We start from the raw sequence: 144,179 nt of genomic DNA, 5'->3' as shown, positions 1-144,179 counted from the left end.
GAACTGAGGGAGTGTCACACTCTTCTATCTGATGGAGAAAGGGCAAAAGCTGACTCAGCTGGAAGTCCTTGCTAGCAACAAATATCTGGCATGTCATCTGCACAATAAATTCCTAAATATTCTAATGTTTTAAAATACAAATATGCTATGTGCAGTTATGTCTAATTCTTCATATTTGCTCATAAAAACCTGAGTTGGTGCATAATTTTTAACATGTAATTCTTTAGTTACAGATGAAACTTAAGTTGCAGCACAATTTGAACATACCCCCAATACTCTCTCTCTCTCTCTCTCTCTCTCTCTCTTTTTCTCTTTCTCTCTCTCGTGACTACATTGTCAAGGATAAATTTTGCAACACATCTTTCTCACATAATATATAGCCTAATGCAGCTGGCTGGCTGGCTATTGTTCATTCATTACGGCCCTCTGTGCTGAACTGATTTACAAGACAAAAAAGTACAGTAGATGATTTTTGTTTCCATGACATTCTTCAACCAAGCAGTGACAGGAATCCACCAACATAAAAAACAAATTACTGAATTTCCATTCATGTCATTTTAATCAAGTATTGAGCCATAACTAAAGTCTTGCCCTTAACTTTGTCATACCGGAAACATTTCAGTCACATCTACAACATTTTATAAATTTTTGTTCAGCATGAAGTTATGACCAAAATCAACCTCTAACATATAAAACATGAAACAGCAATGCAAAAGTATAGAAACTCAAAGTGTACCAAAGCCATTCATGGATGCTGCACCTATACTGGGAAGCTGTTATTCTCACAATAAGAAAAACACCCTGTTAAGGCTTTTACAGATGGATGCTAATTCTGATTTTCAGACCTCAAGAACTATATTTTCTTGTTGTTGTGATCATCAGACCAAAGACTGGCTTGATGCAACTCTCTCCACTAGTCTTTCCCAAGCAATCTTATTCATCTTTGCGTAACTAGTGCAATCTACATCATTTGGAGCTGTTTACTACATTCATGCCTAGGTCTCCCTTATATAGTCCCCCCCCCCCCCACACACACACACACATACTCTCTCTCTCTCTCTCTCTCTCTCTCTCTCTCTCTCCCTGCCCCCCTCCACTATCAAACTGATTACCAGTACCTTACTCAATCTGCCTATTTAATATTAATATTCAGATTTCTTCTATGGTACCACATTTCAAAAGCCAGTGTTCTCTTCTTGTCTGAACTTCTTCTATAAAAGTTTACACTCCAGACAAACACCTTCAGAAATGATTTCCTAACATTTAAATGTAGGCCTGTTGTCTTCTGTCTCTGGATATTCAGCCGATGTTTGATTGAAAATAAGTGAGACAGAAACCAACAGGCAGTAAGTCAACAAATGGCCATAAAAGCCTCAACAGTTTTGTACTTAAATTTATATTCTGTGTCAATAAATTTCTCTTTTTGAGAAATGCTACTCTTGTTATTGCCATTGCGCATTTTATATCCTCTCTACTTAAGTCATCTTCAGTAATTTTGCTGCACAAATAGCGAAACTCATTTACTACTTTTAGTGTCTCATTTCCTATTCTAATGCCCTCAGTATTGCCTGTTTTGATTTTATTACATTACATTACTATTATTTCACTTTTGTTGATGTTCATTTTAGATCTTTTTCAAGACATTAACGATTTTTTTAAGAGAGTAAACTGCCATTTAATTTTGTATTACTGTAATTATCTTCTGTACTGTCTACATTTCAGCTTTTTTTCATTATCAAGTACAATGCTAAAAGTTGTTAGACCATTATTAAGTCATATCTGTTGAGGCAGTCCATCCCAGCCAACTGCTCTTCCAGGTCCTTTGCCATTTCTGACAGAATTACAATATCATCAGCAAACTTCAAAGTTTTTGTTTCATCTCTGTGAACTTTAGTCCCCTTTCCAAATTTCTCGTTGGTTTCTTTTACCGCTTGCTCAATGTACAGACTGAATAACATTGGGAACAGGCTACAACTCTGTCTCACTCTTTTCTCAACTACTGCTTGCCTTCCATGCACTTCGACCCTTATAACTGCAGTCTGGTTTCTTCACAAGTTGCAAATAACATTTTGCTTCCTGTATTTTAAGCCTGCTGCTTCAAAGTGCATTATCCAATCAACATTATCAAACACTTTGTCTATATCTAAAAATGCTATGAATGTAGGATTGCCTCTCTTTAAACTTTCTTCTAAGTCATAGAGTCAGAGTTGCCTTGTGTGTGTCTACATTTCTTCAGAACCCAAATGTATCTTCCCTGAGGTCAGCATCCAAGCATCTACTAGTTTTTTTATTCTTCTGTAAATAATTCATATCAGTATTTTGCAACCATGACTTATTAAAGTACTAGTTCAGTGATATTTCCCGAAAGTTTGGCCGTACCTTTTTGTAACACCCTGCATAGCATAAAAACAAACCAGTTACTGACATAGTTTTCTTGTTCTTACATTTCATACTTTCTAACACGACTTACTTTTTGAGTGCCAATATAGACTAGAACAAATAAAATGTCTATAAAGCGCCACACTGTACAATATACTTATGGTGAGACAGTCACAATTTCTGAAATCCATCACCCATGGTCTCTGGCCTGCTGAGGTGCACCACAGTACTGGGTCCATGGATTGTTGTTGTTGTTGTGGTCTTCAGTCCTGAGACTGGTTTGATGCAGCTCTCCATACTACTCTATCTTGTGCAAGCTTCTTCATCTCCCAGTACCTACTGCAGCCAACATCCTTCTGAATCTGCTTAGTGTATTCATCTCTTGCTCTCCCTCTACGATTTTTACCCTCCACCCTGCCCTCCAGTACTAAATTGGTGATCCCTTGATGCCTCAGAACATGTCCTACCAACCGATCCCTTCTTCTAGTCAAGTTGTGCCACAAACTTCTCTCCTCCACAATTCTATTCAATACCTCTTCCTTAGTTATGTGATATACTCTTCTAATTTTCAGCATTCTTCTGTAGCACCACATTTCGAAAACTTCTATTCTCTTCTTGTCTAAACTGTTTATCATCCATGTTTCACTTCCATACATGGCTACACTCCATACAAACACTTTCAAAAACGACTTCCTGACACTTAAATCAATACTCGATGTTAACAAATTTCTCATCTTCAGAAACACCTTCCTTGCCATTGCCAGTCTACATTTTATATTCTCTCTACTTCAACCATCATCAGTTATTTTGCTCCCCAGATAGCAAAACTCCTTTACTACTTTAAGTGTCTCATTTCCTAATCTAATTCCCTTAGCATCACCCGACTTAATTCGACTACATTCCATTATCCTCATTTTGCTTTTGTTGATGTTCATCTTATACCCTCCTTTCAAGACACTGTCCATTCCATTCAACTGCTCTTCCAAGCCCTTTGCTGTCTCTTACAGAATTACAATGTCATCGGCGAACCTCAAAGTTTTTATTTCTTCTTCATGGATTTTAATACCTGCTCCGAACTTTTCTTTTGTTTCCTTTACTGCTTGCTCAATATACAGGTTGAATAGCATCGGGGAGAGGCTACAACCCTGTCTCACTCCCTTCCCAACCACTGCTTCCCTTTCATGTCCCTCGACTCTTATAACAGCCATCTGGTTTCTGTACAAACTGTAAATAGCCTTTTGCTCCCTGTATTTTACCCCTTCCACCTTCAGAATTTGAAAGAGAGTATTCCAGTCAACATTGTCAAAAGATTTCTCTAAGTCTACAATTGCTAGAAACATAGGTTTGCCTTTCCTTAATCTTTCTTCTAAGATAAGTCGTAGGGTCAGTATTGCCTCACGTGTTCCAACATTTCTACGGAATCCAAACTGATCTTCCCCGAGGTCGGCTTCTACCAGTTTCTCCATTCGTCCGTAAAGAATTCGCGTTAGTATTTTGCAGCTGTGACTTATTAAACTGATGGTTAGGCAATTTTCACATCTGTCAACACCTGCTTTCTTTGGGATTGGAATTATTATATTCTTCTTGAAGTCTGAGGGAATTTTGCCTGTCTCATACATCTTGCTCATCAGATGGTAGAGTTTTGTCAGGACTGGCTCTCCCAAGGCTATCAGTAGTTCTAATGGAATGTTGTCTACTCCTGGGGCCTTGTTTTGACTTAGGTCTTTCAGTGCTCTGTCATACTCTTCACGCAGTATTGTATCTCCCATTTCATCTTCATCTACATCCTCTTCCATTTCCATAATATTGTCCTCAAGAACATTGCCCCTGTACAGACCCTCTATATACTCCTTCCACCTTCCTGCTTTCCCTTCTTTGCTTAGAACTGGGTTTCCATCTGAGCTCTTGATATTCATGCAAGTGGTTCTCTTTTCTGCAAAGGTCTCTTTAATTTTCCTGTAGGCAGTATCTATTTTACCCCTTGTGAGATAAGCCTCTACATCCTTACATTTGTCCTCTGGCCATCCCTGCTTAGCCATTTTGCACTTCCTGTCAATCTCATTTTTGAGACGTTTGTATTCCTTTTCGCCTGCTTCATTTACTGCATTTTTGTATTTTCTCCTTTCATCAATTAAATTCAATATCTCTTCTGGATAAACCATGAAAATCCACTGCATTATGCCACACACAAACTGACCTGACCTGTAGGCAGATTGGTGAGACTAGATCCCATGGGCACGGCCTGCTCATTAGTGGGAACCAAATGGCTACAGATCGGCAGGTCTGATCCATTACAGACATCTGCAGAAACGGCTTGCGGTTTTGGTCGGTCACGGAAATCGACTCACGTGGCCAGCTACTGATGAGCCACAGACAGCATGTCAATGAAATGAGACCATGCTGATCAATCCATGCAACAGATAACTTGTTCAAACACTCTGAGAATCAATAATAATGAGGATAGGTAGCAACTCACTGTAAAGATGATTGCTGAGCCACAGACAGGCACATAAAAAAGACAATCAGCCTCTCACAATTAAATTTTCAGCCACAGCTTTTGTCAGAAAATAAGTGCACACACACATTCACACAATTGCTCAGACTCAGCTCATGCACACATGACCACTGTCTAAGGCCGCTGTGTCTACAGATTCTGAGCATCAGATCCAAACAAACCACTCCTCGTGCCTCTCATCTGCAGCTGCTAGGCTAGAGACAATAAGTGGTGGCAGCACTGATTGCAGGCTGAGGGGAATGGTAGGAAGGGAGAAGCAGTAGTAATGAGATAGCAGGGAAGCAGTGCATGTACTGAGCTGCACCCAACCAGCAACGATGCATAACACCTTACTAGACAAACCATTTCATCTACTGAGACAAAAACGAGATTTTTTCAGTGTTTTTTCAAATTTCCCTGATGTGATTGAAATTCCCTGATATTCCCTGATTTCCAGAGTCCGTGGGGGCCCTCTTAATAACCATGATAGAATGTTGTCTACTCTAGGGCCCTGTTTCAGTTGTGGTCTTCCAGTGCTCTGTCTGATTCTTCGCACAGTGTCATATCAAAATTTACAAAGTAATAGCCGCATTAGTTATAATGTACAGGAGTGATACTTGAGTTCCTACACTGAAGAACATGACTAAGATCCAAACAGCAGAAAATACATTTTTAAGGAAGGTTAACTGATGCTCAAGATTAGACAGACTACACAACAAAGATTGGGAAATGAGCGAATGATAACAGATGAAAACACAGAGAACAAATTAACAGAATGAATGAAGACAGATTGCCAAAACAGGTAAGACTCCATAAACCACAAACAAGAATCATATCTCCCAGCTCATCTTCATTTACTTCCTCTTTCCTTTCTACAATTTTGTCTTCATGTTCATTTCTGTTGTGTAGCCCTTCTCTCCATTCCTTCCACCTTTCCCTTCTTTCATTAGTAACAGCTTGCCATCTGGGGTCTTGGTATTCATCTGGCTGCTTCTCTTTTTTCTAAAGCTCTCTTTAATTTTCCTATAGATGGCATCTCTCTTTCCATTAGCCATGTACAGTTCTACAGCGTTGCATTTGTTTTCAGCCATGATGCATTTTCTGTCAGTTTCATATTTTAGATGTCTGTATTGCCTTTTGCCTCCTTCATTTGCCATATTTTTGTGTTTTTTCCCCTTTCATCAGTTAAATTCAGTATCTCCTGTGTTGTCCAAGAATTTGTACTAGGTCTTATCTGTTTACCCATCTGGTCGGTCTTCTGACTCCACTACTTCATCTCTCAAAGCTACCTATTTGTCTTCTAATGCATTTGTTTCCCCTCTTTCAGTCAAATGCTGAGTAATGCTCCCTCTGAAACTGTCAACAGCTTCTTGCTCCTTCAGTTTATCCTGCTTCTTCTAATGTCTTCAAACAACTGCTATTATATAAAGCATCACTCAATCTTTTTTTGGGCTTGTTCAAACATTTTAACTACCCAAGTACACCTCACAAACTCACACTTTTTCATCTTGGTGGCTGCTCTTCCTTTCCATTCATTTTAAAAACAGATACTTGAGTTTGATTCCCAGCCAGACTCATAGTTTTAATTTGTCATATAAGCTGCACCGATGTCTTATAAGTCTTCTGTGGTGGGGTGCTGAATATCAGGTTCTCTGTTTTCAAGCCCTGTCAATTTGAATGAAATTCTCGATCTTTTAATAGCTGTCTCTGCATCTCACAGTGGGAGTAAAACTATTGACTTTTGAGGTTGGCATTATATTCTGTTTATTTAGGGTATCTCATGAGGAATAGTCATTATTCAGGGATATGATTGAAATGATCATTTGAAGCAAAAAACTTCATGAGCCTATGCCCTATTGTGAATGGTTTCTGAGTCAGAACACATTTAATGCATATTGTTATTTATTTTATGTGTTATTCAATATATTGTCAGCTTTACATGTGTACAATGGTTAATAAACATTACAACAGAATTTTTACAAGGTATTCATCGAAAAACACATATTTTTAACACATGCAGCTCTAACTGTTATCATACACATCACACTGCAGTTGTTATACAGTCCCCAACAAATGCCAATATACCAAGCAAAGAGGCTGGAAGCAGTGAGGTATGTTGGTCCAGAATAAAATGTCAAAGAGGTTAAGTGCACATTTGTGCACACCACTAGCCCATAAACAAATGTACATAAAGTGTGTTCTATCTCACAAAGCATTTGTAACAGGGTACATGTCCATATGAAGTTTTTTACTTTGAATGAGCTTTCCTGTCATATTCCTGAATATTGATCATTCATCCTGGGAAATTCTGTGCAGGCTACACATCACCTGAAAGCATCTTGAGTAAGATTGAATTGATGCATGCCTGGAAAAGTGAGTCAGGCACTTTTTAGCAGCTCTAGTGTGCTATAACCAAATGACATAATGCACTGCAAGGCATCAAAGGTAACCTGTCAACATAAACGTCAGGCATTAATTTTTATTTTCACTCAGTTTCCAAAGTCTACATCTACATCTACATCCATACTCCGCAAGCCACCTGACGGTGTGTGGCGGAGGGTACCTTGAGTACCTCTATTGGTTCTCACTTCTGTTCCAGTCTGGTATTGTTCGTGGAAAGAAAGATTGTCAGTATTCCTCCGTGTGGGCTCTAATCTCTCTGATTTTACCCTCATGGTCTCTTTGCGAGATAAATGTAGGAGGGAGCAATATACTGCTTGACTCCTCGGTGAATGTATGTTCTCGAAACTTCAACAAAAGCCCATACCGAGCTACTGAGCATCTTTCTTGGAGAGTCTTCCACTAGAGTTTATCTATCATCTCCATAACGCTTTCGCGATTACTAAGTGATCCTGTAACGTAGTGCGCTGCTCTCCATTGGATCTTCTCTATCTCTTCTATCAACCCTATCTGGTACGGATCCCACACCAGTGAGCAGTATTCAAGCAGTGGGCGAACAAGTGTACTGTAACCTACTTCATTTGTTCCCGACTGCATTTCCTTAGGATTCTTCCAATGAATCTCAGTCTGGCACCTGCTTTACCGACGATTAATTTTATATGGTCATTCCATTTTAAATCACTCCTAATGACTACTCCCAGATAATTTATGGAATTAACTGCTTCCAGTTGCTGACCTGCTATATTGTAGCTAAATGACAAAGGTTCTTTCTTTTTATGTATTTACAGCACAGTACACTTGTCTACATTGAGATTCAATTGCCATTCCCTGCACTATGCATCTATTCGTTGCAGATCCTCCTGCATTTCAGTACAGTTTTCCATTGTTACAACCTCTCGATATACTACAGCATCATCCACAAAAAGCCTCAGTCAACTTCCGATGTTATCCACAAGGTCATTTATATATATTGTCAATAGAAATGGTCCTACAACACTCCCCTGTGGCACACCTGAAATCACTCTTATTTCGGAAGACTTCTCTCCATTGAGAATGACATGCTGCATTCTGTTATCTAGGAACTCTTCAATCCAATCACACAAGTGGTCTGATAGTCCATATGCTCTTACTTTGTTCATTAAACGACTGTGGGGAACTGTTTCAAACGCCTTGCGGAAGTCAAGAAACACGGCATCTACCTGGGAACCCGTGTCTATGGCCCTCTGAGTCTCATGGATGAATAGCGAGAGCTGGGTTTCACACGATCATCTTTTTTGAAACCCATGCTGATTCCTACAGAGTACATTTCTAGTCTCCAGAAAAGTCATACTCGAACATATCCATGCTGTCAAAAGCTCAAGAATGTTATACAAAATGACACAGCTTTAAGGCTGAAAAGATTTAATTTAAAATTCACACAGCACATGTTCCAGAAAGAATCAAAAGAATCCCATCTTACCCAAGTAAACCATGTAATTAAAACATCTAAAACACAATCTAAAAGCAAATATTTCATAGACATGTCACTGAATTAGTGTGTTAAAATAAAGTAATGGCCAAGGGTCACTGGACAACATTATTTTTCCAGTCTGTTGAGTTCTCTCACTCACTTTTGCCAGCATTGTCTTAGCAGTTGGACAGCTAGTGTAGTGCATTTGTGAGTGCTTACCTGTCCCTCTGTTCAAGGCGGGCAGGTACTGCAACTTAGAAACACCACTGCGAGCAGATTGTGTCATCATGTGGTGAGCTCCACAGTGAGTGAAACACATAGCGTATTCTACTATTTATTAAGTAAAAGGTAATTTATGTGTCAAATATATTGTTTCCTGTTTTATCATTTGAGTAGAAGTAAGGGGAGGGCAGTGAGTCCAGTTGCACTATACACTCAGAGCTTAAGTGTACGAACATAGGAACCAGAACTTGAAAGTAATCAGTTGCTTTTGTCCGAGCAGGGTACACTGAACACACAGAATAGTTGTGTACATTTGCGTGTGTTTGTTCTTGTAATGAGAACATGTGAAAAATGGAAAGATGCTAAGCTGTTGTGAGTTGCACATGTTCCTGGTTCTGTCTCTTAAGTGCTACCGTGCTTAGGAAGGTCTGTTGAGGATTTTGGAATAACAACCTTAAAATCTAATAATTTGTTACCAGCTGATGAGTGCTGCCAAATTCTCACCGTGAGGGGTACAGATACAGATGGTGCCGGCCACTATCTTCTGCTAAGTTACTTCCTGTTCCCAACTGAGCTTTGCCACTAACACTACTCCACCAGATAACGCGACTGTGTATGATTGTGATATCATGAGACAACGGAGGAGCCACCAGTGCCTGCCATAGGGGGCCAAAAATTCTGAAGATGGCTTTTACATAAGCCAAAACTGGTAAAAAAAAAAAATTGGGATTTTGACTGTTCATTTTAACTTAAATAATGCCAGCTGCTAACATCTGTGCAGTTACTGCTGTTACCGTTTGTATTGTCCTGCCGTGCCAATAGAACAGGCAAATGCAACTCTTGACTACCTGTTAACGTCCAGCCATTCCCAAGACAGATTGTTTTCAGAGGACAATGATTGTCAAACAGAGAGACAGCTATTTCATCATGGAACTACTCAACACCTAGTTTATAGAATGCTGATTACAAAATTTCTGAATGAAATAATTAGTAAAACACAAAAAATTGTGAGATAGAATATAAGTAAATGACACATTGCAAAGAGAATTTAGTGAATAGAATAGAAGGAGTGTGCCACAAGGAAATCTTTCAACTTTAATTTAAGTACTTGGTGTTTATGACTCTATTTTTTTTTCAGTTCTGCTGGAAGCCTGCTGAAAATGAAACCTGCTGAATATCTGTACAGTGCCTAAGGAAGTGTTATCCAAGTGCATATCATTTCTCCATCTAGTGTTCACTGAATGAGTATTACATTTTCTTCTTACTGAGTTGATACTGTCAGTAACAGATCCCATGATGGGATACATATAATGTGATGGTAGAGTTAGAGTTCCGAGACACCTGAAAAATGGCCTACATGAAGTTCTTGAACTGTTAGCATAGATCAGTTCAATCACTCTTTTCTGATCTAAGAAAATTCTTGATATTTGCACAGTCACCCCAAAACATAGCACCTGTTGAGATAATAGGGTGAAAGAAAGCACAGCAAACAAGCCTTCATGTTTCAGTGTAAGAGGTAGTGAAGATCATTGCTATACTGCAGATAGCAGCATTTAGTTTCTACACATGATCTTGAACATGGTGCTTCCAAGAAAGCCTCCCATTTACACTGTCATAAGAATTTAAAATGGTTGACTTCACTGAATGTTTAACTACCTTTGGACAATAAAATTTCACTTTTACAAGAGTTCTGTATCAGGAATTGTATGCATGGCATTTTGTTATAGTTAAGCATTAACCTGGTCTCTGAAAGCCACATCCTAATGTTACTGGGCTCCCTATTAGCTACCTCATGTATATTACATTCCACATCTTTACCAATAACACTAGTGTTGTCTGCAAAGAGAAAAATTTTTGTGTAACTTGTCATTTTCAGTGGCAGACCACTGATATACACTACTGGCCATTAAAATTGCTACACCAAGAAGAAATGCAGATGACAAACGGGTATTCATTGGACAAATATATTATACTAGAACTGACATGTGATTACATTTTCACGCAATTTGGGTGTATAGATCCTGAGAAATCAGTACCCATAAAACCACCTCTGGCCGTAATAATGGCCTTGATGCGCCTGGGCATTGAGTCAAACAGAGCTTGGATGGTGTGTGCAGGTACAGCTGCCCATACAGCTTCATCCTATGCCTGTCAGTCTGTCTTTTATCGTGTTTTCCCTTTTAGTTGTTGTGGTCCACTTGTGCCTCGCGGTGCATTCTTAGAGTAGTCAGGGCGCTAATGACCATTGAAGTTGTGCGCCCTAAAACCACAAAAAAAAAAAAAAAAAAAAAAAAAAAAAAAACCATACAGCTTCAACACGATACCACAGTTCATCAAGTGTAGTGACTGGCGTATTGTGACGAGCCAGTTGGTTGGCCACCATTGACCAGACGTTGTCAATTGGTGAGAGATCTGGAGAATGTGCTGGCCAGGGCAGCAGTCAAACATTTTCTGTATCCAGAAGGGCCCGTACAGGACCTGCAACATGCGGTCGTGTAGAGTTTCGCAGGGATCGAATGAAGGTTAGAGCCATGGGTCCTAACACATCTGAAATGTAGCGTCCACTGTTCAAAAAGCCATCAATGCGAACAAGAGGTGACCAAGACGTGTAACCAGTGGCACCCCATATTATCACGATGGGTGATACGCCAGTATGGCGATGATGAATACACGCTTCCAATGTGCATTCACCGCGATGTTGCCAAATACGGATGCGACCTTCATGATGCTGTAAACACAAGCTGGATTCATCCGAAAAAATGATGTTTTGCCATTCGTGCACCCAGGTTTGTCGCATGCGCTCCTGTCTGTGATGCAACATCAAGGGCAACCGCAGCCATGGTCTCCGAGCTGATAGTCCATGCAGCTGCAAACGTTGTCGAACTGTTCATGCAGATGGTTATCATCTTGCAAACGTCTCCATCTGTTGACTCAGGGATCGAGACGTGGGTGCACGATCCGTTACAGCCATGCAGATAAAATGCCTGTCATCTCGACTGCTAGTGATATTAGGCCATTGGGATCCAGCAGGGCGTTCCGTATTACCCTCCTGAACCCACCAATTCCATATTCTGCTAACAGTCATTGGATCTCGACCAACGCGAGCAGCAATGTCGCAATACAACAAACCGCAGTCGCGATAGGCTACAATTAGACCTTTATCAAAGTCGGAAACGTGATGGTATGCATTTCTCCTCCTTACACGAGGCATCACAACAATGTTTCACCAGGCAACACCGGTCAACTACTGTTTGTGTATGAGAAATCGGTTGGAAACTTTCCTCATGTCAGCACATTGTAGGTGTCGCCACCGGCGCCAACCTTGTTTGAATGCTCTGAAAAGCTAATCATTTGCATATCACAGCATCTTATTCCTATCGGTTCAATTTCGCGTCTGTAGCATGTCATCTTCGTGGTGTAGCAATTTTAATGGCTAGTAGTGTATAAGCGTCATTCAAAAAGACACATGCAGGATAACATAAAATTGCTTGAGGCATAATAATACTGTTGTCACAAGAGAAGATGTGGTTCCTTTAAGTGAACTGAGGCCCCAAACTCACTGCTAGAAAGATATATGCACACACACATGTAATCATAGATTGTGTACGTGCAAGTGTTGATTGTCCATATCACCCAATGGTGCATGAAACAGAGAAATGGAGAGTTCAAAAGATGAACATAGATGTGTACAGCATTTCCTCACAGAAGAAGGAGTGCAGAGAGTGGAAATTCATTGAAAAATGGCAAAAGTGTACGGAGAGCACTGAATGTCCATTGCAATACAGGTCCTCAATTCGACCTCTGGGGCAATGGCTGCCACCGTAACTCACTGGTCATCAGTAATGAGGGCATTCACATGCTGGACATTGGTATCGGTAATGTAATGTGGGATTCCAGATTGTGCATCACTGGTCAATGACATCCATCCTTCGTTGAATGACTTGTGGCACACCTTGACCCTTGAAACAAATATGCAGTTCTCTTCGTACACTGGTGCCATTCTTTGGTGTATTTCCATTCTCTGGGCTCCTTTCACTGTCAGGAAACACGCTATATCCTTTTGCTCTTCTTTTGAGGCCTCCATTTTTCTGCTTTCAGTACGTCTGAGTGCAGAGGATGGTTAATGCGTGTACATGATTATTCTGTCATCATGTGGGTATGGACCTATCCCCTCCAGCGGTGAGTTTTGGACACCTGCAGTCTTATAAGAACCACACCTTCTTCCATAGGCAATAGCATTACGATCACTTCAGTAGTTTTCATATTACAGCCTTTGGCTTGTTTCTTTTTAAATGATCCTAACATATCAAGAAAAGCAAAAGTGTCCAGAAGAGAACTCTATAGCATTTCCCACTCTACATGACCCCAGTCAGATTCAAACGTTTTCCCTATCTTTTTTGAATGATTTCTTGAAGTTTTTAGCTGCCATTTCCTTTATTTCTTATACGATTGTACAATTTCGGCTTTAGGCCATTTTCAAGTATTTTATGGATGATTTTTTGGTAACAGATTATGTCATATATGTCTTTGTTCCTATGACATCATGTTATGCTCATAAATTAGTTCAAGGTGTTCATGCTATTTTGGGAGCACATTCCTAAAATAGCATGAACACCTTGAACTAATTTATGAGCGTACCATGATGTCATAGGAGCAACGATGAGTATGACAATCTGTTACCAAAAAATCATACATAAAATACTTGAAAATGGCCTAAGGCCGAAAATGTGTAATCGTACAGGAAATAAAGAAAATGGCAGCTGAAGGCTTCAAGAAATCATTCAAAAAATTCATTGCAGCTGCGGACCCTATCGCTTTGAAAATTATAGAATCTTCCCTATCTGTTGACACTTTCCAGGTATGAAGTGAACCATTGTTAAGCTCGTTTGCTTACCCCATAATGTTCCAGCTTGTATGCAAGTACTGCATGGTCCAAACAATCAAATGCTTTTGTTAAATCAAAGGAAATATCTCCTGTACTTGGGTCTTGTCAACTACCTGACAGACTGAAATACTCATCAGTAAAACCATGTTATAAGAAAGGTGTGCAAGAGAGAGAATGTGAGCAATTACTGGCCAGTTTCTTTGCTACCAGTGTTTTCAAAAGTTTGAGAAATTTCTTTCCTACCAATATTTTGAAACGTTTTTGAGAAAGCAGCATACAGGAGAGCAGTGGCACATCTCAGTACAAACAATTTGCTTTCAGACTCACAGTTTGGTTTGAGGAAAGGGGTATCCACAAAAAATGCAATTTATTCTTTTGTATATGTGGCAGTATCATTGCTAAACATACTGGTATCTCTTTCATGGTTGGCTGTATAATTTTAATTCTTTTATGAGAGCTATTTTTTTCTCTTGGTATAATACACTGTTTAAGCCTGTCTGATGGCATTCTTCCACTTCGCAATATTACCTGAAGTGAAATTCTACAACCACACTCCGACTGTCCTTCCTTTTGTGACACAGCTCCTGTTTCCTGCTTCATCATATTCTAATGCCAGTAATTATCCAAACTGTTTGCTTATTAGTACTGCATATCTCACTGCAATTTTTTAATGGGAAAGAAAAATCATAGGAGATAATGGTTTGAAGAAATTTATTGTATTTATCATTCACGTTGTCCGTAGTGTAGATTTATCGACACATTTTCCCTGATTGGCTTTAAATATCTGCATTGCAATTGGACTCACTTTAGGATATGAATCTGCCTCCATTCCTTTCAGCATTACTACATGTGCATCGATATCTGAAGGGCAATTACTTTTTTTTCTCACACTGTGCCCTTCAACAAGAGAACAATCTATGAAAAGACGATTGCACTGCTGTTTCTCTGCATTCCACTTGGAAAATATACCATCTGTACTAGGTTGTAAATTTCAGTTAAACTGATTAACATTCTTTTCTCTGGAGAATGTCAAAAAGTTTACATTGAAACCTGGCACAACATCAACTTCATGTCTTTTTCTCTGGGCCCAGCACAATGTCAAGTCTGAAAATGAAAACCCTGTAGACTGAGCCTGGGGGGTTCTGTAGATGCCTGTAATGAAAAGCTCTTTTCCTCCCTTAAAAATTCAAACTCTCCTGCACAACCTTCAAGTACTCGGTCTTTACAATGTTTTGATACGTCCATTCTTTTAAAAGAAGCATTACACTTGGTATAAATGGCCACTCCTCCCTTCTGCAGGAAACTCCTCGCATAGAAATTAAATAAGATGCACCCTTCCAAAGGAAGCATTAGCATTTCTTCACTATGTAAAAGATAAAAATAATGTCAGTGTCAAGGATTATTTGCAATTCATCTGCTTTAATTCCCCTAATATACTGATGATATAAGTTTACTGTGCCTCCTGGTATGTAGTCCCCATCTATTTAACTGACTTCCAGCATTAAAGGAACCTTCCTCAAACAGGGATATCTTCTCACCTGACCTTCCTGTAAGAAATATCTATCCCTTCTACACATTATCACTGGAATTTGGCCTTGACTAACCGCAGATCCATCTACTATACCACCACTCAGAAGTTTCACCAAATGCCCCTTCCCCACCCTTTTCATGTGTAACCTATGTCCAGTACAGCCTGACCTATGGGCACTCAAGGCAGTTTCATAAGAGCTGTTCCTGCTGTGCTTGTGCCAGCTAAGCAATGATTTGGATGCAGTGCTTCCATCCAACCTGACTGATGAACAAATGTTCTTTATATGCAATTACCCTCCCTAAAGGTGTTTTATTGGCAGGAGGATCATTCCCTACCACAAGCATGTGAAATTGGCTTTTGTAAATAATTTAGAAGTAACGGAGACCATTCACCGAATTAGCAAGAGCACTGAGTCAATAACACAACAAAAAAAGAGAGAGAAAACTTGCTCGTTTTCAGAATAAATCCATTGTTGAGCCCCCCTCCCATGCACAATTGTACCTCTACATTGTGCTGGCTGGCCTCATAATGGCAGAATTGCATTTTGGCAGGTGGACTAGTGTAAGGTGGGGGGTTGTGTCAGATGTGGTTGATGAAGAGTATGGTGGGAGTCAGGAAAATGGGCTGGGTGTCAGTAGCTGATTATTTGGAGGGAGGCAGCAGGTTTGCTGGCTAGGAATGCTGGAGGGAAGGGTGGCAGCTACACAAGTCAGGCATGTAAGCAAGTTCTCCTCACTAGGTGGTCGTCATTATTTTTGGCCACAGTCTGGTGGTGGGCATCCTTCCAGTGGACTGCTGGTTGACTGTAATGCCAACATAAAAAGCTGTGCAATGATTGTAGTGGAGTTGGTATATGACATGGCTGCTTTCACAAGCGGCTCTGCCTCTAACGGGACTGGAAAAGCCTGTTACAGGACTGTAGTAGGGAGTGCTGGGTAGGCGGAATGGGCACTCTTGCAATAGCGTCTTCCACAGGGATATGATCCCTGTGACAAAGAGTTAGGAGTGGTAGTGGCATAGGGATGGATGGACCATGATGACGTGTATGTTCTATGGGTGACAAAATACAACTTTAGGATGAGTGGGAAAGAACTTGAGTAAGATGTCCCTCATTTCCAGGCATGATTACATAATGAAAGCCCTGGCAAAGGGTATGGTGTAGTTGTTCCAGTCCAGTGTGATACTGGATGATGAGAGGGGTGTTCTTTTGCAGCTGATTCATGGGGGGTGATGAAAGGTTTATGGCTGTGTGTGGATAGGACATGGGGAATCTTTTTCCGGGAGGGGGGGGGGCAAAGTGGGGGGGGGGGGGGAAGTGGTAGTGCCTCTCTGTGAAGGCCCTCATGAGACCTTCAGCATACTAGGTTGTATGGGAATGATTTTTTAGTGTGGATGGGATAATAGCTGTCAAAACACAGGTACTGTTGGTGATTAGTGGGTTTAATATGGACAGGTGTGGACAGAGCCAACAGAGAGGTGGAGGCCAAAGTCTAGTATCGTTGCACAATCTGTTGGGGAGGACCAAGTGAATCAGATTGGAGGGAGTGGAGGTTGTGAAGGAATGAGGAGAGGGCAGCTTGGGCTCGAGTCCGGATCATGAAGATATTATCGATGAACCTGAACCAGACAAGGTTTTGGGAGGCTATGAAGACTTCCTCTAATTGGCCAACAAAAAGGTCAGCATAGGAGAGTGCCATGACAGTTCCTATGGCTGTGCTTATATACCGTTTTCTCATAGGAGCAGCAGTTGTGCGTCAGAATATAATTATCAAAGTATATGAAGAATGAGACAATGGGTTTGGAGTTTGAAGGACATTGGGGCAAGTAGTGTTTGATAGCAACAAGGCCGTGGGCATGTGAGATGTTGGTATATAGGGACCTGGCATCAACAGTGACACACAGAGATCCGGGAGGTTAATGGGTGGGGTGGTGGAGAGTTAATGAAGGACATAGGTAACGTCTTTCATGTGCGAGGCTGGGTTTCGGGCAATTGGTTGGAAGCATTGGTCAACAAGAGCAGTAGGCGTGTTTTTGGTTCTTGCATTGTTTAATTCATAAATTTCGGGCGTATTATAGTATTTGAGAGTGTAGCATCGTGTTTTAGTACCTGAATAGTGTAATTTCGCTTAGTCTCCTTCCGCCGCCGAGCAGTGTCAGCAGTGCGCAAGTAGCAGCATTACTGCATTTACTAGGCAATCTTGTATTTTAATAACCGTTTAAATTTTGTCGATTTGTTTGCGCTCTCTGTAGATTAGTTCAGACGTTCTTAGCAAAACAGTTTTTAGCATGGATAGGGACTGCAACTGCTGTGTTCGGATGCAGGCTGAGTTGGCATCCCTTCGCTCCCAGCTTCAGGCAGTGTTGGCTTCGGTCACACAGCTTGAGGCTGTTGCCAATGGGCATCACTGTGGGGGTCGGGATGGGGGTTTGTCGGGGACGGCCAGCTCGTCCCACGCATCCCCTGATCGGACTACGACTGTGGTTGCCCGGGATACTGCCCGCATTGAGGCTGATCCCTCACCTGTGGTAGAGTGGGAGGTCGTTTCAAGGTGTGGCAGGGGGCGAAAGACATTCCGGAGGGCTGAACGGAAAGCCTCTCCAGTTTGTCTGACGAACCGGTTTCAGGCTCTGTCTCAGGCTGATACTGATCTTCGGCCTGACATGGCTGCTTGTCCTGTTCCAGAGGTTGCCCCTCAGTCTGCAAGATCCGGGCAGTCGCAGAGGGTGGGCTTACTGGTAGTTGGGAGCTCCAACGTCAGGCGCGTAATGGGGCCCCTTAGGGAAATGGCAGCAAGAGAGGGGAAGAAAACCAATGTGCACTCCGTGTGCATACCGGGGGGAGTCATTCCGGATGTGGAAAGGGTCCTTCCGGATGCCATGAAGGGTACAGGGTGCACCCATCTGCAGGTGATCGCTCATGTCGGCACCAATGATGTGTGTCGCTATGGATCGGAGGAAATCCTCTCTGGCTTCCGGCGGCTATCTGATTTGGTGAAGACTGCCAGTCTCGCTAGCGGGATGAAAGCAGAGCTCACCATCTGCAGCATCGTCGACAGGACTGACTGCGGACCTTTGGTACAGAGCCGAGTGGAGGGTCTGAACCAGAGGCTGAGACGGTTCTGCGACCGTGTGGGCTGCAGATTCCTCGACTTGCGCCATAGGGTGGTGGGGTTTCGGGTTCCGCTGGATAGGTCAGGAGTCCACTACACGCAACAAGCGGCTACACGGGTAGCAGGGGTTGTGTGGCGTGGGCTGGGCGGTTTTTTAGGTTAGATGGCCTTGGGCAAGTACAGAAAGGGCAACAGCCTCAACGGGTGTGGGGCAAAGTCAGGACATGCGGGGACCAAGCAGCAATCGGTATTGTAATTGTCAACTGTCGAAGCTGCGTTGGTAAAGTACCGGAACTTCAAGCGCTGATAGAAAGCACCGAAGCTGAAATCGTTATAGGTACAGAAAGCTGGCTTAAGCCAGAGATAAATTCTGCCGAAATTTTTACAAAGGTACAGACGGTGTTTAGAAAGGATAGATTGCATGCAACCGGTGGTGGAGTGTTCATCGCTGTTAGTAGTAGTTTATCCTGTAGTGAAGTAGAAGTGGATAGTTCCTGTGAATTATTATGGGTGGAGGTTACACTAAACAACCGAACTAGGTTAATAATTGGCTCCTTTTACCGACCTCCCGACTCAGCAGCATTAGTGGCAGAACAACTGAGAGAAAATTTGGAATACATTTCACATAAATTTTCTCAGCATGTTATAGTCTTAGGTGGAGATTTCAATTTACCAGATATAGACTGGGACACTCAGATGTTTAGGACGGGTGGTAGGGACAGAGCATCGAGTGACATTATACTGAGTGCACTATCCGAAAATTACCTCGAGCAATTAAACAGAGAACCGACTCGTGGAGATAACATATTGGACCTACTGATAACAAACAGACCCGAACTTTTCGAATCTGTATGTACAGAACAGGGAATCAGTGATCATAAGGCCGTTGCAGCATCCCTGAATATGGAAGTTAATAGGAATATAAAAAAAGGGAGGAAGGTTTATCTGTTTAGCAAGAGTAATAGAAGGCAGATTTCAGACTACCTAACAGATCAAAACGAAAATTTCTGTTCAGACACTGACAATGTTGAGTGTTTATGGAAAAAGTTCAAGGCAATCGTAAAATGCGTTTTAGACAGGTACGTGCCGAGTAAAACTGTGAGGGACGGGAAAAACCCACCGTGGTACAACAACAAAGTTAGGAAACTACTGCGAAAGCAAAGAGAGCTCCACTCCAAGTTTAAACGCAGCCAAAACCTCTCAGACAAACAGAAGCCAAACGATGTCAAAGTTAGCGTAAGGAGGGCTATGCGTGAAGCGTTCATTGAATTCGAAAGTAAAATTCTATGTACCGACTTGACAGAAAATCCTAGGAAGTTCTGGTCTCACGTTAAATCAGTAAGTGGCTCGAAACAGCATATCCAGACACTACGGGATGATGATGGCATTGAAACAGAGGATGACACGCGTAAAGCTGAAATACTAAACACCTTTTTCCAAAGCTGTTTCACAGAGGAAGACCACACTGCAGTTCCTTCTCTAAATCCTCGCACAAACGAAAAAATGGCTGACATCGAAATAAGTGTCCAAGGAATAGAAAAGCAACTGGAATCACTCAATAGAGGAAAGTCCACTGGACCTGACGGGATACCAATTCGATTCTACACAGAGTACGCGAAAGAACTTGCCCCCCTTCTAACAGCCGTGTACCGCAAGTCTCTAGAGGAACGGAAGGTTCCAAATGATTGGAAAAGAGCACAGATAGTCCCAGTCTTCAAGAAGGGTCGTCGAGCAGATGCGCAAAACTATAGACCTATATCTCTTACGTCGATCTCTTGTAGAATTTTAGAACATGTTTTTTGCTCGCGTATCATGTCATTTCTGGAAACCCAGAATCTACTATGTAGGAATCAACATGGATTCCGGAAACAGCGATCGTGTGAGACCCAACTCGCCTTATTTGTTCATGAGACCCAGAAAATATTAGATACAGGCTCCCAGGTAGATGCTATTTTTCTTGACTTCCGGAAGGCGTTCGATACAGTTCCGCACTGTCGCCTGATAAACAAAGTAAGATCCTACGGAATATCAGACCAGCTGTGTGGCTGGATTGAAGAGTTTTTAGCAAACAGAACACAGCATGTTGTTATCAATGGAGAGACGTCTACAGACGTTAAAGTAACCTCTGGCGTGCCACAGGGGAGTGTTATGGGACCATTGCTTTTCACAATATATATAAATGACCTAGTAGATAGTGTCGGAAGTTCCATGCGGCTTTTCGCGGATGATGCTGTAGTATACAGAGAAGTTGCTCCATTAGAAAATTGTAGCGAAATACAGGAAGATCTGCAGCGGATAGGCACTTGGTGCAGGGAGTGGCAACTGACCCTTAACATAGACAAATGTAATGTATTGCGAATACATAGAAAGAAGGATCCTTTATTGTATGATTATATGATAGCGGAACAAACACTGGTAGCAGTTACTTCTGTAAAATATCTGGGAGTATGCGTACGGAACGATTTGAAGTGGAATGATCATATAAAACTAATTGTTGGTAAGGCGGGTACCAGGTTGAGATTCATTGGGAGAGTGCTTAGAAAATGTAGTCCATCAACAAAGGAGGTGGCTTACAAAACACTCGTTCGACCTATACTTGAGTATTGCCAATCAGTGTGGGATCCGTACCAGGTCGGGTTGACGGAGGAGATAGAGAAGATCCAAAGAAGAGCGGCGCGTTTCGTCACTGGGTTGTTTGGTAACCGTGATAGCGTTACGGAGATGTTTAATAAACTCAAGTGGCAGACTCTGCAAGAGAGGCGCTCTGCATCGCGGTGTAGCTTGCTCGCCAGGTTTCGAGAGGGTGCGTTTCTGGATGAGGTATCGAATATATTGCTTCCCCCTACTTATACTTCCCGAGGAGATCACGAATGTAAAATTAGAGAGATTAGAGCGCGCACGGAGGCTTTCAGACAGTCGTTCTTCCCGCGAACCATACGCGACTGGAACAGGAAAGGGAGGTAATGACAGTGGCACGTAAAGTGCCCTCCGCCACACACCGTTGGGTGGCTTGCGGAGTATCAATGTAGATGTAGATGTAGGACACAATAACCAGTTTAGTGAGGTATACAGGGTTGTTGAGTTTGTGGATTTTAGGGAGCATATTGAAGCTGAGTGTGTGGGGTGTTGTTAGGGTACAGAGCGAGACCGACTTAGTGGAGAGGTTCTGGGATGGGCCTAAGGATTTCAGTAGGGAACTGAGGTTATGTTGGACATCTGGGATGGGATCACTATGGCAGAGTTCACAGGTGGGGAAGTCAGACAGTTGGTGGAGGCTTTCTGTCAAATAGTCACTGCAACTCGCCCTGACAGTGGTGGAGCCTTACTCTGCAGGGAGGATGATTAGATCAGGATATGTTTTTGAGACTATGTATGACTGTCCTTTCTTCTGCTAAAGGTTAGTGTCCTTCAGAAGGGATATGGAGGGAGGATGGTGAAGCTGTGTTGGAGGTAAGGAATACCTTAAAGGTGACCAGGGGATGGTTAGATCAGATAGGCACACATGGATGGTGAGATGAACTCAAAGAGGCAAGGTTCAATGTTGGGATTATATTGAGTTTGAGTGGCAGGATTTGTAGCAAAAATGTATTTTCAACATACAGATTGGAAGGAATAGAGTAGGTCTTTGGCAAGTCTAACATTGTTAAACTTGGGTGTAGGGGCTGAGGGTGATAAATTTGGATAGGACCGAAACTTCTGTAGAGCTGAGGTATTTGGTGTAAAGAACAACAACAGTGTTTTATGTTTGTTTGGTTTCTGGATTTCATGGAGTGTTGAGAGGGAGTTTTGGAGGATGTGTCAAATTGAAAAGGTCAGTTAGTCATGGTCTGGGTGCTCTGAGGGGTTCGTAAGTGTATTCTTGTGGGTAGGATAGTAGCTGATGGGCAGTGGTGCTTGTAGGTAGGAGAAGGAGCAGGATGTCAAAAAGTTGGATAACATGTGGAGGTGGGGTGTGGAATGCTCCTCCAGGTGTTGGAGGGCAGGGGTTTCAGTTTTGGAAGTGTGGTGTATGGAGTTAGGATTGCATAGTAACAAATCTTAGGGAGCTGAGGTGATTTGGTATGCTTGTGCGATGGAGATGTGCTTCTGCAGTACCAGGTTTATGAAGGATGCAATAGGTGGAATCTGGAAAGACGAAGGTCATTGTGAAAGGAGGGGTGGGATCCAGAAAAGGGAATTTTTATGGTTAAACCAATGGAGGGGATGCCATTACTTAGGCAGCATTTCAGGAACAGGATGTAGGACTGAGTTTTAACTAAGGACAGGGATCCTTCTCTGAAATGATGAAAATAGGTGGAACAGGGGTCCATTTGGGTTGGGATGGTGCTAGGAAAATGTGCAGTGACACAGGAAATGGACTAACGAAAGCATTAGGTGGTTGTAGGGGAACTGGGTAACAGGCTAACAAGGCAGGAGTTTGGGGACTGAAAGGGATAGTTCTGTGACATAAGGATATATGATCGCTTGTAAGTTATATTCATGCACAGGAAAGGAAAGATGGGAGCAATGTGTGACGAGGAGTGGGTGGATTTGGAATGAAATATAGTGCTTCATTGCTAGGAGTGTACTAACTGTGATCCTGTGGAGTGGTGGTTTGTAGAACAGGGTGCGATACAGTTAAAACAGCCATGATCGTTAGTACAAGGTGTCACAAAGTCAAGTATGAGTATGCTAATCAGGGCCGGTGAAAGCACATGCATGACAAATGCAACAGGGAAAGGGAAGGAAATGATGTAGGAGGACAAGATAGGAGAGACAAAGTAGATGTAAATTACAAGACAGTAACAAAGGATAAACAGCTTGAGGTTTAGGATGTAGGAGAGTCACTAGGCTGTACAAATACTTAGAAAAGTTCTAGCAGAATGTATATAATTTAGGAGTAAAGGAGACCACACATTGAATGGCAGAAGCAGTGAGCTGTCGACAGGCACAAGCTCAGTACACAAGGCCAGGATTGCATTTTGGCAGGTGGACTAGGGTGGGATGGCGGCTATGCAGGATGGGTAGAGGGGGAAAGAAGCTGGAGGCAGGAAGAGGGGTTGGAGGTGGGTACCTAGTGGCATGGAAGGAGGCAGTAGATTTGCTGGCTAGGAATGTGGGACAGCAGGTGCATGGTCTAAGCAAGTAATTCACAGGTACCAGAGCTGGCGGGGTGCAGTGCCTGATGAAGGTGACATGGTTTGGAATGGGGTGACAGGGCAGGTGCAGGGGAAACTGCTGGGTGGAGGGTGTGGGGACAGTGGATTAACAGATATTGAGGCCAGGAGGGTTCCGAGAGTCACAGATGTTGGTGTGACAAGCAACAAGCTGTCTACCAGAATGAAAGGCCACCACCAAAATGTGGCCAAGAACAAAGTTGACCATTCAGGGGACAACATGCAGCTGAACATAACGTTCTTGATTCCGATGGCTGCTTTACAACCTGGGTGGTCCGGATCCTTCCCTCAATGACCAGCCTTTCTGAGTTATGCAGATGGGAGGTACCCCTGCAACCCTTCTGGGCTCAAACTCCATTAACACATGTCCCTGTACTCTCCACCCAACAGTTTCACATTCCAGTCCCGTCATCCCCCTCCTCACTCCACCGGCACATGCCTACCCCATTGCACCCCACCACTGCTCTCTCCCCCAGTCCTATTCAGCAAACCTGCTGCTTCCCTACAAGCCACTAACTACCCCTACACATTAAACTGGTTTTTGTTATACTTCATAGTCTGTATATGGTGTGTACATTAGGCTGTTGCAGTCTCATTGTCTGCAGCCAAAGCGTGTGTACCTTGTGTCAAGCAAATTGGAATTGTGCAGTATTCTGCTTTTAGCTCATCTCAGTCATGAGACAACATCGATATTCATTTGTGAGGATTCCATACGAGTTTTCTGATGGGTGTAATGTACTAATCAATGGAAAACCTTTATTGCCAACAGTGTCTCAAACTGGGGAGTGAGTTGAGTTCCCAAATTGACTTTACAAATCAGAAGACTATCCTGCTGATTACCTATCACATGGTCTCAATCTGGCACATTTGATGTCACTTCATCAGTAATGTTTTGGCCCACCATAGCTGTCCAACTAGGGCCTGGACTGCAGAACCTGTCTTTCGCTACGTGTAGAAGGTGCACCACAAGGGTCTACACAAGAATGCTTGTTGTCAGTTATTAATCTTGATGATGAATTTGCTGTGTAAATACCTATCGTTAAAGTATAGTGTGTTGGCCTAGGCACTGAGGTTGTTAATAACACAAGACTGCAACAAGCAGGACAACTAGGCCACTCATCCAACAAGAATGTCAAAAGTGCAAAGGGTCTTGGCACTATTCAACGTAGTGAGCATGGAATTGACATTTCTTTGTTGAAGACCAAGTCCTGTGCACAAAATAACAGCAAATTAAAGGATTTATAACTATTTGTTGATGCAGATGGTATTTTGCGAGTGGGAGACAGGTTAATAAAATCTTAGGTGAATGGATATCAGGCGCATGGCAATCACGGATCAGCAAACTAGTCTTCGTCAAGAAGACAATTTGTGTCACTTTGTGTGTTGACTGGGTTTTATCAAACACCTGTTTCTGACAGTGAAATTGTTCCCCCCCATTTGTGAGGTGGTGCACAATGAATACCCATAGTCAAATTGCAATTTGTATTAAACAAATCTTCAACTAAGGATTTGTAATTTATTTATTTATTTTGTGGGTTGACTGACCAGTATTGGTTTCTGAACTGTCATTGTGTGGGTCTTAAATTTTATGCCTCTCACATTTCTTATGCAGTAATATTTTATTGTTTTCCATGGTTCTGAATTTACATTTTCAGTATGTTGTTGTGCTAAATTTATGCTTGGTTGGTAAAATGAGAAGAATTTTATAGCGAGTGTGCATTAAGTTCTCTGTCACTTTTAACACTCCTATAGCTCAGTTTGGATAAGATTATCTGACAGCTGCAGAGGGCTGGGCACAGCAGCTTCATGTGCCGCCCTCAATGAATAACTTACTTTGTTTCTGTAAACATATCTACAGCAATGCCTCAATGTTGCCAGAGCTGTATAGAAGGCTACTTTTCCACCTGCAGCTGTTTGCACTTTAAAGCTGAAAGCTGGCAACAGTGCTGCCAGCTGTCAGGAATCAGCTAACACTGGCTCTGACTACAGTGGCTTCCAGTTTATCATGTTGCTAGTCAAGACAACCAGACCAGTATAATCTGCTCCCCATTGTGAACTGTATTTATATGCACCTTGTTCAAGGCAGGCAGGTAATTCTGAGATGATGTAGCGAGCATAATGCATTGTGTACCTTCCCATTTATTAGAAGAGAGGTGATAAATGTACCAAAAATCTTGTTTTCTGTTTTAACCTTTTGAGTGGAAATAAAGGGAGAACAGTGAGTCCTCTCACACCATATACTCAAACTTGCATGAACACAAGATTCCGAGGCCTGCAAGAGGGCAATTCTTCAGTCCAAACGGTACAGATTAACTTGGCATTCCTAACAATGTAAATCCATTCTCAATTTCAGTTCCAAAGTTACTAGAGCTGCACTTTCATCACCTGTTAGAAATAATTCAATCAATATCTGAAACCTATGCAGTCAGTGAGAAACTAATCTGATAATCATTTGTATTGAAAGGTGTTTCCAAGCAAATTGCTCTCCACTTAATAGTCATAAGTCTCTAGTTTGGTCTTCATTTTTATATCATTTGCATTTCTCCATATTGGCTTGCTTGTGAATAGTTCCTTCTCCTCTTTCCCACAGAAAGTGATCAAAGCTTGCTCTAAGCTTTAACACTGAACCACACACTACAGTAAATATATAAGGTGGTAGGTGGATGTGTTGACCAAACTTCATCCCCCTTTAGAGAACATTTCAATAGTGGCATAGTTGGAATATGAGTTACTCTGAGTACGAGTTGAACAAGGGGTAGTCATGAAGTTTTAACTGCAATCTCAAAACATGAAGTTATGGAATTATATGGTGTTTGTTTGTACAAACATGTCTGCAGTCCTACTACTCATTGGAATTCTCGCATCGCATAGTGTAGTATGCTGTTAAAGGAGCCAAAACAAAATGATGCAACTTGCTGATAAAGTGGAGTATACATGGTAATTTGTTTTATAGAACAACAGCAATGTTGCAGCTGTGCCAAGCCAATCCAGACGACTTCTATAGCTGCCTAGACTGGCATTACACACTTGCAACATTTCCACTTTATCAAAATAAATTCACATAAATAATTCATTATCAACTGGTTGCACTGTTTCGTTGTGGCTCCTTTAAAGAGCAGCAGGACTGCAGTCAAATAACATATTAATTCCTTAACTTAATTTTTTCTTTGAGGTGATAATTACACCTTTGTGACAATCCTCCAACAACTCAACAAAAAGTATAATTGAGAGTATTATCTGGCAGTGTAGGTTACTTTTTCTAACTTTTCTATCTTTTCCTTTACACTAATAAAATTGAATTTATACCCATATGCATTTTTTGCTAACACAATATTGTTTGCTAGATTAAAAAATAGAGATGGGGACAGAACGTCAAATTTTGTGAAAATATAACAGATAATCAGGTTATGAAAATGCAGTAATATCTGCATTCCAGTAGGAAACTTGTATGTGTCTAGTCTAAGGAAAAAAAAAAAAAAGAGTAAATTAATGTTTTTTCCTCATTTACACCAGGAAGATTACTCACTCACAGGATTCATATTCTGTATACTTAGAAAATATTTTATCTGTGTTGAGGCAGCCTCTGACAAATAATAATGTTACAGAGAAATTTGTAGCAATTATGATGGAATTCAGTTCCAATGTATGCAAACTGTGTGGTTTTAGGAAAGTAATAACTGCTTGACCACTTGTGTAATTTACTCATAGAACAAAAATGGTATGAATACCTACAATTATGAATATACAATCCTTTAACAAGAATATAAAACATTTACCATACTAAAAGCAAACAAATTTTCTGCAACACTGTTGTCATCAGCAGTTTTTGGTGTGTGTGTGTGTGTGTGTGTGTGTGTGTGTGTGTGTGTGTGTGTGTTTTGCTGTAATCTTGCAGCCCTCAGAAACATACACAAACAGTAGTGACAGTACAATTAATATGCATACATCAATACTACTATCATCTTTTATTTCCAAAATAGTGTTGGTAGCATTAAATGTGCTTTGTAACAGTACAAAACATTCTAATTTCAGACTGATTACTTTCATCTCAGTTTCACAATACAAACACTAATACCTATTTGAGGCAATGCTTGAAGAACATAAACAGTTTGCTGTTAAAATAAATATCAATGCTTTTTTTGCAAACAGCAAACCATTATGGGCTATTTTAAGTAATGTTAAAATTTCACATTTGTTGCTTTGTTTACACTCAAAACAGTTTTATTTAGATTCAGAATATGTAATACTCAATATGTATTACACACAGTTCAGAAATATGAAACATGTAAAATGTGACATCTACTGCAAATTTAACTAATTTTGAAACATTTAATGCACATGTATCTTTAAATACAGTTTATTTCTGTAACAACTGAAGCACTGTTTTTAAGTTTCTTTCCTTAAAAAACAACAATACACACATGTACCATAAGGAAAAACATGGCATTCTATCAAAACACACCAATATAAACAAATTCTATTAATGCAGAGCTACATTACTGGAAAATGTCTAACATGACAGCTCCACCTAAGCAAAACTTACAAAAATTTTAAGAAAACCAATGTTCAACAACCTATTGAAAACAGACTGTAACAACACAGTTTAACATATTTATGCTTCCACATTCACTCTAACTTACAGGGCATTCATCCTAGTCCTGTGATTACATATTGTTTCAAACAATTACTCAGGTGACACACAGTTCCTGGAATCCACTGTAGGCCAGAACAATTTAAGTGAAAACAGCACCTAGCATATGACAATATTTATCATTCATTAACCATAAGCTGAAGTCCAAAACTGACAAACTGCAAAACAAGCATGTCTGGCAACATTTCTTACTAGTGGTCTTCCTCAGCATTTCTACGGTATTTTCTCATATTACCTTTCCGATGGTCAGAGCAATGTCTCTTCAATACACATACTAAAACATTTAAAAAAGAGCAACACAGGCACATTCCACAAATTTTCACACTTTTAAGTTTGTTTTGTTGCTTCTTGCATTAGTGTTCACACAAATCGTGAGGATCACAGTTAACAGATGTTTCCAATTAAGTGTGACTTTGTAGAAGTGCTTTAGATTAATTCAACAAAAATAATTACGCATATAAAACACACCTCTTTCGAGATCTTTACTTGAATACTGCAGTACCACAATAAGGTATGCACAAAAAATCATGGAAAATAATGTTAGTTTAGTTACAGTAAGCATCTCATAAATGTCAGTATATTATTACTTGATTTTACTATTTCCATTTACATCTTATAGGTAATAACAAACAACACACACATAGTGGCATATACACGTATACACTGCAAAAAAAGAAGAAAACCGTTACTGAATGAAAGTGAACAAGCCCCTATTTTATGTAAAATGCAAATTGAATGTATTTATCTATACCAAGTTTTTACTAGTGATGGTAAGATCTCTGAGAACAGGGATAATATAAAACTATAACTATATTAAGAGTAGGCATACTGATACACTACAACTACTTTTAATAGAATTGTCATTTTACAGCAGAAACAATGAAATAGTTGGCGAGTCAGTAAATTTAACATAATACAACTGTTGAACGGCTGATATATACCTATATATTAACTATTCTTAATTTGTTTGGTACTGCAGTACTGATTACAAGAAGATGCTTCCAAAAGTCTGAAGCTCATCATCACTTAAATAAATCCTGAAACTACATAAAAAAATTATTTTCCACAATGAAGAAAAAATGTTGTATTAGTTTCATCTCTCATACTCCCCATTACAAAGTAATGGCCTGAAAGAAGACAAATTCCTGATTAACAAGTAAGTAACACCTGAAAAGAATAGTCTATCCACAAGCACAATGTAATTCATCAGAATCAAAAGTCCTTTGTAAACAGTAATCATTCTTCCACTAAGTTTCTCATATAGTATAGCTAAAAACAGGCTCATTCCTCTTAAATTATCTGGCAAAAAAGTCACAAAAATATCAACACTAACAAAAATTTTACAAACGTTTGACATTTAGATATGGAAAACATTACACATAGTTCCATAAACTACACTTTCCTCATTTTGTCGTGTAAACAGTACTTATTCCTGAGCATATAACATGGTGTAAGCTGATCTTTACATTTCGATTTTTTTTCCTTGAAAATAAGTTATTTTGAGTTACCTAGCAACATTTTCTTTGCTAATGAAGTTCCAATATTCAGCAAGATATCCGAAATAGTACCACTTCTATAAAAATGGACAGTCGTACACAAACGAATTTTCTGACAAAAGCGATCACTATGAGGAGATCACAAGGAACAATCTGCCACCATGTTTTCATTTTTTTTTTCATACACTCATTTTTAACATTCACCATTTGCAGACGAATAAATGGCAGTGAGTACGGGTATTTCAAATAATGCTAATTCACTCAAATGGACACGTTTGCTCATATCACATGATTTAGCACACTTTCAACATACCTTGAAGTACCGTAGGCAAATTTAATATTCATCTGTTTCTAAGGCCGCTTTATACAGCTTTGTATATATTTGTATACCTGTATACATATACATATAGATATATCTGTAAAAACACAATAACACTGTACTGACGTAAGTCACTTTCACGTTACTAAGTTTGTCACCAAATGTTTCTCAGTAGTATTACAGATCTACTATGTCCACTCGCTGAGATCATGAGGGGAAAATTATGACACTGATAACTTTCAGTAACACGATTTTGCACGCACTGCAACAAATATTATCATCCAACTTGCATTTATCGGTGAAAGCTGCCATTTCAGTTTTAGACCTAATTCAAAAACCCAGTAACATCACAGGTAAAAGCTCTCAATGCAAGGCTGGTTGTAGGCACAAGGCGGAACTGTGAACTAACAACACAGCTTCTTTACAATTAACAACAGCTATCGTCACTTGCGTTTTCTCACTTGGTGGTGGTTGTGGTTGTAGCTGCTGGATGTGGACTGAGCATCATGATAAAGGGCTGATGGCCCAGGTTGGTCCCACCAGTGCACCACAGAAGTTGTCGACAACTGCTGCTGATGATTACTGAGAACAAAGGGCTGTGGTGGAGGGGCAGCAAACTGTGGATGCAAAATTGGTGCAGGAGGCAACACCAAAGGGGCAGTTTGCTGTGAGTGATGTAGATTCAGAGTCTGCGGTGGAGCAGTCCACATCACTGCACCACTGCTGGGGCCAGGAGGGCCCCACAGTATCTGCTAGCACCGCCGATTGCGCCAATGGTTGAGATAGTCTTGATAGCTCACAGATATCTTTTCGCTCTGGTAACGTGTGAGTTTTATATTTCTTCTAATATCTGGAGTCACAGAACCCTTGTAGCCACCTTTTCGTAGTAAAGAATCAATTGTCTGGATCTGGTCCCAACCTAAAATAATATATTTCGGTTTAAATGTAGGATTCAATGTATTACATCCAGAAAGACAAGAGCACTTTCAGTCACTAACCAACTTCCTAGTAAGACAAATTTCAGAGAAAAAAGAAAATCTTCACTTAACATATAATTATGATTGAGAGTGACATGTTGAGGCTCTTTCTACAATTATTGCAAATTACTTCCACAATACTGCCTCAAATTCTTTGAACCACTGTAGTATTAATAAATAGAGTGTACCAACAGGCTGAAAATAAAAAAAAAGTCCTTATATAATTAGGTGTGTGTGTGTGTGTGTGTGTGTGTGTGTGTGTGTGTGTCTTATTAATGGTCTTGATAACATTCAAACAAACAAACAAAACTACTTATAACATTACAAAATGAAACTAGACTAAGGTTCCAAGGTAGACAGCATAATAATGAAAAAAAGTAAAATTTACATGTAATGCTTTGAAAATCAAACTTCTTACTCTCTTTTCTCTAGCCCCATCTCCATCTGCTAATGTAACACTTGCAACATGAAATTACAGAGTAGTAATCTTTAATGTTGGATTTCTCTGCAATGTGACACTAATCATTCATATTGTAATTATAGTTCCTTCACTCTCCACACCACACTTTCTAACCAAATACAAATAAAGAAGAGCTAAAGTAGACAGATATAATTAAACAATAATTTCTCCGCACAATTTTGTAAAATCATTATTCTGGAAAGATTTTTAAAAAAATATGCTTTAAACCTCTGCATTGTTTAGAATTCACCTTGTGGAAAGTGGATGCCTGGATTTATTGCTAAGTGTCAAAACAGAGATAGAAATCTATCAGACAAGTACAACCAGAGCAGGAGGTAGGTGTAAAAATATGCAAAAAATGTCAGGGAAGTGACTCAATTGGTCAGGCATGCTGATGACACGATTAGTTTCACAGGTGGAACTCGCCGTAATGAAGCATGTTTTGCCAGTGATGAAGTGCACTGGTTGGCTTTGGAGGCAGCATATGGAGCACTTTGCACCTGTAGCGCACCTTAGGGCAATGGACGCATGGTAATAACAGGCTTCAGACATAAGAAGAATGATACATTAACTGCATACAGTAATATAAAGGACACATGAACCAAAAATACAATATATAGCTCTTGTGTCTCCAGTAGCAACTGAAAATTCTAAAGAGGATCTCTGCCATACTGTATGAAAAAACATGAGAGGTACTTCACACACCTATTAAAATGTTATAGTCTGAATCACATTTAGTATATAGTTCAAGGCTATATAATTAAAATGAGCAAACAATCTTTAAAATGTAAAATGAGTTTCAAAAAATATCCACAATTTTTTACTTCAGTGTAAGACATTCGTTTTGAAAATATTAAACATACCATTGATGTGATAATGGAAAATGTAGGGAGAAATACATATAAAAACAAGAAGAAACAGTGAAAATCTTACAATGAGGTAGAACAGCTGGCTACTACTTGCCTACAGCTAGAAAAACTCCAGTACCGCTTATATCCACGTTTACAAGAGGGAGAACTACTCCTAGCTTTCAGAGCTGTTAAGTTTTTTCCTCTCTGAGTAGGAGGGGAAAACTGACCGTTCTGAAAGCTAGGATAGCTGGAGCTCAACTGGAATGAAAAGCCTTTACCAGCTTAGCTGCGGCCCTTTCAACAGATGAATCACCAGTTAGTAGCACCTCACATAAAAAGCCATGCAACAGTTTCAGCAGAGTTGGTTTACGGCATGCCTGCTTCCATATGTAGTTCTCCTCCTGATGGGATAAGTTATGCCATTAACAGGGATGGGGTGACATGCATCAAGTGGGCGGCTGAGGTAGGTTTTGTGCCAAGGTCTTTAACACTGATATGATCCATGTAGTCAGGGGTTGGAAGCCAGTGTGATATAATGATGGAGCAGAATATATCACATGTTGAATGTGCAGCATGCTATCATATTTGAAAATGTAAAAAGTTTTTGGAGAAGATATTTTTCATTTCATGACAAAGTGAATGGATGAACACGGCTTGTGAATTGTTTCCAGAGGAACTCTGTACCATTTAGAATGCACTGCTGCAATTGTTCCATTAAGAAACTAAATAAGAGTTAATTACCAGAAAATTCTCTGCCCCATCTGTTGAGCATCTATAGTACTAAGTAATGGTCAAGTCACATGACTGTCAGTTAGAGGAGCTGTTCAAGTTTATTAGCAGTTTTTTTTCAATCTATGCTTGTAAAACTAGCAATGTGAACTGTGGTATTTTTGTCTTGTATTGTGGCATCCTCATTAAGAAATGTTTATTCCATAAGCCATCTTAATACATTCACACAATACTGGAATACACCTCCTCCTAGGACAGTAACAACAGACATAATAGGGTCTCTCAATACTGGAATTTATGGTTTTTTGGGCTTCATATACATTAAAATTTCAGTAGTCCAATTAGTTTATTCCTGTTAATGGAAATGCGTGAAAAACTATTCCAGTCTGTTGACTCATGGTGCAATGTGTGCGCAAAAGTGTGTGTGTGTGTGTGTGTGTGTGTGGCCGTCACAATTTTCCCAAAAACTCTGTTTTCCAGGTGGCAAAAAAGGAGGAGATTCCTAGGCAAAGACTACAAAAAGAATTTGCTCTCAGATGTTTACGAATTTCTGGAAGTGGGTTTCTTATTTGGTGCATATTTAACATACACATTTATTTTATCTCACACCAAAAATGAAATACTGTAATATCACTAAAGTTAAGAATTGCAATATTTTAGCATTACTTATGTTTAAAATATTTTTGTGTACGATGTCCTAACATGAAATGACTGTATGTGAATCTGAAGGTTAATTAAGGAGTCAGTCAACAGTAAAAAAAAAAAGGTAAGTAGGACCCAGTAGGCCACAGTATGAGCCAATAATTTGTATGATATATCCAAAAACAAAGACTTCTGTCTCTTGGTAAAACAGCTTCCCTATTTACAATTTTAAAAAAAGCCAAACACACAAAGTAACATAAAAACAAACTCAAACAGAAAATTTTGAAGTAATGTGGTTTTTTTAAATGCTTAGTGGCTATTCAGCAGCAATATGTTCACATTCTGTTCTGGAACAAATGCTGCAACAGATACGTAAGCCACTATTGAAAAGACTGTACATGAAGTAGGGGGTAATAATTCACAAATATTCATGGGTAATAATTCACAAATATTCACGTCAAAGAATATGTCTTCATGAGTCCCAAGAATGAAATCATTTGAGTAAAATGAACTTTCAAAAATGTTTTACAGATACTGCTACTAGTCACACAATTTGTAGACACTCAAATTATTTAACAAAGCAACATCTTTTGAGGTGTAAATCCTATCTTCAGGCTACAATGGCAGTACAAAAACATTTAACAGAAGTACATGCAGGTATTAAGAGTGTTTTGTAGGGTCTTGGCCTGTGCTACTTCATTGGGGTTCAGATTTCTGGCTACAGTGCCCTGTGAACTTCATTCAGGGTTTAGGAAAGATCCACCAAACACAAATAACTTAGATAGGTGGTACCGACAGTTCGTGGAAGCTGGAAGGTCCTGGTCGACCTTGTTTGTCTGATGCTAATGTCGAAAGAGTGTGCAAGGCATTTCATTGAAGTCTTTGCAAGTCACATAGCGAATCAACCAGATATTTTTCAATGCCAAAGACTGTAGTGAGGAGGTGTTGTGTAAGCAGGTATGTTTTTAAACTGTACAAAGGGGGATTAGTGCAGGCCCTTATGCCAGCTGACAATGTGACAAGATGTGAGTTTCGTTAAGAATTGCAGTTAAATATGGAGGACACTATTTTTATAGGAAGACTCATCTTCTGCAGATCAACTTTCCATGTAAGTGGAAAGATACAAATGGAAAGATGAACACACACACAATGTCCGTACCTGGCACAGTGAGAAACCACATACAATGATAAAGCATCAGTGTGACTCTCCAAAAAGTGAACTTTTTTTTTGGGCATTTTGCATGAGACTCTTCTTCAAACAACGAACAGTGATGAGTAACTCACTGCCACACATGTTGGTGACCTCGTTATAACCCCAGCTGAAGATCAGTGATGATGATTACATTGGCAACTGGACAGTGTTCTGCCCCATTTTCACAGGAATGTACGAGAGCATCTTTATCACGTTCTTCATCAAAGCTGGATTGGACATGCTGCAATGGCAGACAACAACCTTCTTCCTGGTTGCCCCGTTCACTGGATTTAACACCCTGCATTTTCTTTCTGTAGAGGTTTGTGAAAGACAGAGTTTATGTACAGCCAACACCTGTGTCCCTGAAGTGTGTTATCAGATGAAGGACGCACTGCAGGCCATCTAGGAAGAAATAGTTTACCATGTATATGAGTTGTGTGACCAAGGGTGTACACATTGCAAGATTGTGATTAACACATCAAAAACTTGTGCAGTTATCACTGCACATTCTGCATGGTTATCCCATATAAAGAAGTAAATCAATTTATTGCTAAATTTTAAAACCACATATTTCATTTACAAACACCCTGTATTAATGGAGCAAAGCTGCATTCTAAACTAAAGTAGATTTTCAGGAAAGTTTTTATTCATGTTTTATTTATTTTTTATTGCTTTTCCCCCATGTAGCTGTTCTCAAACAAATTGCAATCAATTGGATGTCCCTTAGGCGACTCATGCCTCTAACGCGTTACCCAACCAGTGAAAAAGGTAGGCACAATGTAACGTGGAATCCACGGCAAAGCTCCACATCATTAAGACAGAAATGCCATGTTAAAGTGCAGAGTAAAAGAAAGTGATCCTGCCAAGGTTTGATCCACAACATTTCAATTTCCAGCTACATGCTCTACTCAGGGTGTATACGCGGACAAGGAAAAAAATTCCCGGATTTCCTGGTTAAAAATACACTTTCTCCTGGATGAAAACACATTTTTTCCATGTTATTAAGTGACAGTATATTTTCCCCTCGGAACTGTAAAACTTATCAATCCTTTGAATGGTTCTGTTTTTATACACGGACGTGGAATTTCCCGGCACTTTAGAAAACGAAACTCAGGGAAGAAAACTCCTTTTGGAAAGATGTCTTTATGTGCAGCAACATGTACGCTGCACATTTTGGTATTACGAAAGTATAAATTCGAATTCCACCACACACCGCATGTTACTTTCCGATCCATTGTAATCGAGATTGCGATGCGCTTTGCGCCAGTCATAGCTCATGTCACGTGATCCCACCAGCCGATGACAGCGGATATTCAGACCACAGGACACGTGATGTAGTCAGCTATAGCAACATCACTTATGTAGTGCGGATACACAAACAGGAAAAGTTAATGTTTTAAATTAATATACATAGTGTTGCTACACGAAAAGTAAAGCTTTCACATATAATATTGGTCTCTAAGGTTAATAAGCTGCAAGAGAAACTAAGCTTTCACATATAATGTTGATTTTTTTGCGTGATATGAACGTCTGATCCAGGCTCGAAATACTTCTAAATGGCTCTTCATTGAACGCTCTGTGATTTAAGAAATTCATCGTACATTCTCGCACATGGTTCAAATTGCATAAAAGGAAATTTACTTTGAAAGTAATGCTTTTCAAACCACCATTCGCAATATTTTCCCGCGACCTGTTAGAAATAGGTTCATTTCCGTAGTCGTCAGAGAGCGCCAGATAACAGGCGCCACCACACTTTGGCAGCTGCTATGATGCAGGAAGCCCATATGTTCGTACATGTAAAACACTAAAATATCTTACAAAAGAAAAAAGACATCAGAGGATACTCCAAGAGCATCGGAATTTCGTGAACCATACTAAAATGGCACATTTAAAGTGCATACATAAAGAGCACATTCATATGTCCAGATTCCCAATGAAGTAGGCTCGACCTGACATTAAGCTTTTCAGAGTGGGTTTCGGGATGTAAATTTTCTTGGAGTACCAGTACTGTATTAACTCATTTGATTCTTTATTATGGTATAATGCCATATGTGCTAGAAGATGAAAACGTGCCCTTGAAATGCAGCAAGCAGTTGAAATTAGCCAATTTGACTGCCTCAGCATAAAAGATTAATAAAAGCCAAATTTCTTTAGTAAATCGACAAAAATAACTTCTTTGTTCTACAAGGCGATTAATGCATAGCTGTCAGAAAAGTGGAAATCGCGCCTCTCCCTTGAGCATTTGAGATACGTCAAAAATGTACAAAATCGAATTTTCAAAACTATGTTCATTTTGTAGCACACATCTTTCTGAAGATGTCTGATACATGAAACAAATATGTTCCAGGAAATGTAAGACGTTATTTATTCTTAAGTGTGCCAGAGTGCAGTGCCACCCCCTCTTCACACAGCATTCTTCTATCGCACGTCACTGTATTTCGCTCCGTGGGATTGAAACTTGTATATTTCGTACTGGATGGCATCAAACCATATTCAGGACAGAGGAAATTAAAATGTCCTGTGGTGCCTCTCCTGCTCCCAGTCGCCCGGTTTGACATCCTGCCCCTCCTTTTTTTATATATAAACCCTCGCAATTAATACTGGATGGGATTATTTGTAATCGGGAGAACAAGAACTCTTCAGAAAATTTTGCACTCTTTATTGCCTGTTAGCTAATAACTTGCTGTTTTGGGTGACATAAAATTAAATATAGGATACATAAAACCAGTAAAGACAAGAAACAAGCAATACAGTACACACTTCTTCAATCCTTAGCTGCTAGCATTGTTTTCCCTCTAATCTTGCTACAGCTTTGCACAGCGTGCTTTCCTTTCTGCGACAGAATCTCTTATCTCATCAAAGTTCGTCAAACGTTTTGCTACATGAAAAATCGAAATATCGTTGTCTAATACTGCATAAGCTGTTAATACAAACAGTACCCAAGACTGGCGTGGTTTCTCGGTCTGATTACATCTATTTTGTTACTGTCTGCTAAATAAAACAAAACAGTTCTTTCTAACACTGCAGAAATTGTAACACACACCAAATAAACGGGACTGTTTTGGCACAAATGGTCATTCTTATAACACATCAGAATAGAATTCACGAGAATCAACATAAAATGCCTATTAGGCCTACTAAAAGCAAAAAGCTTTATGTTAGAAAATAGTTTCACATTTCATTCATATGCTCCAGTTTCTCGAGCATGATAGATCGAAAAGTAGTAGTATGAGATTTTAATATAAATTTGGAATCGTCATATACTTCCCTAATTTGTGTGATGTCCCTGTTTCTTCTCCTTCCTCATTCTAACAAACAATCTTGTCATGACTAATTCTGGAACTATTCCTGCCTTTGTCAAAACTTATTCGCCAGTTAACTTCACTAACCCTGCCACAATCACAGGTTTAGTTATCCCTGAATATTCTCCGATTAGGTGTTATGTTCCTACAAACCATTTTCCGCGCTACTTCCAGAATATAACTTAAGCAGCTGCTAGACAGGGCTGTACAGCTGGCCCTTACTTGTGTAGTGATCTGGCCAAAAATTTTCTGACAAAATTTCATTTTCCTGGATACACCGAGAAGATAATGCGTAATATTTCTTACCTGTTATTCCTGTTAGTCGTTTATTTCCACTCTGGTAGTCTGTATCTATGGATTTCCCTAATAATTATAACAACGCTTATCATTCGCAAACCCAATCAACCACATAATCAGACAGTGATTGGCGTTCACTCGTTCGGCTTTACTCCGCTCAGCTTGTATAGCCCGGTCCCCTTTTGACTGCAGGAAAGTTTATTTCTAGATGGGATGAGGATTCCCCTGACAGACACATCTTATAAACTGTGCACTAATTCAAAAATCAACTTATGATTTTTTTTTTTTTTTTTACCATGGGACCAAACTGCTGATATCATTGGTCCCTAGGCTTACACACTACTTAATCTAACTTGTGCTAAGGACAACACATACACCCATGCCTGAGGGAGGATTCGAACCTCCGACGGGGGGAGCCGCGCGAACCATAACTAGTCGCCCTAGACCACACGGCTACCCCACGCAGCTTATGATTCATTCAGAAATCAACTTATAGTGTGTGTTCAAAGAGTAATCAATAGACCAACGTGCGCTGGATGCAAGACACTTTGTGAAACTATGTTTTTACTCCTGAAGAATATGAATTTGGCACCCCCTCCCTCATAGATCCGAGCCTGCTGCACATGCGTGAATCTAGCTTGCGCGGGGCAGTAAAATTTTTCCAGTTGGCACCTAGCTGCTTGCGGCAACTGCTTACTCAGCAGCAGCCACATTTCTGTAGCCAGAAAAGGGAGAAGGTTCTACTCAAATGCCACTCAACTGCGCATGCGCATGAACCCACTTGTAACTGCTAAAACAAATCTAAGGCAAACAGTTGTGACGTCACGCTCATCAGAGGCAATTTGTTGTTATGAAGCATTGCATAGTCTTCCTAAAGCCTTTGACACATTTTGCTGCTTGCAAACGCTTGCATGAGCACTGTATTTTGTTGTTGTATATGGCACATTTCCTTTGGAATTTATGTTTTATTTTCTTTTTTTCCTCATTCACGTTTTATTGTTGCAGTATTATTCTGCTGTAGCGGGATACAGTAATATCCTTTGTTAGAGTATTGATTCTTACCAGTCAAAATTACAAAAATTTAACAGAAAACTAAACAAAAAATTCCCGGAATATTAAAAAAATTACCGGGTTTTTCCCGGTTTTCTCCCGGATGAAAAAATTCCCAGGTTTTTCCCGGATCTTCCGGTTGTCCCAGGTCGTATACACCATGTCTACTACTACACCACCAAACCAGATGTGGATTCAATCATGCTTGCTGCACTCTTGGGTCTCTTCTGCTCTCTCGAGGTATGGTGGCAGTTCGCTACATGGCGATGTAATGTTCCTCACAACACAACTTTAATTCATCATGATTCAGACAATGCGTACAAAATATTTACAAATGTAACAATTATGAGAAGGAACGATGCTACTCACCATACAGCGGAGATGCTGACACCATACAGCGGAGATGCTGATTCGCAGATAGGCATAAGGACTCTCACAATTAAAGCTTCCATGTTGACTGAGGATAGTCCAAAGATGTAGAGAACCGTGCATGAGCAACACCTATTAGACAGGTGGGGGCCCAACAGCTGATCAGTTCCAGTCATTCCAAGAGGAAGGAGGTATACGGCTCTGTAGTTCAACCATGCCTAGACAGTCCGCATTGTTGCTTTGTGCCAGGAAGGGCTCTCAACAAGGGAAGTGTCCAGGCGTCTCAGAGTGAACCAAAGCGATGTTGTTTGGACATGGAGGAGATACAGAGAAACAGGAGCTGTTGATGACATGCCTCACTCAGGCTGCCCAAGGGCTACTACTTGCAGTGGCCGACTGCTACCTATGTATTATGGCTCGGAGAACCCTGACAGCAACGCCATCATGTTGAATAATGCTTTTCGTGCAGCCACAAGACTTCTTGTTACGACTCAAACTATGCGCAATAGGCTGCATAATGCGCAACTTCACTCATGACGTCCATGTCGAAGTCCATCTTTCCAACCACGACACCATCCAGTGCGGTACAGATGGGCCCAACAACATGCCGAATGGACCGCTCAGGATTGGCATCACGTTTTCTTCACCGATGAGTGTCGCGTATGCCTTCAACCAGACGATCGTCGGAGACGTGGTTCGAGGCAACCCGGTCAGGCTGAATGCCTTAGACACACTGTCCAGCGAGCGCAGCAAGATGGAGGTTCTCCGCTATTTTGGGGCGGCATTATGTGGGGCCGACATATGCCGCTGGTGGTCATGGAAGGCGCTGTGACGGCTGTACGATACATGAATGCCATCCTCCGACCGATAGTGCAACCATATCGGCAGCATATCGGCTTGGCATTCATCTTCATGGAGGGCAATTCGCACCCCCATCATGCACATCTTGTGAATGACTTCCTTCAGGATGAAAACATTGCTTGACTAGAGTAGCCACCATGTTCTCCAGACATGAACCCTATAGAACATGCCTGGGATAGATTGTAAAGGGGTCCTTATGGACGAAGTGGCCCACCTACCACTCTGAGGGATCTACGCCGAATCGCCGTTGAGGCGTGGGACAACATGGACTAACAGTGCCTTGATGAACTTGTGGATAGTATGTCACAACAAATACAGAAGTGCATCAATGCAAGAGGACGTGCTACTGGGTATTAGAGGTACTGGTGTGTACAGCAATCTGAACCACCACCTCTGAAGGTTTTGCTATATGGTGGTATAACATCGCTATATGGTGGTATAACATAATAAAAAGGGCAGAAATGGTGTTTATGTTTATCTCTATTCCAATTTTCTGTACAGGTTCTGGAACTCTTGGAACCGAGGTGATGCAAAACTTTTTTTGGTGTGTGTATGTCTACTGTTGATGAAGGCCTTAATGGCCAAAAGCGTTAATTGTGAGAGTCTTGATGTTGTGTCTATCTTCTACTCAGCATCTCCGCTATGTGGAGAGTAGCAACTTTCGTTCTCATAATTGTTACATTCCATCCTGGATTTTCCTCTGTTTGAAATCTTTACAAATTACATACGAAAACCTTCCTTGTTGGTAGTGTATCTGTTAGTGGAAACTGGATCAAAATACTCACAACAGTTTCTGATAGTAGTGTCCACATACAGAAGGATGCATATGGGTGACTTCAAAACCTGTCACATATTGACTCTTAAATTGAAACAAGCTTTGTTCTGACCACCATCTTGTTAATTGTGGTGTCTTCTTTAAGTATACGGTGACAATTTGTGAATAGTGGTTAATAAGTTCCAAGGGCCCACAGCAATGGAGGTAACTGAACACACCACGAAAAGACAGCCATTTAACATGAAGAAAGATGACCACAGCACATGCCAAGACCTTACAAAACAACTTTAATATCTACGTATACCCCTGTTAAATATTTTTGTATTGCCACTGTAGCTTGAATATAAGGTTTATACAGATTTGCTTCATTCAACAATTTGAGTGTCATCAATTTTATGACACAGGGCTCTGGAAAACCCTTTCGTACTTTTGAAAGTCATGCTTGATTACTAGTCCATATGGCTTTGCACAAAATTTAGAACTTTAGTACTCATTGCCGATAAAAATATCCACAAAATACTGATATACTGGTTCATCAAGAATGCTTTTCCTTACATTAAGTGAAGGAACAATTTACTCTGTTACTGAATGTGTACCACGCTTGGTAGTTGAATTTAACAACTACTGCTAATGAAAGCTCAACGTTGACAAATAGTTTTAACATGACGGTGGAGTGCACCTCAGAACTGTTGCCTTTTGAACATAAAAGAACCTGCAGAATATTGGACTAGCTTTGTGAATGATTAAGAACTACTTTGCAACTAGAACTCTGTATGTTCTATTTAGGGGGAAATCATCAAATCTCTAAGAAGTTTTGGATGCACCTCAATCTCCACAATTGTCCACAATACATATGTAAATAATTTGCTGGTTACTGTCAGAACTTCCATGGGGCAGGTTACAAAATGTCCATTTAACTGATACTTGGGGCATATGAAACGAACCTTCCCGAAGACTGCTATGACAAGTGGACAAAATAAAAGTAGCAATCAAGTGACAAAATAAAAATAGCAATTAAGCAAACCTTGGGCAGTGAACAAACAATGAATCAAAATTACCTGGCAGCCACTCTTTTCACACCAGAAACATCAACTGAGCCGTTCTATGGCCACAGTTAACAATCATCTCAGTTAACATGAAGAAATTTCAACATCTAAAAAAGAAGTGCTAGAAGGTCAATGAAACAAATATGTACGTAACATATTGTGCATACAGAAGACAAACAGAAGCCGTGAGATGCACAGACCAAAAATGAACAGGCTGCATCTCGCTGTCTGAATACACCACTACCAACACCAAAAAGCTATTTTTATCCATCCAAATGTCCAGGTTATATGCACAGCAGTTATGGAGAAAAATTATATTTAAATTCTTAGTATAGGAACAGTTAATTTTACCATCTCTCCCCATTGCAAACCTTCTTGCACTGTATTTACACTTAATAAATCAATTTTAATAACAAAAATATGCGGGTTGTCACAGGTTAGACTGGGGCAGCAGTGCAAGAATGGACAGAAAAGAATCATCTTACTCTAAATCATGATGCAAAACTACCTGCATCATTCAACACTAAGTGGAGCCAAAGTTACAGCCATGACCTTATATTCAATAGTAGTCAATGATGTGTAAAATCTGTATGCTGCACAATACCAAACCCACAGCAGAGACAAATGCCTTTAGACCTCAGAATGTACCTCTTTGTAGGAGGTACAATTTCAAAATGACAGAATGCTTAAAATTTGCATAATTGTTAGATGTTAAGGTACTCAGAATAGAACCTATTATAAAAAATCCTATGATAGCTTCACTGCAGCTGGAAAGATGATGATGATTTGGGTTGAGGGGGCACTAGACATCATGGTCATCAGAACTCTGACGATAAGTCAACATGAAATCTCACGGGTGGGGACAAAGGAGCCCCCACATGCGGAGCAGTTTATAATGTACTGAAGTCTGCCACCCTTCCCCACCGGTTTAGGGATGAGGCCTGAGAGTTCACAAAATTTCACCACTCTTTAAAAACTGGTATCTGTATCTGCGAGGATGGTGGGCACATCTCCAGCGAGACCGAGGGCTGCCCTAATATCAGTATATAGGACACACATAGCCACAATATGCTGAACTGAAAGCGGCACGTCACAAGCTTCACAGAATGGTGGATCCTCCCGCCGGAGGAGGAACCCATGTGAGATAGGGCTATGCCCGATGCTCAGTCTGATAAGCAAAACCTCCTTTCAGCAGTGAGGTTGACATAAAGTCCGCCAAGCCTTTGTGGTCAATTTCAGCAACCGCAGTTTGTTGTCTGACACCACAACCATTCAGTCTCCCACTGACGCATGATGCATCTGTCAGAAAATGAGATAATAACGTGCAACGGGAGGGGACATTGATAGACAGCACCATCCCAACATGCTTCCTTGGCAGCTTTGTCAGCCATGTCGTTACCCTGTATACAAATGTGACCAGATGCCCAGCTAAAGATCACGTCCTTGCCACGGCGTTGGAGCTGCTGGAAGGAGTCAGGAATGAACTGAATCAGCGTGTCTACTGGATACATTTGGTGAAGTGCTTGCAGCGCACAAAGAGTCGGAATAGACAAGAAAATTCGTATGGTGATGTCTGAACTCTCCCCAGTGCTATCAGAATACCATATAACTCCGATCATAATTTGTAAATTGTTCTGGAAAACGCACTTTGAAAACCCTACCATGGAAAACCACAGAACAATCGAGAGCATTCTCCTGCTGGGATCCATCTGTATAAGTAACGATAAAACTACAGCACTTACTTAAAATGGACAAAAACAAAGATGTAAAAACCAAATCTGGAGTATAACTTTTCGTGTACTGTGTCAAGCTTAAAATCACTTTGGGCCTCTGAAGACACCAAGGTGGCACTGCGTTCCATCCCTGGGTGTGTATTTTCACGCCCGAGAGGTCCAGATCCTTGAGACAGTCCGTAGAACGTATACCAAATGGTTGGGTCACTTGGTGCTGATTCCTGAACAGTCGTTCGAAGGTGGGTTGGATCACTGAACGAAATGCAATGGCTGAGGTGACGCTGAGACTTCCAGCGCCTGTCGAGCGAAAAGGATGTGTCGCCGAATCCAGAGTGGTGGTTCACCAGCCTCTGAACTGGGCTGGTCCGAAGGGCTCCAGTCGGTATCCGAATGCCCTCATCATGGACAGCATCTAACATCTGGAGGTAGGAAGGATGGGCCGATCCACAGACCATGCTCCTATTGTGTAAGTGTGATAGGACAAATGCCCTATAAAATTGCACGAGGCGGGACCTGTCAGCTCCCCATGTTTTTCCTGCCAAGGCATTTCAAAACGATCAACAACTGGAAGCCCTTTGTTCATAGGTCTTTCAGGTGTAGGAGCCATGTTAATTTCCAATCAAATAATAAACTCAAAGTGTTCACAGTGTCTTGAAAACGTAAAATATGGTCCCCCCATTGTAAGCTCTGGTTGGTTAAAACTCTGCCGAGCACGATTAAAGTTGACGCACACAGTCTTCTCAGGTGAGAACCGAAAACCAGTTGTCTGGGCCCAGGATTCCAGCCTTCTAATGGTCAGCTGTAGCTGCCTCATTGTTGTTAGATCAGAGGAAGAGTAGAAGATCAGCTGGAAAGAGATGCTCCTGATGTCTATGCCTCAGGAATGCCGAACATCTGCTCTCGCATAAGATAAATCTGCTCTATTTTCAGAATACCACAATTCATCTGATAAATTGCTAAGATTTCCTACTGTCCCTAGTCAGATTTAAGCCATCAATCTTTCCAATCTATTGATCCTTTGTGTCTCCTTTATAGTGCAAATGAGCTCTTGTTTCCAGTTTCCACAGTTACTTTGCTAAAAGGATATTTGATAAATATTCTTTTAGTGAAGTAACTGTGGAAACAAGCTCATTTGCGCTATAAACAAGACACAAAGGATCAATGGATTAGAAAGGTTGATGGCTTCAATCTGACAAGAGACTGTAGATCTTAGCAACGAACCAATGGAGACCAATAAACCTAAAATCACCACCAACAACCAAATAGCACATCAGCTACTGCTAAGCAGGAAGGCCAGCCACAAATCTAAAATGCCCAAGCTTTATACAGTAGACCATGAGCAGAATAACGATCTTACAATAGCATTCGACATGGCTGAATTAGGGAATACTGTCAGAGTAAAAATGGAAAATTAGTTAGCTGTGATGATATTCAAAGAGAAAGATGAAGCAGTATGGCCTAACAACAAAGAAATGTATGAACTGATACCAAATTTAAAATATAAGGAAAACAGTGTGAGTAGTTGCCCTGCTAAAACCTGGCAAAGAAGAGACAATCTGAATAATTTTAGACTAGTTGCACTACTGTGACACCTCTATAGATTGCTAGGAAGATTTATCTTAGATCATCCTCTGTTCATAATTGACCCTTTACTTATACCTTAAGAAGCTGGATTGTATCCTGGTAAAAGTTGTACTGGAGAGATCTCTTGAGTCTCACATAGTTCACAGAAGATTGTCTCAAAGTTAATAAGGCAACTGGAGTGGTATTTGTTGACCTATGAGCAGCAGCTACTGTTAACTAAGCTGTACTACTGACCAAGGACTTTAAGCTAACCAGATTCGTCATCATTCTACTGCAAAATCTCAAGTTTTACATTGTCCTTCAAGGACAGCACAGCTACTGGAGGTTACAGAAGAATTGTATTCCTCGAAGTTTACTGGACCACAACACTATGTAATATAATTACAAATGACCAACCTACAGCCATCAATACTGGAAGTTTTTTGTATGCAGATGGTCTTGCTCTTTTCACATAGAGCATACAGTTTTTGACTCAGTGGAAACACCCTCACTAATACTCCTGAAAGACTACGATACTACACAGCAAACCAGCTTAAACCAAATTCATCTAAGACACAAATTTGTGTTTTCCATTCGAGAAATTGGGAAGCACTCAGAATTTAAAGATGATCTGGTCAGGAGCTGAACTTTAACAATGCAGTGCTCCAAAATACCAAGGAATAACACTCAACAGATCTTTTACATACAATAATACCAAGTTCAAAGTTTCCACCAGGTACAGTCTCCTTAGAAAACTGGTTGATTCAATATGGGATAGTGAAGTCAAAACAATCTGAATTTCTGCAATTGTACTGTGTTATTCCACTGCAGAGAAGACCTGTCCCATCTAGTATAAATCGAGACACGCCAAACAAGTGGGTGAAGCCCTCAATGAGACATACAGACATTTAATACGCTGTTTAAAATCTACACCAGCAGAGCAGCTCTACTGCCTCCTGGTTGGAAAACAGTACCTGAAACTCTACTGCCTGATTATGAGAGGGGCGTGCTGACATGCAAGTCCTTGAATAGATTGAGATCAAGAGCAGGCAGCTCGGGGTTAATACGGCAAGATGGGCTATAACAAAGTAGACAATGTCAAGTGCCACTGTGTAGAAGATCAGAGAGTTAAATACATACTTCAGTAATGACTGTGTCCAAACTTTTGCACAGAAGATTACTTATCAAGCCTTCAAGAAGTGGCAGAGATTTGGTCAAATTTCTTATATTTTAAAGTCTGTTATGATTCAGCAAACTAAACTGGTTATTTGGCCATTGTGACAGCACTGTCATGTTCACGTGTGGAAAGCAGTCGGGGGATGCAGCAATAGCGTATACACCAATACTCTTGCAAGTGGAATACTTACATGCTATGTCTTTAAGAACCACTGAACTAAGTGCCACTCAGAACAAGAATACAAATAGTACAATTTTCCACACATTACCTGCTTATGAAGTTTCACTTGCAGTATTTGTAACTTTGTTTTCCCTGATGATGTCACTATATTAAATAGGGGTGACTGTTGATCCATCATCTGCTGTTTTACGAGGGCAGTTCAATAAGTAATGCAACACTTTTTTTTTCTCGGCCAATTTTGGTTGAAAAAACCGGAAATTTCTTGTGGAATATTTTCAAACATTCCCGCTTTGTCTCGTATAGTTTCATTGACTTCCGACAGGTGGCAGCGCTGTACGGAGCTGTTAAAATGGCTTCTGTAACGGATGTGCGTTGCAAACAATGGGCAGTGATCGAGTTTCTTTTGGCGGAAAACCAGGGCATCTCAGATATTCATAGGCACTTGCAGAATGTCTACGGTGATCTGGCAGTGGACAAAAACACGGTGAGTCGTTGGGCAAAGCGTGTGTCATCATCGCCGCAAGATCAAGCAAGACTGTCTGATCTCCCGCGTGCGGGCCTGGCGGAGCGTGCGAACACACTCGTTCGAGATGATCGACGGATCACCATCAAACAACTCAGTGCTCAACTTGACATCTCTGTTGGTAGTGCTGTCACAATTGTTCACCAGTTGGGATATTCAAAGGTTTGTTCCCGCTGGGTCCCTCGTTGTCTAACCGAACACCATAAAGAGCAAAGGAGAACGGAGAACCATCTGTGCGGAACTGCTTGCTCGTCATGTAGCTGAGGGTGACAATTTCTTGTCAAAGATTGTTACAGGCGATGAAACATGGGTTCATCACTTCGAACCTGAAACAAAACGGCAATCAATGGAGTGGCGCCACACCCACTCCCCTACCAAGAAAAAGTTTAAAGCCATACCCTCAGCCGGTAAAGTCATGGTTACAGTTTTCTGGAACGCTGAAGGGGTTATTCTGTTCGATGTCCTTCCCCATGGTCAAATGATCAACTCTGAAGTGTATTGTGCTACTCTTCAGAAATTGAAGAAGCGACTTCAGCGTGTTCGTAGGCACAAAAATCTGAACGAACTTCTCCTTCTTCATGATAACGCAAGACCTCACACAAGTCTTCGCACCCGAGAGGAGCTCACAAAACTTCAGTGGACTGTTCTTCCTCATGCACCCTACAGCCCCGATCTCGCACCGTCGGATTTCCATATGTTTGGCCCAATGAAGGACGCAATCCGTGGGAGGCACTACGCGGATGATGAAGAAGTTATTGATGCAGTACGACGTTGGCTCCGACATCGACCAGTGGAATGGTACCGTGCAGGCATACAGGCCCTCATTTCAAGGTGGCGTAAGGCCGTAGCATTGAATGGAGATTACGTTGAAAAATAGTGTTGTGTAGCTAAAAGATTGGGGAATAACCTGGTGTATTTCAATGCTGAATAAAACAACCCCTGTTTTAGAAAAAAAAGTGTTGCATTACTTATTGAACTGCCCTCGTAGTTTCCTTGATCGTCACAGTATCTCTCCTCCATTAGTCATCAACATTTTTTTGGCATGATACACAGCCTTTCAATGCTTCTAATATCACAACAGCAAAAGCTAAAATCACAGCTACAAAACTAGTTGTTCAAATGGATTAGTGGTAGCAACTCTGAGATATGGAGTTTCATCCCAGGGACCACTTTGAATTTTTATCTGGTGGGAAGGTCTGAAAGGAGGTTCACTCAACCTTATGAGGCCAACTGAATAGCTACTTGAATATGAAATCAGCAAAAGTGACACACAAGCCTCCGGTGCAGTTTTGCCAAAAGGCTTGCAACAAGCAAGTTGACACACATTGTTTACTCATTAGCAGCTAAAGCTACAGCTGTTCCATTCAAATTACAGTTAGTCTAGAAGACTAAATAAGTACTTTTTGCTAATTTTTATCTCATTTTCACTACGTTTATCTATTGACATGTGACATTTATACAAAATCCTGAAGTTCTTATTTAGACTTGATTTCACTTGCATTTATTGTTAGATTGTCATTTTGATTGTTCTGTTTACTTTGATGTAATTACGGCATTCATAATTTGAAAATAGAATTAATTGAAATCAGTACTACAGTTTGCAAAATGTAAACTCTTATGAACTAATCAGTGTATCTGAGAAAGCTAAGCTAAGCATTCCAACTTTCCAGTAACGTATTTTAACTTACCGAAAACTAATTATTTTCAAAATAATTAAGCTGAAGTTCTAAGCTGCCAACAATTTTCATTTCAGAACCTAACCACTGTTAGGTTCCAGCTTTCGACTAAATACTTTTGTTATTTTAATTTTTCTGTACAAAAGACATACAGCATTGACTGATTATTGAGTTAATCAATAATTTCACATTTATAATTTGCAATGTGGTGCTCATACATGTAAACAAGAGGATTCACATCATGTAAGAATAATAATTTTGATGTACTTTTTTCAATTTATATCCAACAAACACAATCTTCTGTATGACAAAAATCACATTAATTCTTGCACCACATAAAAACAGTAAAATACAACATACCCACTTTTTAAAGTATTACATATTTTGAAATAACAGTTTATTCCTACACCAGTTTTTGTGTGTCCAAATTGCCACAAAATTGTGGATTTGCAGTTTGAAAGCCCACAAGGAAGACCAATATTGGGTGTAATCTCGATATCGGTGCACTACAGATTCCTGCATGTTTTCTAGGCGAATATACATGCACTGACAACTGTGAAACTCATTAATATTAATGTCTGAAGACTTTCCAGTGATTACAGAACCTCAAATTAAGGAACATTTTAAATGAAACGTGTTGTGGTTGGTAGTAAGTTTGGAATTGTATTCCTCTTTCATAAACGGTTACAATTGTGTGTGAACTGTTTTTGTGCCACAACTGAATAATTAACTCCATCACTGGAGTGTTGAGAGGCAATTGTGGGTGCTGATCTTGTGTTGTATGCTAAAAAGTTTTCGTAATTGATAAACGAGTCACCATTATTAATAATCAAATTTTCAATGGATATATGTGTGTCTGAATGCAATATACATGGCAATGATGTGTACATTTTTGGGTAAGAACCACCCTGCACTCGTTTGGACTTTCAGCTCTGAGGAGATGATGATGATGATGATGATGATGATGATGATGATGATGATGATGATTGGTGCAGCCATACGGAAGCAATGGAAACTGGGTCAGTAACACAAAGTGGAATAAAATAAATTTGGTTGGTGCTCCATAATTCAAGCAGGAAGTTCAGTTTTGCTTGTCACTAAGTATTTTTAACTTTATTTTGTCCATTCCTACATGATAATCCAAAGTTTCCCTGTTACAGTCATAGAGGAAATGTTGCTTGGCACTGCTTTGCAATATTGCCCACAGAGTGTATGAAAAAAAATGACAAGTTTTTTATTCAAGCACATTTTATATTCATATTCCAAAGTTGGCGTAAGGAGAGCTATGCGTGAAGCGTTCAGTGAATCCGAAAGTAAAATTCTATGTACCGACTTGACAGTAAATCCTACGAAGTTCTGGTCTTATGTTAAATCAGTAAGTGGCTCGATACAGCATATCCAGACACTCCGGGATGATGATGGCATTGAAACAGATGGTGACACGCGTAAAGCTGAAATACTAAACACCTTTTTCCAAAGCTGTTTCACAGAGGAAGACTGCACTGCAGTTCCTTCTATAAATCCTCGCACAAACGAAAAAATGGCTGACATCGAAATAAGTGTCGAAGGAATAGAAAAGCAACTGGAATCACTCAACAGAGGAAAGTCCACTGGATCTGACGGGATACCAATTCGATTCTACACAGAGTATGCGAAAGAACTTGCCCCCCTTCTAACAGCCGTGTACCGCAAGTCTCTAGAGGAACGGAAGGTTCCAAATGATTGGAAAAGAGCACAGGTAGTACCAGTCTTCAAGAAGGGTCGTCGAGCAGATGCGCAAAAATATAGACCTATATCTCTGACGTCTATCTGTTGTAGAATTTTAGAACATGTTTTTTGCTCACGTATCATGTCGTTTTTGGAAACCCAAAATCTACTCTGTAGGAATCAACATGGATTCCGGAAACAGCGATCGTGTGAGACTCAACTCGCTTTATTTGTTCGAGACCCAGAAAATATTAGATACAGGCTCCCAGGTAGATGCTATTTTTCTTGACTTCCGGAAGGCGTTCGATACAGTTCCGCACTGTCGCCTGATAAACAAAGTAAGAGCCTACGGAATATCAGACCAGCTGTGTGGGTTAAACACTGGACTCGCAATCGGGAGGACGACGGTTCAATCCCGCGTCCGGCCATCCTGATTTAGGTTTTCCGTGATTTCCCTAAATCGCTCCAGGCAAATGCCGGGATGGTTCCTTTCAAAGGGCACGGCCGAATTCCTTCCCTAATCCGATGAGACTCATGACCTCGCTGTCTGGTCTCCTTCCTCAAAACAACCCCCAATCAGCTGTGTGGCTGGATTGAAGAGTTTTTAGCAAACAGAACACAGGATGTTGTTATCAATGGAGAGACGTCTACAGACGTTAAAGCAACCTCTGGCGTGCCACAGGGGAGTGTTATGGGACCATTGCTTTTCACAATATATATAAATGACCTAGTAGATAGTGTCGGAAGTTCCATGCGGCTTTTCGTGGATGATGCTGTAGTATACAGAGAAGTTGCAGCATTAGAAAATTGTAGCGAAATGCAGGACGATCTGCAGCAGATACGCACTTGGTGCAGGGAGTGACAACTGACCCTTAACATAGACAAATGTAATGTATTGCGAATACATAGAAAGAAGGATCCTTTATTGCATGATTATATGATAGCGGAGCAAACACTGATAGCAGTTACTTCTGTAAAATATCTGGGAGTATGCATGCGGAATGATTTGAAATGGAATGACCATATAAAATTAATTGTTGGTAAGGTGGGTACCAGGTTGAGATTCATTGGAAGAGTCCTTAGAAAATGTAGTCCATCAACAAACGAGGTGGCTTACAAAACACTCGTTCGACCTATACTTGAGTATTGCTCATCAGTGTGGGATCCGTACCAGATCGGGTTGACGGAGGAGATAGAGAAGATCCAAAGAAGAGCGGCACATTTCGTCACAGGGTTATTTAGTAAGCGTGATAGCGTTACGGAGATGTTTAATAAACTCAAGTGGCAGACTCTGCAAGAGAGGCACTCTGCATCGCGGTGTAGCTTGCTCGCCAGGTTTCGAGAGGGTGCATTTCTGGATGAGGTATCGAATATATTGCTTCCTCCTACTTATACCTCCCGAGGAGATCACGAATGTAAAATTAGAGAGATTCGAGCGCGCACGGAGGCTTTCAGACAGTCGTTCCTCCCGCGAACCATACGCGACTGGAACAGAAAAGGGAGGTAATGACAGTGGCGCGTAAAGTGCCCTCCGCCACACACTGTTGGGTGGCTTGCGGAGTATAAATGTAGATGTAGATTGAGCAGTTTTTTCTCAGTGTCTTGCTGGCCTGGGAAACCAGTTCTGTGCAATAAAATCTGTGAAGTTTTCACAGAGACTGTTTCTTTGTATTGTTCATAATATCACAGAAATTACTATCCAATAACACATTTATCTGTATCAATAAAGAAATAGTTATTTCGTGTATTTAACTTGTCCTGCTTTGGGGGCAGATACTTGAATCCTGTTCCACCTGGCATAGTGTCCCTCCTTCCACGATTTGTACACCACTGACTTAACTTTTGTTTGTCAGCATTTGCCTGAACCTTCTGCTACATTCTGTTAGCATTATCACACCTTTCTCATTTCTGTGACACTAACAGCAAGTTGTCATGACTTCTCATGAAGGGTTTTCCATGATCACTTTTCATGCTCGCAATGCAAGATGACATCACACACTACTTTGAATCTGAACAGGACGGTACCTAGTCAGTTGATCAAGTTAGTTACCTCACAGAAAGCAAATAATGACATTTAGCTGCTAGTCAGCACTGATTTACATCAATGGGGAAAGCTGAAAATTTGTGCCCGATCAGGATTCAAGCCTGGGTCTTCTGCTCACCAGGCACATGCTCTGATCACTAAGCTATCCGGACACAGCGATAATCACAACTGCACAGACTACCTTAGCATTTGTCTCCCATCAGACACAAATTCTCAGCTTATTCACACACTATGATGTAGTGCCTCTGCCCATTATTCTCATTACTAGCAGCGTTTCACCAATTCCTGTAAGAGACTGAGTGTGGTGTGCATCTGCACTGAATGGATCATCAGCCAGCCTCAACTTAATTATGTCCAAAAGAACAGACACTACACATATATTTAAAGTGATGCCGGCCACTGGTCCCTTCAGTGCAGATTAACACTTCACTTGAACTCTTACTGGAATCAGCGAGACACCATGATTAATGAGGATAATGAACAGGGGCATTTTGTCAGTAGCGTGTGAATACATTGAGAATTTGCACCTGGCTGGAGGCATAATAGAATAGTCCGTGCAGTCCAGACACCACTGTGTCTGGATGGCTCAGTGGTCAGAGCATCTGCCTCACAAGCAGGAGACCAGTCTGGCATAAATTTTCAACTTTACCCATTGGTGTAAATCACTGTCCCAATGTCCATTAGCAGCTGAACATCATTATTTCCTTTGGGTCTTGATCCATGATGGCTGCAGGATCAAAATGGTGTCTGTTCTTTCATAGATGTCTGAAAAAAACAGGCACTACATGTAAAGGGTGTCTCAAAAGAAAGTTTATGTCTGAAGAGCTCTCTGTGCATGAATTCAGTCGATGTGGAGCACTTATTGGGAACAGACCATGTGTTCTGTGAGCGAGAGTTGCACAAAACAGTGATTCGGTGAGTGTGGCATGGAGGAAATTTTGCAGTGATCATGGATTGCTTTGTGTAAATTATGCTCCAAATGATCCAGAAATGGATCAAAACATTTGAGGAAACTGATTCAACACTGGTCAGCCCTAAATCAGGGCGTCCAAGTCCATCAAGAACAGGTGAATCCATGGAGAGCGTAAATGAGTATGTTCGTGATGACCCTAACCTCTCCATTCATAACCATGGAAGTTTTTTAAATGTGCATAGAACATCACTGCACCAAATTCTGCAAAATGACCTTGAACTGCAGCTTTACAAAATCCAATCGATGCAAGAATTAAAGCCTCAGGATGTCAGGCATAGGGTGCAATGCGTTAATGATGTCACTAAGTGCCCTTCATTTAACAATATCTTGTTTTCTGACAAGGCTCATTTTCATGTGAACAATCATGTCAATAAGCAAAATCGTCACTACTGCAGAGCAACGAATTTTAAACAGAAGCATGAGAAACCCCTTCATCTGCCAAAGTTGCTGTATGGGCTATGATGTCAGCTTGAGGAATAACTGGCCTGTAATTTCTCGAGGACAAGAGCAGTTGTCCAGTTATAGTGAATTCAGATTGTTAAGTCACAGTATTAAATGACATTTTGGTGCCTGAATAGCGAAACTTTCCTGGTTATAACCAAAGAACATGGTTTCAGTAAGACAAGAGCCACAGCACCCATGTCCAATATGTCTAGACCAGGGCCAGACAAATACCGTTTCACTAGTGCGGGCACTCGCTAATGTCCAGAAGGCCTGCCCAAGCCTCACCCCCCCCCCCCCCCCTGCCAGCCAGCAGTGCCCCCACCACCCCACCATCTACTCCCCTAGCTACACACATCACTGCACTGCGCAGAGCCACTCGGTCTGTTTACTTCCCGCTGTTTCTATTGTCCATGAAGACATCGCATTCGGCGTTTGCGGTAAAAGTGGGTGGAAAATGGCTGAGGAGGAGTTAGTCCTTTGAACTCATACTCGTTAATCCACAGTGGGAAGAAGAGTTCTTTTCTGTTGGAACACAAAGGAGACCTCAGTGTTTGATTTGCAATGCAACATTGTCTTCACGGAAGAAGTACAATGTGAATCAACACCAAACTTATTGAACTGAACCAGAAGAAGATAATTACGACAATGATTCACATTATTACTGTTATTAGTAATATGTTATGTGCATTTTCTGACACTTTTACCTTCTCCTATTATGAATTTACAGGATGACTACCTCATCATCCACAACAATGCAGCGATGACAGTAAGCTATCGCGTAACTCTTAAAATAGCTAAAACATCACGGTCCTTCGGCGATGGAGAATTAATGAAAGAATGTTTTGTTGCTGCCACAACAATTTTGTGCCCAGCAAGTCTTACTGTTTTTAAAACCTCTCCTCTTTCATGGAGAACAGTTTGCAGATTTGGTTTTCTTTTCATTAGCATTGGACGAAAGCACTGATGTACGCGATGTTCCTCAACTTGCAGTCTTTTTGCGAGGAGTTGATGCTCAGTTTAATGTGATTGAGGAACTCTTCGATGTAGTGCCAATGCATTACAAAACGACGGCCGACACTATACGATGTGGAATCTAAAATTTTTGGGACTGGTACTGCCATCTGGAAAGTAGTAGTAGTAGTAGTAGTAGTAGTACTTCGACTGCTAGGTGGCAAGAGTTGCATATCTGATGAGTCAGTGTGCGGAGTGGCATTCAGCTGGAAGGACGTGTTGCGTGTCCACAGTGATTTCCGTAATACTCTGTTTGGTGTGTGGTGATTTTACGATGGATCCACAAATAGAACAGCACGTGTGTATCAAATTCTGTGTGAATCTCAGGAAAAGTGCTATGGAGACCCTTGCAATGATTCAACAAGTGTTTGGAGGACAGAGCATGAGCCGCACGCGTGTGTCCCAGCGGAGGAGACCGGGCTCTGCAAGACCCAAAAAAGCAAGCCAGGTGAAGAGCAAAGTGAAGAGCATGATCATTGTTTCCTTTGATACCAAGGGCATTGAGCACAAAGAATCTGTCACACCCAACCAAACAATGAATTCGCGTACTATCAAGACGTTTTGCGACTGCTCCGTGAAAAAGTGTGGCGACGACAGGCCGAACTTTGGCATCAAGGGAACTGGCTGCTGCATCATGACAATGCACCCTGTCACACGTCCTTGCTCACCAAGACCTTTTTGGCAAAAAACAACATGGCGGTTGTGCCCCAACCACCGTACTCACCAGATTTGGCACCTTGCAACTTTGTACTATTCCCAAAACTGAAACTGAAGTTGAAAGGCCATCGGTTCTACACTCAAGAGAAGATTCAAGAAGCATCACTGACAGTGATAAATGCCCTCCAAAAACAGGGCTTCTCGAAAACGTTTGACCAGTGGCAGAAGCGATGGGACCGGTATGTACGTGCGGATGGAAACTACTTTGAGGGTGATGGTGACCATTAGTCCAAAGGTAAGGTTTTCAACAGTCCCAAAAATTTTTTACAGCACCTCATAGTTTCGTGCGTAGAACATATAATAGAGAAGTACGATTTATGTCGGGAAAAACTTTCATCGATTGCAACACATGGGGCTCCTGCAGTGATTGGTCCTACATCTAGTGTCGTCGTTTTGATATACGAAAATAGTTGAAAGCCGTTGGTGTCCAGCAGGAACTACCAGCAATACATTGCGTTCTTCACTGCGATAATTTGCTATCAAAATGTGCCAAACTAGTCAGCGTCATGGACGTGGTTATAAAAACAGTTAACATTCTCAGATCGCATGGTTTGGAAGACAGACAATTCAAGTCGTTTCCGGCAGATCTCAAGTGTGAATACGGTCATGTTCCATATTTTTGTTAAGTACGCTGGTTGAGTCTAGGAGTCATTTTAGAACAATTTTTTAATTTAAGTACAGATATAGCTTTATTCATGGATGCGAGAAGAAAACCAGTGAAAGAATTGGACGACCCACAGTGGATTTTAGACCTTGCGATTTTAACTGACATAACCAAGCACCTGAATAGCTTGAATGTAGCTTTGCAAGGTGGAAATAAGGTAATTGACACTATTTTGGCGTTCAAGAGAAAACTGCTTTTGAGGGCAAAGCAACTGTCAGAAATGTCATGTGCACACTTCCTGAGTGTTGCACTAGTTGTTAGTGAAAACAATTTGGAACTGGAGAGGCTCAAAGAACATTTTGATGGGTTTTAACGGTGCTACAGTCTCTCGAAGGCATTTCTGATATTAGATTTGAGGACTTAAATCGACTGGAATGCAATGTCAACCTTTTTGCAACTCCTTTTGCAGTTAACGTTGAACATGTGCTTTCTGAAATTCAGTTGGAAATCACTGATTTCAATGCAATCGTGTGCTGACGGAGAAGTTTCACACAGCAAAAAACCCTGGAAAGCTTCCGCAAATATTTCCCACGCGAACAGTTTCCATTGTTATTTAAAATAGCTGCTCAAGTTTATAGTTTTTTTGGAACAGTAAACTTGTGCGAACGTGTATTCTCCATAATGAAACTGACAAAATCGAAGTTTAGTCTTACAGATGTTCATCTGATTGGAGCAGTGCACCTAATGACCAGTATTTTCAGACCAAAAGTTGAGATGCTAGTTCAAAATCATTGTAAAAAAACATCAAGGACAATGTAAATTAATGTGTATGTCCTCTGAACTACAGGTGTGTGTAAATATACCATAACATTTACAATACAAATGTGTTCGTTTTGTGTAAACTTCCGGTAAGTGCATTTCACACTTACTTCCCACACACGCATGTTGTGGCACATATGAATGGCCTCCCAATAACTGTGTACCGGTGCCGAGTTCACGGATGCCACATACGCCTGAAATGACCTCAGACATATGTGTGTTCCACCTGCACTACGTATGTCAGCTTGTCCATGTGCGCCAAGCGCTCCCACAGTGGGATGGTTATTGCTGAAGCGTGTGGGACTCCTACCACATAGGACTAACAGGGGGTACTGAATGGATACAGAGGAGGGCAACACAGTCACAGATTTGTTTGCCCGGTGGGAGGGGGCCACACAGATGCAGAAGAAACGAAACTGGTAAACTCTTCAAGACAGATATAAACTATCCCAAAAAGCCTAATCATGAAGTTTCAACAACTAGCTTTAAATTGTGACTCTTAGAAACACACCATCCCATGTATCACTTCAGTAGGGATCATGGGGGCAACATTAGATCACTTACAGCACGGACAGAAACATTTGAACATTATTCCCAAGCTCCATATCTGAACTGAACAGGAAAAAACCCTAATAACTGGCAAAATGAGACATAGCCTCCGTCAGGTGCTTTGCAGAGTATAGATGTAGATGTAGATTTGAGACTTTGTGGTGGTAGTGGTGTCCCATGAATTACATTAAAATGATACTTTTCTTTGTTGTTCCTATGAGAAGAACAACAGACCCACACAAGATGAGAAGAAAGATGTCAAAGTTATGGAGGCACTGAAAAGGAGAAGACATATTTCACTGAAACTTTCATGAACAATCACCCCAGTTACAAATCAAGGACACAAAAGTACATGGTGCAACTAAGTTTACTCATCACTTAAACTATGACCTAGTCCCTTTACATTTGCTTTGCAATTCCTACAGCATCCTTTCATTGAAGAACCATTACCTAACTTACCTGCTTCCCAGTGCTGCAAATAATCCAACTGACTTATAGAGCTCTAGCTGCTGTTAGATTTTACTGTGACCTCTCACCAACCTCTTTTAACTCGATACCAAAAAACAGTAGTGACCAATGATGCCCACATAAGAAGTCATTATACCAAATCATGTATCACAGATGGAGAAACAATGGCTGGCAAAACATACTTCTTAGAAACAAAGTACAAATGCAAACATTTACAACATAACATGAGCACAGTGTAGTATTGTTTTCTGTGAAACTAAGACAAACTGTAACACCAAAAATCATTCTACCACACACTTTACAGTAATAAAGTAACATACATAGGAGTAAATGACTATATGAGAAACAAACCTTACACAGTATACAAAACACAGGCAAAACTCAACAGTAATATTAGTTTTTCATGGTATATTGTACAATAATACATACCGCATGTCCACAAAAATATCCTTCAAAAACCATGTTCGTTCTGCATACAATTTTGTGGTGATGCTGTAACATCCCTATGAAAACTTATGTAGGTGATGCTTCCCAATGCAGCTGCATAGAGTTAGACGAGTTGTTCAAGGTCTTATAATTTCATTATAATGGCCTTTGATGAACAATAAGTGCAAGATTAAATACCATGAAAAAATAATACACTTCAGAGCATTGAGTGTAATCACACATTTTAACAAGACAGTTTCATGTATACATCTCAAAGCATTGAACAAAATAAACTATTTTTTATAGTAAGCACCACATACTGTGAAATTTACAAAATATTCATTAAACTGAAATATTTGACTACTCTGAACAAATCAAACTTTAATAATTTTGTAATCTATTTTTGCCTAGATGTAGTTCAACAACCATTATCCGAAATATAGGTTGACTCTTTAAACAGAAGGTTACAGCAACCAGCCACATTTTACAATGCTATTTATTTATTTACACAGTGCCGTTACTGGTTTCGAACCAATAGGTTCATTTTCTGACAGCTAGTTCATATTTTACATTAGATTCTGTGTTTTGTTTCCCCAGTTGACGAAACTTCCTTGGGGGTAGTGATGCCCTACAACCAAAACAAGATGTGAGACAAAATCTTTTTAATTGTAATTTTGCCTCACAACAATTTTAAGTGATGTACACAAATTATAATTAATAATAATGATAATAATAATAATAATAATAATAATTTGTTTACATCACTTAAAATTGTCATGAGGGAAAATTACAATTAAAAAGACATTGTCTCACATCTTGTTTTGATTGTAGGGCATCACCACCCCAAGGAAGTTTTGTCAAGTGGGGAAACAAAACACAGAATGTAATGTAAAATGTGAACTAGCTGTCTGAAGATGAACCTATCGGTTCAAAACCAGTAACGGCGCTGTCTAAATAAATAAATAGCATTGTAAAATGTGGCTGGTTGCTGTAATCTTCTGTGTAAGTATACCTATATTTTGTACACAGCCAAGGGCTTAAAATGTCAATTTTTGACAAAATAGCATTATCCCAAAGCAAAAAATTCTGGTGTGATTCTGTACATTACACAAAAAATTAGGTACTCGTATGAAGAAGAAAATTGGAAACTTTTAAAAGACTTTGATCTGTATCTTCTCAGTGTCTTCAGAGAAAATTAATTTTATGAGCTTAGCTTTAATTCATCAGATACCTGTGTCGAATTACAACACTGTTCAGTAAATATTTATGAAAAGTGCCTCTGTTGTTAGCAGATACAATGTGTCTGGAACAGTCAGTCTGTCATCTCAGAAGCGTGTACTATGCATGCACTTTTCCTTCTCCAGTTTCAAACATATTCATAAGGGAGCAGAGAAAGAATAATTTCTTCTTACTTCATGAAGAGTTGTCGAAGAGAGAAGACCTGTTTTATGCCTTTTTCCCAGCACCTAACAAACTGAAAATAATACATATCGATGAAGGAATATTTATATTTTCCATGTAATGGGAATTATTTTTCCTGAGAGGATCCACAAAACAACTAATACACATTTTCAAGCAAAAATGTTTGGAATACTTCGCAGCAAGAAAAAAATCATTCAACACACTTGTGTGCATGACTGCATGCAGTGTTATTTGATGAAAGAGATTCACTGTTTGTTCTCATGAATGGGAAACTGAAAGAAAAGTGTGTGAACAGTACACCTTCCCATATTTGAACTCCATCATATGACAATTAATTTAATGATGTTAACATGGAACAGTATCTTTCTGTAGAGAAAATTTTGCAGAGCTAAATCTATCCTGATTTGTTATCCCTTCTGTTTCTGAACAATCCATTGGATGGTAGTCATAAATGTATGGAAAACTAATTTTACAGTTTGAAGGAAGTATTTACTGCTGAAACTTAAGAAGAAAAGGAGGGTAAAATAAAAATCTGGCAACATACAACATTACCATTCCCACAACACCATGATCTCAATCAGATGCTCCGGAGGCAATGATTATTGTTACCACCCAAAGAGTCACATGATACTGAGTTTTAAGTGGATTCTAAATACATGTCTGTGTATATTGAAAACAACTGGGCCCTTTGTCATTTACCAAACACTACTTGGTAATGAAAGTGAACACTACATTTCTGCGACACCAGCACACATATGGACAAATTTCCTCATGAGTGACTATTTTGAGGTCCACCTCACGAGTAATCAAACAATGTGACAGTACGCTAGAGCGAAAAGAAAACAAACACCAGAAAGCAACAATCCTACACATATCAAAATTTATTTCCTTCTCAAGGACATGTTGTAGAATATATATGGTCATAAGCATGAAGTCTTACCCTCAGGGACAAAATGTCTTAGAAAATAACTTTAGTATCTTCTATAAATACCTAGAGTTACAATGCTGCCATGATACCAAGCACTGGAGGAACTGTATGTTATATTGGCGACTTCAGTTACATGTTACTTCCACATTTGTCACAAATGGTTAAATTAATGTGAACATCGTATCACCAGAAAGAATGCTCTGTAACGAACATGGTATAGTCATAATGCTAGTGAGTGGACTTAAAAGTTTTGCAGAACACTTTGCAATGCGAGAAGTGTATGTACAGGCAATATCTTGTTGGCTGAGTGAATCTTCCTCATGTCGTACAAACTGTAGAAGGATATGCTGGAAGATGATTAGACATATCCAGTGTTGCGCCTAACAAGTATCAGAGGAGTTAGGTCATGGTCTATGGCTTCCAACAGACTGTCCAGAATTGGTCCTTTACGTTCCTGCCCAACACACTCCATCATATTATTCTCTCCCAGCCGTCATCACACTCTCGTAGGATGAGCACTGACGTTAAGGCAGAATCTGCTCTCATTCTAAACATAATGTTGAACCATTCATTCCTACAATTTTGTGTTTCCCAACACCATCAGAAACAGGCTGCACAGCCATGAGATTTGGGTGCATGCATACAGTATCCTTGCTCTTAAACTAGCCTGATGTTTTGAATAGTTCTTTAGAAAAATTGTTCAGTGCCTCAATGGTACTGACAGTTAATTAATTGATGCTGTCCTTGTATATCTGGTATCTTTATTAGCCTAGTTTGATGCATTTGGCAGCAGAACACTGTTTCAGCAAGCCAAATACTGTTATCAGTTTAACAGTCTCATGATCAGTGTGTAGTACCTACATCAAACACAACAGGGAACTCTTAGCCATTGCCTTTATTACTGCCATCTACAAGTATTTTAGTCAAATACTGTATGTTTCGATAGTGAAGGTTTCTTCTACAAAGCAAGCATTTTGCAAATCCCACGTAAATAAATACTGTGAACTTCCTGGTTTCTGTCAGTTGTGTTCATTGCTTAAGTACAATTTCTCACACATTCCCTGTGTTGTCATCACAACTGAGAAATGGACAGCTTCCTGCAAACACGGGAGAATAATTCAAGGAGCTCCCCAAGTTACACACAGTTTAGAGAGTTGAATTACTGCCTAGATGTGTAAAAATCTTCATAGAAAAGCAAATTGTTGAAAACATTCCTTACAATGTGTTAAAGTAATTCTCCATGGAAAAGCCAACAATAAGATGAAAGGTTCAGGCATTGGACACCCCCCCCCCCCCCCCCCACACACACACGCACAACTTTTGGAAGTGGAAATCTGTACTTGTGAAGAGGCTAATATTGTTAAGTGCAATAATAAAACTTGTGTCAAAAACTTACCACTATGTTATTTCCCTTTCGAAGCACATTAATTAGCTATGTTTCATTAAATAGGCTCCAGAGACTTAACGGATCCAGTGATAAGTGGCTATTTGCAACAACTTGTAGATATGTGGTCTCAATCTGGTTACATCCAATACTCTTACAGTGCTAGTGTGATCACAGTTGGTCATTTGAAAAACTGTTTAAGTAAAGGAATGTCGCATGCTTAGCACAAGCTTCTGCATTTTGACGCTACTTCAGTAGCTTGCATATCAATTTTGCTCCTTTTTTTTTATCAGGTACTTTCTCATTTGGACTACAGATGTTAAGTGCACCTCCTTCCAGAACTTTCCACTGAAATCTGAAGTGCCCCTTGGGAACTGAACATGTGACCTCTGCATTTGCAGCTCGCAATGCTAATTAGTATGTCATGGTGGCTGCCTTGCAGAACTGGTTGATCACTGGACAATCTTTATCTCAAATTTTTTACATTCAAGATCTTTGAGAGCTTTAGCTCTATCACACTCCCATGGTTCTCATTTAGAGAAGAGAAGTAAATGCAGAGAGACTCATATATATGTTTAGAAAATAATGGAGGAACCACGGGGGCCTTTCACTTTGGTAGAAGTTACATTCCAGAATTACACATACAATAAATGCTTTTCAGGTTCACTGAGTGTGAAGGTACGCAGTTCTTATTCACACAATATTTACTAACTTTCTCACTATTATGTACAAAGACTGTATCTTTCAAGTGGAATGTGCCACAAGGACTTCATAAGCTGAACAAGAAAACCTTTAGCCCTCTCCTAACACAAAACTGTTGTTTTATTAGATGTTGAAGCCTGGTGTGTGAAACATGCTCCAAGAAGCTGCAATGCCCCCAGAACACATTACCTAGTATAGCTGACTACTGAAGCAGGATGAATGAGAAAAAAATTGTCCGTTGTTGCTCAAACTAGTTTTTGGAACTTCCTGTTGCGTTGTTACAATGTGTTTAACTAACAGCACCATCAAAAAGGCCCAATATCTTTCCACATTTAGATTTCTATGAAATGTCAGAGAAGGCATCTGTACACTCCATGTGAATTGGCCATACAAATTGCAGTGTCCAGGCATACTACATTTACAGCCATCATTTTCTGTAGCACTAAACTAAGTAATCAGTGTGCACATGAAAGAAGACAGTTTCATGTGATGAGTCTGAACAAACTGTTGTGTTTTATAGTCTGACAATGATTTATGGATTTATAGTTTTAGCTTGACGATGTCCACTATGGACAAACACTAGTTACTGTTATTCTGAAGAAGTTTGGGTTGTCCCGACTAAAGCCTAGGTAAATGGTGCAACAGAGGCTGTTAATTATTAAAATTAAACAGTTGTGAACCTGGAGGTCGATTTGAACACCGCAGCACTTTATTTAGCGACTGTTGTATTAGCATTCACTTGCTTTCTTCAGATTTGTGAGTTCATCTGCCCAGACAATAATAAGGAGGCCTATAGTTAATGTGGACTCCAAACAATAGTACAGCTTGGCATTTCGCATATACACAAGTTACTGTCAGATTTGAACGGAGCGAAAGGTGTCTATGAGGACCTACTTACACCAAAACACGAATTGCTGACTTTGCTTTGTAACACTTCATCATAATCTCTTATTTCTTGTCATGAAGTATATTAATATATTACCACTGCTGAGTGCCATATTCCTTCCTCAGAAACTTGACTTTCTCCAACTGCTGTTTTTTATGCTCTGACAAACATTCATAAAAGCAATGGATGATGTCAAAGTTTTGCAGTAATTGCATCCTCAGACTTTTTCACCTGATAAGAATAACCTTAGCATTTAAACTTAAGAAGTGTTCATGTAGCAGTTAAACATTTGAGCGAAAACACTGTATTTTCACAATTCTTCTGCTTGGACTTCACATTCTATCTGGCATCCTCTATAAAGGTATATGACGACGCAGTGATAGCGATACATTCCTTCATGAATCACGAAAAGGTACCTGGACACTTCTAATCTTACATAATCAAGGCCTAATTGATACTTTGGTCATTTCTGAGACGAAAATTTTCTTACATAAATGTAAGCATGACATCTTCATTAATTTATGAAATAGAACACACACTACAATACGACATGCAACCTACGCCACTCTCCTGTTGAGTAAATGTGAATATTACCTCAAACCAAACTCTGCAAAATACATCTATCAAACAGAGGCAGATGAAATGCCCTCTCAATGTTTTCCACAACATTCCACATAACAAATTAAAAGTTATAACTAAAACAAAAGAGTTTTTTTATGAATTACATGCACCGTACCTGTGTAACAGATTGGAAAATGCTTCAAAAATCAAATAAAACTTATTTGAAAAATATTAATTAAAATGAAATTGCACTGTGTGTTAATATAAGCTTAGCAAGTAGACAAATGTATCTTAAGTTTATTATGTATACCTTGTTCTGGTGCAACCTCGGGAAGGTAGGTAGCCGTACGTTTGCTTCCTTTTTCATTGTGGAATTCTATTCGTATTCCATGCACCCCCACTTCCCAATCAAGGTAGTCCATGCCATCTTCAAAATGGCGGAGGATAGAGACGGATACGTGGAGTTTGGAGAACTCATCTCTTGTGATAGGACTGAACCGAGAGTCCTTGAAAGCACTTGCATCAAATAAAACAACACTGGTTATATGAAAAATACCATTTTCATTTCATGTTATATGTACTACTGCAGAAAGTTAACTTCAGATGAACAAATATGAAACTACTCATTTATGCATGCTACTAAACCTTAGGTTAGGCTTTGAAGCTTCAGTAAATTATTTATAAAATCTAGAACAACCAATATGTACATGGTTTATATGAATGAAGAAGTGTCATAAGCTATTTGTCCAGTGAATTCCTCATGAGCCTCCTTGCATACATTGTTGGAAAACACTACATCAAATCTATTCATACGCTTTAAGTAGTGTGAAGATTAATACTGTTCTTTCAGCAACACAGGCAAAAAAATATCTTCTTTTGCCAAACTGACCAACATCAGAAAATAGTATAATTAATTTATGCAAAAGTGACATGTTAAGACCTATTGGGTACTAAGAGAAGTTAATATTTTCTACATGCAAGTTGCTAGAAATGTGAAAGATTTCAGAAGGCACTTTATAAAGTTTCATGAAACATCTGCAAAAACTGGTCCATTAATGTACTACACAATTCCTTCGCTATTGCCTACATCCCGACAAAGAGAACAATGATGAAATGCTATGAATCTTGGCGATTTTCTTTACTACTGAAAAAAAATTTGCATATTCTGCAGTATACATTCAAAAAATGATTTCATAAAACAGAGTAACAATGCAGTTGTTTATAATGAGTCATAATCTCTATGAAAATCTGTATTTACTTACATTATCAAGGTATGTATAACATTAAATTGACTAAAATACGTTATCAAAGTTTTAGAGAGCATGATTGGAATAGATACCAAAAGAAAGGAATAAATGAAAATTGAAATAGGTGGACACTTTGATAATGAATGCTATTGAGAATCAAGTATAAGATGATGGAAACGTACTCACTGCTAGTTTTTATTTATTGTCTAAATAAGAAATCTTGTGTTATTTCACATGTTAAGTACTGCCCCAGATATTCAAATTTTTGGTAAATAAATATCACCGAAGTAACAAAACATATCAAGAAGACTAAAGAGACTGCCTGAAAGCATTATCTAACACATTCAGTTTGTTGTATGAATGCTATTTCGGGACCGATAGAGAATTTAGTGATCAGTAAAACTTTAACACATTTGGCATCATCAATAAAAGTTTTTATGTTAACGTCAATTACTTTAATGGAATGACTTTTTCATTCTGCAGTGGAGTGTGAGTTGATACGGAACTGCAGATTAAAACTGCATCCAGGACTGAGACTTTAACTCTACCAATTGAGCTACCCAATCCTTACTCATGACCTGTCCTCATAGCTTTTGACATGTCCTCACAGCTTTCCTTCCACCAGTACCTCATCTCCTACCTTCCAAACCTCATTGCCACTGAAATGCGAAGGTCCTCAGCCAAATCTCAGTCTGGCACACAGTTTTAATTAATCAAGAAGTTTCATTACATTATATATGTTTTCAGTTTTTATGCCAAGCAATTGCATATTTTACCCCATTTTACTAGATCTTTACTGATACACCCCTTAGTAAAATACTGAATGGTTAATTGGGGAAATAGTTAATAGTTTTTCCTTTGATAATATTTCAATGTCCCACTGATAGTAGAGACATGTAAGAGTTGGAGAACCTCCAAGTTCTGGCAAGGCTTGAGGAAAAAAAATCATTCTTGGTTGAAGGCATTGTCTAATTTTCTATTGGTGCAAAAGAAGGAAGGAAATTAAGAGCTTAACATGGAATTGGGGTTTTTGCATAAAGCATGGAGTGGATGAATATAATGTAACTGGATAGATAAAAAAATTATTCGCCTAATGGCAGCAAGAGGACACACACACAAAGGTACAAAAACCTGCAAGCTTTCAGAGCCACAGGCTACTTATTCTGTCTGAAAGGTTGAAGGTCTCCCCATTTACTTAAACTCATCAGTCCTTTTCCTTCACTCCTCCTCCTTCCCCTTCAACCCTTCTACCCGAAGGAGGAGCCACAGGCTCTGAAGCAGTGCAAATTTTAATACGTTTATATGTGGGTTCTCCTGCCACCACTTAGTGAATAAAATTTTTATCTATCCAATTACATCATATTTTCAAAAACGGATTATTTTTATGGACTGGATGAAGATAGAGACATTATTGTCTGTGACCTTGTCTGTAGTGTCATACTAACATTCTGTCACAGTGTTTTACGAAAACCACTGAAGCTATATAAGAATATCACAGAAAGCCCTCTTTACACAATTCTTTATTGGATCCAAACTGAGAGTCCAGTGTTTCTACCAGTTTTTAAACAATAGCAAAGGACAACTGTGATACATATTTTGTGATGATGGTATTCTGATTGAGAGGTTAGGTTACAGTCTGAACAGTTTCATACATCAAGGAAAAAGAAAGTTAATATTCATACTTGGAATAATTAAAAGTCTAGTAATCTACCAAAACTACACACTAGGAACAAAATTTTTCTTATGGGAGATCACAAAGCATAGGACTTGAGGTGAGTATCAGAATGTGTGCACATGGATGTAGCAGAAAGGAACACAGTACCATTTTACTGAAATGACATACTGGACAGTTCTGGCGCACACATCTGAGGTCAATGACTGCATGACTGAAATACAACCTACATCCATATTCCCAACTTAGATATTGTGCTTACAGTTAGAACTACCCCACAGTTTGGACACACACGTTTACCTGAAACTGTCCCACAATTATCAGCTTGCAATTTCTCTTTCTGGTTTCATCTTAGTATCAGCATTTGCAATATATATTCCCCATCTGCATATTTGAAACTGAGAACTAAGATCAGTTCAAGGACATTTTGGTCATAATGCTGGCACGAACAACTTCATTCTGGAAGTGTTTTTAATGTTTTGTTGGGCTCTAAAACACTGTCTGAAAACTACATGAACAATGCATAGCAAATCCATTTATAACACAAAACATCCACACACATTTTTGAGGAGGGGGGAGGGATGAAGGATCTATTCCTATGTTGTGTGGTATTGCTGTCACAGTTAACTATATATTCAGTACTATCTTATTCCTCATCACACATCTAATAAAAGTAATTAATGAAAATCTGAACAAGGACAGGGTAATCAGCAGATTTCTGAAAAGGTCTAATTTTATACAGCACAAATTCATTCCTGTAACCATGTTGATAGTAACATTATGAACAAAACAGCATTTCTGTGCGCTTAAGGGAACACCTGGTGCAAATGATCATTTCAGCCTGTAAGATATGCTGATGACATACAGGATCTTCAACTAAAATGGGTGGATTTAAAATTCATTAGTTAATTCTGAAGAATTTACTGCAAATTCAAATCACACTGCACAATATTTAAAGAAATTTCACAGAATGTAAGAGAAATTTTAGTGCCATGTGGTGCTAAAAATCTTTTGTTTTTATTGATTGCCAAGTACTGCTCTTCATAAAACTTTGGTTGGAAGCCAAATCAACATGGAAGTAATGCATGGGATGCCACAGTTCATTTCAAACAAGCAACAAGCAGCGCAAATGACAGACAGAAATGAACGGTCTCTTCTTCTTCCGGTGTTACTATCACACGAGAAATGGAAGTGCTTATACCTGTGACATCTTTTTTTCCTACATCCATCCTTTGTACCACATCCATCCAAAAGGCATGTGTGGCCATCACCTCAGTAGCTTGGCAGCTTTGTAAGTCTCATAGCAGGAACAATTTTTGAATGAAACAATATGTACCATTGGAAAAAAAAGAGGATGATTGAATGATCTCAACAATGTTTACGTAAGGGCAGAGGTTCAACACACAATGAACGAAAGGTACAAATTAAAATACTTCTTTAATAGTGCCATTTTGTTCATTGGACAGTGCACTGCTTTTAGAAATGAGAGATTTCCCTCTCTTATGCATCGGTAATATCATACATTTGCATCAATAGTGAAGAGAGGGACAATAAGATTGATACACCTCTGCCTCAATGCATAGCTGTAGTTATGCAGAACAAATCTTGTGTGTTCTAGTGTGCAAGGGATTATTCCATAACAAAGTGCTTGAAACCAAGAAACTGTAAATGAATATAACTGATTAATGTGATAAACCAACTGTTATGAAGGAGAAGAAACAAAAGACAGCACCTTGACACACTTTCCCAATACAGTATTATGTACTGCACATCATGTCATTCACCTGCCCAGAATGGCTATTTAAACTGTCGTTTCCTGCAACTTAGAATTTTAATGATGTGTAAGGCAAATTATTCAGTAATACTAAGCTCAAAATATTGTTCTATTGATTTTTCAGAGCTCAAATCCAATTGTTATTTCATCACAATGTAGTGCAACCCATAAACAATTCGGAGCAGTAAGACCCGCTACAATTGCAGTGGGCTTAGTGTGGCAGCCTCCTGCTCGCCTACATCAACCAAATCAATATACCTCCGAGTTCTCACAGCTCTACACAAGGCCTTTGTCTCACCTGCACCCATTTGTGCTTTGCAGCTGAAAGTTGCAACAATGCTGCTAGCTGACAAGGATCTCCTTACATTATCTCAACAATAGTCAATTCATTTGTTAGAATTTAAAAAATAAAAATGACAATAACTGATGAAAAAATTAAAGAGTACATTTAAAAAATAACTTTTATAATGCAACCAAATGAAACTAAGTATTTTGTGAATCTCTTCTAGTGAGTAGATTTCTTTGTTAATCTTGACAATTTCTCTTTCTGAAATGTCTCACCTGTTATGTAGTTAAACATCGTTATCTCCCATGATTACAATGATGGATTTACAGTAGTTGGTCAGATTGCGTTCCCTTTGTTTCTGTCCTCTTCCCTAGAGCTTATTTTTCATTCCTCCCCATTCAACCCTAAATTGGCTATTATAATACATCTGCATTCTACACAACAATGGTTTGGACTCCACAGCTACTGCGAAATTTCTGTACCCAAATCATTCTCCTCCATTCAATATCAGTACTGCTTTCTACTATCATTTATTTCCCTACCATTCTAGTCTACTGAAACTATTCTCCCATTTGTTTCATATTCAAGCCTCCTCTCGCACTTCACATACTTATACTGAATACTTTATTTTAATTACTTCCTTACGTGTCACCAAACTACATCGTCCTGTTCTCTGTTGCTTTCTATGTTTCATTATTTTCTTTTTTTCTTTGGATAATCTACTGATTTCTGTAGGCTTATCTCATTGATGTAAAAAAGAAACCTTGTTCTGTCTTCTTATCTTACATCATCATCAAATCTGGTACAATATCGATCTTCATACTAGAAGTAAAAGTTGTTAAGTAGCACTTGTACGTCTGAACATATGGCTATTAACTTTAAATAGGCAACAGTGCAGCCCTTTCATGTCCACTTCAGATTATTTATTGTGTGCCTTTCAGCCTCCGAAAATATTCCTCAGTAAGTTTTTCTGTAGTCAGCAATTTTCCAGCTTTTTGAAAGTAATTGAAATCATCAAGCAACATCTAGCTAAAAATTCCCTCTCCCTCTCTTTTACTTTATTAGCATCCTTAAAAAACGTAGTCATTTTAAAGACAGTGGTTTATCAATTTTCAAACATCATAGAAGTCTATTTCAAAAAAATCAGCTGTAGTATGTCTATCATTACAATGTCAATGTTTCAGCCACTATGACAAGTAGTCCCCATCAAGGTCACCAACTATTACTTCAGGACAACTACAGGTCTACATACTCAATTTTTTCTCCCTGTCTCTTATCACATGAGAAATATGTTCTAAGAATTGCCTGAATACTAAATGATTGTAGTGGAGAAGTGAGACGAGATTAGGTTCCAACTGACTGCATTTATATTTGATTCTATGGGATAATATTGTGAATTAGGAGGAAGCTGTTGCCACGATGTGACACCCATCCTGCAAATAATCAGCCAATAAAAATCAAGTTAACTACCTATCAATAATGAACCTCAGCTCCCTCCTCTCGAATCCACTCCTCTAGTGATGAGCTATACAGTAGCAAATGATGAGATAATAGGGGCAATTTCCATCCTGACACAGGCCACTTGGCATAGTGGTCGAACCATTGGTTCATACTAGAACACAACAGGAGACAAGAACAATTTTATTGTAATATTTAATGCAGTTACGTTTCATGATTGTACTGTCTTCCTTTTCATTCTCCCCCCCCCCCCTTTTTTTTTTTTTTTTTTTTGCTGCCTGATCTCAGGATACTTCATTTGAGTTTGACTCTCAATATCAAGAGTATGTTCTATGTGGTCTGTAGACACTTGTTTATTCCATTATATGTTCTTTCAACCACATCAACATATGCTTACTTCAGCAATTAGGTACTTTTAAATTTCCAGGCACTTAAGTTTTGCATAAGCCCATTAGCAACCTAACAGTATCAAACTGCACAAAATATGCCACTTGGCTTTCAGGTATTAACATTTTGTAGGTATTCATAACTGCAATCGACAGCAAAATCTTTTGAAACAACCACATTCCCACACATAAGCTTTGTATCATGCTGTCCCAGATATACCTTCCTCAATGGAGGAGAAAAGCCAGCATTTTCTTTTATATAGACCAAAATGAAAACACAGGCCATTATGTCATCTATATCTTAGCTTTTATTTGTAATGTGACATAGGAAGCATGAAAGCATGTACATTTCTGTGGTGTGTAAACATTGAAGATGTAATGGTAGAGGCAGTAAATTCCCTTTTTCTTTGTCACTCTACGGAACCTATCTATATTTCATCCACTGATATTTTGCTGCTAACATCATGCTTCACCAGAGCCCCGTCAGCCGCCACTCTTCAGGGTTTCTGTAAGGGAATCACATTAACTGTGGCACCAATCATACATATGAGCTATTAGCCATATTTCATCCCTACAGATATCCCCTACTATGTGCCGTTGTCCGTCTCCCACGATCTTGGACGAGGGGTTGGCCTTCTGGGAGACAATGAGCAACTAATGACCTTCATACTTTAAACTAGTCAAATTATTCTGAAAAAAAAAAACAAAAAACAAAAAACCTATGTCCTTAAGGATGGAGAAAACTGCTTAACAACAGTAAGAGTTTCAAAAGCAAATGAACAACTAAAAGAAAAACTGAATTATGAACATTTATGCTGGAGATCCCATTTCCTAACATTTAGTGCACTGTGGTAACAGCAAATGTTCTACTGAACCTGCTGTATGCTTTCACTGCTTCAAAAGCTTTAGCGTAAAAAGCTCCAATTGGGATGGCTTAACATGTCTTTTCTTTTATTTCATTGATGGATCTTCAGCCTTAAATGTGATGTTAGCCACAATGTGCTTTAACATTGTTCAAATATGCAAAGATACCACTATTAGATGCAAAAGCAAGCATTTGTATCTGGAGCTTAATGCCCAAATCATCTGAGACTTGGAAGTCAATGCATTGTAGAGACTGCGAGATCGAGGTGAGCCTGAAAGCAGTAAATGCAGAGTACAATGCCAAAAAAAAAAAAAGAGTATCAAGGAAATATTATATGCCATTGAAATACAACATCTATATTATGGTAAGCAACACGAAGTAACATCGCACTTCATTTATCAGCTGAAGATGTAGATTTTACCTGCAACCAATGAAGTTTGGACACCAGTGCTGTATCTCAGCATGATCTGCACAAAATATATTATTACTGAGCAACAAAAATCTGCATTCAGATACAACATGCTTAATACTATACATATGAATCTCAATTTACTACCAGTTTGTGAAAACATATTCTTCAGAAGTAATGTTTAGTGTCTGCTACTCTCCAGTCAAAGATACAGATCTGGTGATCAAACATCTCATTCAAAATTTCAAGCCTGCATTTGTGTGCAGCAGAAATACTGAAGTCAGTGTATGTTTTCCAGTATGTACTAAGAGGGATGTAAATTTACATTTACAGTTGAAAATATATATCTAAAGTCAAAATATGATATATAGTTCATACCACAAATTGTTTTAAAAGTATTATACATAAATAACAGACAGACATATGTTACATGTTGCAATTAAACCCACTGTTACCATACGTAATGAAGTGATCCAATATGTTTCAAATGTATTGTAGATAATATCTCACGATGTTTCAGGCATGCTACAAGGCTGCATGGAACACCTTTAAGACCACTTCACCTCCAAGAATAAAAATCAGAGCTTCACCTGGTTTCCCAGAAACGTTAGCCATTGACCGTTTACTGCTTTTACAATGAAGAACATGTGGTATTAATTAGATGTTGTCGAAGTATAGGATAGTTGTAGGTGGATGCTCCACAATTCTTAAACTCCACTTTCCTCAAACTACAGGCCATGTTATAGCAATCATAACACTTTAGTAACTTCTTAAACAATTTTAGATTTCCTACTGCAGAAAAAAGCTGGACACATAAATAGTATTTCTGCTTCTGGAAGGCAACTAGCCTACATACACATAAAATAAATGTTTCAAAAAGCAACCAGAACCTCCACAAGAAAAGGAAGATAAAAACTTCAGAAGGTAATGGGATATACTACAATCTACCAAAGAGCAATCTTAGGAAGCAGAAAAGGACACATGAATGTCTCTACAAACCATTATTAATGTTCAGCACTCATGAGAAGGATAAATTGCTGCTCGCTGTAAAGAAGACACAATGAGATGCAAACAGGCACAACGAAAAAACTGTTCCACATCGACCTTTTGACCAAAGCCTTATTCATAAAAGAAAACACACAAATAATCACATAAGCAAACACAGCTGTCACACACATTACAGTAAATTTGGCATTCTTCCTGCAGTGGCCAGAAATAGCAGTCACATGTGCATGAGGTGCACCAGTTTGTATGAATGTACGTTTTTCTTTCTGAGGAAGGCTGTGGCTGAAAGCTCAATGTGGAACAGTCTTTTCATTGTGCCTCTCTGCAACTACACTTGTCATCTTAATTGTGATTAGCAATCTATCCTTTCCACAAAATTGTTGATATTCCAAGCTGAACTCTCCACTGTTTCATTAGTAATGTACAACATAATAAGCTAATATTTTCTTATATTCTGATGCTCTACAACCCAATGCAAATCCTGTTCTACAATTTTAAATTCCATCTTTCTTGTAACAAAACTTTGCATAGACATGATAGCCTGAGAGTTGTTTCATTTTATATCTGTGCCATTCATTGTCATAAGTAAATTTTTGTAAATTTGGGAATTTCTTGGCATAGTACATGCACCAAAATACCTATTACAGACCTTTAGCAAAAATATCTTAAATGTGTTTCACTTCACTTCATACAGGTGGTTCTTCCTACTCATATCTTACTGAGACAGGTAAAACTACAAAACAGAGTAATTTCTACCAGTTTCATTGCAAATGTCATACTTAATGCAGCAACTGTCAAACACACCTGAGCTAGTAGAGCCACAAACTTTTCGGCCACAAAAAGGAAAATTATTCTTGTAAAAAATTCTATCAGTTCTTTTGACAGATCAATTTTCTGTAATTCTTTGCATCTTGGAAAAACTGACCTCTTCGTTTCCATTCATATTTTGGGGAAACTTTTTTTAAGAACACAGTATATGTTCTGAAGCAACTATGAATTTACGACACTTCTAAAGCAAACCCTAAGAAGTGCTTTTTTTTCTCTGGTTTGGAAAAAACACTTAGCTCTGAAAATCACTGAATTGCAATGTCTTACTAATCAAAATAAATAATTTACAATTCACGTATATAGCTAACTGGATTCTGTATCAATTACTGGGCTCTGAAGCCAAGAAAATGTTCTTCAATGTGTTTACAAATTCAGATGTTTTAAAATAATATTTACTCAATTTGCTACTTAAAACAGAACTGCACAGAAAGAGCTACCACAATTCATTAATAAATATATTACCACTGCTAAGTACACAGAGCTCATACCATTTCCAGACAAAACCATGTTTTTAATATTCATATCTATGTTTGCATTATTGTTTACCTTGTTTTATTGGTCTGAGACAGAATTGCTGGAAAACTTCTTAAACCTGTTACTAATTAGCTGTGGTATCGTCCAGAGATCGCAGTGCCACAACAAGGTCGGCAACTAGAATTGTTAACACAGATGTTAGCAAGGTCTCGCTGCAATCTGCAATGAGGTATGGAGGCTAACCTGAAGACCACATCTCCCCTTCCACACAGCAGCACCCTAGCACTGGAGGTCAATATAGTGTCGAGCAAGCGTAAGCTCAGCCCAGTTCGAGACCTTAGCTACAGCAGTCAACATCACCTAGTAGGACCAATGAGTTGATAAAAGTTTCAGGCAAACTTTTACAATTGTAAATGTCTAACATAGTGCCTCACAATGACAGTTGGTTAAACTGTGTATCATGTGATGCTTTCATAGTCAGTATCAGTTGTAAATTATCAAGCAATCCTGTAGCAGGCAATTGTGTCAATATTAAGTAAATCTTTCATTCATTTATATACTAAAGTGAACTAATTTTTCCATGTACTCTAGTTTGATGAGCCTTCTCCCACAGCAATCAAAAAACCCACGGTTATGGCTGGATCTAAGTCGTTTCACATGGTCACAACATTAATCACTGAGAAAACAGATGGAATCGACTGTGTTCACATTAGTGGGCCGGGTCCTCTCAATAACAGTAATAGAAGGAGGAGGTTGTAAACGTTAACATCGCCAATGAAGTTCAACAGGGCTATGTATCACACTACAGTACCAATTCTGTGGGGAAGGTAAGAAGAATTAAATGAATAGGACAATTCTAAGACAGGAAATGAAAACAATGCATGGGTGCAGGCAACTAAGAAAATCGCTTTCAGCAATTCTAACTTAAAATGAACGAGACATTTACAAATAAAAAATTTCTAAGCAAATTGCAACAACAAACTACAAAGCACAGTAACAATTTCAATGTCTGTTTAAAACTTACGGCTCTGGGTGTATAATCTTTTCTTTCTGCTTAGCTCTGTGGGATTCAAGAGCTTTTTAACAACATTTACAGTAACATAAAAAATTTATAAACAAATATTTTCCTAGTGTTAGTTTTCCTGTCCGCTCTGCCTTTGTCCAACATTCTTTCTCCCATTTCTGTTTGATTGTGTAATAGCCTATGGTTGTGACTTACAAGTCACAACAATTTCATTCCTCATGTTCATTGTGGGGCATCCACCATTCTTTCCCATTTCTTTTATATATGGAGAAGTGTGTCATAAATTATTGTGATTTATTTTTTCCCTTCAAACACTATAGAAGTTCACATCCCACATACTTTATTTACTCTTTCACAAGCATCAATAACCCATCAACAAACCCGATCATTGTACTGTACAGCCTAATGATGATCTTTACACATTCAAAAAAATTAATTTGATTTCTAAGGTGACTGTTGGCAGCACAGTTTCAAGAGTTCAGCAAAATTTATGATCCTGTTTTTGCATACTCGCCAACTCTACTAGGAATGTATCATCAATCAACAATTCATACAGATTGTCTATTGAATAAGAATTCTATAACTACATTCTGCTTTTAGTACATTGGAGCAACCCATCACAAATTATATATATTTTTTTCCTTTTCTTTTTCATAATGTCTTACTCAAAAGGGTATCTTAGGGTGATTCAACAGCTGCAGAATTTGTTAGCAGCACTCTGGTGAAAAATGTTATTGCTTTTCTACAACTTTCAGAGTTTTTTCGTGACTGACTTAGTAACAATAATGACAACAGTCTGCCCATATCTCCTAGAATGTTTGCCTAAGGGTAGCAAATGTAACAACCAATGGTCACAAAATTCTTGAGCTGTAGTTTTAAATAGATCACACTCTGCTCTAAATACCATTCAGTCAATCTACTGCAGCTTAATGAAGTATTTATAAGCAACATCACATGTGAAGTAAGTAGTGATGGTATCTAGCACTACTTTCAGGTTCTAATTACTTTCTAAATGATTTTTGGATTGTGAACTTAGATGGCTACCATAAAACATAGTATGTACCAACTCAATGTCCTTAAGTGTAGTTCAATTTTTTGTATCTCATGCTTAAAGATCTTATAAGGTGTAAACCAGTTTTGTTTTGAACTTTTTAAAATTTTGATTTTGCATTGCAGAGTGAAGTGAGTGAAATGGTAATTCAAAAACTTTGGTTATAGAGTTGATGCTTGAATGTCATAGAAACTGGACAGCAAAATACCCTTTTTTTTCCTCCTATGACTTTCATGGAAGTACTGCAGTTTGTACATAATTGTTGTTTTTGGAAGAACCAAAACCAATTTCTCAGTCTTGACTACTCCAGTTGCCACAAAACTTTTCCTTCTCCCATCATCATCTTTAAAGGCAGAAAAACAGAATCAGCCGGTCAAATTAAGTAATAAATAATGAAAACTTCATTCAGTATGTTTAATTACAGTTGTATCATGCTTAAAGCAGATTATACGGAATGAGCCACATTGCACAATAAAACCTTTTCTGCACTGTCTGTGACTGCTGACCTGGAATTAGGAAATGCAGTTATCTAAAAACAAAATGGCATGCAATTAAGAAGAAATTTGTAACCATTAGTCGAATCTGAAACTAGTAGAAAGTAATGTATAAAGGACAGGATTTTGTTTTAGATTTCATTAATCACGAATAGGCAAACACACTGTAAAATATTAAATTTGCTACTAGAACAATGAAAGATATCAAGCTGTCTTACGCTTGTACAGTAAACCCATGACAATAAAATAACCTGAGTTACTCACATGTCATACTATGAACACATCAGGAACTCAATGCTGTAAACATATGCTGTGCAGCACATCAGACAGGTCACCTCAGAAGACTTGCAGCTCATACAAGATATCAACATAAACAGTGGTTTACACAGATAGTTAAGTTGTTAATGGGTAGGCCAGTTCAACTACTTCGACAGAATATTCGTAAGTGTTTCAAGGAATAAAATTAAAAAACAAGTAATTATGCTTTCACACTCAGCGCAACATTTTCACAGGCAATTAAGAAACATGTAAATACCAGAGTGATGGTAATACACAGTTGGCAAACGTGGGCACCCCTAATATGTTCTGAGAAAAAAATTCCAAGGAAAAAAAGCAGCAGATGTAAACACTACATTTTTTGATAAGTAAAATATTCCACTTGTATTTATCTGATTATTTCTTGTTCATGCTGATTATACTTGCTACATCAAAGCAAACTCCAAAATGTTTGTTAGTAAATTAGTATTTTTCTCATAACTATTATAATTTTTTATGCCTGCCATCATTAACAGTCCACTTACATTTTTCATGGCAGTAATCTATTATTGTTTCTACTGATTTACTTTAAAATTGTGCTCGGAAAGTGCACAATAATACTTGTGTTTAAGATTCAGTGTGTAAGTAGAAAAAAAAAATGGTACTCATTTTCACATAACCAACTGGCTGTGAAACCATTGGAGATGAATAACTAATTTCAGCGAGAAAAAGGGGATAAAACTGGCAATAGCCTAGTGAAGGTAGCCCACTCTGTGAGATGTATAAGATGGAACTTAGTCAAATTCAATGCAAAGCTACCTCCAAACTACCTTTTTGACACTACAGTGTTCTACTACGTATTATTGCCGTGATTTTTGTATGTAATTGCCTTCCTCCAACATTTGAAAACTCTCGATAGTTATGTTGGAATCTACAGTTTAACATGGAGTTTGAACAATGGTGCACCCAGGAAAGAGGTATTACCACAGGGGACATCACTACATGCCAAAACGGTAATCTAGAACATGAATGCATGGCACTCCATAACACCTTATTAAAGAAAGTTAATTACTTAATGGAAACGAGTTACACACAGACACCTCTCAGTAACATGTAACCTATTTGTATTTGCTTCTTATGATACATGTCACTGTTTTCAGCTTTAAGACAGCATGGCAAACTTTTGAAAGAACATTTTTAAGTCAAGGCAAAAAAATTCCACAGCTTTAAGAAAATATGAACTCAATAAACTGCATCACTTCATTATCTAGCAACTAAACTTCACCTGGTGTGTAATTTGCCTACTGTGTTTCAACTCCATTAATACAGATCTGTTCATATGAATTCGTGTATTATTTCCACATTAATCATCTATGCTTTCCCCTTCTTAAGACGTGCCTAGTTTAGAAATGCAGATTAACATGACTCTTCAATGATACTAGATTTGTGCATTGAAAGCGAAGAAAATTATATTATGTCTTTATGGCCAAATATATTTGTTGAGGATTCACTTACAAGAGGAACTGAAGCCTGTCCCATATACAAACCTGGGGGGGGGGGGGGGGGGGGGAGGAACACGAGAGCTAAGCTATCTAGTACGAACTTCAGCAGAAGCAACACTATCTCTAATTCTACATCACCATTATTGTACAGTAACCAATTCCAATCACTTCCCCCACCCTATTTTCATCTTTCAAGCAACACAATAGAATGGATCCACTGACCAACAACTTCTTTAGAAACATTTACAAAAATTTCCTCCATTTATAGGTTAGGATTAGGAGCTTTGGCAGTGGGTCAGACCTACTCAGAATGCCCTGTAAGTTACTTACCAGTTCCAAACATGAATTCACAGATCTATATAAAGATAGGGCCACAATAGTTCCTTAGACTTATTAAAACTAATACTTCAATCAAAATCAAAGCAGTGAAGTGTCCGGCCAGGGGAAACCAGTCTGAGAGCTCTGCTCACCTGGTTACTGCATACTCCCGCAATCCACAGTGGAGATTCATGGCATTAAAGGTGCCTATACAGCCTCGTAGCCGCCTATCCTTTCCAATCTTCCATGTCACGAACAGGGGACTGAAACAAGACAGAAAAATTTAATTTGTATACATTGCAGCATTTAAGTGACACTTTGTGAGAACAACAAACAAAAGCAGTATTTATCAATGCACAATATAGCTGGCTGAATATCCTTAATAAACATTGTTTCCAGAGTGTTTGAAACAATTAATCAAAATCACTAGACACAACTTAACAACTTCAATCTTAATTTACAATAACTTTACAGAACAAATGAGGATAAATGCAGGTCTAGAGTGTATTTGTGAACAATAACAGTAAAATCTCCCTCATCCTGATGACCTACTACATTTTCCTACGAAACAGTAAGGTCAAAACTACTAAGAACAGTGAAACATGAACACAAAGTAACAACTGACTGGTGATAAGGAAAATGACTAGTTAGACAAAATAGGTTTGAACCATAAAGGCATGAGTATTTGTTCTGTTTCGGAATATAGTCAAAACAACCACCAGCAGCTACCAAAGAAAAATTATAGGTCAATGATCAAACTCTCGAACTGATGCTCCCTGCTAGAAAGTAAACACTAATTACAATATCTTTCTACTACAATTATCATTTCAAAACAGCAGCATTACTAAGTTAAGTCTCAACTATAGGCCTAGTCAGTTGCTGACTAGAAATGACACTCTCCAAATGAGCAAACAGTACATTAACAAACAGTATCATCACCAAACTTTTTACAGAATGAGGATTATCCAACATAACCCCAATATCGTATCTTGTTGATGTCTACTTGACTCCACATAAAAAATAACAGCTTCTACTATTTTATGCAAGGAAAAGCTACTTGTCAACAACATTTAGTAAATTCTTGCAATTTTTTTTTCCTAAATTCTTGTTCCTTCAAACACGGGCAACATGAGGGCATGGTTTTTTTAGATTACCATCACAAAGCAGGCCTTTGGTAAGCAGCAATAAAGGTACACAGCTGAAACATATGGCTACTTGCCACTATCTTTACCTACTGCCAATTACAAGGAACCATTATGACAAAATCAATAATATATTTTTCTATTTTACTTCTGATCTTTTACAGCAAATAGGGTTACACTGTAAGGCAAATATATATTTGTTTTCCTACCGTTGTATTAATTTCAACAAATAGAAAAGGATTGCATTAATATCATTTGAATACAATACAATCAGTACATTTTGGAGACTCCTAGGGTCTTTGCTTCACTATTTTGTTCAAATGCTAATCAGCAAAATAAGCTGCTGCACATTCTGAAGCGTATTTTATTTCTGAGTTGGTTCTGCTAATCAAATAAAATTTACGCTGAAGAACTGCACAAATATGCAGCCAAAACCCAATCAACTACGTTATTTAGTGAAAAAACTTACTAGTAATGCAACTCGTCATAGAAACTAGGAATACCTGCACTTGCACTTAGGATCCAGCTTGACCGTAAATTTGCCTGCATTAAAACATAGAACTGCGAGGAACAAAATTACCAAAAAATTCTATACAATCATAGAAGTACAGTAATAAAATACTCACTATGGATCGTTGCAGAAGTTAGGGGTTTTCGGAGGCTCAAGGCTATGTAAATGACAATATAAAACATCGAAACAAAAAAAGCACATTTCTGGATGCGCCACCATTCCATTTCGCACTCCATTTGGTATTAACGATGTCCCGTTACATGTTATACTGGTAGAATTGTTCAGCTTCTGTTTCTTGGTTCCACAACATCCAGCAGCCATCTTTATCCTCAGAAATAACAATGGAAAGGGTTCAGTGGTATGTGGGCGAATATTTCAGCAGATGGCAGCAGCGGCCGAGGAAAGCGACCAGGCGCAGTCAGCTGATCCCATAGTGAAAACAAAGGTACGTTACGTGGCTGGTTTCATGACATTCGTGAGCAAGGGAGAAAAAAAGCAGTTCGTTGAAACTGTTCACGTCAGTGAGGTAGCTGTTGCGTTAGTGAGTGAATATTAGGGAATATATGCCTTTGTATTTCTGATCAAATCAGCTGACTGAATTCTTCGCCATTGCAACTCCGGCAATGAACTTTCAATGCAAGTAAACTAATTACATAAGAATCATCCGGGCATTTAACTCGAAGAAACTCACATAATTCTTTTTTAGGTCCCTCCCATATTTCGGGAACAAATCGTTTTATTTCTTTCCTCGCCATCCAGCGAATATAGGAAAGGAGTGAATAAAGTGATTATCCTCTACGAGTCCCTCCTTAGCAGTTCATTTATTAGAGGTGACCAGCGGTCAGATATCATACGGTAGTGACGGTATACGCTGAAATACGATTTGAATAGCTAAAGGATTATGGTAGAGTTTGTGTCATGGTAGGAATTTAGGAACTTATTTTGGAGTTTCTGTTATTACAATTATTTATGGAAAAACTTAACATGATGAAGCGTATGAATAAAGACGAAAAGCTTTGGATAGCATGTCGTGCTACCTGGTTAGTTTCGGGTAACAACTATTCTTGAAACTTGTGATATAAGTTTCATAGCGAGCAACATTGAAGAGCAGGTGCTCAGACTGTGATAGCTGTTTTTAGATCAATTCGTTTCCCTTTAAATTCAAAGATTGTTTAAAGGGTCTTGAGGTCTGCTTCCCATCTCATGTAGTGAACGCTGTTCAGTAAAAAGCTCCATCGTGGCCTGTTATCATCTTAAGATAATGAGACAGAGGGACACACCAGTGCACAAATACTTTTTATCTCCCTAAAGGACTGTAAGGAGTTCAAGAACTAAAGAGAAATGAAGATGGCATTTTTAAGCTCAGTACTTTGCTAGGCATGGCCCACTTGTATCTTCTGGCAAAACCGTCACTAATGACCGCGTCGTCGACTGGATCTTCAACTATAACCTTCCTATCAAATCCTTCTTCATCTGACTGGAAAACTAGTTCATCCAGCGAATTTTGTGCGGACAGTTCAGTGGAGAGTACGATGCTGGTAGGGCGTCAATCAAACCGGTCGAAAGACTGACCGAGCGAGATTTCACAGTCATTAGCACATTTGAGAACGAGGATCCAAATTCGCGTCCGGCCATCCAGATTTAGATTATCCATGATTTCCCTTAATCACTCCAGGCAACTTCCGGGATGGTTCCTTTGCAAGTGAACGACTGCTTTTTCTTCCCATCCTTGAAACATTGCGAGTTTGTGTTCCGTCTCTACTGACGTACTTGTCGACAGAATGTCGAACCCTAATCCTCTTTCCTTCCTTTTCGAGAAACTGGATACTATACGCTGGAAATTCTTAGAATGGTTTTTATACTGATATTTTGTGTACAATTTACATAAACACCTTCCAAAATTGTACCACCAATAATAATATAATATGTGATTAAGTAAATAAGTATCTGGAACCAATGCTTATAATTTTTTTATGACAAGAGTACACAGTTCGAATTGATATCATGTTTCAACATAGTCAGCCCGCTTTTTAATACACTTGGTTCACCGCTGCACATGTTTTCTGATGCCCTCTGCAAACAATGGCTTTGGCTTCGCAGCAAGCCACTTACGCACCGCTTCCATAACCTGTTGATCAGAGCTGTTCTTTGGTTCGAAGTGGTGAATCCATGTTTCATCTCCAGTAATGATTCGCTTCAGAAACATTTCACCTTTGTTAATAGGTGCCGACAGATTTCTTCATGGATACGCTTGTGCTCTTCATCGTATTGTTTTGGAAACCATCGCTCATAGACTTGTAAAAGCTGAGCCTGTTATGCATGATTTAATATGCAGAACCATGACTAACCTGAATCTGTTTGCCATATCATCAACAGTCACTCGCCTGTAATTAGAATCAATGTACAGACTTGTTCAGTACTGGCGTCAGCTGTGGTTGTAACCGGGCGCACCGCTTCTTCCTCATCCTTCACGCTCGTTCGACCACTTCTGAACTGTTCAGTCCACTAGTAAACACTTCGCTGTATTGTGCTGAAAAAAAAAAGATGACGAAAAAAACCGATTACGGAGCGATGTTCTTCTATAGTACAAACAGACAAGGACGTATCCTGGATTTTGTCAACGGTCGGAGTCCGATTTGTTAAAGAGGATGTAAGAAGACTCGTGGTTTTCATTTATCCTGAAAATTTCCATAAAGAAAGATAAACCATTTTATTCCACCAATGATTTCGGTGTTTTCACCAAGCGGAGGTATAATCTCGTTACTATGAAGTACTGTATTTCGGCAAAACAATAAGAAACACTCTTGCTCCAATTTCCCTTCACCCTCCAAGGTCGTTTAACACTTTACTTCTTTCAGTTCGGATTTGAGCTGAGGAAGTGTTCAGGAGTGGACGAGCGTTAATGTTTGGCATACTGACAATATTATCGATAGTGCTTTTGGAATAGGGAGATCTCTGTTCGACAGACAAGAATTATTCAACCTTACATTTTTACAAATTTCCTCATTTATGTATGCATCTGTCAGGGCTTGCAATGTAGGAAAGACCGTTTTCGTCATTAAAGAATGTTTCGGCAGACAAATACATGAGCCTAAATGAGGAGAATTTGGAATATTATTTGTGTTCATATGGCTTTTAGTCGCAAGAGTCTACGGAGAGATGCTTCAATGCAGCTCTTTACTTCAGCAGAGGGGCTTCATATTCGAGGGAATTGGAATCTGTCAGGGAAGAAAGGTATTCTGAAAGAATTGGCTGTAGGGATCAACCGCGGCATTTGCCTAAAATGAACATGGGAAACCACAGAAAACTATTTTTAACGTTACAAGGGGATGGATTCAAACTTCCTCGGCTCCCGAATCCAGGGATTGCTTGCTCATTGGCTCAACGTGAAGAGCTGCTCCAAGTCATTGGAGAACTTGGAAAAAACTGGTTGCTGTATATTGTTTCAAAATCAAATAAAATACTTCACATTAAAATACTGAATTCTGACACTGCGTGTTTCTCCTTTAATGGTGAGCTTTTAGTAATTTGATAATGCATGAATACATGCTATTTTAAGATTTAATTGCATGTGGAATTGCTAGCTTCAGTTATTATAGTACCGTATTACAACAGCGTAACTATATTTTGGACGAAAGAGTGCGGGAGGGATGCAGGATGCAGTCGTCTCGGACGAATTCAAGTAGCTCACTGAAAAAATGTTTTAAAAACGGTGATGAGGTACCCCTTCCGTTCTCCAAAAACCGCTCCCCATCCTTCCGTATCGGAACTGGTTTTCCTAACTGAGTACCGCCAGGGTGGCCAGCTTGGCGATATCTCACCAAACGGTGAGATATCGCCAAGCTGTCCACTAATGGCTACTAATGATGGAACATTGAGCAAATTTTTTTAAAGAAATGCAACCATCGTCGTTTGGGCGATATTTTCGTTGATCAACGCATTTTTGGGCAACACAGACAAATCCAAGTGTATTTTTATATGTACTGATTTTAATTTAATATTATTTGTAATGATATTTACCGCTCCACTGCCTTGTGAAATACTGAAATATTGAAACCCCAAAGCTCTACCAACCACCAAATAACGACTCTGGTGCTATCATTGAACTGCTATACATAGGTAGCTAGGGTATTATGGCAGTGCGTACATATTTTTAATTTCCCATAACACTAGTGTATGAATCAAAACAGGTTTTCCTCTTGTTGCTGACTTATCCATAATTAGAAACTGTTACAACAGCACACACAACAAAAACAATAAACGGTAGCACTTATATTAAATTCAGCTGCAAGTAAGAACTGAACTGATTAACAAAAATACAACTGAGCTCAAGCAAGACCAACATTTGGTCTTGGCTGAAACAGGGATGGGCGACAGCCGATAGTGCTGTTGTTGTATAGATTGTTTAAATCTGTCGTTAGCCTTGCTGACTATCGATAGTGCGTATCCCTTTTTCGTCATATGACTGAAAATTAAAATATCTTTCAATTTCACTACACAGCAACTAGATCATGTCTAGTTTCATTAAGTGATTGGGGGGGGGGGGGGGGAGAGGGGGCATCCTGACTACTTGCCCCCCGCCCCACGTTTTGCTTACGTCTTTGAAACAGAGCGTGGTGCGGCCATTATTACGTCGCAAAAACGCAATGTAGATACCTAATCACAGGCGAAGACAACGGTGCCATCTACCGGCTCGTGAGTACTCAAAGCCGTAGAGAAAGCCTAAAGAAATTTAGAGCAAAATTGCAGATACTTTTTGACTTACCCTAGTAGCTGACGGTAGCGTAAGACGGGTGGAAGTAACATATTTCGGAGGAACGATATTAATACTTTCTGCAATATTTTTCGAGAACTGAAACGGTTTTAGAGAAGCAACAAAAAAATTGATCAGTAAAAAAACTAAAGGAGAATTTTTTGAAACCGGTATTAGTGTTCTGCCTGGTCAAGACATACCGGTACACGTGGAGTTGAGGCTCCTCCCAAAGAAACAGTCATCCATGCACAGGCGACAGCAGAAATTTATTCAAAGGAGGGCAAGAGTAAAAAAAAAATCGTTTTTAATATAACCAAGTTGGTAACTTTGGAAATTACCATGTCACAGAAACTAAATTTTACATGAGAGGCAGAAAACTTACATTCTAGAGAACTAATAGTTATGCACTCAGTAATTTTGAAGGTAGATTACTTCTGTGTTATTAAGATAATTATGAATGTGTCATACGAAGTGTGATCAAAAAGTAACGGGAATTTCAGTTTTTCTTAAAAAAATTTGCTTTGCCTCCTTCAAAGTGATTCCTTTCATATAAAAACTTAGATGAAAGTCATTGGATAACGATATGCACATATACAGATGATGGTAGTATCGCTTACACAAGGTATATATAGAAGGGCATTGCGTTGGCAGAGCTGTGATTTTTACTCAGGTGATTCATGTGAAAAGGTTTCCGACGTGATTACGGCCATAGACTGGAGTTAACGGACACTGAACGCCGAATTATAGTTGGAGCTAGAAGCAAGGGACTCTTCATTTCGGACATCGTTAGGAAATTCAATATTCTGCGATCCACAGTGTCAAGAGTGTGCCGAGAATACCAAATTTCAGTCATTACTTCTCGTCACAGACAATGCGGTGGCTGAATGCCTTCACTTAACGATCGAGAGCAGCGGCGTTTGTGTAGCATTGTCAGTGTAAACAGACAAACTTCTGGTTGAAGCCCCTCGACGCTCACACTGGCATGATGGCCAACACAAAAAGTCTACTGCCACCTCTGCATAGTGGTTAGTGTTCACCATGTGAGGTCTTCGCAGGATATGGCTACTGTGATGTTTGCGTACGTCTGGTTATGATTAACCATTAATACGCACTCAGTGGAAATAGACTGGGTCGAAAATTGAACGAAGGGCAGCGGTTTGAAGAGCAGAGAAAAAAAAAAAAAAAAAAAGTGTCAAGGTAAAGGCCGAGGGAAAAGACCTCTCGGATAGTCGTGTCGGGTAGCAAGAGCAACAGCGTATTGCTTGCTATCTGCGACAGATCATGCAAGGGTTAGGTAAGTTAGTAGTGGGAATCATGCAGGCGGATACGTTTGACATTGCGAGGCGTTTTCACTTGACGGCTGCAGCGGTAGGGCGCTGCCGTCTTGGCCAGTATCAGCATACCTGTGAGTTCATCATCATCGGTTAGTCATCTAGCGGATGCACCGTGTAGAGTAGTGTAGGCAGTTTGTTTGTGCGTTAGTGTGCGAGTTTATCGGCTTCCCTGCTGTTGCGTGTTGGCCGGCTGTGATAGCAGCTGGCATGTCCAGCCAGCATTGCTGATATGCAGGGGATCGCCGATATTGTCGCTTGTGCGTGTATGTGTTAGGCCGGTATTACACTATCAAATTTCTTTGTCAAATAGCTTTGTCCAATATCTTTGTCAAAGATATTTGATGGTGTAATAGTGAACTTTGTCAAATGTCGTCCAATATTTGATCAAATCTAGGGCCTCGCTGTAGATTTGATCAAAGAAGTCGCTTGTCTTCTGTTCACTGCAATATGACATGTTACCACATGGAGCGCTAGCATCGCTGCAGCATTCTGTCGTCTGTAGTGTTTTAAACTTTTAATAAACATTGCCAGTAAATACAATTGGTGTGTGCCGACAACTACAAAATTAATAGAGATATATGAAGCTGATGAGGCGCTTTACAACGTGAGGCACGCTGAATACAAAAATAGATTAAGAAGATTGGAGACCTAACCTAACCCAACCCTCTCCTGTAGCAAGGAATCGGAGTGTTACAGTGAGCCTGTCTTCTACAGATGTAGCAGTTCTTAAGTGAATATTGTGCTATGTGATATGAGGATACACTTCATTGAGGACATACAGAAATGTATGCTCATCCATTCTTAAGTAATTGATGTACGACTTGATGTCCTCCACTATAAGATCACGTAACAAGTTTTGTTGAATGCTTTTATCATGTCGTCGTAAAACCCACGGCTTCACCCAGGTATGATTCCTTTTTACCCCCCGCTTCTCTTCCGCATGTGCACACAGTGCAATTGTGGTACATGCAACTGCTGCGGTTAATAACAAGTTGTTGTTGTCAGCCATCTTGAACTTTGACGAAAAATATGATGACAGTGTAATACCCCTTCTAGCGCTACGTCAAAGATCTTTGTCAAATATATTTGACGGAATATTTGATCACATCTTTGATCAAATCTTTGACAAAGAAATGTGATAGTGTAACACCGGCCTTAGCTCGCTATAGGTGGTTGTACCCTAACTAACAGTGTCTTTGGTCGCTTATTCTTTCACCTATGGTTATGATCATAGTTCCTTAGAGTAAGGATGAAAGGATTGTTCGAGTGTCTCAAGTTCCTGTCTAGTCGTGTGGCGAGTGTTTTGAATACTTTATGGAGGGTTTCAAGGCGGTATTCATTGCGAAGATCCGTGGTGCGAATGTAGCTTGGGGCGTTGCTAGTGGTAGCAGCACTTTGTCCCGTACGACCTGCAGGCGGCGTAGGCGCGTAAAAACTGCACATCTCCAGACGGGAGCTGTGTACATCAGAGGTCTAATTAGTGTCATGTATTTGCACCTCGATATCCTCCTATTTAATGTACTTTCACTGTTGAGCATCGGGTAGACTTGTTTGCGCCTCATGTGCGCTCTGTTGGCAACGTATTCTATGTGGTCTCATCATGTAAGTTTCCGGCCAGCCAGACACCGAGGTATCTTAACTTTCTTTGGGAGACGTGTTGGACGTGCATATATTGTTACCTGTCTACAGTGTTGATGTTTGCGCTGTAGTTTCGTTCTGCGTGTGAACATAACTGTTTCGCACAAGCGATACTAGGAGAAGTAACGGCTGAAATCAACGTGGGGCTTACGACGAACGTATTTGTTTGGTCAGTGCGGCGAAATTTGGCCTTAATAGGCTATGGCGGTAGACGACCGATGCCAGTGCCTCCGCTAATAGCACAACATCGCCTGCAGCGCCTCTCCTGGGCTCGTAACCATGTCGGTCGGACGCTCGACGACTGTAAAACCATGGCCTGTTCAAATGAGTCCCTATTTACGTTGGTAAGAACTGATGATAGGGCTGAGGTATGGCGCAGACGCCACGGAACCATCTACCCAAGTTGTCAACAAAGCACTCTGCAAGATGCTGGTGGCTCCATAAAGGTGTGAGCTGCCAGACTTACTAAATAAAAACTAGACAGCGCATTGGCGCTAGTGTCGCGTCCCCACATTGAACGTGATAAAAGCCGCCATTTGCAGGGAAACAGTGCGTAAACATGGTTCGTTCGTGTGCTGCTTTTAATTGTAACAGTAAGAATGGAAGCAAAGACGAAGACAGAAACAATATTACATGTCACAGGTCAGTCATTTCTGGTGGTTTGTTACTTTCTGTTACTTGTATATAGTATTTTCATGGAGAAATAATGCATCATGAGCGTTTGTTTTTGTTTAGGTTTCCCCTTACAGATGATTTTATAAATCGGAAATGGATAGCTGCTACTCGGAGAGAGAACTTCCAACCGACAGCAGATCATTTGCTGTGCTCTCTTCATTTTGAAGAGAATTGTTACATGGAAAATTATGTAAATAGACGTCAACTGAAGGACGATGCTATACCGGCAGTATTTGAATTTGCAACTCATTTGAAAAAGGTACAGTGTCCTGGAAATCGTGCAATATAGGCTTAGGTTAAATAGTGTGGAAATACTGTCAGTGTGTATAAGTTTGAACGTTCCTTTTCCAGGTTACCAAGGCAAGGAAACCTCGAAAGCCAAAGCCAAGAAATGTTGAGACAGCAGAAAACGTGTGTGTGGATGTGCACGTTTCTGGTTACACTGGAGACCACAATTATTCATTTCCATCAAGTCCAAGTAAGCTGAAGGAAAAGCTCGAAAAAATTGAAGAAAGGGAGGAAGCAAAAATTGGGGAATGTAAGACTAAGTTAAATACAGTGGACAAAAAGTGCAAAATACAGACACACAAGATTTGCAAATTAGCAAATGTTTTAGAAGAACTAAAAGCTAAAAACTTAGTAAACGACAAAGTAATCTCGCTTATTAACGCTACTCACAATGACATGTTATTGGAGATGGCCATTACAATGTTGTATGATGTAAATGTCAGTGTGTTAGCGGTTACTTGTGATGGACTTTCCACTAATATTGCAGTGGCGAAGGAGTTAGGGGCAAATATAATCAACTGTCTGTTACTTTAAAAGTTTCATGTAATTATCTAATGCAAATAACTCGATGTAAACTCGCTCCACCTTGTCAGGAAAGAGCCTTACATTCTTAAATTTCGCGTCTCTATGCAGACGTATTTCGGAGATTAGGAAACTTGATTCATTTAAGTATACTTTTAAAATAGACTCGAATACTCAGTATTTTTTTAAACAAACATGTGTTTAATTTGTGCTTCAATTTGCTCTTGTTGCGTCTCATATACTTCAAATCACAACCCCAGTACTAGAATTCATCTCTGCAAATGGCGGCGATCAGCTGCTTCAATTGGGGGACAGTCGCCTCGCTTCTCCTCTACGGCGTGGTAGGGGCTTGGAGCTGCCTTTACAAGGAATGCACTGGAGCCTCTGGACCATCTAAATCGGTCAAGGACTGGAAATGTTTATGTTTGGCTACTTGGAGACCATTTGCAGCTATTCATGGATTTCATGCTTCCAAACAACGATGGAATTTTTATGGCTGTCAATGTGCCATGTCATAGGGTCACAGTTGTTCGCGATTGGTTTGAAGAACGTTCTGGTCCATTCGAGCGAATGATTTGGCCGTTTGAGTCCATTCCACGTCGAGTTGTTGCACTACGCCGGCAAAAAGAGGTCCGACACGATATTAGGAAATACCCCATACGTTTGTCACCTCATCGTAATACACTCGTGCCGGCAATATTTCCAATCTTGGAAGCACTTCTGGAACTGACATTTCATTACGGTATTCAGCTCCTTCAGCGATTCTGTTTTTACCTCATCAATGGTGGCAAAACGAAGTCCACTCATGGTCTTCTTCAGCTTCTGGAATAGAAAGAAGTCGCAGGTGGCAACGTCTGACGACTGCGGTGGCTGAGACAACATAACAGTTTAGGTTTTTAGCCAAAAAAATCACGAGCAAGAATTGGAGTGTGGGCGACAGCACTATCGTGATGCAATTTCCACGAGTGATTTGGCCACAATACTGGTTATTTCTTTCGGCATAAAACGACGCATAACTTGCCGGTAGTATCCTTATTGACCGTACGACCATAAGGCAAGAACCCATGATGTCTACCCCACTGTAATCGAAGAAAACGGTGAGAAGAACCTTCACATGTGATCGAACTTGTCGAATTTTTTTTTTTTTTTGTCTTGGATCTTCAGACCTTGGTTTCGACGTCATACCCACATACCTGTGTTTGGTCACCTGTTATAACCTTATTTAGAAGTTCTGGATCGTTGTCGACTTCATTCAGCAATCCCTGAGCGATGTCTACGTGACGTTGTTTTTGGTCGAAATTCAACTATTTCGGAACAAACTTTGCTGCTACACGTTTCATGCCCTTAGCATCCGAAAACATTGCTTGGCATGAGTCAAAGGATATTCCGACATCATCATCAGCCTATCTGATGGTGATCCGGCGATTTTACAGAACCATTTTCTTTACTTCTTCCACACCGTCGTCAGCAATTTATCTGCTATGGCATCCAGCGCGGTCGTCGTTTTCAACGTCTTCTCAACCATCTTCGGAACGTTTATACCACTAGTTAATTCTTGTCTTACTTATAGAAGACTCACCAAAACCCACAGTCAATGTTTCGAATGCTGTGCTGCGCATTATTCCATTTTTCAAGAAAAATTTGATGCAAATTCTTTGATCTGTCTTCTTCGAAAGTAAAAATTCGCCGAGCACTCGAGACACGTATAGCCTTTTCGACAGTCAACAACAAACTTAATATTCAAAATGGCTAACAATGCAAACATACACCAGGAACATGTGTACCAACAAGATAAAAAATTTTGAAAATCGGTGTATGAAGCCCCGAAATTTAAAACTTCCCTTGCTTTTTGATCACACCTCCAATGTTTGAAGTTGATAATCTTCTTCCTCATAATGTAAGTACACGCTTGTACACAAAACTGAGCGATTGTATACAGTCATTGTAGAGAGACTGTCTATAGACACACGGCTAGAAAATACAATATGCAGACGGTCTACATACTTTGTCTCGTGTGAATAGGTGGATGCCTCCTTCCTCGATTTTTGGTGAAGATGACTAATCTTGTTGGGATCGTGGCTTTTGCAGTGATAATAATGGACAGCGAAAGAAATCGAAAGAGGAGATGCTGGTGGAAACGTGAACGTTTTGTGGAGGGACCTCGTTTCGGCTGTAATTTATTTTCGACTTTGAAAGTAGAAGACAACATTTTTATTTTTTATTTTATTTTTTCCAACGTCACTGACTGATAATGCAATATTTTTCTGGCTAGCTTTCCGATAAACAATTTTTTCTTATTGCGATTGTTATATTCGCAATTGCTAACTTCCCACAAACACGATACATGATACTGCGTAGAGATCTTCAGTCAGCTGCAACACTTTTCCGTTTTCCACGTTTTCATAAGTAATTTCTAACAATAAGAAAAAAATGATAAAAAGCCGACTAAGTTATGACACGTTGCAAAGAAAAATGGAGGCCATATCTACCAACTCGCCCACGCTACGAAATATCGCTCAATATTATCTAAGAATTGTCTCATGTCTCCCATTTCGAATGGGAATCAAAGGTTCTGCGATTTTGTAGAAAACGCTTGTTTATAGACATGAAATGTCTCTCAGCTGTTTAAGTCGCTCGATTCTCTATAGACACTGTCTAGATACAAAAATCGCTCAACTTTGTATGCTAGTTTGTGCAAGACCTTAGGCTTTTACTGATGACATTGCGATCCTCAGCGAAAAGCAGGGCCGGTTTAAGAGACAAGCGGCCAGAGAGGCGCGCCAGAGGCGCTTAAGTGCAAAATGTGTATACCGTGTGTGTAGTTACTAGTAGCGAAAACTAACACTGGTGAAGTATACGACAGCAGAAGAAAACATGTTCCAGTAAACATGAGGCCGCCATTTGCGAGGTAATTCCGAATGTGTGGTTATGAAGTGTAAGTGCGATTACTAAAAGACATTCCCTGGTTAGTATAAATTTATTTGAATGTAAACTATGCGGTAATGTTTCCATACAACTGGGTTCAATTTTCGCCCATGGCCTACCTTAACACGATATACAATACTACTTAAGCAAGTTACATGCTACAATTTATTGTACACTGATTTTGCAAATGTCGTGGGATAGACGTTTAATTCGTGTGGGGCCTCCTCTGGCCATGCGGACGGTGTGGGGACATTTGCCACGCCGGATATTTGCCACGATTTTACCTGCTCCGAAGGGTTGGGTCCCTTGTCTCCACCCCCCCCCCCCCTCCTCCTCCTCCTCCTCCTCGCCCGCATTTAGTAACACCACTTTAGTGGCACTGTCATCAGTAACATTACAATCGCTGTTGCGCAGTAAAGGTACTTACTGAGCCTTTCCACTGGTTTACTTAACATAGGACCAGAATCTCTTTGGATTTTCCGTCACATTTCTAGAGAGAGTTTCATTGTGGAAACTATTAAATGCATCTCGCATTGAAATCCGCACCAAATTTCGAGCCTCAGTAAAACTTCGCCAATCTTGGAGATATTGCGTTCGTCTAAATTATACGAGCCTTTTTCGGTGCTCCTGCAGCAGCTTTCTGTCGTGTTTTGTGCACCACGGGGGGCAGTTCCGTCTCTTATTAATTTATTTGGTATGAATCTCTCAAGTGCTGTTGATACTATTTCTTTGAACATAAGCCACATATGGCGTTCACTTACATAGTTTGGAAGGATTGGAGACTATCTCTTAGAAAGACGTCAACCGAATTTTTAGCTGCTTTTATAAATTGATATATTTCGCGTTTAGTTTTGGTGAATTTCTTTGTTACGGAATTGAGCCTCGCTACGGCTGTGTGTTCACTAATCCCTGTATCCGTCGTGATGCTCAGATTATTTGTGGCTAAGAGGTCAAGTGTGTTTTCGTAACCATTTACAATTTGAATGGCCTCGTGAACTAATTGTTCAAAAAATTAAAAAAAGCATTTAGAACACTTACGGAAGTTGTTTTCTATCTACTACAGGGTCTGAAAATGTATTTGTCAACACACGGAAGGTAGATTGAAGTCACTGCCAACCATAATTGTATGAGTAGGGTACCTATTTGTAATGAGACTCAAAATTTCTTTGTACTGTTCAACAACTGTTTCATCTGAGACCGGGTGTCGGTAAAAGGAGACAGTTGTCGAATGTAACTTCTATCCGTACTAAGTCACAGGAACTATCTGCTTCGGCGCTGCAGTCATGGACTGTGCGGCTGGTCCCGGCGGAGGTTCGAGTCCTCCCTCGGGCATGGGTGTGTGTGTTTGTCCTTAGGATAATTTAGGTTAAGTAGTGTGTAAGCTTAGGGACTGATGACCTTAGCAGTTAAGTCCCATAAGATTTCACACACATTTGAGCATTTGAACTATCTGCTTCAATGTCGCTTGTGAGCTGGAACACACATTACATTATTTTTCCTTAAGTTGTGCTTCTTGTTTCTGTTATAGTGCAAGCCATTACAATTACGGCTTTTCCCTCCAAAATCTAGGATGCTTTCTCTGTGACCCTGTAAATACCAGAGCTAAACAATGTAGAACAACAACGTACGTTACAAGCATTGCATTCTGTATTACTTCATTTCCTTATTTCTAACATTTTAAAACTGTACGTCGACTTTAGATGACATGTCAGTCGTAGATGTTCTTATCTCTATTTAGTGAACGTATTTTCAGCCATATTTTGAACATTGTACCGCTACACTTTATTAACTAATGTTTCGCCGCAAGGGATATCGGATTTTAGAGACTAAATTAACATGGAGTGTGTCGTTCTTCTTTTCAAACATTCACTTACCCATTTCTTCTTTCCTTATTGGCTTTTGGGCATGCAGTTGTAGTAATTAAAGTAGGCACAAATGGAATGATCAAAAAGAAATGATTAGCGTACATTCGCATTCTCTTTACATCGTTCCTTTCTTGTTGCTCCCATAGCGATGGACTGTTTCTATCGCAATCAGTAAGCGTGAAAGGAAGCTGCCGTACAGACAGAGGGATATTTATTTATACCTGGCAGGACTAATTACATACTGACATAATCGTCGGTATTGCTTTCGTTTCCCAAAAGTTATAAATATTTCGACTTCGGAAAAGAAGCTCTGTATTTAGCCATGATGTCGAAGAAGAAGTTCCCTTACGCACTGGTTGTATCGAGTAAGATGTTTAGACGGCGGTTAGAAAGTTGACAGAAGAAATACGAGGAAGGGCGTCCCTTACCTGAGGGATCGCTACTCAAGCTACCTGGCGAAGGGGCAAGCTCGGCAAATGTCCGGCGTGGCAAATGTCCGGCATTCATGCGGACTACTGGGAGACGCCGTAGATGTGAGTCCCTGGTACTCCTCTGGAAACAGCAGACACGAAATCGTTTGCAAGCGGCAGCCAGTTCTGGGGTGCAGCATCCAATGCACGGAGCCTGCGTTCCATGACATCCCAGATATGCTAGATAGTATTCAAATCTGGGCTCCAGGGAGGCCATCTCAGTGTCTGGACCTCCCGTGCATGTTCCTGGAACCATTCCTGTGCATCGTGAGAACGATGTGGCGGCGCATTATTTTTAAACACGGCAGAACCGCCAGAGTGTTGGAAGGCCAACAATGGATGGAGATTGTACACGAGAAACTAAACATTCTGCGGATCATTCAAAGTCCCTTTCAGAATAACTAGGTTGGCCCATTCTATACCAGAGAAATGCACCCCAGACCATAACAAAGAGACCACTGTCATGGACCACACCTTCTTGGCAGGCGGGATCCATCTATTCATGTGGTCTGCGCCTCACACAGCGTCTCCCACCGGTATGGTGCAGTTGAAAACGTGATTCGTCCGACCGTATCACGTTACACCATTGTTCCAGTGTCCATCCACGTGCCCTATGACTTTGGAGTAACTGTTGCACCCGTTTGCGGCGCCGGCTGCCATACCCCAAGGAACCCATGTTCCTATGAATTGTCCATGGGAGACGTGTCTAGCACGTCCTGTGTTGAACTGAGTCGTGATCGGTTGTAGTATTGCCATTGTGTCACTACAGATGACCCGTCTCGGATGCCGCCGGTCACGGTGATCGCGAGTGGCTGGATGGCCGGTAGGTCTTCTGTTGTGGACTGTGACACACTCATTCAACTATTCACGATATACTCTGGGCACGGCCGAAAATGTGAAGCCGAATTCCTGCACCACTGACGACTTCGAGATTCCTGCACGTCCGGCACCGACCACCATATAACGTTCGAACGGCGTCTACTCGCGACAATGTTTAATGTTACATAAATCACATGCACAACCACTTCTCAGAAAGTATCTTACACAACTATGGCTGGCACAGGGGCAGTTTGGAACGCATACAACACACCTGCGCCACCTGTGTCCCACTATCCCATGACATTTGCTAAGTCAGTGCACCCTCCACTGCGCTGAGGCCACGGTTCAACTTACGGGCAAGGTAGGCTATCGGCGACATTTGAGCCCAGCTAGACAGCTAGATTGGGACATTATCGAAAAGTTTACACTTCAGATACATTTGATTAGCACAGTTGTTGTTGTTGTGGTCTTCAGTCCAGAGACTGGTTGGATGCAGCTCTCCATGCTACTCTATCCTGTGCAAGCTTCTTCATTTCCACGTAACTGCTGCAACCTACATCCTTCTGAATCTGCTTAGTGTATTCATCTCCTGGTCTCCCTCTACGATTTTTACCCTCCACGCTGCCCTCCAATACTAAACTGGTGATCCCTTGATGCCTCAGAACATGTCCTACCAACTGATCCCTTCTTCTAGTCAAATTGTGCCACAAATTCCTCTTCTCCCAAATTCTGTTCAGTACCACCTCATTAGTTAGGTGATCTACCCATCTAACTTTCGGCATTCTTCTGTAGCACCACATTCCAAAAGATTCTATTCTCTTCTTGTATGAACTATTTATCGTCCATGTTTCACTTCCATACATGGCTACACTCCAAACAAATTCTTTCAGAAAAGAGTTCCTTACACTTAAATTTTTAATCGATGTTATCAAATCGATCTCCTTCAGAAACTCTTTCCTTGCTATTGCCAGTCTACATTTTATATCCTCTCTACTTCGACCATCATCAGTTATTTTGATTTCCAAATAGCAGAACTCGTTTACTACTTTAAGTGTCTCGTTTCCTAATCTAGTTCCCTCAGCATCACCAGATTTAATTTGACTACGTTCCATTGTCCTCATTTTGCTTTTGGTGATGTTCATTTTATATCCTCCTTTCAAGATACTGTCCATTCCGTTCAGCTGCTCTTCCAGGTCCTTTGTTGTCTCTGACGGAATTAAAATGCCGTCGGCGAACCTCAAAGTTTTTACTTTCTCTCCATGGATTTTAATTCCTACTCCAAATTTTTTTTGTTTCCTTTACTGCTTGCTCATTATACCCTGTCTCACTCCCTGCTCAACCACTGCTTGCTTTTCATGCCCCTTGACTCTTATAGCTGCCATCTGGTTTCTGTACAAATTGTAAATAGCCTTTCGTTCCCTGTATTTTACCCCTGCCACCTTCAGAATTTGAAAGAGAGTATTCCAGTCAATAATGTCAAAAGCTTTCTCTAAGTCTATAAATGCTAGAAACATAGGTTTGCCTTTCCTTAATCTATCTCCTAAGATGATTCTTAGAGTCAGTATTGCCTCACGTGTTCCAACATTTCTACGGAATTCAAACTGATCTTGCCCGAGGTCGGCTTCTACCAGTTTTTCCATTCGTCTGAGGGGTGGGGGAGGGGCGCCGTGACTTATTAAACTGATAGTTCTGTAATTTTCACACATGTCAGCGCCTGTAGCACAGTACGTCGTGCGAAAGTACAGGTAAGTGCCGGCTTGTAAGAACACAATCGCAATTATCTCAGAAACGGTCCGTTTCCGGACGCCTGTTTACTGGAACGATTTTGCTTCTGTTATCTTTCCGAGAGCACAAGGAAAGACTGCTATTACCCGAGGGATGAAGAAAAAAAGGGGGTGTGGCCGAAACGCCAAATGGTATGTCGTTTGTGCGGAAAAATGTTCTTGGATCGCCCCTGGTAAAAAGAGTAAACCGAAAACAGACGAAAGTGTTGGGGAGTAGCTGAAATGAGAATAGCGATAAACTTGCCATCTAAAGTGGGGACCATGAAGCAGACGAAGTGAAGGAAGTCTGCTACCTTGGAAGTAAAATAACATACGAGGGACGAAGCAAGAAGAGTATAAAAAACAGGTGCCCAAAGGAATCTACTAACATCAAATATAGGCCTTGATTTGAGGAAGAAATTTCTAATTTTGGAGCACACTATCGTATGGCAGGGAATCATGAGCTGTGGGAAAACGGGATAGAAGGGGAATCGAATTGTCTGAGATGTGATGCTGTAGAAGGATGTTGAAAATTAGGTGGAGTGATAAATTAAGGAATGAATAGTTCTCCCCGGAATCAGTGAAGAGAGGAAGACATGGACAACACTGATAAGAAGAAGGGAGGGATGATGGACATGTGTTAAGACGTCAATGACTGACTTCCATGGTAGTATGGGGAGCTACAAAGGATAAAAACCATAGGGGAAGCCATAGATTGAAATATATCCAACAAATAACTGAGGACGTATGTAGGAAACGCTACTCTGAGATGGGGAGGTTGGAGCCATAGAGGAATTCGTGACAGACCGCATCAAACTAGTCAGTAGACTGCCCGACAGTAAAGTGGAACAGAGATTATACCGGGGGGAGGTTCGAGAACGCTTTCCCCACACAAGCGACATGTCATTTGGCGCCCCTCCCCCACCCCTCAGACATTAGCTTCCTTTCCCTAGGCTCTAGGTAAGACCTTTAAAATACCGGGTGATTATAATTAAGGTGCAGCTACTCACAGAGATCCCATTTTGGCTGTAATTATCATACTGCAGCGAAACTTCGTAGATATTCTAATGCGTTAATGCATAACAGATTTACTCCGGAAAAAAAAATTGTTCCAATTTTGGCCACCAGATTCAAATCTGGCGCTGTGAATGCAAGAAAGACGTATAGAAATGTTTTCATATGTAATGGATTAGGAACGGGACGTGGGCAGAAAAGGTCAAACAAGTGAGTAAGGCAGACAACCTTGTCGGTAGGGCAACCACAGATATGGTTATTCATCTAGGGTATTAGTAAACCGCTTCAGCTGTATTTAGTCTTTTACTACTGGATCACTACCGGTTTTGTGGCATTAAAAGCCACATCTTCAGGTGAACATATTACTAAAACATTACAGCTGAGAAGCTCGGAATTTTGTACCCAACATTCGTCGTCCGTCAGAACAAAACGCACAATGCTGATTTTATTGTTAATCGCGCTTGCAAAATTTGTACAGTATGAGTACTGGAGACGTTGACGACATGTTGTACAGCGTCAGATTTGCATCTGATGGCCAAAATTAGGACTAATTTTTTGCCAGTGTTCTATATTAACACATTAGCATATCTACCAAGTTTTGCTACAATACCATGATTACAGCCCGCTCTAGACGCCTCCGACTAGCTGTACTTTAATTATAAAAATTCGGTACGAGGACGTCCTGAAAAGTAATGCTTCCGAATGTTTTATGTGACAACTCTTAAAAGCTTTTTAGATAATACAAACTTTATCAACGATCTACATCTTTACCATTCATGTCTAGATACTTTTTTCTCGGCATAGTCACCCTGGCGACGAACACATTTCCCTCAGCGGCCAGTTTGTTGTTACCATCACTGTAGAATGTTTGACATTGCTGACGGAGCCACAACCTCACGTCCGCTTGCACCGCAGCATCACTATAGAAGTGAAGTCCTCGAAGGCGTTCTTTAAGTTTTGAGAACGCTCCGAGCTCTGAGATACACGTTGAGTTTAGTACCCTCGTTTCCTTCATTACGAGTACGAGCAACCCAACGTCGCACATAACTGATTTCCATACAATCATCGCCGTACACAGCTTTCATTCCTCAATGGATTTCTATTGGAAGCACGTTTCCTGCGGTTAGAAAAAAAAAATAGCTCTGAGCACTATGGGACTTAACATCTATGGTCATCAGTCCCCTAGAACTCAGAACTACTTAAACCTAACTAACCTAAGGACATCGCACAACACCCAGTCATCACGAGGCAGAGAAAATCCCTGACCTCGCCGGGAATCGAACCCCGGAACCCGGGCGCGGGAAGCGAGAACGCTACCGCACGACCACGAGCTGCGGACTCTGCGGTTAGAAACTCGATTGCAGTATGCTGTTACTCAAGCACCGACATAGTTACGTCACACATGCCTTGTTGCACGGCTTTAGGTGGTACACACTACAGTTCGAAGCGTTCTAGCGACAGATGGTTGCAGCCTGCATCAGCGAGGCGGGAAGGTCAACAGAACAATATGCACGACAAGTAATACCTCAACCGATATTGAGAACGGAATAAAAATTTCGGAGGCATTACTTTTCAGGACTCCCTCGTAAATCTAAATCTAGTGACAGTGAAATGTTTTTTTCTTTTTTTTTTTCTTTCAAAATTGACGAGAATGTTCTTCAAACCATCGCAGACAACTGTGGACCAGTGACATGGCACATTGACATCAATAAAAATTCCATCCTTGACTGGGAACACGAAGTAGCTGCAAATGGTCTCCAAGTAGCCAAACATAACCATTTACAGTCAATGACCGGTTTAGTTGGTCCAGAGGAACCAGTCCATCTGTGTAAACACAGCCCACACCTTTATGGAGGCACCACCAGCTTGCACAGTGCCTTGTTGACAACTTGGTTACACGGTTCCGTGGTTTCTGCGCCAACCCTACCATCAGCTCTTACCAACTGAAATCGAAACTCATCTGACCAGGCCATGGTTTTCCAGTCGTCCAGCACCTTGAGCCCTGAGAGGCGATGCAGGCGATGTCGTGGTGTTAGCGAAGGCACTTGTATCGGTTGTCTGCTGCCGTAGCTTGTTAATATCAAATTTTGGCGCACTGACGTAGCGGATACGTTCGTCGTACGTCTCATATTGATTTCTGCTGTTATTTCTCGCAGTTTTGCTTGTGCGAAGCAGTTCTGTTCACACAGACCGAAACCATGGCGCAAACTTCAACACTGTAGACAGTTAACACTACATGCAGGCCCAATACGTTTCCCAGAGAAAGTTAGATATCTGGCTGGCTGGACCGGAAACTTACATCGGGGGGGGGGGGGGGGGGGGGGGGGGGGAACCACACAGAATACGTTGCCAACAGAGTGCACGTGTGAGGCGCAGACAACTCTATCCATTGCTCAACAGCGAAAGTACGCTAAGTAGGGGGGTACTGAGGTGCACGACACCAATCAGACCTCTGATGTACGCAGCTCCCGTCTGGGGACATGCAGCTCCCACGCGTCTGCGCCGCCTGCAGGTCATACAGAACAAAGTGCTACATATCATTAGCAACTAGCAACACTCCACGCTACACTCGCATCGCGGATATTCGCAATGAATACTGCCTCGATACCCTCAATGAAGTAGTCAAAAAACTCGTCACATGACTATACAGGAACTCGAGACACTCGAACAATCATTTCATCCTTACTCTAAGGAATTATGATGACCACCATAGATGGAAGCACAAGCAACCAAAGGCCCAAGGACCTATAGCGAGCTAACACAGACGAACAAGCGACAACATTGGCGAGCCTCTGCACATCAGATATACTGACTGGACATGCCAGCTGCTATCACAGCCGATCAGCGGGCAACAGCGGGGAATCCGATAAACTCGCTCACTAACGCACAAACAAACCGCCTACACTACCCTACATTGTACATCCGGTATATCGGACACAAACCGATGATGAACTCAACTGTTACAGGTATGCTGATGCTGGCCAAGACGACAACGCCCTACCGCTGCAGCCGCCGGGTGAAAACGCCTCGCAACGTCAAAGGTATTCGCCTGCATGATACCCACTACTAACTTACCTAATCCTTGCATCGTCTGTCGAAGATAGCAAGTAATCTGCTACTTGGTTCAAATGGCTCTGAGCACTATGAGACTTAACTCTGAGGTCATCAGCCCCCTAGAGCTTAGAACTACTTAAACCTAACTAACCTAAGGACATCACACACATCCATGCCCGAGGCAGGATTCGAACCTGCGAACGTAGCGGTCGTGCGGTTCCAGACTGATGCACCCAGAACCGCTGGGCCACTGCGGGCGGCAATTTGCTACTGCTCTTGCTACCCGACACAACTATCGCAGAGGTTTTTTCCCTCGGCCCTTGCCTTGGCACTTTTCTTTCCTCTGCTCTTCAAACCGCTGCCCTTCGTTCAATTTTCGATCCAGTCAATCTCCAGATGTTCGCGTGTTAATGGTTAATCATAAGCAGCTGTACGCAAACATTGCAGTACCCATATCCTGCGGAGGCCTCACTTAGTGAACACTAATCGCTATGCAGAGGTGGCCGTGGACCTTTTGTGTTGGTCATCATGCCGGTGTGGGCGTGGAGGGGCTCCACCCTATAAAAAAGCTTGGCAGTTTACACTGATAACTCGACGCAAAAGCCGCTGCTCTCGGTCGTTAAGTGAAGCCATTCGGCCACTACATTGTCTGTGGCGAGAGGTAATGACTGAAATTCGATATTCTCGGCACACTCTTGACACTGTGGATCGCAGAATATTGAATTTCGCATTCAAAGTCTGTTAATACGCCCGTAAGCACGTCGGAAACCTTTTCACATGAATCACGTGAGTACAACGCAATGCCCTTTTATGCCTTGTGTAAGCGATACGACCTTCATATGTATATGTGCATATCGCTATCCCATGACCTTCTTCCTGTGCTCCATAGTCCAGATTTTATGGTTTCGGCACCTCATTTTCCTGTTATGGACTTTTGCATCACTGATAAGTCGTTTTGGAATTCCAGCCTTCTTATGGAGCTCTCTTCGTGTTGCTTTGATGCTCACGGGGTTTACGAGTGCGACATTCTGTTCTGCAGTGAGTTTTGCAGCTGTCGTCCGTTTATTTTTCGTCGCTGTTCTCTTCAACGATCGTCCATCACGATCACTCAGCACACACTTTCGTCCGCTTTGTGACTTGGCTGATGATGTTTTTTCCGCTTTCCCTGTACGCAGTACAAAGCTTGGATGTGGTGCCTCCTGAAAAACCAACACTTCCGCTGCCTTGGTTACAGAAGCATGCGACATACGAGCACCAACAATTTATCCCGTTCGAATTGACTTAGCTCCGACATACTGCATACACAGAACACTGTTGTGACCATGTCCTACTTTTGTAACGTATCGAGGACATTGCAAAGGCGCCGTTGACGGTCAAATACAACAGTGCAGCTTACAGGCTTGGCTAGCATCTGCATTTATGTTGAAGAATGGATATTTCGCAGTGTTTCCATATTTTTGTCCACCCTCTCCAGATGGTGACTTAATCGAACAGTTTATTGTTGTTGTGATCTTCAGTCCAGAGACTGGTTTGATGCAGCTCTCCATGCTAATCTATCCTGTGCAAGTCTCTTCTGCAGCCTACATCCTTCTGAATCTGCTTTGTGTATTCATCTCTTGGTCTCCCTCTACGATTTTTACCCTCCACGCTTCCCTCCAATACTAAATTGGTGATCCCTTTATGCATCATAACGTGTCCTGCAAAGCGATTCCTTCTTTTAGTCAAGTAGTGCCATAAATTTCTCTTGTCCTCAATTCTAATCAGTACCTCCTCATTAGTTACGTGACCTACTCATCTAATCTACAGCATTCTTCTGTAGAACCACATTTCGAAAACTTCTATTCTATTGTTGTGTAAACCATTTATCGTCCATGTTTCACTTCTATTCATGGCTACACTCCATACAAATACGTTCAGAAACGGCTTCATGACACTTAAATCTATATTCGATGTTATCAAATTTCTCTTTTTCAGAAACGCTTTCCTTACTATTTGCCGGTCTACATTTTATATCTCTCTGCTTCGACCATCATCAGTTATTTTGCTTCCCAAATAGCAGATCCTGACTACTTTAAGTGTCTCGTTTCCTAATCTAGTTCCCTCAGCATCACCTGACTTAATTCGACTACATTCCATTATCTTTATTTTGCTTTTGTTGATGTTCATTTTATATCCTCCTTTCAAGACACTGTCCATTCCGTTTAACTACTCTTCCAGGTCCTTTCTTGTCTCTGACGGAATTAAAATGTCGTCGGCGGATCTCAAAGTTTTTATTTCCTCTCCATGGATTTTAATTTCTACTCCAAATTTTTCTTTTGTTTCCTTTACTTCTTGCTCATTATTCAGATTGAATAACATCGGGGATAGGCTTCAATCCTGTCTCACTCCCTGCTCAACTACTGCTTCCATTTCATGCCCCTCGACTCTTATAACTGCCATCTGGTTTATGTACAAATTGTAAATAGCCTTTCGTTCCCTGTATTTTACCCCTACAACCATCAGAATTTGAAAGAGAGTATTCCACTCAACATTGTCATAAGCTTGCTCTAAGTCTAAAAATGCTAGAAACGTAGGTTTGTCTTTCCTTAACCTATCTTCTAAGATACGTCGTAGGATCAGTACTGTTTCGCGTGTTCCAACATTTCTATGGAATCCAAACTGATCTTCCCTGAGATCGGCTTTTACCAATTATTCCATTCATCTGTAGAGAATTCGGGTTAGCATTTTGCAACCGTGACATATTACACTGATAGTTCGGTAATTTTCACTCCTGTCAACACTTGCTTTCTTTGGGATTGGTATCATTATATTATTTTTGAAGTCTGGGGGTATTTCGCCTGTTTCATACATCTTGCTCACCAGAGGGAAGAGTTTTGTCATGGCTGGCTCTCCCAAAGCTATCAGTAGTTCTAACGGAATGTTGTGTACTCCGGGACCTTGTTTCGTCATAGGTCTTTCAGTGCTCTGTCAAATTCTTCGCGCCGTATCATATCTCCCATTTTATCTCCATCTGCGTCCTCTTGTATTTCCTCAATATTGCTCTCAAGTACATCGCCCCTGTATACTCCTTCCAACTTTCTGCATCCCTTCCTTGCTTAGGACTGGTTTTCTAGCTGAGCTCTCGATATTCATACCGCTGGTTCTCTTTTCTCCAAAGGTCTGTTTAATTTTCCCGTGGGCAGTATCTATGTTACCCCTAGTGATACATGCTGCTGCATCCTTATATATGTCCTCTAGCCATTCCTACTTAGCCATTTTGGGCACTTCCTGTCGATCTCATTCTTGAGAAGTTTGTGCCGAGCTGAGTGGCCGCGCGATTTGAGAAGCCATGTTACGGACTGCGCGGACAGTCCCGCCGGAGTTTCGAGTCCTCCCTCGGGCACAGGTGTGTGTGTGTGTGTGTGTGTGTGTGTGTGTGTGTGTGTGTGTGTGTGTGTGTTGTTGTTAGCATAAGTTAGTTTAAGTTTGTGTAAGTCTAGGGATCGATGACCTCAGCAGTTTGGTCCATTAGGAATTCACACACACACATTTGAGACGTTTGTATACATTTTCGCCTGCTTCATTTACCTCATTTTTATATTTTCTCCTTTCATTAATTAAATTCACTAACTCTTTTCTTACCCAAGGATTTCTACTTTTTACCTACTCGATCCTCTGCTCCCTTCGCTATTTCATCTCTCCAAACTACCAATTCTTGTTCTACTGTATTTCTTTCCCCTATTCTTGTCAACCGTCCCTAATGCGCTCTCTGAAACTCTCTATGACGTCTGGTTCTTTCAGTCCATCCAGGTCCCGTCTCCTTAAATACTTACCTTTTTGCAGTTTCTTCAGTTTTAATCTGCAGTTCATAATCAATAGATTGTGGTCAGATACCACATCTGCCCTGTGGAAATGTCTTACAGTTTAAAACATATTTCCTAAATTGCTGTGTTACCATTACAAAATCTATCTGAAACCTTCCAGTGTCTCCACGTATACAACCGTCTTTCGTGATTCTTAAATCAAGTATTAGCTTTGACTATGTTATGCTCTGTGCAAAATGCTACCAGGCGGCCTTCTCTTTCAGTCCTTTCTCCCAGTCTATATTCACCTACTATTTCTCCTTTTCTTCCCTTGCAGTCCCCTATGACTATTAAATTTTCGTCTCCCTTAACTGTCTGAATAATTTCTTTTAACGTATCATACATTTCTTCTTTCTCTTCACCATCTGCGGAGCTAGTTGGCACATAAACTTGTACTACTGTGGTAGGCGTGGGCTTCATGTCTATCTCGGCTACAATAATGTGTTCACTTTGTTGTTCGTAGTAACTTATTTTCGTTTCTATTTTTATTCATTATTAAATCTACACCTGCATTAGCTATTTTTGATTTTGTATTTTTAAACATGTATTCACCTGACCAGAAGTCTTGTTCCTTTTGCCACCGAATTTCACTAATTCCGGCTGTATCTAACTTTAACCTATCCACTTCCCTTTTTAAATTTTCTAACCTACCTACCCGATTAGGGGATCTGACATTCCACGCTCCGATCCGTAGAACGCCAGTCTTTTTTTCTCCTGATAACAACGTCCTCCTGAGTAGTCGCCCCCTTCCCCCCAGAGAGCCGAATGGAGGACTGTTTTACCTCAGGCATATGTTATCCAAGAGGACGCCATCATCATTTAACCATACAGTGAAGCTGCATGCTGCATGCCCTCGGGAAAAATTACGGCTGCAGTTCCCCCTTGCTTTCAGCCATTCAAAGTATCAGCCAGCAAGGCAGTTTTCGTTGATGTTACAACGCCAGATCAGTCAGTCATTGCTCTGCAACTACTGACAAGGCCGCTGCCCCTCTTCAGGAACCATACGTTTGTCCTGCCTCTCAACAGAGACCCCTCCGTTGTGGTTGCACCTACGGCACGGCTATCTGTATCGCTGAGGCATGCAAGTCTCGCCACCAACGGCAAGGTCCATGGTTCATGGGGGGTGAGGCGGGACGCATCGAACAAATACACTTATTCTGTCCAGGACGATTAGAGTAGTGAAATTGGTGAATATTTTTGCGTTTAACGTCAGATACTTTCACCTTTGACAGATTTCCTTAGTCCTCGTATATAAAGTTTGGACTTGTGTGCCTCTGGTGCCCCTCTCAACTTGGTGCCCCAAGAGGCTGCCGCAGAATGGGGCGCTCCACGGAACCCACGGACTTCGAACGTGGTCAAGTGATTGGGTGTCACTTGTGTCATACGTCTGTATGCGAGATTTCCACACTCGTAAACATCCCTAAGGACCACTGTTTCCGATGTGATAGTGAAGTGGAAACGTGAAGGAACACGTACAGCACAAGAGCGTACAGGCCGACCTCGTCTGTTGACTGACAGAAACCGCCGACAGTTGAAGAGGGTCGTAATGTGTAATAGGCAGACAGGCCAGCCGCTGTGGCCGAGCGGTTCTAGGCGCTTCAGTCCGGAACCGCGCTGCTGCTACGGTTGCAGATTCGAATGCTGCCTCGGGCATGGATGTGTGTGATGTCCTTAGGTTAGTTAGGTTTAAGTAGTTCTAAGTCTAAGGGACTGATGACCTCAGATGTTAAGTCCCGTAGTGCTTAGAGCCATTTGAACCATTTTGTAATAGGCAGACATCTATGCAGACCATCACACAGGAATTCCAAACTGCACCAGGATCAATTGCAAGTACTATGACAGTTAGACGGGAGGTGAGAAAACTTGGTTTTCATGGTCGAGCGGCTGCTCATAATCTACACATCACGCCGCTTAATGCCAAACGACGCCTTGCTTGGTGTAAGGAGCATAAAAATTGGACGATTGAACAGTTGAAAAACGTTGTGTGGAGTGACGAGTCACGGTACACAATGTGATGGTCCAATGGCAGGGTGAGGGTATGGCGAATGCCCAGTGAACGTCATCTGCCAGCGTATGTAGTACCAACAGTAAAATTCGGAGGCGGTGGTGTTATGGTGTGGTTGTGTTTTTCATGGAGGGGACTTGGACCCCTTGTTGTTTTGCGTAGCACTATCACAGCACAGGCCTACATTAATGTTTTAAGCACTTTCTTGCTTCCCACTGTTGAAGAGGAATTCGGGGATGGCGATTGCATCTTTCAACACGATCGAGCACGTATTCATAATACACGGCCTGTGGCCTAGTGGTCACACGACAACAACATCCCTGTAATGGGCTGGCCTGCACAGAGTCCTGACCTGAATCCTACAGAACACCTTTGGGATGTTTTGGAACGCCGACTTCTTGCCAGGCCTCCCAGACTGACATGGATATCTCTCCTCAGTGCAGCACTCCGTGAAGAATGGGCTGCCATTCCCCAAGAAACCTTCCAGCACCTGACTGAACGTATGCCTGCGAGAGTGGAAGCTGTCATCAAGGCTAAGGGTGGGCCAACACCATATTGAATTCGAGCATTACCGATGGGAGACGCCACGAACTTGTAAGTCATTTTCAGTCAGGTGTCCGTGTACTTTTGATCACATAGTGTACTTCGTCATGGAAGTAGTCAGTATGTAATCTACATATAACAAAATCTGTGAAAAAATGAATTAATAAAGACGACAAAAATTGAAGAGAATATTCCAATAAATAACATACTATAGAGAAAAGCTGTAAACTATTGTGAGGAACTCCTGTGCAGAAAAGACGGAACGTGCCACAAGTAAATCTCCGCATTAAATTTGATTACCTGGGGTTTATCACACTTTTTTTCCAATTCTTCTGGAAGCCTATTGAGTACAATGCTGATGGAAGCACTATCAAGCTACACGACCCAAGAGGCCGTTAGTAATATGATACATCTTGTAAAGAAACCATGCACCTGTGGCGCCGTCTCTCCTTGGCGCCCCAATGGGTGTCTTGTGCCGTTTTCTTCATTGTATTTTTGCGGGGCGGACGTCCCATGACATCTCATCAAATTCAGAGTTAATCTATTTCCTCAGTTTTTTTTTATTACAGCGGGCAGCTAACTCTCCGAGCTTGCCTTAAGCGGTCACTACGCGGTCGATCGGTCGATAACACTGCGCAATAATACTATACAACATTACTGAGACTGTCTCCCTAAAAATGTCAGTTACACAGAGGGTTCCGGAAATATGTAGACACTCCTTGATAATTAATATCTTTGGAACAAAGTGGCGTACCGTTGCAATTTTCAGTGTCGTCGTAACCGCCGTCTGCTCCACATCTCTTGTGAAGCAAGTTACGTAAATTTAAGTATTAACTGCGTTTTTCTTACTTGTCACTTCTTTTCCGTGTGTTTTTGTTTTTAGAAAGCTTTAATTTTCGAGTACTAGTAATAGTGTTCCATAGATTTCGTCTTTGTTTTGAATACAATGCAGAGACAGTTAGTGCTTATTTTCATTGTTTCCAACAAGAAGTGACTAGTAACCACAGTTTAGTCAGCTATCAGCTTTAGTGAATTAGCAGTCTAGTTAAAAGTTGATTACTTAACTCTACAGTAAACTGTTGATTTCTTATGATGGATAGGATGTGTGACTGCTGTGTACGGACGCAGGAGAAGCTGGCCACTGTTCGCGAACAGCTTAATGTGCTGATGGCCGCGGTTAGCCGTTTTCAGGCTGCTGCTTCGGAGTGTAGCGGCAGTGGGGAGTCTGGTGCGTCGCATGGTACACCCCAGGTGTTACATGCTTCACCCACGGTCCCTGCTGCCGAGACATCTTCGCAGGTTCCGGGCGCGGTTGGGCCACCCTCTCCCCAAGGGGAGTGGCGGGTTCAAAGGCGTTCGCGTCGCACGAGGCGGAGGGTAAATGTGGAGGCTGGCCGTGTGGCATCGCCCGCTCTGTCTGAGTGGACATGTGGCCGCTCCTTCAGCAAGGTCCGAGCAGGCACACGAGGGAGGGGTTTATTAGTGATTGGGAACTCCAATGTTAACGGTTGATGGAGCCCCTTAGGGAAATAGCGGAAAGGTCGGGGAAGAAGGCCAGTGTTCACTCTGTCTGCTTGCCGGGGGTCTCATCCGAGATGTGGAGGAAGTCCTGCCGGCGGCGATAGAGAGCACTGGTTGCACCCGACTGCAAATTGTTGCTCATGTCGCCACCAATAACTCCTGCCGTCTGGGTTCAGAGGTTATCCTCAGTTCATACAGGCGGTTGGTGGAGTTGGTGAAGACGGAAAGCCTCGCTTTCGGAGTGGAATCTGAGCAAATTATTTGTAGAGTCGTTCCCAGAACCGATCGCGCTCCTCTGGTTTGGAGCCGAGTGGAAGGTTTAAACCAGAAGCTCAGACGAGTCTGCGGAGATCTGGGTTCAAATTTCTCGACCTCCGCTATTGGGCGGATAAATGTAGGGTCCCCCTGAATAGGTCAAGCGTGCACTACACGCAGGAAGCGGCTACAAGGATAGCGGAGAACGTGTGGAGTGCACATGTGGGTTTTTTAGGTTAGAGAATTCCCTCCCTAGGCCCGACAAGACGCTTCCTGAGACGAAACAGGGAATGACAATATTAATGTGGTAATAGTAAACTGCAGGAGCGTCTATAGAAAGGTCCCAGAACTGCTCTCATTAATAAACGGTCACAATGCCCGCATAGTACTTGGGACGGAAAGTTGGCTGAAACCAGACAGTGAAGGGGGAGGCGTGTCTATAGCGATAAGAAGTGCAATAGTATCAAAGGAAATCGACGGAGATCCGAAATGTGAAATAATTTGGACGAAGGTCACAGTTAAGCAGGCTCAAACATGGTAATTGGATGTCTCTATAGGCCCCCTGGCTCAGCAGCTGTTGTGGCAGAACACCTGAAGGAAAATCTGGAAAATATTTTGAGTATATTTCCCGGCCATGTTATAGTTTTGGGTGGAGATTTTAATTTACCATATATCGACTGGGAGACTCAAACGTTTAAAACGGGTGGCAGGGACAAAGAATCCAGTGAAACTTTTTTAAGTGCATTATCTGAAAACTACCTTCAGCAGTTAAGCAGAGAACCGACTCGTGGCGATAACATATTAGACCTTCTGGTGACAAACAGACCCGAACTATTTAAAACAACGCACAACAACGGTATCAGCGATCATAAAGCGGTTAAGCATCGGTGATTTTAGCCGTAAATAGAAATATTAAAAAAGGTAGGAAGATTTTTCTGTTTAGCAAAAGAGACAAAAAGCAGATTTCAGAGTCCTTGACGGCTCAATACAAAAGTTTTATCTCAAGTACAGTGTTGAGGATCAGTGGACAAAGTTCAAAACCATTGTACAATATGCATTAGATGCAAGATCGTAAGAGATGGAAAAGAGCCACCGTGATACAACAACCGAGTTAGAAAACTGCTACGGAAGCAAAGGGAACTTCACAGCAAACATAAACATAGCCAAAGCCTTGCAGACAAACAAAAATTACACGAAGCAAAATGTAGTGTGAGGAGGGCTATGCGAGAGGCGTTCAATGAATTCGAAAGTGAAGTTCTATGTACTGACTTGGCAGAAAATCCTAAGAAATTTTGGTCTTATGTCAAAGCGGTAGGTTGATCAAAATTAAAATGTCCAGGCACTCTGTGACCAAAATGGTACTGAAATAGAGGATGACAGACTAAAGGCCGAAATACAAAATGTCTTTTTCAAAGCTGTTTCACAGAGGAAGACTGCACTGTAGTTCCTTCTCTAGATTGTCGCACAGATGACAAAATGGTAGATATCGAAATAGATGACAGAGAGATAGAAAACAATTAAAATCGCTCAAAAGAGGAAAGGCCTCTGGACCTGATGGGATACCAGTACGATTTTACTCAGAGTACGCGAAGGAACTTGACCCCCTTCGTGCAGCGGTGTAGTGTAGGTCTCTAGAAGAGCGTAGCGTTCCAAAAGATTGGAAAAGGGCACAGGTTATACCCGTTTTCAAGAAGGAACGTCGAACAAATGTGCAGAACTATAGACCTATATCTCTAACATCTATCAGTTGTAGAATTTTGGAACACGTATTATGTTCGAGTATAATCACTTTTCTGGAGACTAGAAATCTACTCTGTAGGAATCAGCTTGGGTTTCGAAAAAGACGATCGTGTGAAACTCAGCTCGCGCTATTCGTCCACAAGACTCAGAGGGCCATAGACACAGGTTCTCAGGTAGATGCTGTTTTTCTTGCCTTCCGCGGTGGTGATGGTGGTGGTGGTTAGTGTTTAACGTCCCGTCGACAATGAGGTCATTAGAGACGGAGCGCAAGCTCGGGTTAGGGAAGGATTGGGTAGGAAATCGGCCGTGCCCTTTCAAAGGAACCATCCCGGCATTTGCCTGAAACGATTTAGGGAAATCACGGAAAACCTAAATCAGGATGGCCGGAGACGGGGTTGAACCGTCGTCCTCCCGAATGCGAGTCCAGTGTGCTAACCACTGCGCCACCTCGCTCGGTTTGCCTTCCGCAAGGCGTTTTGTAAGTAGGCTGTTTAGGTTTTTATGTTGGTAACACCACGTAGCGCTCTGTATGAAAATCACTGACTGTGCAGCGTGCAGTCTGTGGCTGGTTGGCATTGTTGAAATATTCGCTATTGTAGTGGTGGGCAGTTGGATGTGAACAGCGCATAGCGTTGCGCAGTTGGAGGTGAGCCGCCAGCAGTGGTGGATATGAGGAGAGAGATGGTAGAATTTTAAGAGCGGACGATCTGGACTTGTGTCCGCCAGAAAGAGTAAATTTGTAATACTGGATATCATGAACTGATATGTTCACTATCAAGGTAAAGACATTGTTTGTTCTCTATCAAAATCTTTCATTTGCTAACTATGCCTATCAGTAGTTAGTGCCTTCAGTAGTTAGAATCTTTTATTCAGCTGGCAGTACTGGCGCACGCTGTATTACAGTAGTTCGAGTAACGAAGATTTTTGTGAGGTAGGTGATTCATGAAAGGTATAGATTATTGTTAGTCAGAGCCATTCTTTTGTAAGAATTATGAAAGTCAGATTGCGTTGCGCTAAAAATATTGTGTTTCAGTTTAAGCACGGTCATTTATAATTTTTCTAAGGGGACGTTTCAGTTTGATACAGTTCCCCACAGCCGTTTAATGAACAAAGTAAGAGCTTATGAATTATCAGACCAATTGTGTGATTGGATTGAAGAGTTCCTAGATAACAGAACGCATCATGTCATTCTCAATGAAGAAAAGTCTTCCGAAGTAAGAGTGATTTCAGGTGTGCCACAGGGGGGTGTGGTAGGATCGTTGCTATTCACATTATATATAAATGACCTTGTGGATAACATCGGAAGTTCACTGAGGCTTTTTGCGGATGATGCTGTAGTATATCGAGAGGTAGTAACAATGGAAAATTGTACTGAGATGCAGGAGGATCTGCAACGAATTGACGCATGGTGCAGGGAATGACAATTGAATCTCAATGTAGACAAGTGTAATATGCTGCGAATACATAGAAAGAAAGATCATTTATCATTTAGCTACAATACAGCAGGTCAGCAACTGGAAGCAGTTAATTCCATAAATTATCTGGGAGTAGGGATTAGGAGTGATTTAAAATGGAATGACCATATAAAATTAATAGTCGGTAAAGCAGATGCCAGACTGAGATTCATTGGAAGAATCCTAAGGAAATGCAGTCCGAAAACAAAGGAAGTAGATTACAGTACACTTGTTCGCCTACTGCTGGAGTACTGCTTACCACTGTGGGATCTGTACCAAATAGGGTTGCTAGAAGAGATAGAGAAGATCCAACGGAGAGCAGCGCGCTTTGTTACAGGATCATATAGTAATCGCGAAAACGTTACGGAGATGATAGATAAACTCCAGTGGAACACTCTGCAAGAGAGACGCTCAGTAGATCGGTACGGGCTTTTTTTTGAAGTTTCGAGAACATACCTTCACCGAGGAGTCAAGCAGTATATTGCCCCCTCCTACGTATATTTCGCGAAGAGATCATGAGGGTAAAATCAGAGAAATTAGAGTCACAGAGGCATATCGACAATCTTTCTTTCCACGAACAATACGAGACTGGAATAGAGGGGAGAACCGATAGAGGTACTCAAGGTACCCTCCGCCACACACCGTCAAGTGGCTTGCGCAGTATGGATGTAGATGTAGATGTAACATGTCGATTGTTTTCTCAACAGATCTTGGCATGCATTATATAGCAGATGACAGTGCAGCAGTGAATGATGTAAGATTGTCGTTTGGGCAACGCAGGTCCGTATTGAAGTGGTAGTGTAAGTGCGAAAACACGGTGGAAGTACAACGGCAATGGTGTAACGTGTACGGAATTCAGCCACCAACACATACAACAATTTATCGTATTAGGGATAAATTTGAAGCCGACGGAACTGTTCAGGATGTGCATAGGGAAAGGTCTGGCTGACCAAAAACGCCAACAAGTCCAGAAGCGCTGCTGTGTTGCAACATTTTGCTAGGTCACCTCAGAAATGTGTGAAGCAGGGTGCACGTGAAAAGCGGGGTATGCCGATCAAGCGTACGACGAATTCTGGAGGCTGCAAAGTGGAAAGCGTACATTCCAAAATGCTGCACGCTATGAAAGAGGACATTTCGGATCGAAGGATGGAGTACTGCGAATGGTTTGAAGGCATGCTTGGCGAAGATGAACGTTTTGCATGGATGGTTTTCTGGTCTGACGAAGCGCAGTTCTAACTGAACGGTACTGTAAACCGCCACATCGGCGTGTACTGGGCTCCTGAAAATTCCCCAGTTCATGTGGATAAACATGTTAATCTACTGGGTGTCAATGTGTGGTGTGGTCTCTCGTCATGCCGTTTGATTGCCCCGTTCTTCTTTGAAGGTATGTAACTGGTGAGGTATATCTTAATATGCTGCAGACTTCGTTTTTACCTGCCATCGGAGAGATGTTTGGAAATGAAAGTTTCTGTCTACAAGATGATGCTCTGCCTTATTACCATGGAGGTGTTAGAGCCTACTTGGATGAAAATCTGCGCCGGCCGAGGTGGCCGAGCGGTCCTAGGCGCTACAGTCTGGAACCGCGCGACCGCTGCGGTCGCAGGCTCGAATCCTGCCTCGGGCATAGATGTGTGTGACGTCCTTAGGTTAGTTAGGTTTAAGTAGTTCTAAGTCTAGGGGACTGATGACCTCAGATGTTAAGTCCCATAGTGCTTAGAGCCAATTGAACCATTTGATGAAAATCTACCTGGACAATAGATAGGTCGAAGAGGAGCTGTTGAGTACCCAACGCGGTACTTACACCTTACATCTCTTGACTTCTACCTATGGGGAACCTTGAAAAATGAAGTTTATCAGCAGAAGCCAGCTACACTGAACGAGATACGAGAAACCACAGAGACGTTCTTTGCGGTTGTCACATTGGCAGCACTGACAACTGTAGTTCGGTCCACAGCTCAGCGGCATCGACGTTGTTTGGCTGCTAATGGGGGTCACTTTCAACACATAAAATAACCTCCCCCCCCCCCTCCCCTCCTCCGTACAAGAACTGTAACAGTATGTCATTTTGTTCCGTAAATATTGACAGTTAAATTGTTGTCGTGAAAGGTTAAATATTCAATAGTAAATTTTCAGCTTAAGTTATTAAGCAAGTTGGGAGATCGTTTCTTAGCGATAGGAAGTGAAATATTTGTGTGACGAGTTAGATGCCGCTATCCAATATTTGATCAGCTAAGAAGAAGCGGACATTGGAGCAGCACGAGGCTATCAGCGCGCTAAGCAACTTGACTCTTGAGCGGTACAGGCACAAAGCGCCGACAAGTATACGACGAGAAAGTACGGCGGACGCAAAAACACTCGTTATATCCCAGGGAATTGATGGTAATCCACTCGCTTCTAGAAGCGTTTGCAATTCTGTAATGAATAAAAATTTAAACTTAAGTCAAAACTAGCAAACATAATTCGTGAAACACTAACAGGTACAGTATCTAAAGTCAAATTTATGAGAGAAGTATCTCAGCCTTTAGAAATAAAAACTGGTGTTAGACAAGGTGATGGTTTATCACCTTTACTGTTTAACTGTGTTCTAGAAAAAATTGTAAGGGTCTGGAATTCGGAGCTAAAAAACCACAAAATTGAGCCAATAACTCTGGGAAGGAACACAAATGGAATTAAGGTAATCTGCTTGGCTTTTGCGGATGATTTCGCAATACTTTCAGAAAACCTGACAGAAGCAGTTACTCAAATAAACATTCTGGAAAAATTAGCAAACAGAACTGGTCTCCAAATTTCAGCTGAAAAAAAAACAAAATTCATGGCAAATATAAAAAATGCTCCAAAATACACAGAAACACAAATAGGTAAAATAGAGCGAGTAAATAAAATTAAATATCTTGGAGAAACTATACGACAGAATGGACTAGAAAAATCTGCAATAGATGTAAGAATTAACGAAATGGAAAGAGCATATGGTTTGACCATAAATATTTACAACAAGAAATGTATATCCAGAAAAACAAAACTAAAACACTACACCACAGTGCTACGACCAGAATGTTTATATGGATCTGAATGCCTAACGATGAACTATAAGATGGACAAACTAGAGGTACTGCAAAGAAGGGTTATTAGAAAAATAATGGGTGCAATGAAAACTGCAGATGGTTGGAAAATAAGAAGTAATGAGGAGATCTACAAAAATATAGAGAAAATATCTGAAGTAATGGCCAAACAAAGATTAACCTTTTTTGGACATCTCTACCGAATGGATGGAAACAGACTAACAAAACAAATACTCCTATATTTCTGGAAGAAGAAATCGACAATAGCATGGATTATAGAAGTAAGAAAAGATCTTGAAAGAAACATCAAAGAATCAGAAATAGCAGAAAGAAACCGTTTTAAAAACAAAATAGTAAACGTGGAAGGCTTTCAAAACAGAAGAAATAAAAAATCGGGAACAACATGGACAGAAGAAAGGAAGAGACTTGATGGGGAGAAAATGAGGGAATACTGGAAAAATAGGAAACAAAAACAAAGGAATAAGAGAAACTGAAGTTGCGAACGTGATCCTAGTTGATCAATATGCATGTAAAAAAAAAAAAAAAAGCACTGTACGCCAGAATCCACTGGGGGTGGCGGGGGGTGGGGGAGAGGGGGCAGGGGGGCAAGTGCTCCTTCTTGCCACCAAAGACTAACTGCGAAAGATCAATATGACACACACTAATATTTGAGAACATTGTACCGGAGTTAGACAAAAATATGGGAACATTGCGAGAAATACTTGCTTGAACATAAATGCAGATGATAGTCAAACATGCAGGTTGCGCTGTTCTATTTGACCGTGAACGACACCTGTGGAAATGACCTCAATACGATGCAACTGTCAGTGGTGGTCTGAACAGTGTTATGTGTTGTTGTGAGCGCATTATGTCGAGGCCCAGCGGAGTCGAACTTGGGCAAATTACTGGAGCTCGTTTGGTGGTTGGTTTCGTAACCAAAGTAGTCGGACTATTTAATGTTTCAAGAGGCATCGTATCAAAGATTTACACCACATGCAGGAAAAGCGGAGAAAGATCATCCGCTAGGTCACAAAGCAGACGAAAGTGTATGTTGAGTGATCGCGACAGAAGGTCATTGGAGAGGATTGTGGCGAAAAATAAGAGGATGTCAGCTGCAAAAGTCAAAGGATGTCGCAATCGCGAATCCTGTCAGCACCAAAACAACGCGGAGGGAGCTCCATAATCAGGGAATCGGAGGGCGAACTGGAATTCCAAAACCATTGATCAGTTATGCAGAAGCCCGTAAAAGGAAAACGTGGTGTTGAAAACATAAGATCTGCACTTAGGTGCATTGGAAGAAAGGCATTTGGTCAGATGAATCTTGTTTTACACTGTTTGGGACTTCTGGCAGAGTTTATGTCCTAAAAGTGAAACATGGTGTGGGTTCGCCGATGACTTCCGCAGCCATATCGTGGTATTCTATAGGGGCCACATGGTTACCCTGTAAGATCGCATTACTGCCAAGAATTATGTGGCCATTTTTGCTGATCAGGTCCATGTCATGGTGCAATGTTTGTTCTCCAGTTGTGGTAGTTGTGGCGTTGTGTTCCAAGAGGCAGTGCCCCGTCCACACAGCTCGCATCGTCCAGGACTGGTTTTTCCAGCACAAGGATGAATTCTCAATCTCCCCTGGTTACCAAAGTCATCAGTTCTATTGAGTCTTTGCAGTTTACTTTGGAGACTATGGTGCGTGATCGCTATCGACCTATATCACCGTTAAATGAGCTCGCCACTTTTTTTGCAGAATGAATGGTACAGGATTTCCTTGAAAACCACAATGGACCTGTATTTATCCATTCCGAGACGAGTGGCACCTGTTTTGAATGGCAATAGTTTCCATACATTGTATTAAACATGGTGATGTATTGTGTTTTTGATGTTTCCATATTTTTGTACTCCCCCTGAATGTACACTACTGGCCATTAAAATTGCTACACCAAGAAGAAATGCAGATCACAAACGGATATTCATTGGACAAATATATTATACCAGAACTGACATGTGATTGCATTTTCACGCAATTTGGGTGCATAGATCCTGATAAATCAGTACCCAGAACAACCGCCTCTGGCCGTAATAACGGCCTTGATACGCCTGGGCATTGAGTCAAGCAGAGCTTGGATGGCGGGTACAGGTACAGCTGCCCATGCGGCTACAACACGATACCACAGTTCATCAAGAGTAGTGACTGGCGTATTGTGAAGAGTCAGTTGCTCGGCCACCATTGACCAGACGTTTTCAGTTGGTGACAGATCTGAAGAATGTGCTGGCCTGGGCAGCAGTCGAACATTTTCTGTATCCAGAAAGGCTCGTACAGGGCCTGCAACATGAGGTCGTGCATTATCCTAATGAAATGTAGGGTTTCGCAGGGATCGAATGAAGGGTAGAGCCACGGGTCGTAACACATCTGAATTGAATGCGAACAAGAGGTGACCGAGACGTGTAACCAATGTCACCCCATACCATCACGGCGGGTGATACGGCAGTATGGCTATGACGAATACACGCTTCCAACGTGGGTTCACCGCGATGTCGCCAAAAACGGATGCGACCATCATGATGCTGTAAACAGAACCTGGATTCGCCCGAAAAAATGACGTTTTGCCATTCGTGCACCCAGTTCGCCGTTGAGTACACCATCGCAGGCGCTCCTGTTTGTGATGCAGCGTCAAGGGTAACCGCAGCCATGGTCTCCGAGCTCATAGTCCATGCTGCTGCGAACGTCGTCGAACTGTTCGTGCAGATGGCTGTTGTCTTGCAAACGTCCTCATCTGTTGACTTAGGGATCGAGACGTGGCTGCACGATTCGTTACAGCCATGCAGATAAGATGCTTGTCATCTCGACTGCTAGTGATGCGAGGCCGTTGGGATCCAGCACGGCGTTCCGTATTACTCTCCTGAACCCACCGATTCCATATTCTGCTAACAGTCATTGGATCTCGACCAACGCGAGCAGCAATGTCGCGATACGACAAACCGCAATCGCGATAGGCTACAATCTGACCTTTTATAAAAGTCGGAAACGTGATGGTACGCATTTCTCCTCCTTACACGAGGCATCACAACAACGTTTCACCAGGCAACGGTGGTCAACTGCTGTTTGTGTATGAGAAATCGGTTGGAAACTTTCCTCATGTCAGCACGTTGTAGGTGTCACTACCGGCGCCAACCTTGTGTGAATGCTCTGAAAAGCTAATCATTTGCATATCACAGCCTCTTCTTCCTGTCGGTTAAATTTCGTGTCTGTAGCACGTCATCTTCGTGGCGTAGCAATTTTAATGCCCAGTAGTGTATATTTCACGTATGTTGAACATATTTCACACGTATTTATACACATATTTGACTGTATCTGTATTTCTTTCCAGATATAAGCTAATATGTGTGCGAAATTTGGTTGAAATCGTTCCAGGGGTTTAAGATGACCTTTTCACACGTGGCTTTGCCCGCGTATGCACAGGTCAAATACATATCACGTATGTTTAACACATTTCAGACGTGTTTATACACATATTTGACTGTATCTGTGGCGAATTTCGCGCTGCAGTTTTATTTTCACGCAGCTTAATGTCTATGACATCTTATCTCCTGAACTATGAGCTGTACAATGATATAATTTTGCAGGTATATCCAGAAACGTATTTACGCCTGGGCAGACTAGGCAGCTACCTATTGCTGCGCATTTTAAGGGGCGGTGGATTTCATGGTTGGCTTACAGGCTGCTAATATTTTTTAAAAATATTTTAAACTCTTGAAAACAGAATGCTAATTAACTTACAAAGAAAAGTATATGAATAATATTGGCATAAATCAGCTCAAATTTCGCGAACGATCTGGTCAGGCAGCGGAATAAGGACAGGTTTTGGTTTAGTAACGAAGTTACGTCGCAACTATGTGACCACTATTCAGTGTATTCATTGTTGTGCCTTCTCACGTGATATACGTCGGGAAGGTAAATCTCGTTGCTTGCAATTAAGTTTTGTAATGGGAGACGCCGCTAACACTGTCATAGGAGTAGCCAGTGTCGACACTCAACAATGCCGATTAAAACACCAGATTCAAAGAAAATATCGCCAGTGATTGTAATCACCCGCCCCTTGGCTGGCAGTTCAGTATAATTTGAAATTCTATAGAGCGCAGTTGTTTAGTTTGTGATTTATATTTTAGTATTAATGGAAATGCGTGGCAGTCGGCGAAGTGTAAGTGGTCCCCAGTCCCGGAAACTTGCGAAAGATAAAGCAATAAAGGAAGAGGGAAATGAGAGAAGGAATGCAAAAATCGATGTGCTATTTAAAAAACCCCCCATGAACCATGGACCTTGCCGTTGGTGGGGAGGCTTGCGTGCCTCAACGATACAGATAGCTGTACCGTAGGTGCAACCACAACGGAGGGGTATCTGTTGAGAGACCAGACTAACGCGTGGTTCCTGAAGAGGGGCAGCAGCCTTTTCAGTAGTTGCAAGGGCAACAGTCTGGACGATTGACTGATCTGGCCTTGTAACACTAACCAAAACGACCTTGAAGTGCTGGTACTGCGAACGGTTGAAAGCAAGGGGAAACTACAGCCGTAATTTTTCCCGAGGGCATGCAGCTTTACTGTATGGTTAAATGATGATGGCGTCCTCGTGGGTAAAATATTCCGGAGATAAAATAGTCCCCCATTCGGATCTCCGGGCGGGGACTACTCAAGAGGACGTCGTTATCAGGAGAAAGAAAACTGGCGTTCTACGGATCGGAGTGTGGAATGTCAGATCCCTTAATCGGGCAGGTAGGTTAGAAAATTTAAATAGGGAAATGGATAGGTTAAAGTAGATATAGTGGGAATTAGTGAAGTTCGGTGGCAGGAGGAACAAGACTTCTGGTCAGGTGAATACAGGGTTATAAGTAAAAAAACAAATAGGGGTAATGCAGGAGTAGGTTTAATAATGAATAAAAAAATAGGAGTGCGGGTTAGCTACTACAAACAATATAGTGAGCGCATTATTGTGGCCAAGATATACACGAAGCCCATGCCTACTACAGTAGTACAAATTTATATGCCAACTAGCTCTACAAATGATGAAGAAATTGAGGAAATGTATGATGAGATAAAAGAAATTTTTCAGGTAGTGAAGGGAGACGAAAATTCAATAGTCATGGGTGACTGGAATTCGGTAGTAGTAAAAGGGAGAGAAGGAAACGTCGTAGGTGAATGTGGATTGAGGCTAAGAAATGAAAGAGGAAGCCGCCTGGTAGAATTTTGCACAGAGCACAACTTAAGTATAGCTAACACTTGCTTCAAGAATCATAAAAGAAGGTTGTATACATGGAAGAAGCCTGGAGATACTGACAGATTTTAGATAGATTATATAACGGTAAGACAGCGATTTAGGAACCAGGTTTTAAATTGTATGACATTTCCAGGGGCAGATGTGGACTCTGACCACAATCTATTGGTTATGAACTGTAGATTAAAACTGAAGAAACTGCAAAAAGGTGGGAATTTAAGGAGATGGGACCTGGATGGACTGACTAAACCAGAGGTTGTACAGAGTTTCAGGGAGAGCGTAAGGGAACAAATGGCAGGAATGAGGGAAAGAAAAACAGTAGAAAAAGAATGGGTAGCTTTGAGGGATGAAGTAGTGAAGGCAGCAGAGGATCAAGTAGGTAAAAGGACGAGGGCTAGTAGAAATCCTTGGGTAACAGAAGAAATTTTGAATTAAGTTGATGAAAGGAGAAAATATAGAAATGCAGTAAATGAAGCAGGCAAAAAGGAATACAAACGTCTCAAAAATGAGATCGACAGGAGGTGCAAAATGGCTAAGCAGGGATGGCTAGAGGATAAATGCAAGGATGCAGAGGTTTATCTCACTAGGGGCAAGATAGATACTGCCTACAGGAAAATTAAAGAGACCTTTGGAGAAAAGAGAACCACTTGTATGAATATCAAGAGCTCAGATGGAAACCCAGTTCTAAGCAAAGAAGGGAAAACAGAATGGTGGAAGGAGTATATAGAGGGTCTATACAAGGGCGATGTTCTTGAGGACAATATTATGGAAATGGAAGAGGATGTACATGAAGATGTAATGGAAGATATGATACTGCGTGAAGAATTTGACAGAGCACTGATTGACCTGAGTCGAAACAAGGCCCCGGGAGTAGACAACATTCCATTAGAACTACTGACAGCCTTGGGAGAGCCAGTCCTGACAATACTCGACCATCTGGTGAGCAAAATGTATGAGACAGGCGAAATATCCTCAGACTTCAAGAAGAATATAATAATTCCAATCCCAAAGAGAGCAGGTGTTGACAGATGTGAAAATTACCGAACTACCAGCTTAATAAGTCATGGCACCAAAATAATAACTCGAATTCTTTACAAACGAATGGAAAAACTAACAGAAGCCGATCTTGGGGAAGATCAGTTTGGATTCCGTAGAAATATTGGAACACGTGAGGCAATACTGACCCTAGGGCTTATCTTAGAAGCTAGATTAAGGAAAGGCAAACCTACGTTTCTAGCATTTGTAGACTTAGAGAAAGCTTTTGAAAATGTTGACTGGAATACTCTCTTTCAAATTCTGAAGGTGGCAGGGGTATAATACAGGGAGCGAAAGGCTATTTACAATTTGTATAGAAACCAAATGGCAGTTATAAGAGTTGAGGGGCATGAAAGGGAAGCAGTGGTTGGGAAGGGAGTGAGACAGGGTTGCAGCCTCTCCCCGATGTTATTCAATCCGTATATAGAACAAGCAGTGAAGGAAACAAAAGAAAAATTCGAAGTAGGTATTAAAATCCATGGAGAAGAAATAAAAACTTTGAGGTTCGCCGATGACATTGTAATTCTGTCAGAGACAGCAAAGGACTTGGAAGAGCAGTTGAACGGAATGGATAGTGTCTTGAAGGGAGGATATAAGATGAACATCAACAAAAGCAAAACGAGGATAATGGAATGTGGTTGTATTAAGTCGGGTGATGTTGTGGGTATTAGATTAGGAAATGAGACACTTAAAGTAGTAAAGGAGTTTTGCTATTTGGGGAGCAAAATAACTGATGATGGTCGAAGTAGAGAGGATATAAAATGTAGACTGGCAATGGGAAGGAAAGCATTTCTGAAGAAGAGCAATTTGTTAACATCGAGTATAGATTTAAGTGTCAGGAAGTCGTTTCTGAAAGTATTTGTGTGGAGTGTAGCCATGTATGGAAGTGAAACATGGACGATAAATAGATTAGACAAGAAGAGAATAGAAGCTTTCGAAATGTGGTGCTACAGAAGAATGCTGAAGATTAGATGGGTAGATCACATAACTAATGAGGAGGTGTTGAATAGGATTGGGGAGAAGAGAAGTTTGTGGCACAATTTGACTAGAAGAAGGGATCTGTTGGTAGGACATGTTCTGAGGCATCAAGGGATCACCAATTTAGTATTGGAGGGCAGCGTGGAGGGAAAAAAAACGTAGAGGGAGACCAAGAGATAAATACACCAAGCAGATTCAGAAGGATGTAGGTTGCAGTAGGTACTGGGAGATGAAGAAGCTTGCGCAGGATAGAGTAGCATGGAGAGCTGCATCAAACCAGTCTCAGGACTGAAGACCGCAACAACAACAACATTTAAAAATGAAACACAGCCAGCTAGTTGCAGCTCGAGTTCGCGTCTAGAAACATCAGAGTGTAATAAAGTGGAGGGTAACAATGTGGTGAACAGCCCGTGGGTATTCTGAGTAAGGGTTTCCGCTAATGTAAGCAATAATAATGTCGCGGAAACAGTAATTTCAGTTGACATAAATTACACAAAGCAAATTATGATAGTGGTCCAATTTTTGACGGTTCTGCGAGCTGGATAATAAATGAATTCCTTCGCGATCAGATCGTTAAACAAGGTCCTGTGGCAACAGAATATGGACTGTTATTTCAGTGATTCATGCAGGCTTTGTACTGACATTCCGGGACTCTTAAATAAAGGTTTGTTTTTCATAATCATTTGGAATGGTGAGAAACAAAAAAGACTATATTTAGTATACTCTCAATGCAAGGGCAGTGTATTTTGTGTCCCATGCTTGTTGTTTACAAAACCTAATGAGGGATTAAATGAGTGGAAAAACCGTCAGCCACAATTAACTGCCCATGAAAATTCAGCTGAACGTAGGAACAGCGTGTTCACTTTAAAAATTAGACGACAAATTACGGTGAGGATAGATAAGCAACTAATATTTCCGCTCGAGACAGAAGAAAAATATTGATGGGACATGCTAAAACGAGTTGTTACTACGCTAATAGGAGAATTCGATCCTTTCTAACCAAACATAAAGAACTTCACAGGAACAAGGGAAAAGGGAGTACATCAAGTGTTTCTTTTCCAATGTGTGAAGAAACGGGGGTTGCCTTGCCTCTAACTACCTACTTTCAACTACTTTTCAAGGTCATGCAATTACACATTTCTCATAGGATTTCGGTGGCCTTTAAAAGTGTTAAAACTAGGTAGTTGAAAAATCGTCATTTCTGAGTTATGACGTTGTTGCAACAAATGGGTGACATGTAGCTCAGCTGTCTTTTGTTGTGACGTTTATATCAAAAGATGGATTTCCCTTTGCAAGATTTATCTGTTCCAAATTCAGGACACAAATCATAAGAATTAGCTGATTCGTTAATAAATTTACTAATTAAGTATGAAGCCGACGTTTGCCATGTTAGTAGGGCCAAATATAGCTTCTGGTGAAAGTGTTCTGATAAAAAAATGCCAGCTTGCGTCATTTACAGGTATTCTAGTCGTTCTGATTATAGTCTGAAGAAATAGTTTGTCATTTGTAAGTGGACTCGTTCAAGTGGACATTTTCTGTTATATACAGGAATTTAGTTGTGCTGGTTACTTTTACTGCAGTGGTTTCATTTATGCAATTTGATTTTAGCTGTCCTAGAGCGCTCCGGTTGAAAGCTGTGAGAAGGAAATATTGCAAACCGTACAGATACAGCAAAATAGGTCCTCAGCATGTTCGGGGAGAGAACATCAGTTCCGTCAGTCCCTATTAAGGAAAATGCTGACTTACGAAAACAGCCTTTTCTCATCACATACTTCGCTCCTTGTCATTCGAAGCGTGTAAGAAGAAGAAGAAGAAAGTTACATTAACGAGATCAAATGCGTCGTATTACTGGATAAAATATGCCTTTAAGATCAGAATAACGTCCGACACTGCCTTCGTGAGACTGTGTTATTCACGAAAGTACTGTAATATTTACTATGTAAGACAACTGTTGCGTGAACAAGGCAGAAATTTAGAACCAGAAGCGACTGTAAACAGTAGTCTGCTTACGTTGAGGGGCTACTAACATGGTGGCGCCGGCTTCAAAGCAATGTACAGCGTAGGTCCGTAGCGCCACCTTATTATATCTCCGTACATATGTCAATGTAAGCAATATACATGGTACTTATTCTGGTTTCAAAGCTAGAAATAAACAAATAAACCCTCTAGCTGTGTATATTCCGTGTGCAGCTCACCCCCCCCCCCCCCCACCCGCCCCTGTCCCCCGCCCTAAACTTGTGTGTTGTCCTCAAACGGCTTCATTTTTCCGCTTGTTGCAACAAATGTACTCTTCCTTCTCAGCTTCGACGATCCGCCGTTGGAATATTTTACAATCAGAATTTCCGAAACACTTTGAACAGGGCGTCACGATACACTCTCAGTGTTAATGGGGTAGGACGAACATCAGCTTTAGAAGTTATTCAGGACGATGGATCTCAAAAGGCTTCAGTAAGATTCAAGGCGACTGGATTATTGAGCAGTCTGCAGTGTCTGGAAATCGCAATAATGAAAACTTTTGGTCAGCAATATTGAAGAAATTCGATGCTACTAACTATTGTATAGTGTTTATAGCGGTACTTGGAGTGTAATAAAGTTGTACGCTTGTTTACTTGAATAAGTTCGAGAGAATCATTCTACGCACGACATATACGAAAACGCTGGCTTCGAAAAGAGTAAGATAAAAATATGCATAAAACAGCCAAAAAAAGAGAAAAGTCAAGACAACTGAATCTGGACGAAATGGCCGAACTTGATTCTACTTTTGAGGTAAAGGATGATTTTTGGGTGAATACATTTCTGGTTTTTATAGCCGGATTGATATGTGAATTGGAGAAAAAAAAAGGAAGACTTTTGTATCTATGTCATTCTTTTTTCCAGTTTCACCACAGTCCGTGGTTCACTACAACACAATGCTGTGCTCCAAAAGTATATTCACAGAAATTTCTTCCTCAGATTAAGATCGATGTATGATATTAGCAGACTTCTCTTGGCCAGGAATGCCCTCTTCGCCTATGCTAGTCTGCTTTTTATGTCCTCCTTACTTCGGACGTCACGTATGTCTTGCTTCCAAGATAGCATAATTAGTTAATTTCGTCTGCTTCGTGGTATCCAATTTTGTTGTTAAGTTTATCGCTAACGTCACTTCTGCTACTCTTCATTAAGCCGGGTTCCCACGGGGCGTGACACGCTAGCGTGAAACATGCTGTCGTGGAACACTACCCCTGTGGACGAAGAGACGAGTTTGACGGTGACGTCACGGGCAGGCGTGAGGGCTTACGCTTCATTTCAGACGTGTTTGATCTTCAGTCGAGAGTTTGCCTCATATTTGGCTGTGTCAGATTACAAAATCTAGTGCTACGAACAACAAGATGGCAACTAGTGCCATTATAGGTCGTATGATCAAGTTGCAAGACAGTGAAACTTTAGAATTTCTGGAACTTTACGCTACTGAGCAGGTCTTGTATGATGTAAGCAGAGAAAAATACAGAGACCGAGATGCAAAAATGGCTGCTGCCAAAAGAATTAGTGATGCGCTCCAAATTCCAGGATTCGGACCGAAGGAAGTAATTGCGAAATTTAAAAACTTGAGGAGTTCGAATTGTCAGGAACTGAAGAGAATAATCGAAAGCGAACGGTCTGGAGCTGGCACTGACGAGGTTTATAAACCAAAAATATTCTGGTTTGACAAGATGAATTCTTTCATTCGCCCATTCGTTCAGCAACGACCCGCACTATCAAATCTGGTAAGCGAAATAAAACTTTTTTCCATATTTGAAATTTTATACATTTTCAAAATTGTTACTTACATTTACATTATTACAACAGTTTTTATAATGATTATACAGAATAGTAGGTATATCATAGGAACTGTACCAGCTTCTTACAATACAACAATATCTAGCGCTATAACAGTACATTCTTATAATAAAATATATCTAGCAATGCATTTACTTTGTGACACATACTAATTGAAGACAACCATGTACAAAATAACTGAGCACAATATTGACACTGATGTGCTCTACGGTTCTATATTTGGAACGTCGCCGAGTAGTACATTTAGCCAGGGCACAGCACCTTCATTATTAAAGTAATCACGGTACTTATCCCGAATTTGTCGTGCCTGTCGATGTGGATGTCTGTTAGCAGTTTACGGAAGGTTCTGTAGGCCAGTAATTTCCTGCTGACGCCACGATCCAGGGAAAATACGATGGTTTTCATTCTCGAAGTCAATTAAGCCTCGTGAGATGCAGGCGGGATTCGTTTTCCGCAGCCAGTTGTGCAACGAGCACCAGGCTAGTACTACTTTGTCCACCGACTGTATTTTTAAAGATATTGGTTTTTCAAATACTCTGAACTTAGTCACAAGTATGCCGAAAGTATTTTCTACAACTCTTCGAGCCCTTGAAACTCGATAGTCGTAGATTCTTTCCTGTCGAGACATGTAACGCCGACTGTAAGGTTTCATTAGATAAATCTTCAGCGGAAACGGATCATCCCCTACAATAACAAAATCAGTTGGCATTGCAAGGGAATTTGTCTCCAAAGCGTTGTACAATGTGCTGTTTTGAAATATACCACCATCAGAATTTCTTCCTTTAGCTCCTACATCAACATACAGGAAACAATAATAGGAATCAGCTAAATCTAGTTCCGTCCAGATCTCCTGCACAGCCTGGAAAGTTCCATCGTCCTCTAAACCCATTCTCTATATTTTTCCATTCATCTGAAGTTGCCGGCGCCTGAAACAAAATTGATGTTTTGATTGCAGGTGTCACCAACAAATACAAAGGAACAATCACAACTGGAGAAGCCACAATCCCTATCTGTAGATTTAACTGCTGTCGACGATCTCAACGAGACCACGCCAAGCACATCACAAATTCCAGCAGAAACTGAGACACCCAGGGCAGTACTAAAACGAAAACTGCCTGCAACTCCATCGCAGCCTTCATCATCAAAAATCAGCGAAAAAGTTCTGCTCGACTCCAAAATCGTTTTTTTTTTCATGTGCGACTGAGAAATTACAAGCTATTTCAAATCGTGCTGCAGTAATGAACCAGGAGGACTCCTACGACTATTCCGAAAAGCATGTTGCGTCAATGCTACGCAGTATTGGGCCTCCAGTTGCCATGAGGCTTCAAGAGTCAATTACGTCACAAATAACAAATGAAGAGCACAAGGAAAAAATGATGATAGTCACTTTTTTGTAACTTTTCAGGACGACGAATTTTCTGCTCTAGTCTCTTGTATATCATAAACGTTCACCGTATAATTATCACAACATTTTTATTGTTCTATATCTATTTGTTTAGGTAATAAATGTAATAAAATAAACACATTTTCAATTTTAAGGTGCTTTATTAATTAAGAACTTAAATAGGTACACAAAAAACATGGTAAAAGTGATGGTAGTCATAAAAAACTTGTGTACTGATAAGTTTTCATTACTTTCTAGGTTACACTATTGTTATGTGGTATTATTCTATAACCCAATATAGGTCTATAGATTATTGATATGGGAAAGCAAAGGTAAAGTGTTGAGTCATTTTCTCTTACCTTCACGCAGAATTGGTGGTAAAGAGGAGGACGTATTATCACCAGGGTCTTCTGTCTCTCTTGAAAGCTTGGTAAGCTGGTGTTGTGTTAGGATCGGTGACATAAGAAAGTACCCAGTGTGAGATGATCTGTGTTCAACTAACCTACAATGGTTTTTTGAAAATTTTATTTCGCGAACTGGTCGTGTAGCAAGTAGGCCTTTCTTGTGATAGTGATTTTCCAAAAAAAACAGTCCATTTTCGAAATAGGTTTTGGTCAGCTTCAATCACAGTGAAAGGCGAAGGCTTTACTCTGGCATTCTTTATTTCATTTACCCAATGTTCTGGTATCTCTGCGGGAAATTTGCCGTTTAAAGGGCCATATCTCTATCGCATTCTAGGCAAGAGAGGCCGCGAATAGGGAATATGATTGTTATGCAGTCTAGTTTTTTTAGGATTTGTACCACATAATGACAGAAGCAAAACATGGTGTAGTTCTTGTTCTGTCCGCTACAAGAGTCGCAAAATATGTACAAGTTTTTGACACTGGACTGTAACATGGTGAAGATATAATAGTACAACATCGATACTACTTCGTCTGCTCCTTTACCTCCTTCTGTTTCTTGGTAAGCAAGAAAAGTTGCATTTCCCGTAGGTAGGCTGCGGACATTTAATAAATACAATGACAATTGACAGTGGTCAAATTAGGTAACCTTAAATTTTTTTTGAAAATCAATAGTAGGTGCCTCAGTATCCTCCCTTTTCCTTGAAATTTTCCTACATTTTCTCTTTGTGTCATAAAACATGTTAGCTTTCCTCAAGTGTAGTTCATTTTCACATTGCTTTGTCTTAATGCTGCTTAAAATATTTGCTTTTTCCTTGTCATCATTAGTCTGTTCCAGCTGGAGGTTTAGAGCTTTCATTTCTGCTTGGTACCTGTCACATGCACTGCAGGTGTCGCTTCTGGGATATCTGAAAGCTGTGTTAAACTTAGATACGAATATCTGTCTATAATATTCATAAGACACAATCTTACCACTAGGCCTACTTGTCTTGTACAATGTGCACATTTTTTCAAATTTAAAGTGTCTGGCAAGTATGTTTTTTTAGTTTTATCAAAACTATAATGGCTTGTACGGCCCTTAAACGATGCAATGTGATCAATGACACTTTGATTAACTACTTCTGAGGTCCTATAATGTTTGTGGTCATACATTCCTCTCTTGTCTCTTGGGGGTTCACCTGTTTCTTTCAGACTCGTTTGAATAGTTTGAACCCTTCTCCCAGTTAAACCAAAAATAGACAAAAATAAACAATAATATTATCACCATCCTTTATTCTTACTTTGTAGGTGTAGCTCTTATCATTAAACGTGATTCATTTTCAGGCTTTCTTGGTCTGCGATTTTTGACGTCATAAACATTGATAAGCCCAGCCACGTACGTGGACTGAGCATCATTAGATTCTAAACTATTAAAATGAGAAATTAATCTTTTTCTTTCACCTTCACAAAATCTATCAAAACACTGTAGTCTGTTACATCTGAAATCGGGCCCTGTTTCGTGAGTACACACTTTAAGTTTTTTCATCTCATCTCTTACCCTTCCATGGGATTTTCTCTTCTTTGTGCTAGGTTTACTGACGTTTTCACAGTCTTCATCCACACTTGACTCACTTAATTCACTCATTTTCTCAGAAACTATTACCAAGAACACAAGCTATAAACTTTGGCAACGTTCTAACCACAAACACAAAGTAAAGAAAAGAATGAAGACAGCACGTTGAACTCCTGATCAAGCAGGTTTTGCCAACCTTATGAAATGATTCTTATCATATGTGCCGTGAACATAAATGGCATTCATCGGTTTTACCGTGCACAACAAAAATAAAATTGCAAATAACTTAGTAACTAACAGAATTCTCGCCGTGTACACCCCCACTACAAATTCGGCCGTATTTGAGCTACAAATTCCTGTCAGAACCTGAATATGGGAAAAAATTGAATATCATCATTTTTGCCTTGTGCTCTTCAAATGCAATGTGCCCACCACCAACACCCTCCAACCAATCAACACTACCGAGTAAGCGAGAATCAAATATGAGTGCTGATTTCTCAGATGACTATTTATTTACAAATTTATAGGTCGATCTTACTTTATTACTCAAACGATTACTTTCTTTCTATTCTGGTAACATTTTAATGATCAATATTATTATGCTGATCAACCATTTTCGTATAAATGTTTCTTTCTATTCCTTAAATACTTAGACCTAGAATACTCGTACATTACTATGTTGAAAATTCAAATAGAATAATAAATGAAAAAGTTGTATACTGTATGTTATTGTAATTACCGGTATGTATTCCATAACTGCCTTGTGCACCGCTTCGCAGGTTTCAGGTATAAATTTACTAATTGTGTTCTTTGGAACACGAAATAAATATTCCAGACTTTTAAAAGAGTCCCCTGTGGCTAAATAGCGTAAAGTTACTTGAAGTTTAATTTTTGCTTTTACTGCTTGTTTCATATTAGTATCTGATTTTGAAATCAGAGGTGAAACGCGTTCCAAAAGGTAGTCAAACTGCGCCTGAGACATTCGTAATAAGTTTTTGAAATCTTCAGAGTAATGGTTTCTTAGTTCGACGTCAACGAAATTATGTGCCCTCGATGTTCTTTGAAGTATCCAGTTCCTGACCCACCATTGTCTTTTCTTTCGTTTTTCTTGAGGTTCCACCAACCGATTCATTCTCTGTGCCAAAATAGTAGCAAAAACCGAACTCACCGCAGCACAACTCTCGATAAGGGGCTCGTTCATGGCTGGCTTCGCACGATCAACTGAATCATGCTTTCGTTGACACTTCACTCCGTGTGAGCTGTCCACGCCCCACGACTGATGGTTTCACTTCTGTCATGCCACGAAATCAAGCACGCCCTGTGGGAACCCGGCTTTACGTTCACCTTTCTTCTGCGGTTCATGTCCCCATCGGTGGCTGGTAGGATCGACTGTCTGAAACCAAATGTGTAGTGATGTAGGTTAAGATCCCAGATGTCACATTGTGCAACCATTCACCCTGGTGGGCCTTCGTTTGTGAGTAACTGATGAAAAAATAAATAAATCAGAATTTTGCGTGCTGCGCAATAACATTAAAAAGGTTGAGTTAGGTGTTTTGGTTGCATGTTGTAATGGAAAAAATAATAGCTTAACATGCATTAGGTTATGGATTCGAACTTGTCAGGGGCGGTGAAACTTCATAGAAATGACTCCGATATTATTGTTATTCCATTAATTGATTTAAATGTATTTTTTATTTCTATTGCTTTGCCACATTATTGTAATCACCATATCAACTTTTTTCATTTGGTTCATTTTTGTCTTTATATCATTCTTTCTCCAACTGAAATTTTTGTGAATATGAATTTAATTATATTTATCTATTGTAATATTTAACTATTTGGAAATTCCGATCCATCAGTTATAAAACAAAAGACCACATAAACTATTTCTATCGACTGTGTGGTGGTGTGAAAAATTATTTTTCGTTACCAGATGTGCAGTTTCTTTGCGTGGTAATCGTTTTGCAAACATTTGAAACATAATCTAAATATCTATTGCACTATGGACAAAATAAAGCAAATGAAGATTAAATGAAAGAAGTGTTTATGAGATAGCGAAGTTCAAACAAATTAAAAATAGATATAATGAATACAGCAATGTGCACGAAAAAACAGGGTGACAAAACAAAAGAAATTAATCGAAATTAATACATAAAATTAATTAAAAACACATGAACAAATATTTCAAGTGAAAAAAGATTGATAGGAAGAAAAATGAGAGCAACTGAAGAAGTTGATATTATGGTTAAAATTGTGAGACAAGGGAACAGAAATAAAAAATTGCGTTTAAATCAGTTCATTTAATAAAAATTATGATGAAAGCCATTTCGATAGAGATTTAACAATAAAAAACTGCTCTTTGCAATATTTGAAACCACAACCTCCTGAATGTGAAGCTGATGTCCGACCCATTAAACCAGCCACCCAACTGTTTGTTGGAACTTTATTAACACTATTGTGTGTCACCCAAAATTCTAAAATTTTTTCGTCAATTACTAGAAAATTTGAGCCTACCAGGGTGAATGGCTGCAGTGTGTGATACCTGGGGCCTTAACCTACCTAAGCATATAGATGGTTTCAAAAATTGGATCCCACTGCTGAGGACCTCTCCTTGCCAGTCCATATTCTGTACTCATTAGACAGTGCAGTCCATCTAACAAACCCCCAAAATTCTTCATTTTCACCTGTGATAGCAATGTCGTCAGCGAACGTTACCGTTGATATCTTTTCACCCTAAATTTTAATCGTATTCTTGAACCATTCTTTTACTTCTGTAGGTTATGCTAAGAAAAAAATCTATATTTTACGTCGTTTCGGAGTTAATTAGCACTGTAATCACCCAATCAGGCCGTTGCGCAAGCAAATTCAAGCGGCCCGCCAGAGAAGGTGTCCGTAAAGGTGTTCTTCGTATGGTTTCCTAAAACCTAACAAGAGAGCGATACAAAAAATGGACTTGGGACATTAGTAAAGATCGAACCCGAACCAAAGGCTGAGCCGTCTCGTGCGGTACCATGTACGCTCTGAGAAACACTGATACTAATTTTATCTGGCATGCCGTTTGAATTTGCGCACGCAACTACCTGATTGGCTAACTTCAACACTACTTAACTCGGAAACGGCGCAAGGTACCGAATTTTTTCTTAAAAATTATTTCTGATCAGCATTGCCTACCCTGCAACACCCTTACAAACTTTTTAGACTGCTTCTGACCACCCTGTAGACTGAACTGTAGGGGTGAAAGGTTACATCCCTGTCTTACTCCCATTTTAGTCCGAGTGCTTCGTTCTTAGTCCTCTGTTATTATTGTTACTTCTTAGTTGTTGTTCATATTATTTATATATTACCCATCTTTCCCTATAGGTTAACCCTATTTTTTTCAGAAGTTGTTGCACCATGTTACATTGTCGAACTTTTTTTCCGGTCGACAAGTCCTACGAACGTATCTTCATTTTTCTTAAGTCTTGCTCCCATTATCAATCGCACAACTGCTTGCCGGATGCCTTTACCTTTCCGAATGGCAAACTGATCTTCATTGAGCAGAATCTCATTTTTCTTTTCCATTCTTCTGTATATCACTTTTGTCAGCAACTTGGATGTGTGAGATGTTTAGGTAATTGTGCGATAGTCTGCACGTATATCTGCCATCGCTATCTTCGGATTTGTGTAGATGATATTTTACGAAACTCTGATGATATGTCTTCAGACTCATTGATTCTACACACCAACCTGAATAGCCGTTTGGTTCCCACTTGCCCAATTATCCAGGCTTACAGGACTTGGTAAATGGTTAACAAATATATGGAGCACTTTTCATAGTCAAATCAGAGCACACTATGAGACCTATTCTAGGGCCTGTTGCTTACTCTCATCGGCATGTACAAACGGCTCTGTAAGGGGTAAAGACAACTGATGATTACGCTGTTGAAACGAGTGAAAAACATATAGAAATTTTAATAGAACATTGTAGCAAGTTCTAAACAACTGATTATTCTGAATATCTACAAAAATTAAAAGTTTTCGTACAAAGCCCATAATGCGACACGTACTGTGGACATCTGTAATATTTTATATAACAGACCAAATGCTGGAGACGACTGATCATTTAGCACAAGAACATTGCTGCAGTAGAAACAAGCACACCTGCTGTATAATACAACCACATTGTTTGAGGGCCAGCCCAACGATTTGATGTGCATAACTGAATAGCCTCCACATGACTGGTCTGTACTTATAGCCATTACAGGAAAACAATAGAAAAAAGACTGGGGGTTGTTTTTTACCAGTGTTCTACAAATGTTCACATGTTCCCTGCTTTAAATTCAGCATAAAATCGTTACCCCAAAGGAAACGATGTAATTTTATGTGACCATTGTAGCAATCGAAGAAACATATATTTTGAAGTTATTGCTAAAACTATAGTTCTCCTCATTATATGCATGAACCAAGTATGTTTTGCTGAAAATATCGTGCTGTTTGCCATGGTGAAGATAAACGATAACAAGTAAAGCAGGAACTTGATAGAACAAGTTTGAAAGTAGCTCTGAAAGCCAATAATTATAAGACTAAGATAATGTCTGATCAACATATCGAAAAGAATGCAGTACAAATTAATTATGAAATCATAGAACCAACTTGTGTTCTGGGCAGTTGGCTAAATGTACAGAAAACCGAATAGACAAAAGAGCACAACTGGTCAGGAGTAGATATGCAGGGCCAGTTCAAGCCAAGGTAACGATCTTATCTCAAGGTCACTTGCAGTGTCAGGTTACACCTCAGGAAACTGGACGAGGTCACTCCCCAATCCACTACCACTGGGCCAGCCTACCCCACCCCCTTCCTCCTGTCCAGCCCATACACCAGAGGCAGCAGAGCGATGTCACCCTCCCACTCCCTTTTCCCCTGGGAGACCGAGGAATCACAATCCTGCGTAAGAACCCCATCCCCACTCCTATGGACCAATAAGAATCAAGCCCTCTTCCTCCTCCTCATCCTTTATAACTGAAGTAATTGAATAGGTGAAGTCACCCTTGTTCTGTGCATCATAAGGAGAAGATCGGGTTTGTTTTGGGTCAGGGTGTTGGTTTACTACAAATAATACATTAATGTTAATATTATTCCAGTTATGTGAGTTTTGTCATTTTATGTCTGAGCCCCGTAGTGAGGGGACCAGGGAGTGATAATTTGTTGTATATAATAAATTAATTACATTATTATTTGAATGACATGAATTTAGTCAATTATGGTCTTTACCCCATAGTGAGAGGATTAAGGTGTGGGTTTTTGTTATAAATAATGTGTTAAATTATAATTATTCTAATTACATGAGTTTTGTCTCACTGCTCTCGACTTTACGTCAACATTTCATCACAACAAAATCACATAACAACAGCATCTCATTGGGTCACTACCATTTCATATCACGTCACATTGTCATAATGCTCTCAGTAAACTGGTGGTAAATATTATGAGATAAGACACTTTGACATTATAAATTACATGATGTCACAACATATTATGCAAAATGGCTGTGAATATTCCCATTATTTATGGTATAAGACACTTTGACAATGCATTGTGTGTCTAAATTAATGATGCTACTATATATTATGCAAAACGTTTGTAAACATTAACATACCTTCTGATGAAAGACACTGTGGCAATGCAGTGTTTGTCAACATTAATTATCTCACTTTATATTATGCAGAATGGTGGAAAATTTTGTTCAGTAAGGGGGAAGACTCAAACACATTCTTTACAAAGCATGACATTGTATCTAAATTTGATTCTTGTGAGTTATTAGATGTTTCTGCGAAAATGGCGAAAGATATCAGTCTATCCACTCCTCTAGGCGAATTGTGTGTGTCCATCATTTTGGTAAGGTTTGCCTTCAGGAACAGCAAGCAGTTTCCTTCAAATATGGACAGGAGTGATGCATGTGATTCTAGAGACGAAACTATCATATCCCCCTGCATGTGGATCATATCTTATCAGAAATATCGGAAAAAATTAACGATAAATACATTGCTGCTCGAATCTTCTGAAAGCTCGCTGACGAATAATCACTTCTCTTCATTTCTGTTTACAGGTATCTTGAGTGGCTGACAGAGACTCCCACGAAATGGAACACTTTGTCACATCCCGCACCTTTCTCGCTAGACCAACGAAAAACAAGACCCTCCCCCCCCTTCTTCCCCAATCATTCCACTTTTAGTACTAGAGCTTATGTTCAAATGGCTCTGAGCACTATGGGACTCAACTGCTGTGGTCATCAGTCCCCTAGAACTTAGAACTACTTAAACCTAACTAACCTAAGGACAGCACACAACACCCAGCCATCACGAGGCAGAGAAAATCCCTGACCCCGCCGGGAATCGAACCCGGGAACCCGGGCGTGGGAAGCTATGGGACTTAACAGATGTGGTCATCAGTCCCCTAGAACTTAGAACTACTTAAACCTAACTAACCTAGGGACATCACACACATTCATGCCCAAGGCAGGATTCGAACCTGCGACCGTAGCAGTCGCACGGTTCCGGACTGCGCGCCTAGAACCGCGAGACCACCGCGGCCGGCGAGAGCTTATGTGTGGGTGGCATCTTTCTTGATCTGTTCATCATAGGGAGTGAATCATCATGAAACACCAGCAAGCGCGCCGGCCGCGGTGGTCTCGCGGTTCTAGGCGCGCAGTCCGGAACCGTGCGACTGCTACAGTCGCAGGTTCGAATCCTGCCTCGGGCATGGATGTGTGTGATGTCTCTAGGTTAGTTAGGTTTAAGTAGTTCTAAGTTCTAGGGGACTGATGACCACAGCTGTTAAGTCCCATAGTGCTCAGAGCCATTTGAACCATTTTTTGAACCAGCAAGCGCAGGAATCAGCCAGTGCCTCCCAGGCTTGTAAGTAAAATAAACGTACCACAACATGACATTCAAACAAACTTCCGCTACACTCCAGATCTACGTCACTGCTGTGTTATTGTATTGCTTGTGATATCCCTCCACTGCAGTAAAATCAGCAGATTTAAAGTGTTGGACGTTGAGATTTACGATAGATTTACCATGAATCCTCCTGTCCTGTCTCTCATATGTCGTTATAGCAGTAATAGCTCCCACAACTTTCCGTCTACGACAGTGTCATTCAATATGAAGCACGAATTGGCTGATATAAGGGTGAGGTTCAGTGCGTGATGCTGACGAGAGGAGACCTCTGTAGATAAGATATTACCTGTATATCTCTGCTTAAATTCTTCTTTTTCGTTTACTTGGAAGGTGGTAAATGTGGCACTCCATTTGGAGGTTGTCTGAGATGCTTGAAAGTGGTTTTTACTTTTTATTTAATCGTATGGCTAGGGCACCCCGTCGGGCAGGCCGTTCGCCGGAATCCGGTCTTTCAATTTGACGCCACTTCGGCGACCTGCAGTCGATGATGACGAGGACAACACAACACCAAGTCCCTGGGCGGAGAAAATTCCCCGACCCAGCCGGGAATCGAACCCGGGCCCAGAGGACTGACAATCTGTCACGCTGACTATTCAGCTACCGAGGGCGGACCTTGCAAGTGGTGATTTCCTCTTATAGTTCGCTGTCTTCGGTGTAATTTTTCAGGGTTGTGTGAAAATTATATACCACATCTCTTAATCCAACCTGGGGTAAGGGTCTCATGCTGACGAGCAAATTTTGTAACCAATGTACATTTTTATGTAACACACGACGAAAAATGCACTTTGAAAATCCGAATCATTTTCCAAAATGTGTTATGCAAGTGATAAATGAGGTATATAGCTGTTCCTTGCGTTCTCATATTTACCGTCATATAGACAAAGACTTTCACTAGATTTTTCCATATTATTAACATCGCAGTTATCATAAAAAGTTTCTCTCTGGCTTAGTGTGTATTTTTCACATCTATGCAACAGAGTCTCCATCCTACTCTTAGAATTTTCGCGAACTACGAATGCATTTCATAATTTAATATGGTTGTCAATAGTCAGCAGAATCTGTTCCTTCGGACAGGCACTCACGTCTGAAGGAACATTCCATCGACTTCACAGACAGTGTAAAATACAGACACTGCCGTACTGCAGGAATCACGGAATCGTTCACATTCCCTCTTGAGAGTAATTACACTTTAGACTGGTAAATGTGCACATCCTGGACCAGCGCACTGGAAAATGAGAAACACTTCCTGAAACGTGGTATGCAAGCGATATATAATTATAGATTAGATCGATCCAGATGTGTAAACATAAGCTTACAGTGGCTTTTTACCAATAGCACAGTGGAGTGTACAGCTATGTGTATCAGGGAAGTAATTTGTAACGACAGGTGACTTGTCTTGATGTGTAACCGCGCTCGTCTTCACATTCCACGTGCTTTTTGTTTACTAAAATAAAATCATCACGTTTAAAGTGCTGGACATCAAGATTTGCCGTGTATCCTTCTTTCCTTTCCTTCTCTGGAAAGGTGGAGTTTTGTCAGCCATAGTTGCGAGTGTTTAACTGCAAATAATAGTAAACATGTTTTCCAGCATCATTCATTTTATCCAGTCTTGTTTCTATAGCAAGCACCCAACCCCAGTAGCTTGGTATGAAACTTCCTGGCAGACTAAACAGTGTGCTGGACCGAAATTCGAGCTCGGGACCTTTGCCTTCACGGGCAAGTGTTCAACAGACTGATATACCTAAGCACGACTGAACGATCCCTCCTGACAGCTTCACTTCCGCCAATACCTCGTCTCCTACCTTCCAAACGACAATGGTCCCGAGTTCGAGTCTCGGTACGGCACACAGTTTTAATCTGCCAGGGACTTTCTGTTGAGGTTATTCCCAAAATAACAACCAGCGGTTCTACCGGTATGAGTAAAAATGCTCAGGTAAGTCATACTATCACACCCCTCAGAGCCCTCGGCAATCTACACTTGGCATCTACATCTATATGGATACTCTGCAAATCACATTTAAGTGCTTGGCAGAGGATTCATCGAACCACCTTCACAATTCTCTATTATTCCAGTCTCGTATAGCTCGAGGAAAGAACTTAGCAGCTTTAGCACGCCCACACGTTGGTCAAAAGCAGGTGGTGGCCGTAAATACAGCACGATAATAGATTCCGAGCGCCAGAATCGGCAGTTTGTAGGTGGTAGTTCCTGTTATTATTAGCTTTTGCATCACTTTAGATGTTTCTGAAGCTTTTGGTGCAGTTCTCCTTTTTCATGTGCAAGCTTCTTCATCGGTGAATAGCTGCCGCAACCTTTGTCTGTTTGCATGTACTAAAACTCATCTACTACTTTTAGTGTCTCATTTCCTAATCTAATGCCCTCAGCGTCACCAGATTTATTTAGAGTACCCATTCCGTTCAACTGCCCTTCCAAGTCCCTTGATGTCTCTGACAAAATTATAATACCATCGGCAGAAGTTAATGTTTCTGTTCCTTCTCTCTGAACTTTAATTGCGTTTCGAAACTTCTCGGTTTTCTTCATTGCGTACTCAATGTAAAGATTGAATAACATGGGTGATAGGCTTCATGCTTGTCTAATACCTTTCTCAACGACAGCTTCTGTTCCATGTCTTCTTTATAACCGTAGTCTAGTTTCAGCACAATTTGCAAAGAACCTTTCGCTCCCTCTATTTGATCCCTGCTACCTCCGAACCAAGCTGCCATTGACAAGTCTTCCAGTAAACCAACATTCTTGTATGCACATGCATCCGATAGTGATAGTGAAATGTAATTTGCTTGTGGCTAATAGACAGTCATCCAGATGTGCAACATAAAATTCTACCGAGATATAGTCTACAATACCACTGTCAGCATCGCTATTTGGAAATTTGTGTCACTGATTTACACATTAAGTAATTAAATCTATAGAGAACAGAACATAATTTTATAACGCAATTATCAGTCCCGATTACCTGGAATGTGTGTACTTCTACCCAAGTCAACTGTCAACTTGTACATATTTACTTTAATTCATCGGCAGGTGTTGCTTTGGCTCCCATGTCAGTCTGTCTCAGTGTTTGTATCTGTGTAGGACAAACGTTGGAACGCGTTTTAGCACAGAAATACGATCAGAATGCCTACCAACAGCAAATACTTTCCGTTGATTACGATTACTTTTACTAATAGCAAAAATCTCTGGATGAAGACCAAATAGCAGCACTCCTGGTCATGTGATCTTCCAGCCATACATTCTAAATCTGGTTGTATTTTCAATACAGTTGTAAACTCCAAGCCCATTTATCCTATTTGGTGTGCGCTGCATCGTGGATACCATAGGAGCACGGGTAGGGTGCGAGAGTGCATCCACCAACGACAAGCAACATGCATGTGCTTTTTGTACGCATAGCGTTACTCTATACACCGAAATGCATACTAAGGGAGGAAATTTACTGCAATATGTATTTATTAAAGTATCAGCCGGAATGACTTAAAAAAGTGAGATGTTCCCAAATGAACAGTATATCTTAGCTTGGCAACTGTAAGGAAGAACGAGGTAATGTTAACGTTGGAAGTTACCGCAGCATGAAGGGTCGCCACAATGTGTGAATGACTCCTAAGTTGTTTTAAGTAGAACTAAGAGGTGTATTTTGACAAAATAATATGGGCAATCTAGACTTGGATGCATACAGACGTAAAAAATAGTGTAATAAGATCAGTTATATGCTGCAAGCAGATATACCACATTCTATACAATAGTGCCTCGATTTATAGTTAAGTACTTAAAACTGTAGACAGGCATATGATAGTCTGCATTAGGTACGCACCTATGAAACACAATCTAGTCATGCGCACTAATATAGGGTCGTGCAGATAAAAGTAGCCCATGTAGATATAACGAGATTATTGTGAAAATACAGAAACAAGGAGCTGAAATGGACTTGCTATTTATTTACAGTGAAAAATACAGTTATATAAGATGCTGAAAGAAACCTGCTGTACATCTACATCTACATATATACTCCGCTAGCCACCAAGCGGTGTGTGGCGGAGGGCACAATTCGCGCCAAAGTCATATTCCCCCTCCCCCCCCCCCCCCCCTCTCTGCTCCACTCGCGGATCGCACGAGGGAAAAACGACTGTCTGAACGCCTCAGTACGAGCTCTAATCTCCCTTATCTTCGAATGATGATCATTGCGCCATTTGAAAGTTGGTGGTAATAACATATGCTCTACATCCTCGGCGAAGATCGGATTTCGGAATTTAGTTAGCAGCCGCTTCCGTTTAGTACGTCGTCTCTCTGCAAGTGTGTCCCACTTCAAACTTTCTATGAGATTTGTAACGCTCTCGCGATAGCTAAATGTACCAGTCACGAATCTTGCCGATCTTCTTTGGACCTTTTCAATCTCTTGAATATGACCCAACTGGTAAGGGTCCCATACAGAGGAACAGTACTCTAAGACTGGACGAACTAACGTATTGTCAGCAATTTACTTTGTTGAAGGACTGCATCGCTTCAGGATTCTACCAATAAATCGCAATCTAGAGCTCGCCTTGACCGTTACTTGTGTAATCTGATCATTCCATTTGAGATCATTTCGAATAGTCACACCCAGATACTTGACGGATGTTACCGCTTCCAAAGACTGGGCATTTATTTTGTACTTGTACATTAATGGGGATTTTCACCTTGTTACACGCAGCACATCCATACACAGCTGTTCACGTCCAAGCATATTCAGATACCTTGTCGTAAAGTTCGAGTATCGTTGACGGCAACGTCACGGCTGATGTTGGCTTGCCGTTCCTGTATTGTGTGGATTTGTTTCGTAGACCTTACTCTTCAAGTGTCCGCACAGGAAAAAATCGCATGTTGTTAGATCTGGCGAAAGTGGTGGCCATAATGTTTGCTGACAGTTTTTTCCTCAGCGAAGACATGGTGGACTCATTCCAGGGATACTTTAAACATGTGACATGTTGCCCAATCTGGTTGGAAGAAGCAGTTCGTATTGTATTTCACATTCAGTGAGTTGTGCAGAAAATGTATCAAAAATTTCCCTAAATGGAACTGTGTTGAGGGTAGTGTCAAGAAATATCGATCCAATACCCACGTTCCTGTTACACCGCACCAAACGACGATTTTTTCATCACGGAATGGGTGCTGGCACACAATGTTAGAGTTCTTCGTTGCCCCAGTATCTCGTGTTCTGTGAATCCACATGACCGGAAAGATGAAACCATGCTTCATCACCCATGATGAAATGGAAAGAGTCCAACAAACCATCGTTGATGCTCTAGTCTACACGTTTCTGTCATCCTCCCGTAATCGCTGCACAACCGTCGCACGATGCTTTAGATTAAGACTTTTCAATATCCGCTGGCAACTCTTTCTGCTTACATGCGCCTGTTGGGCCAATTTACGTGTAGACTTCTTTGGGCT

The 144,179-nt window shown here is 40.6% G+C and overlaps 2 protein-coding genes across 2 annotated transcripts; one reads left to right on the top strand and one right to left on the bottom strand.

Annotated features, from left to right (window-relative positions):
* Window positions 1–27,577: 27,577 nt before the first annotated feature.
* Window positions 27,578–82,196, bottom strand: LOC126456942 (AMME syndrome candidate gene 1 protein homolog). Its single transcript, XM_050092876.1, has 4 exons — window positions 81,958–82,196; window positions 80,342–80,452; window positions 65,452–65,657; window positions 27,578–31,012 (listed from the first exon to the last, which is right to left on the bottom strand). The coding sequence occupies exons 1-4, from the start codon at window positions 82,161–82,163 to the stop codon at window positions 30,846–30,848; spliced, it is 690 nt and encodes a 229-aa protein (XP_049948833.1). The 5' UTR covers window positions 82,164–82,196; the 3' UTR covers window positions 27,578–30,845.
* A 7,941-nt stretch (window positions 82,197–90,137) lies between these two features.
* Window positions 90,138–129,931, top strand: LOC126456943 (uncharacterized). Its single transcript, XM_050092877.1, has 5 exons — window positions 90,138–90,209; window positions 90,303–90,501; window positions 90,594–90,720; window positions 102,875–102,949; window positions 129,429–129,931. Exons 2-5 carry the CDS (start codon window positions 90,421–90,423, stop codon window positions 129,554–129,556), a joined length of 411 nt encoding a protein of 136 aa, XP_049948834.1. The 5' UTR covers window positions 90,138–90,209; window positions 90,303–90,420; the 3' UTR covers window positions 129,557–129,931.
* Window positions 129,932–144,179: the final 14,248 nt, after the last annotated feature.

Source organism: Schistocerca serialis, chromosome 2, assembly GCF_023864345.2.
Source record: "Schistocerca serialis cubense isolate TAMUIC-IGC-003099 chromosome 2, iqSchSeri2.2, whole genome shotgun sequence".
Taxonomy (NCBI): Eukaryota; Metazoa; Arthropoda; class Insecta; order Orthoptera; family Acrididae; genus Schistocerca; species Schistocerca serialis.
The sequence above is the reverse complement of the archived record's forward strand: the minus strand, read 5'-3'. Positions and strand labels throughout refer to the sequence as shown.

Coding starts and splice junctions, on each gene's coding strand:
- LOC126456942 (XM_050092876.1), bottom strand. CDS start 82,163: ATGGCTGCTGGATGTTGTGGAACCAAGAAACAGAAGCTGAACAATTCT. Junction 65,658..80,341: donor CGGGAGTATGCAGTAACCAG/GTGAGCAGAGCT, acceptor ATTTGATGCAAG/TGCTTTCAAGGACTCTCGGT. Junction 31,013..65,451: donor CGAGGTTGCACCAGAACAAG/GTATACATAATA, acceptor ATATTATTTTAG/GTTGGGACCAGATCCAGACA.
- LOC126456943 (XM_050092877.1), top strand. CDS start 90,421: ATGGAAAATTATGTAAATAGACGTCAACTGAAGGACGATGCTATACCG. Junction 90,502..90,593: donor TTGCAACTCATTTGAAAAAG/GTACAGTGTCCT, acceptor TTCCTTTTCCAG/GTTACCAAGGCAAGGAAACC. Junction 90,721..102,874: donor TTCATTTCCATCAAGTCCAA/GTAAGCTGAAGG, acceptor CAACTGTTACAG/GTATGCTGATGCTGGCCAAG.